The 144,179-nt window shown below is 46.3% G+C and overlaps 1 protein-coding gene and 2 non-coding genes across 3 annotated transcripts; 2 read left to right on the top strand and 1 right to left on the bottom strand.

Moving 5' to 3' along the window:
• Positions 1–34,816: 34,816 nt before the first annotated feature.
• Positions 34,817–91,643, bottom strand: LOC142471214 (uncharacterized). Its single transcript, XM_075578010.1, is given in 7 exon segments — positions 34,817–37,005; positions 37,008–38,693; positions 39,163–39,276; positions 44,713–44,839; positions 53,469–53,489; positions 55,006–55,352; positions 91,424–91,643. Coding segments are annotated over 5 exon segments (2,010 nt in total). The 5' UTR covers positions 53,472–53,489; positions 55,006–55,352; positions 91,424–91,643; the 3' UTR covers positions 34,817–36,925.
• Positions 91,644–108,660: 17,017 nt separating this feature from the next.
• TRNAQ-UUG (transfer RNA glutamine (anticodon UUG)) lies at positions 108,661–108,732 on the top strand. The gene has a single exon. It is a non-coding gene; the product is annotated as a tRNA-Gln (tRNA).
• A 2,287-nt stretch (positions 108,733–111,019) lies between these two features.
• TRNAM-CAU (transfer RNA methionine (anticodon CAU)) lies at positions 111,020–111,092 on the top strand. The gene has a single exon. It is a non-coding gene; the product is annotated as a tRNA-Met (tRNA).
• Positions 111,093–144,179: the final 33,087 nt, after the last annotated feature.

The raw sequence follows: 144,179 nt of genomic DNA, 5'->3' as shown, positions 1-144,179 counted from the left end.
ACCAAAAACATTCGGCTAAAGGTAGCTTCACCCAAACTGGCACCACGCTTTATCGGCCCTTTCCGCATCACCAAAAGGATCAACCCAGTAGCCTATCGGCTTGAACTGCCAAAAAATATGAGGATTCCTTCTGTATTTCACTCATCCCTTCTCAAACCTTATCATCAAGACTCATCCTCCAAAGGACAATCTGAACCTCCGCAAACCATACTGGTAGAGGGCCAACAAGAATACGAGGTTCAGACCATTCTCAACTCCAGAATATCCAGAGGAGGATTACAATATCTTGTACACTGGAGAGGCTATGGCCCAGAGGAGAGAGAGTGGATTCCTCATCATCAGGTACATGCCAACCGCCTCATCTCTGCCTTCCACCGTAGGTATCCTGAGAAACCATCTCTGGTTCGCCCGGAGGTCTCCCCTCAAGGGGGGGATACTGTCACACTTGCCTCTGATCCGCGCGGAGACCGACTCAGGGAAGCACCACGGGGCAGAGTCATGCGCCCACGCACTGCCAGGGCAGTACAGGCGCAGCAGCGTGATGGCGGAGATCCGCGAGACGCATCGCGCACGCGCACGGGTTGCTCGGCAACCAGGAGGCAGGAGAACGCGAGGGAGCTGCTGGAGTCTCCCACAGGCGGAGACTTGCTGAGTAAGCCGCATGACGTCATCACGTCGCGACGCGCATCGCGCACGCGCGCGTGTTGCTCGGCAACCAGACCTAGCATCAGGAAAACCTAATTGCAAGCTGTTTTGGATCAGTGTCTCACTGAAACTATTGGTGGACCAGAGCACACCCCTGCAAGGTAATTGGACCCTTCCCACATATATACCTGCTTCTGCCTGTCCTTCATTGCTGAGCATAAACTCCTGTTTATGCATTGTGCTCACCGCTGCTGTCTAGTCTTGTCTTGAACTTTTGTCTGTCCTGTTTGACCCTGCCTGTTACTTGGATTTCTACAATCTCCAGCGCTTTGACCCAGGCTTCGTTATTCGACTATTCTACCTTCTATTACCCAGGACCTTGGCTACGAAACTCTACCTACCCGGACTCTCCAACCCTGGAACACGGCAAGTACCCTGACTACCCTGACCTCTCCAACCCTACGACGCGGTACGACTAGGACTACGCTTTCCGGACAGGACTGCGTGGTTGTGGGTTGGTGCCTATACAACCCCACCTCAGCCCCGCGGTCTTCCGTCCTGTTTGTGGTGAGCGCAGCGTGACAATATGCTCAGCCCAACAAACATGGACGCCGCTGAGGTGGCCCGACGCTTAGACACCCATGAGGAATGCTTCCGGCAACTTACCGGATCATTTACACTAAAAGAACAACTAGTTTCCCAACTTAAACAAGACGTGGATACCCTGACTGAACAAGTTAGACGTTTAACTGTATCTACCACCAACCCCGTCCCACTCGCAGCCACTCCTGCTCTCATCACACCTACCTCCGAACCACGACTACCTGCGCCCAACCGATATGCAGGAAATCCCAGCGGTTGTCGGGGGTTTCTGAACCAGTGCTTCATACAGTTTGAGCTAATGCCCTCTCACTTTCCGGTTTCACGTACAAAGGTCGCATACATAATCTCCCTGCTGACTGACGCCGCTCTGGCATGGGCTTCTCCTATCTGGGAGCAACGCCCAGATTTGACCTCTGACCTCACTCTCTTCATCACCGAATTCAGAAGGGTGTTTGACACCCCAGGGCGTAAGGTTACGGCTGCATCCACTCTGCTTAATATTTCTCAGGGAGACCGTACTGTGGCTCGTTATGCTGTGGACTTCCGGACGGTGGCAGCCGAGACCGGCTGGAACGATGTGGCTCTATCTGCAGTCTTCTGGCAGGGTCTGTCCGAACGGTTGAAGGACGAATTAGCAGCTCTGGATCGTCCCGCTGGACTTGAGAACCTGATAGACCTGTGCATCCGGATGGATCAGCGCCTCCAAGAGAGAAGGATGGAGAGAAACAAACACCCCCGAGGTATACAATCGTCTTCTTTGTCTACCATAGGGCCTCTACTCTCCACAACTCCTGTCCTAGATGAACCCATGCAGCTGGGAGGGACTAGCCTTTCGCCTATCGAGGGGCAACGAAGAAGACGAGCGGGACTATGCCTCTACTGTGGCAATAACGGCCACCTGGTATTCAACTGTCCACTGAAGCCGGGAAACGCCAAAGCCCAGTGAGTATAAGGAGGATCACGCTGGGTACTGCAACTCTTCCTCCTCCTCAACCCTCTACGAGGTTTTATCTACCTATCTCCATATCCGGTGAGACCTTCACAGTACAGACACGGACCTTTCTGGATTCGGGGTCAGGGGGAAACTTCGTGGACCAACAGTTCGCCATCAAGAATAAAATACCGTTGGTACTCAAAGATCGACCGGTAGGTCTTGAAGCCATTGACGGACGACCCTTGCAGCCCGCGATCATTTCCTTACAAACCACACCCCTTAACATCATGACTAGCGACTTTCACTCCGAAACTATAACCTTGGATGTCATTCACACCCCCTCCTCGAACATCATTCTGGGACTTCCGTGGCTCCGGATCCACAATCCAGTCATTGACTGGACAGAGGCCACGCCACTTCGTTGGAGTTCTTTTTGCTTGGAGCATTGCATGTCTGCTCCAAAGGCAGTGGCAGGACTAGAGGTCACGGATCCTAACAGGGTACAGCTGCCGGGGATATACGAAGATTTCCGCGATGTCTTTGACAAACGTCAAGCAGAGGTACTTCCGCCACATCGGACGTACGACTGTCCTATCGATCTTCTACCCGGGGCCATACCTCCCAGAGGAGGGTCATACCCACTATCTATTCCTGAGACCCAGGCCATGAGAACATATATTCAGGAGAATCTCCAGAGGGGGTTCATTAAGAAATCTTCATCACCTGCTGGGGCAGGATTTTTTTTCGTCAAAAAGAAGGACGGAACCCTCAGACCCTGCATTGACTACCGCGGTCTCAACAAACTCACCATAAAAAATCGCTACCCCCTTCCGTTGATAGCCGAATTATTCGACAAACTCCAAGGAGCCAGGATCTTCACCAAACTGGACCTCAGAGGAGCCTATAATCTGGTTAGAATCAGACAAGGAGACGAATGGAAGACAGCATTCAATACTCGCGACGGGCATTACGAGTACCTGGTCATGCCATTTGGATTGTGTAATGCTCCTGCGGTCTTCCAAGACTTTGTCAACGACATTTTCAGAGACCTTCTGGACCATCATGTTATAGTATACCTGGACGATATATTAATATTTTCCAGATCCATGCCGGAACATACTATGCATGTCAAACAAGTCCTGCAGCGTTTAAGAGAGAACCACTTGTATGCCAATCTCGAGAAATGCCATTTCCATCAAACATCCACCTCTTTTCTCGGCTACATAATATCGGATACCGGCCTTGCTATGGATCCTACCAAGGTCAAGGCGGTACTCGAATGGCCCTGTCCCCTCTCCCTCAAGGCCATCCAAAGGTTCCTCGGTTTCGCTAACTACTACCGGAGGTTCATCCAGGGATTCTCATCGGTAGTAGCACCCATCACGCTATCAAACTGGCCTTAGGAGAGTGGAGGCACTTACTGGAAGGCACAGAGTCGCCAGTCACGATACTTACTGACCATAAGAATCTTCTGTACATTGAGGGAGCACGGCGACTAGGATCTCGCCAGGCAAGATGGTCCTTATTCTTTACTCGCTTTAACTTCCTCATTTCCTACATCCCTGGTTCAAAAAACCTTAAAGCCGATGCCTTGTCACGACAGTTCCTGGTAGAGGATAACAAGGTGGAACAACAGGAGACCATTCTCCCTTCCACGTGTATTTTGGCTGCAAATACTTTTAGTGCCTTAACGGACATTACTAAGGCTCAGAACAACATCCCGGCAGGACTCAACATTCCGGAGGACCGGTTGTTCACTCCCCGTAAATTCCAGAGGAGAGTCATGGAGTGGGGTCATTCATCCAAGACTGCAGGCCATCCTGGAACCAAAAGAACTACTGAGTTCATCGAACGCACATTCTGGTGGCCCTACATGCGGAGAGACATACAAGCCTTCGTAGCTACATGCGCTACTTTTGCTCGAAGCAAGACGCCACACAACAGACCAGCAGGTCTCCTTCAACCACTACCCATCCCAGTACGTCCATGGACACATATATCGATGGACTTCATCGTTGAGTTGCCTAAATCTAGAGGCATGGACACAATACTTGTGGTGGTGGACAGATTTTCCAAACAGGCACACTTCATCCCTATGAAGGGTCTACCCACTGCACCAATGTTATCCGAAGTTTTCATCAGGGAGATCTTCAGGTTACATGGGTCCCCTCAGGTCATAGTGTCCGATAGAGGATCCCAGTTCATCTCCCGGTTCTGGAGGGCGTTTTGTAAAAATCTGGACGTTACTCTACACTTTTCATCAGGATATCACCCCCAGACCAATGGACAGACGGAACGCACCAATCAGTCTCTGGAACAGTTTTTGAGGTGCTTTATCGCTGACACTCAGGACGACTGGGCGGAACTTCTCCCATGGGCAGAATTCTCCCACAATAATCTACAGAACGAATCATCCCAACAGTCACCATTTATGGTCAACTATGGCTTCCATCCGTCGGCACTTCCTTCCCTCATCTCCAAGTCTGGAGTCCCGGCCGCAGAGGACAGGATTCGCCACTTACAAAACCTATGGCAGAAGATCCATCGGAATCTACAGCACGCTGGTATATTACACAAGAGACAAGTGGATCGTCACCGAAGAGAGGTCCCAGGGTACTCTGTAGGACAAAGGGTTTGGTTATCTACCAAAAACATTCGGCTAAAGGTAGCTTCACCCAAACTGGCACCACGCTTTATCGGCCCTTTCCGCATCACCAAAAGGATCAACCCAGTAGCCTATCGGCTTGAACTGCCAAAAAATATGAGGATTCCTTCTGTATTTCACTCATCCCTTCTCAAACCTTATCATCAAGACTCATCCTCCAAAGGACAATCTGAACCTCCGCAAACCATACTGGTAGAGGGCCAACAAGAATACGAGGTTCAGACCATTCTCAACTCCAGAATATCCAGAGGAGGATTACAATATCTTGTACACTGGAGAGGCTATGGCCCAGAGGAGAGAGAGTGGATTCCTCATCATCAGGTACATGCCAACCGCCTCATCTCTGCCTTCCACCGTAGGTATCCTGAGAAACCATCTCTGTTTCGCCCGGAGGTCTCCCCTCAAGGGGGGGATACTGTCACACTTGCCTCTGATCCGCGCGGAGACCGACTCAGGGAAGCACCACGGGGCAGAGTCATGCGCCCACGCACTGCCAGGGCAGTACAGGCGCAGCAGCGTGATGGCGGAGATCCGCGAGACGCATCGCGCACGCGTTGCTCGGCAACCAGGAGGCAGGAGAACGCGAGGGAGCTGCTGGAGTCTCCCACAGGCGGAGACTTGCTGAGTAAGCCGCATGACTTCATCACGTCGCGACGCGCATCGCGCACGCGCGCGGGTTGCTCGGCAACCAGACCTAGCATCAGGAAAACCTAATTGCAGGCTGCTTCTGCCTGTCCTTCATTACTGAGCATAAACTCCTGTTTATGCATTGTGCTCACCGCTGCTGTCTAGTCTTGTCTTGAACTTTTGTCTGTCCTGTTTGACCCTGCCTGTTACTTGGATTTCTACAATCTCCAGCGCTTTGACCCCGGCTTCGTTATTCGACTATTCTACCTTCTATTACCCAGGACCTTGGCTACGAAACTCTACCTACCCAGACTCTCCAACCCTGGAACACGGCAAGTACCCTGACTACCCTGACCTCTCCAACCCTACGACGCGGTACGACTAGGACTACGCATTCCGGACAGGACTGCGTGGTTGTTGGTCGGTGCCTATACAACCCCACCTCAGCCCCGCGGTCTTCCGTCCTGTTTGTGGTGAGCGCAGCGTGACACTTCAGGGCTGCCGTAGGACTCTTCTAGCCTTTCCCACACTAGGTCAAGACCTACTTGGGGCTGGTGCGCGTTTGCCGTCCGAAGTCTCTTCGCGTGCTCCCTGGATTCGTTCCCCAGGAACTTGAATAGTAGGTTGAGCTCCTCCCTTGCTGAGAAGTCCAAGCTGTCGATTGCGTCTTTGAACGTGAACTTCCACGTCCGGTAGTTCTCAGGACGGTCGTCGAAGCAGATGAGCCCTGCTTGCACCAGGTCGCGCCGGATCATATACTTGGCTATGACTGTCAGGCATGAGGCATCGGCGTGCCTGTCCCGTTCTGAGGTAGTTGCTGGGAGGGTCTGTGCGGTCGCCTCTTCCTTGGCGTGGACGCGTGATGGCTGGTTGCCAGTGTGAGGGGCTGTTTTCTCCCGCGTGGGTGTACCTGGATTGCGAGCCTGTTGTGGTGCATCCGTGTGCGTGCTGGCGTGTGGATCACTGTTGCGGCTGTGGCTATCCCAGGCAGCATGCACCACTGACAGAGCAGCGTCTTCTCCTCGTGGGGTTAGCAAGTCTTCGGTGTCCGTAGAGTCACTCCCTCCGTGTTGAGATGATGCGCTGGTGTTTACACTGCAGTGTCTCCTTACGTAGTTTTCAGTGCGTTGGGCTGAATCCTCTGAGGCTATCCGTCTGTACAGTTGCTCCCCGCCATCCTGTTGTGCGGCTGCTTCTAGGACTTCGGCTTGGGCTATGGCGGCAGCGGCTTCCTTCTCTTGATTAAGTGCCTCTAGATCCGCGTCTAATTCGGCCTTTTTATGCGCAGCGGCATTGGCAGCGGCGGCGGTAGCAGCGGCGGCGGCATTAACAGCAATCTGCTTCTCCTCTTCTATGCGCGCTCTTTCTGCCCTTACGGCTGCCTCTCTGCGACTATATTCGGCCCTGACACGTGCGGCCTCTGCGGTGGCTCGCGCCTTGGTAGCGTTTGCGCTTGCGCTTGACGCGTGAGATTGCGCTGATCTTGCTGATCTTGCTGATCTCGGTGAGTGTCTGGATGTGCTTGAGTGCTGTGATGCGGTCTCCAGGAGGAGCTTTTTTCTCACGCTTTGCGCATCTGTGATGGCGGCCCGCACGCGGCTGTCACGTGCAAGATCAATGTTGTTTTGTAAGTCTCTTTCTTGCAGGCTTTCGCCGGTGTTGGTTCTGGTCAAGTAGGTGATGTATGTTTCTGACAGCCCTTGGTAGCACGAGTGATCAGACTTTATTTGAATAATTGCCTGCGCGAGCTGTTGTGCATTATCGCCAATACTAACAACATTGCGTAACTCCAATGCGGTTGTTTCCCAGGCCAACTCTAATTTAGCGCGGTGCGCTCCAATGTCAGTCTCATATTTTTCGCGGGCCTTTTGTGTCAGTGTGACTGTCCGTTTAGGCCTTGCGTCTGTCTGCGCCTGATGCAGTTGCGGAGCGGTCTCTGTGTCTGAGTGATCGCTTTCCTGCGTGATGTCTGGTGAGGCTCTGAGTTCTGCCATGCTGTAGGTGTGTGTAGGCCTTTTGCCAGTGCGTGTGGCGTGCGGTCTTTTACCTTGTCAGCGATGGGCGTCTGTCTCAGATGATGCCGAGCGGTGTCCTGCAGCGTGCAGCGTAGGGGTAGCTGTACTCACAGGTGTCCGGTGGCTCTGACCCGTGTCCTGGCGGGTGTCCGGTAGCGTGGCCCTTGATGGCGCTAGCCATGGGCCCGTGCGCAGGGGTAGGTGAGATGGTGGCTCCTCACTATGGGGCTGTGCAGAGGGTGAACTCAGACAGAGAAAAGGCAGTTAGGTTTTGTGTGAGCAGCACTGTTTGTTGCAAAGCTGCTGTGTAGTGTAGGCTGCTGCTTGTCTGTTAAGGCTGCAGGCTTTGTGCAGTTTGCTGTGTAAGCTGCTTGCTTGTACTGCTATAGAGGCTGCTCTAAATTAGCTGTGTAAGCTGCTTGCTTGTACTGCTGTAGAGGCTGCTCTGTTTATCATGGAGTCTGGAGTAGCAGCTCCTGTAAGTGTCTGTAAGGCACACGATATCTTTTCACTATTCTGGAAGCCAGAGGGTCACGTGTAGGATGACTTAGCTCAGATAATGTAAACTCGCCCTCTTTTCCAAGCACGACAAGGTCAGTTTCTTTTCTTACTTTATTTTGGAGAATGTAGGTAAATACAGTTTCTTGTGTAGAGGTGTAGGTATCTCTGTGTGTGCTTAGTAGTAAAGGGAGGTGAAAAGATAATCCTGCAGCACCATTACAGGGGTTACAGCGAGGTACTCACGAGTCCAGAGGAATGGTGGAAAAGAAATGGCAATGTATGCTGGGTAGTAAGATAGTCTGGGGACAGACCATCTGTGGGCAGAGCAGAGGGGGAGAAAGCAGTGCAATTAAAATCTAGTTAGCCATTCACCAATGGGAACTAAGTTAGGGGTATATATGTATCCCATATTCATCACAAAGTCACTCCTGATGAAACCGAAGAGGTGAAACGCGTAGAGTGACATCTGTACTACTGGCCTGAACCCCTGGAAGCCGATGACATCACTTCCTGTGCAGTTGGAACGCAAACCAGTGACACGCACGCCACGGAAGGAGGGGAACCAGATACACCATCTATCCGGCTGCTGAGATCCACTGCGTGTGATCGAAATGCTTTTAAACTTTTGAAATCATGTGAGTGTAATACCTTTCACTTACCTTTTATAAATTCTTGGTATACAGTCTGTGCTATGTCCAGCCTTCTTTAAGGTCTCTTGGATTCTATATGGGGCTGAGATTGATTTCCTGACTACAGTGTGATATCCATACTTTGAGAAAGACACCTTTACGTGCCTATAACCTTCTCACACTTGTGAGTACATCTGCATTAGATCAGCCAATTTATTTAATTTGTCACAGCAATATTGCACTATCTATATATTTTTGTTTTCACATATCCCTGCGCTTCCCGGAGATTCATCCCTACTTCTCAACACGAGGACTGACAGAGCAATCCTCACCGGGTCATAGCAGCACCTGTTTTATGTGTTTGCATAAGTATCACCTTTTGATTATTATTATCACTACGATCACATGTATAGCTAGTAGATTTATATAGAGCGCCACTATTAGATAAGTTTCCTTGTTCACATGTTTATACAGTATGACTGGTTATGTTACCAATCACTACTACACCACTCACACAAATTTCATCCATATATATTCAGTTGCTCCACTGTCATAATATATTCAAGAATAGCACTGCAATAAACCTGAACTGATTGTTGCTTAATTAAACAGAACTTTGAACACATCACATAGTGTACTGCTGTACTGTACTCTTCATATTAGGCAGTAGATTGCATTCGTACAGTACATGACCGCAATAACTATTTTCAAAACACACTCCTGTGCAATGTGTGCAATAGGTTATGATAATCTTCAACTTCTTTTGATATTGCCGTTAGAACATACATATATGGGTAAAGCTTAAATAATAATAACAATGAAGGTTACGGACAATTTAAAAATCACATATGACTCAAGCAAATACATGTTATGATAGTGTACATTACACTATTGAACTATACACAATTCTTTATATGGATGCATCGCGATCAGCTGCTGGGCTTGGGGGGAGGGAGGGGGGTCAGTACTGCTGCGGAGTGCAGGGCTTCACATCGCGATCAGCTGCTGGGCTTGGGGGGAGGGGGTCAGTACTGCTGCGGAGAGCAGGGCTGCACATCGCGATCAGCTGCTGGGCTTGGGGGGAGGGAGGGGGGTCAGTACTGCTGCGGAGTGCAGGGCTTCACATCGCGATCAGCTGCTGGGATTGGGGGGAGGGAGGGGGTCAGTACTGCTGCGGAGTGCAGGGCTTCACATCGCGATCAGCTGCTGGGCTTGGGGGGAGGGAGGGGGGTCAGTACTGCTGCGGAGTGCAGGGCTTCACATCGCGATCAGCTGCTGGGCTTGGGGGGCGGGAGGGGGTCAGTACTGCTGCGGAGTGCAGGGCGTCTGTTAGATCTCTACAGATCAGGTCCTTCTAGGGCAAGCAAAACCTTTTCTCCCGGGAGCTACTGAAACGCAACAGATATGGGATGCTTTCAATTAGCGTAGCATATACGAGCTCGGAGCTGTGAAAATTCAAGGAAGCTAGTGGTTGAATTGTCACAACTAAATTTTAATGGTTCACAAGCAGGTATTTATACACAAGGCAGGGACAAAAATACAGTTGTCATCTGTTACAAATATGGGTACACATCTAAATTTACATGTATCCTTCACATAATGCCTTTTCTGTAGAGCTTAAAACATTTAACTGCTGAGCAAGAGACATATACAATGGTGACTTATAAGGCAGCCCTATCCTCTGTTTTAACAATATTTTGACAGGCATTGAACAGTTGGTCTGCAGCTATTTACGATAGCCTCCCGTGAAAATAGCAAGGCCAGCGTATTCTTTTTAACCTTATCAATTCCAGAAGACAGTTTTAACCTTACATCCCCTCCTTTTGTTCTGAAAGAACAAACCAATTGACCAGTCCCATTTATTCTTCTGCAAACCACTCAGGAGAGGAAAAACTCCAAGGAAGAAACCTCCAAGAGACCATGTGCCTGCAGAAACCTATCTCTTTTAGGTATCTCGTCAGAGATGAACATATGGGTGGTTGACGAGTACCAAGACTATTGGTATTTCCCGCTCTCTTTGTGGGAGGTATATACATAATGGTCGAGCTAGAAGCAGAAACATCTTTCTTTGGCAAAAAATAGAGCTGATTACACTTTTAGCCATCTAGATTAATTCATACACACAGAGTAATAAACCTGCGATTATCCTAATTCCGAAAAGAATTTAATTCCCAATACATCGAGCCAATTTTCAAGGCCAAATGTAAAATCAAACTCTTTTGTTTCCTCTCGCATTCTAGATTAAATTTCTGCTAGAGTATCCATATCATGGTGTAAACTTTTTTGATTGGGTGTTAATATAAGAACGGCATTCTTTACCCACTAATTTACAAACCCCTCCTTGTGCTGCCATCAGATAACCCAATGCAATACAATTTTGCAAAACTACTGTCCTTATCTATTGCTGAACCTTAAAAATAGCGTCTTTTAGTATCATGAAAAACAACATTTATATTGACTACTGAAAAATCCCCTTTTGCATATAAATCATACATTCCTAACAGGGTATTAGACTTCCCACTACTCTCTTAACTGAGCTATTTTTAATAATTAATGCCTTTCAATTTCGTATTCTTTGCTTAGGTATGATGAACATTATTTAAATTCTATTTCTAATCATAAGCGGGGGTTGGTGTGGGTTAATATTTCCTAGGAGCGACTGCCCAACACATACATCTTACATACTACATTTACTCAGAATATCGGAACAGACAAAATGGCTGCCATAGGCAAAATGGTTGACTTGTGATCCTTTCCTTGTGGTTGACACACGCCCTTGGGTGACCTCCCCACCTTCCTCTTTTCCAATCTTCTCAGCCCCCTCTTCCTTTAGAGACAGTCTTTTTAAAGAACAGTTAACCATATCATAGTCCTGCCGGACCAAAAAAAATAGTCCCATAGTACATAACTTGATTCCTTCAGTTGATTTCTTTTTTTCCGGTCTCTTCTTCTGGGGGACTGCTGATATCTTCATCACCAAAAAGAGACATAGCATCGGTGGGGGGGTTGCAACGCACTTCAGGACCAAAGTTTTGCTGTTCATAACACAGAGAGTAATGAGTAGGACAGACACACATACAAAAACATCCACTAGCTTCGCTCCCAGCGAAATAATCTAACCACCAAGTCCCAACAAATCCCAACCCTCATCTCTACCTTCAAACACTGGAACCACTTTCCCAAATAACATAACCTGGTCTAGTTGCAGGATAATAATTTATCTATCCTTCTATCACAGAGTCAATAATTTCCCTAGGGTAAACTTGTATTTCTACTCCCTTCATAATCAATTTCATATATATATAGTTCTACAAATATCTTATAGCATCTTGTCTTTTTCCAAGGGGTTAAATATAACTCTCGTGTTCCTGGGGTGCAATTTATTGGGTATGTATAGTACATTGGGATATATTGCACTAAGATGTGGGCTTTGTTTACCAGGATTCTATTATATAACAAAATATTCTTGTTACTACCCTATCGTCTTTATGTGGACACCACTTACAGTATATAGACCTAATAGAATAAACATTGTAATAAAATAATAAAACCTGTAAAAAGAAAGGTTATTAAAAAGTTCAAAGTTCATATGTTGAGGTCCGATTTTTCTTCTTATGAACTTTTCTCCTTTTTTTGGTTAGTGCCGGGTTTTCTTATGAACCAAAACACCAACTGAGAACGGCTGTGTCTTTAGGCCATCCCTCCTTTGTTGAGGATTAATTTTGAAGCGACTGTGGGTGCACTTGTGTAACATGGATCCAGGAAAAATACTCTGATTGGGTAGAATCTGGAATAGGCCTCTCCACTTTAGATGAAAAGCGCTTTTGCGTCACCTTTATCTTCATCTAATTGGAAGGACTGCACCTGGACATGAGACACTCAGACAATTGCATTAGTTTCACACAATAGATGCTGATTAATATCGTCTGTTTTAGAACATAATCATACAACATCAAATCTACAAGGTACCTAGGGTGACCATTGGTCTTCCCATGAGAGAAAATTATATCTGATTGTCACATTAGGCTAGGCCAAATACACCTTTATATTTAAGGGATCAATCACAAGGCTAAACAGGCTGAAAAATAAACGGTGGTTCATTCGGATAAGACCTTGAAAACACAAGAAACAGAGAATATACTTTGGGGGACCTTATACTTATTAGGAAAATAACTTGGGGAGATTTGGACTCGAAATCCAGGAGTCTGGGGGGCACAGGGAGGCCCTGGTGTAATTCACACTGCGTTCCGTCAAATCATGCCTGCTTTCTGGGGTAAATTAAGTGACTTACAGCACTTTGGCCCCACAACTCCTGCAACCAAAATAATTATATTTCCACCCAAATATCCTCCTAAAACTGACACACAAGAAATTTCACAGTTCCGCTAAGGGAATATGACATAGAAAATAACAAGGTCAGTTCACTTTCAGGCCATTTATATCTGAGCTGGGGCATTGGAATGCTTATTCACATGTAATTCACATGCCAATTCACCAACCTGGGTTTAAATCACAGGACAAACACAATGCATTGCAGGCTTAGAACTCATAAAACAAACATGTAGACACAAGAGCTTGCACTCCACTATTTGCACCTATCATGTGGGGTTCTAAAACCTTCTCTTCTCTAGGACACCAGCTAAGAATACCTTGCTGGCAGACAAGACAGGCCAAAATATCACCTCCCTTTCCCCTCGTGCCAGGAGACTCTGTTCTCATAAGCATATTCTGTGCAGCTATTTCTCATAAGGGGCCACCCATACAAGGCAATCCACTTATAAGCCTGCACAGACAGCTGCAGGCCCATGAGGCAAAGGGAATACACAGAGAATGCATTAACTAGCCCACTGGGCTTACACAGTTAACCCTACATCCACAGTTTCTAGTTTATACCCATGTGGGGGTATAAAAAGGAAAAATTACAGGCAACATAGTAAGGTACAATATTATGTAACCATGCTGTAAAATGGCTACAGTCATCTCTCCTGCTGACAGTAAGGCCTGGTAAGTTATGGGCATGCCAGCAGTAATTATGGAGGTTTGCCCTCACACCCTGGTGAGGTGCCCTATGTATGGATGGGAGTGATTGCACCGAGGGGTGCACCACAGAGGAGTTCCTCACCAGGACCATCCACAAGCGGACGCTGGGATCCTGATGAGATGGAGGCGCTGCACTGGATATAGGTACGACTCAAGTACAGTACCTCAGCTGCCTGTCTGGGTTGGCAATCCCCACACACCATCATACGGGAGACTAAGGAGTCCTGTTGCCAACAGGTGCACCACCAGACACTACACTAATGGGGGCTGCTTAGACCACAGGGGCCAATATGAGATTGGGTGGGTCAGGCCAGAAAATCCGTTACAATTACACCCAAGAGCCAAGAGCTGACACTCTCAGCCCTTGCCATATGGTTTCAGGGGCAGCCAGCAATAATAACAGCAATAACACCCTCCTTTTGTTCACTTGTATTACATGTGAACAATATCATATAAAGGATAACAGCATTTAAAGCATAACCTTAATGGAATTGCTTGATGTATAGCAAAAGTAACCTAAAACCTTTGGGTATAAAATTTTCATAAAAAAATCTCAAAAGAACCCTACTGAATATAAATATAATCTGCTATAGTCTTCTGACAGAAACTTTTAGAACACAAAATAGCATCTGATTTGCTGAAAGAACAACCTGTAGCATAAAAACTTATAGACACAGATTTAAAGGTGGGACACATTTGAGAGAAAAAGATGGTTAAAAATGATAAAATATTAAATATTTGATCAACTTTGCAGAAAAATAATTCCATAGAGAACCCTCTAGTATATGAGACAGAGCGGCTCAGTGAGCAACGACACCGACTGGCACTGAGAGCTTGAAGCAGGGGAGCCTGGTTCAACTCCCAGTGTCGGCTCCCCGAGACTCCGGGCAAGTCACTCCATCTCCCTGTGCCTCAGGCACCAAAAACGTAGACTGTAAGCTCCACGGGGCAGGGACCCGTGCCTGCAAAAATGTCTCCGCAAAGCGCTGCGCACAACCAGCAGCACTATAGAAGAACATGCTATTATTATTATTATTAGTATACTGGCAGACCTGGTCAGGGGCCGTTTTCCTTGTACGTTGCTTTACTGCTATTTCGGGGTCTGCACACTTATACATGGCTCAGCACTAGAGTTTCTGTGCTGATTACATTGGACTAGTGGTTACTTTATCCACCTGTTCCCACTGCAATACACTAGTGATTCTATGCAGTTCATCAGTGATCCAGAACATTACATTGTGTTCATACTATAGGGTCTGAGCGTTTAATATTTGTTTTAATCCCCATTATTTTACACGGATATTAAAGATTTAAGTTATAACCACTTCGTTACCCACCCACCAGGTGTTTAGAGTGCTCATTTTGGGTTACTGTCCTCTGTTTATTTGAACTCTATATTAATCAATTTACACCTTTTTCCATTTCAAGCCATATAACAAGCTCAAATAACTCTCTGGGCTTCCTGCCAAAACCTTGTAACAGAAAAAAAATGGTTAATTACTGGTTACTGCAATACAATTTGGGACAGCTTGAAATATGCAGCTCTTCACACAGCCCGACAATGTCTCTGGTATTCAAAACTTAAAACTGGATCTTTGTTAAACAGAAAATTGTAGGCTTTAACATATACTTTTAGATAGTTTAGTTACTGGTTATACACAAAAAGAGCACAGAGCGCAGATACAAAACAAACAGAATTTTACGCTTCTTTCACACATTCAACCAGTTTTTACAAAATATAACAGACACATATTTTCTCACCTATTTTAATAAATAGGAAAACAAAACAGTTTGATCCTGCAGAATAAATTAATAAAGATATCCTTTTTTTTTTTTTTTCATATCATAATTAACTTCTTCTTTTTTTTTTTTTTAAACTAATTTTTAAAATGCTGAGCTTCTAGTTAGCTTTGTGTCTAGAATATATTTCCCCTGTTATTCTATATAAGATATTCACCTGATTTTATCTGTGGAGATTTAGAGGAAAAGAATTATAATTCTGGTTAAGGAAATAAATCGCCTGGCCAGTACGATAAACATCCTTATTATTCCAGTGACTGGACTGTTTACAAAAATAATTCATCCTTTCTTTATTCTTTTTCTCCACAGATACCCAAAACTTTAAATTAGTTTATATTATTGTGGTGGTGTACACCTTTTAAAAATTAAATTTCAATCATGAGCAATTAATTATATTCTTATTTTAGAATCATTTGCAAGTACTGAATAGTGATTTTGTATACATACAATAAACCAGTATTCTTATTATTCAATGCAAATAACACTTTCACATAGATAGAATTCACCCAGATTCTTACAAGCACACATACAGGGATTACTCAATCAATCAACCTTTTTTTTTACCATATCCATACTTAAAAATAAAACATTCTGAGGGAAAAAGAAACCTATACCTGTTATACTCTTGTTTTCCACTTTTCAATTCAGACAGGAAAATATTATTAATTTAAACTTAATATATACTCATACTCAGTTAATGTTGCACAAATAATTTGAGTTTGCATGTTCGTTTTTCCTAAGAGGCATGCTGCGATTCACGATTTTGTTACATTCCTATGCCTGTGTAAAAATAGCTGGAGGAAAAAAGGTGGGGGCTACTTGCAGCTGCTTATTACAATACATACTGTACAGGCGAGAGAGAGAGACAGCTGATTTTGCCACTGACAGTGAGGGAGAGGTTTGTGCGAGGGCTGACAGGTTAGTGTAAGTTCATTAGATGACAAAATGTTAGTGCCCATAATGAGTTTATACAGGAAAGAAATCTTAACACTTTATGCGCACGTATTAATAAATCATTATTAACTTAACTTTAAACAATACCTTAACTTAACATTAAACAATCCTTATGTTAACTTAACTTTAAACAATCTTAACTTAACTTAACTTAAATTGCCATGCTATTTGAAATCATATACTGTCCGTTTTACTTATCAGGGACTTACTGTACACTTGATTAAACAATAGGGACCCACCCTTTGTTACATTAATCACAGACTTACCCTCGATAAAACCAAAAGGGACTCTCACCCTTTGTTACATAAATCGGGGACTTACCCTTGATTAAAGGGACTTACCCACGATTAAACAATAAGGACTCTCACCTTATGTTCTTTTGCCCTTATAAATTTAGGTTGTTTAGTTTCGCAGAGGAAAAGGTGAGAAACAAATAAAAAGAATCTTTACTCACCCTTTTTCCTGTGCGAAATTCCACTTCTGTCACCAAAACTGTTAGATCTCTACAGATCAGGTCCTTCTAGGGCAAGCAAAACCTTTTCTCCCGGGAGCTACTGAAACGCAACAGATATGGGATGCTTTCAATTAGCGTAGCATATACGAGCTCGGAGCTGTGAAAATTCAAGGAAGCTAGTGGTTGAATTGTCACAACTAAATTTTAATGGTTCACAAGCAGGTATTTATACACAAGGCAGGGACAAAAATACAGTTGTCATCTGTTACAAATATGGGTACACATCTAAATTTACATGTATCCTTCACATAATGCCTTTTCTGTAGAGCTTAAAACATTTAACTGCTGAGCAAGAGACATATACAATGGTGACTTATAAGGCAGCCCTATCCTCTGTTTTAACAATATTTTGACAGGCATTGAACAGTTGGTCTGCAGCTATTTACGATAGCCTCCCGTGAAAATAGCAAGGCCAGCGTATTCTTTTTAACCTTATCAATTCCAGAAGACAGTTTTAACCTTACAGCGTCACATCGCGATCAGCTGCTGGGATTGGGGGGAGGGAGGGGGTCAGTACTGCTGCGGAGTGCAGGGCTTCACATCGCGATCAGCTGCTGGGCTTGGGGGGCGGGAGGGGGGTCAGTACTGCTGCCGAGTGCAGGGCGTCACATCGCGATCAGCTGCTGGGATTGGGGGGAGGGAGGGGGTCAGTACTGCTGCGGAGTGCAGGGCTTCACATCGCGATCAGCTGCTGGGCTTGGGGGGAGGGAGGGGGGTCAGTACTGCTGCTGAGTGCAGGGCTTCACATCGCGATCAGCTGCTGGGCTTGGGGGGAGGGGGTCAGTACTGCTGCTGAGTGCAGGGCTTCACATCGCGATCAGCTGCTGGGCTTGGGGGGGAGGGGGTCAGTACTGCTGCGGAGTGCAGGGCTTCACATCGCGATCAGCTGCTGGCCTTGGGGGGAGGGAGGGGGGTCAGTACTGCTGCGGAGTGCAGGGCTTCACATCGCGATCAGCTGCTGGGCTTGGGGGGAGGGAGGGGGTCAGTACTGCTGTGGAGTGCAGGGCTTCACATCGCGATCAGCTGCTGGGCTTGGGGGGAGGGGGTCAGTACTGCTGCCGAGTGCAGGGCGTCACATCGCGATCAGCTGCTGGGATTGGGGGGGAGGGGGTCAGTACTGCTGCGGAGTGCAGGGCTTCACATCGCGATCAGCTGCTGGCCTTGGGGGGAGGGAGGGGGGTCAGTACTGCTGCGGAGTGCAGGGCTTCACATCGCGATCAGCTGCTGGGCTTGGGGGAGGGGGGTCAGTACTGCTGCGGAGTGCAGGGCTTCACATCGCGATCAGCTGCTGGGCTTGGGGGGAGGGGGGTCAGTACTGCTGCGGAGTGCAGGGCTTCACATCGCGATCAGCTGCTGGGCTTGGGGGGAGGAAGGGGGTCAGTACTGCTGCGGAGTGCAGGGCTTCACATCGCGATCAGCTGCTGGGATTGGGGGGAGGGAGGGGGGTCAGTACTGCTGCGGAGTGCAGGGCTTCACATCGCGATCAGCTGCTGGGCTTGGGGGAGGGGGGTCAGTACTGCTGCGGAGTGCAGGGCTTCACATCGCGATCAGCTGTTGGCTTGGGGGGAGGGAGGGGGTCAGTACTGCTGCGGAGTGCAGGGCTTCACATCGCGATCAGCTGCTGGGCTTGGGGGGAGGGGGGGGGGGCTCAGTACTGCTGCGGAGTGCAGGGCTTCACATAGCGATCAGCTGCTGGGCTTGGGGGGAGGGAGGGGGGTCAGTACTGCTGCGGAGTGCAGGGCTTCACATCGCGATCAGCTGCTGGGCTTGGGGGGAGGGAGGGGGGTCAGTAATGCTGCGTGGACAATGCCGGTTAAATGCGACATTGGACCTTAAGTACAAAACTATGTTGTCTGACATACTCAGACATTCGAGGGGAAAGAGTTAAAACATCTAACAAGTGCTTTACACATGTCAGCAGTTTATTTATTTATTAAACGCACTGCCAGCACTTCTCGCCATGTGAAGGCACGGTTACTGCCGCTTTTTTGTGACGTGCACATTTGGCGTATAAAACGCTAACACGGACTGCCGATCTGGCGAACACATCTGAAAGTGCCTCCCTGCATATGACAAAATTTAAAAAATGGCGATCTGCTGAAAAAAAACACTTCTCGCCAACACATCGGCGGATTTCTGTCACCTAAAAATTCACCTGGCGATTTTCACAAAACTCGCCACGATCTCACACCATTCTGAATACAGGTCACCAAATTTGGCGAATACATGGCGAACACCTTGTATTCGGAGCTCTCTGCATAGGCCCCTAGGTGTTAATTTCAATGTGCAATACAATGATGTTATTGAGAGAACAAATGGATCATTCTTCCTTATAGTTTATACGTGGGACTGATTACACTAGTAATCACATATTGAATATATAATTTATTGAAACCCCTCGTCACTAAAAAAGTTTTTGAATCATTTTGCCAAATTCCATCAGGGAGATAGTGCTGGCTTGAACACGTTCTGCAACATTGGAGAGGGGGGGATAGAAATGTGGAATTAAGAAAGAGGGAAACATTTTGGATACACAAAATGAAGACATTATCCCCGAGGGGTTTAAATATGGAAATTGATATTGTACCCTTTTTGTGATGTCACTAATGCCTGCCTCTCTCTCCTTCTCTTGTCTCCCTTTGTTATATTGTGAGTTCAATTGTAACATCCAAGAGGTTACCCTATTTTGTATTGTTATCCAGGATGCTCTTTAGTAATTATATATGAGATGTCAGGGATAATAATATTATGCTTAAATTATGATTATGAATTCCCCATTATAGATTGTTTGGTATTGTATTTAGTGACGAGGGGTTTCAATAAATTATATATTCAATATGTGATTACTAGTGTAATCAGTCCCACGTATAAACTATCAGTAAGAATGATCCATTTGTTCTCTCAATAACATCATTGTATTGCACATTGAAATGAACACCTAGTATAAATCCCTGTGTAGACGGACGTTCACAGAGGTACACAATTGGAGACTTTATAAGGTGAAATTATAATGAGGCTTTATTGTGCCTTTTCCTTAACATTAGGAAACCATCCAAACAAGGGGGAAACAAAGCTTCTATTCACTTGGGAGTAGTCCTAGTGAAATACCATGCAATCCACAACTCCCTTAATTAAGCATGTCTCCAAGACCCAAACATATAGCATGAAATAAGCAGATATAAGAAGTCTCTTAAGAATGAAAGTCTTATCTGTTCCTTGGAGGGAAAATCTCCTCTGTTCCTGGTTCAGCTCCCTTCCCTCAGGGTGTGTCAGCATTCAGGTTTAGAAGTTTTCCCTGTGTCTTGTCAGCAGCTCTGCTGTTTCTTCTGGCAGGGCTCAAGACTGTTGTGAGAGTCAAAGACAATCTTTGCTCTCTCTCCCAAGTTCAGCTCAGGTATGAGCTAAGGAGACACTTCCTGTCTCAACAGACAGGCTTTTGTAAGCAATCTAAATCAGGCAGGTGGTGTTTATTAATTGACTACCAGCAGTTAACCACCACACTGCTAGATTAAAGGCACATTACTTGAACAGGGATTACTCCCCTGTTACACCCTGATTAATGTGGCCAATAGTTATTGTCATTATGTTGCTACACCTTGATGTAAGATTTTCTCTGTGTAAATATATTAATGATGTATGAATATCCTAAATTGACATTATTATTATATCAATTTGTATTAGATATTTCCCCTGTTTAGGGTATCCCCACGTATCCACTCCTCGATTATGCAGAACAGGCCTTTTATTGTAATTGTTTAATTATATGCAGATTAGTTTTTTATTGCTTAATTGTTTAATATATGCAGTATATATAGCAGACATGAGATAGGGATAGGTACACTCCTGAGGAAACCGATTCAATGAACAGGCAAAACGCGTAGAGCTGTACCACCTACAACGTGACGCAGCTGGGGAAGAGGACTCCTGGGTACTCCACGCATACACCTACGATCCGCTGTAATGCCGCGGCCGGAAGTGACGACATCCCGGGGTACATCCCGTGAAGTACCGAAGCCAGTGACACACACCCATCAGTATATTGATTTCAATTGCCTGAAAACTACTATCTTCTTGTGAGGAGGAATAACACAGGAGCCAAGCTTTATAGGGTTATTCCCAGCACTGTTTATACATCTGCACTTAGAGCATTTTTTATGTTTTTTTCCCTATGCTCCCCCTGGATCGTGTGATACAAGTTCTACTCTTTGGGGATAAGTGAAAACAACCCCACCAGAGGGTTGAAGCACAGGGGTATTACATTTGATTTTCTTTCCACTTGTGAGTCATTATATTGCACTTTTATATCACATTTTGTCACTTGATATATTTAGGGCGTAGCGCCTAGTTTACACCTTTTTGCTGCACAATTGTTTTGTTTTCTGGTGTTTGGGCTGCTTATCTATCCTATATCTAGTATGGACACCAACAGTGGTACATCTAATGTTTTCTGAAAGAGATTATTGAGATATGTGAACTCTGATGACCCACCTGTGGAAGAGACAATAGCTGATGATGATATAGAGAAAATGCTGGAAACAGAATTTATTAAATTAGAAAGAATTATGATAAAAGACACAAGGAAATGGCTAGATGTCACTTTTCTGGACAAGTATAAAGAGTGTGGTAGGATTCCAAGGGGGTTGAGGGTTTTAAAGAAACCCTCATTTGATTTAGAGGATACAGAATTTCTGAACAGCTGGAATGCTGTTTTGGATAGATGTTCTTTTGAATTAATAGAATTGGCATTAAAACAACAAAGAATCCATTTAAAAATACTTGATGAAGAGATTGATGCGCCATCAAGGAAAAACTCACCCCAATGGAAAATACCCCAGAATTCAGAGATAAAGATCTGAAACTACAGAAAAAATTAGATACTCTAGCTAAAGAAGTTAATACTAATAAATCAGGGATATTTCAGCGAGATTAGGAGGATTACTTGAAACATGAAGAGAGAGATTGGAAAAAGAATAAAAGCTTCCATAAGAAATGGGATCAAGGGAGACCCAAATATAGGGGTAACAATGAACATCATAGATCATACCATAGTAAAAATGGGACTGAGAAAGATAGATCTAGTTCAAGAGATACAAGACCAAAACAGGATAATCAACATGGAGAATTTACTAAGGTTAACAAGGCTAATAAATCAACACATAGAGAAAAATCTACACATAAAAAAAGTGAACCAACAAGGGACGAGAGAGCCAATTACACCCTTATAGATCAAGAAAAAAAGGAAAGAAGAGAATGAGAGAGACTCCTTAAGTCCAAGCATATATAAGGATATCATCGAGCTCTTTTTTAAATTTGAGAGTGGGGTCACCTGTCAGTGTTAAATAGCATTGAGGATCTTTAAGCTGTTTCCAAGCTTCATTTTCGTAACAATGTACAGTATGTATGTAATTTTGTATATCTTTATTTATACAATGATATTATAATAGCGCATAATTACTATAATAAAATGTCATAATAGTATTGTAATAACAAGGACATTACAATATAACAAATAGTTACACTTTAACACACAAAATTGTGCCGCAATCTAACCACCCCTTTGTATATCAAAATAAGTAAAAACAAAAACAAAAAACAGGAATAAAGGAAATAACGCCACTGGGGGTGCTAAGGACGAATATAATACAAAACAAACAAAAAGAAGAAAAGCTAGTCCTCTAAATAGCACTCAAATTATGTATAAATAAACAAATGGACTTTATTAGTGATCACAGAAAAGATAAACAAATAAAAAAAAGTTAAAAAAATTATACTGTTAATCCCCTAACTAAAGATGTTGAAAGATAACAAAACACTAGATGGCACTCAAACACTCCCAAAAATAATAATTATGTGAATTAAAAAACTCTATTAACCAATATATGTGATAACAAATAAAAGGTGTGCAATATACAGTAATAATAAGAAAATCAGTGAATGCACGCAATTAAGGTAGTAAGGGAACCGACTTCACTCAACCCTCAGCGAGACTGTTCCAAATACCGCAGTCTTCACACAAGTAACTCTCCAAATCCAGGGGAGCGCAGAACGGGACCATAAAAAATTGAAAATCTACATAGTGCAATAAAGCTCCAACAGTGAAAAATAATAAATAAAACCCAAAAAGGCCTACTCACAATAGAACAGGGATTAACAGGCAATATAGAGACCAATCCAATGTTGATAGCCGCCCTGGATAATCTGTGACGGTAGTCAGCCATCTCGGACAAAGAGATATAAAGGCATAGTGCAGATCAAACACAATACTTTATAAACAGATAAACAAGGCTCACAAATGGAGGCTTACTATCTTAAGGCAGAGATTAGGCAAGAAGAATGTATTGGTGCGGTACAGTCTCACCGCTCCCTCTCACACGATACACGCCTGCAGTCTCTTCCGCGTACGTCGGGTCCGAATCTACAATAATTGAGTTCATCCTAGACAAGACATCCATCATGTCTCTTAAATAGGAGGGCAGTGTCTCTACCAAAGGTCTTGAGTAGATATCGATAAACCTGCAGATTGGTTCTCAAAGACCCCCAGTCCCCGAGACAATGGGTCTCCCTGGAGGACTTTGGAGGTCCTTGTGAACTTTTGGGAGCAAATAAAATGTCGGTGTAATGGGCCACTTGGTAATAAAACCACCCCCTATATGATCAGTTATTATCCCCCCCTGACAAGCATATACTGTATAAGGATATCATCAAGCTCTTTTTTAAATTGGCGAGTGGGGTCACCTGTCAGTGTTAAATAGCATTGAGGATCTTTAAGCTGTTTCCAAGCTTCATTTTCGTAACAATGTACAGTATGTATGTAATTTTGTATATTTTTATTTATACAATGATATTATAATAGCGCATAATTACTATAATAAAATGTCATAATAGTATTGCAATAGCAAGGACATCACAATATAACAAATAGTTACACTTTAACACACAAAATTGTGCCGCAATCTAACCACCCCTTCGTATATCAAAATAAGTTTTAAAAAAAAAACCAGAAATAAAGCAAATAACGCCACTGGGGGTGCTAAGGACGAATATAATACAAAACAAACAAAAAGAAGAAAAGCTAGTCCTCTAAATAGCACTCAAATTATTTATAAATAAACAAATGGACTTTATTAGTGATCACAGAAAAGATACACAAATAAAAAAAAGTTAAAAAAATGATAGCGTTAACCTCCTAACTAAAGATGCTGAAAACCAAGTTCAAAAGAAAGGGAATAAATAAAGAATTGAAATATTTTTTTTTATCTATATAAATAAATCCCAACTGAAACAAAATAATGATATGAAATACCTGGAGACCAAGCCTATAATAATAAATTGTAACTGATAAATCCTATAAGTAAACCCTGCTAAATAGTAACTACACAACCCTATGGGCAAACACTGCTACAGAGCTGGGCAGAATAATTATAACCTCAAAGTATAGAAGGAGCCACCCACACTAAAGAGATGTCTGCCTGGCTATTAAGTTGTACAGTATTTGCACAAAACAGCCAGAGTTGAAATAGAATGTTGCAATAGCAAATTAGCAAAAAAACCTGCTGGTAATAGAACAAATACTTGTGAGAGAAAGGGACCCCAATGGAGAGCACTCAAGCAGATGCACAGAGTACACTAAACAAAGAATATGTGTATATGTTGATGAGTGATATGTACACGATAAAAACCATTTATTAGAGTCTTAACTCAATATTAAAATATAGTAGGACGCTAGGTGCCCAAATAAATGAGACTCAATGGAGCCAAAAAAGCGCAGCGAAAGTAAAAAATACCAGGTCTCAAGTGTATAGTGTAGGCTACTGCCCTTGATGATATGTGCAGGGTAGAGCCAGATGTAATCAATGCCTCCTGGAGACTGTGTCCTTAAGTACTTGGTCACAGGTACTGTACAGCCACTTGTGGCTATCAAAGTGAGTGGTATATATATGTATATCACATCAGCAAGTATATATAGGTAGGTGAGACAAGTGAGTAGTTAGCTATAGTAGGTTCCGAGGGGACAGACTAAAGTCACCAGTCATAGGGTAGTCTGTATCAGCAGGTCGCTGCTCTGATCCCTGGGGGAAGGGAGGGCCAGCAATTCAGACCACCATGGGGGTTAACAAGTCAATCACTCACATACACTCACTTGAATTGTACCTAAATGCAGATATCTAGATGGATGTATCTGCTATACACAAGTGACCATAAGTCCAGGTAGGTAGAAAAAATATTGTAGTACACAAGTAGTGTCTACATACACTCAGGAACAATAAAAACACAGGAGAAGCTGGTAGCATAAAAAAGGCAAGCACCGGGCTTCTGTTCTGTGGCTGTATACACACTAGCTAATGCTTAGTGATCACACTAATGCACACACGGTTGCTGCTTAGTATAATTCAGTCTCAAGCTCAATGCTGAAACAAACTCTCTATTGGGGAGTTTGTGTGGGTGCCGGGAGCGCTCCGATCACGAGCGTTAGTCCCGCCCCTCTGACGTGATGACGTCACTTGCCAACGTACGTTTCGCTATGGCACAAGCTTTCTCAAGGCTGGGAATACCCTAGTATTAGCCTAGTAATAGAACAAAACAGCCACACGTGAAGTAAATAAATTATTGTAGTATCAAATGAGCAAGTAACACAAGTAGAAATGTCCAAATGAGGCAGCCCAGCTGTATGATATTCTAATAGGCATAGTAAAGCCCCAAATAACAGAAAAATAAAAAAATAAATTGAAAATGATCTTGTCCTGATTTAATGTCCAAAAAAGATGAAAGTCCAGTAACAAATACTTAAAGAAAAAATAATTGTTGCATATATAGGCTAATGTCCAGTTTCAAAACTGCAAAATATAATGAGCTTGGTGTATATAAGTGCATCATAAGCACAAAATGGTATTATACTTATCGTCTCTACAGTGTCCTCCAGTTGCTGTGTGGGACCTGGAGTATACAGTAATTATAGGTCTTGACTGCATGATCGGTAGATAAAGCTGATACAGCAGTTGTCACTGTGATGAACTGCAAACAGATTAAACAGCCTGGATGGTCTGGCGTCACAGCATAGTTGAAGCAGGGCACACAGGGACTGACGATCCTGAATGGTTAAACGCAGCATCTGTAGCCAGGATCCCTACCCCTTCACAACATACAGTGTGTCCATAAATCAGGAACACATCTCTGACATATACGTGGGGTGTGGAAAGCTTCAGTGTATGCTTCCATTAGTGCCGCCCGAGCGCGTCCGTAGCACCAGGCACGTCCTTCAGTCAGCTGTAGCACATCATACCAGGAATAGCAGCAGTCTACCAGCAATAGCAACGTGGATAGGATATCACATAGAGCCTCCAGGAGCAGGACAGCGCGGTATCACATGGAACCTCCGACGCCCGTTTCGCCTATTGGTTTCTTCCGGGAGTTTAAGGGGGGAAAAACAGCTTGCACAATAGGGCACAAGAATGCGCTGCTTAGTGCATAGCTTCCAGAGAGAGGCCCGCAGAGCGTTGCACTGAAAGGGGCCCGCAGAGCGTTGCACTCAGAGAGGCCCGCAGAGTTTTGCACTCAGAGAGAAGCCTGCAGAGCGTTACACTCAGAGAGACACGCAGAGCGTTGCACTGGGAGAGGCCCGCAGAGTGTTGCACTGGGAGAGAGGCCCTCAGAGCATTGCACTGGGAGAGGCCAAAAGAGCATTGCACTTGGAGAAGCCCGCAGAGCGTTCAGTCGGAGAGAGGCCCGTAGAGCGTTACATTCGGAGAAGCCCGCAGCGCGTTACAGTCGGAGAGAATCCTGCAGTGTTACACTCAGAGAGAGGCCCGTAGTGCGTTGCACATGGAAAGAGACCTGCAGAGCGTTGCACTGAGATAGGCCCGTAGAGCGTTGCACTCAGAGAGGGGCCCGCAGAGCGTTACAGTTGGAGAGGCCTTCAGAGTGTTACACTCGGAAAGAGGCCCGCAGAGTGTTACTCTCGGAGAGAGGCCCGCAGAGCATTACACTCAAAAAGAGGCCCGCAGAGCGTTACACTCAGAAAGAGGCCTGCAGAGCTTTACACTTGGAGAGGCCCGCAGAGCGTTACACTCGGAGAGGCCCACAGCGCGTTTCACTTCGAGAGAGGCCCGCAGAGCGTTACACTCGGAGAGAGGCCCACAGAGCGTTACACTCGGAGCGAGGGCCATAGAGCGCTGCAGAGCATTGCACTATAGAGGGGCCCACAGAGCATTACACTTGGAGAGAGGCCTGCAGAGCATTACACTCGGAGATGCCCGCAGAGCGTTACACTCGGAGAGAGGCCTGCAGAGAGTTACACTCACAGAGCGTTACACTCAGAGAGGCCCGCAGAGCGTTACACTTGGAGAGAGGCCCGCAGAGCATTATATTCGGAGAGAGGGCCCCACAGCATTACACTCGGAGCGAGGGCTGTAGAGCATTGCACTCGGAGATGTGCAGAGCGTTGCACTCAAGAGGGGCCCACAGAGCATTGCACTCAGAAAGAGGCCCGTAGAGTGTTGCACTCAGAAAGAGACCTGCAGAGCATTGCACTCTGAGAGGGCCTCACAGAGTGTTACACTTGGAAAGAGGCCGCAGAGTGTTAGTCTCTCTCACAGACTAATAAAAGAAGATACAGAAATGACAAGTGAAGGCAGTGCAGGGTAGAGGTAGGAGAAGCTCCTTATTCATGCCATTCAGGGTCATGGTCTCTAGGCGTCTTATCCACTGTGACTCCTTCTGTAGACGGCATCTTGTGGTATTGCCTCCAAGACGGTTCTTATTAACCCCATCAATAACTTGATACCGTAGTTGGCTCTAGTGAATTACGGCATACAGTGGCGGCCGCCTTTAGTCTCCTGCGGCCGCCACCGCGGGATTTTTAAAAATGCAGCCAGACGCAGCGTTTTTCTTCCGGTTTTGGTGCTGTGGGCGCATTCGATGTTAAGCGCCATTAGCGCTGAACGGGAAGTGCGGCTGATGCGCAGCCAAGTCCGAAAATATCCCTGAATTGTTACGGTGATGTTGGAGGTTTAAGGGGGCCGTGACAGTATACTAGGGGACTCCCATTAACCTAGGGACCCCTGACTGTACCCGGGATACACATATCCCCATGGCGCCCTTTTACCTCTGTGCTGAAGTAGGGAGACCTGGCGGTGAGTCGCATAACTGGTTTCCAGGGAGGATTTTGACAGGACATCCGTGTCTGTCCCCAGGAATTTGACCTGATTCCTGTATACATTTTTGGGGTGGCCAGCAAATCTGGTCCCCTTCTACTTAGATACAATCCGACAACACTTTTACTGCAAAACCCACCCTGAAACTCATAGCCTCATAATCTCCACTGGTAAGCACTCCTGGAAAGGCAAAACACACAAATTCTTTATTACATTACAATGCATGTGCCATGACTGGGTTCGAGAGCTAACACTCTAAACTCACAATATGGTTAAAGGTTACCAGCCGGGCATAATACATTTTTTTTTTTTCCATAAAGTTTTTTATAATGCATTGTTTCAACAGGTATGGCAAAAATACAGTGCAATTTACAGTACCTAATAATTTTAACATTTTTTTTGGGGAGTAGAGAAAGACAAACTAAGTTGTCGAGACGGGGGGGGTTGCCTTCCAGAGGTGAAGGCAGAGAGGGGAGGGGATAAGGGGGAGGGTAGGGGGGGAGGAGTAGAGTGGGTAAGGGGGATTTGCCTCCTGGCTGAGGGGGGTATGATTGATAAGTTAGTTAGAGTTTTATCTGCTCAGGGTTTTTCTGTCTTTGGGGGGAGGGAATTTTTGTTCCCTACCTTGTTGGGGCGGGGCGTCTGTCCCGGGTTAGAAGAAACCACGGGTCCCAAATTGATTCGTGCGCAGGGAGGTTTTGTCTAAGGACGGCAGTCAGCCGCTCCATGTGCATCACCTCGTTTATTCTCTTTTTGATCGATCCCAAGGCTGGCGTGGTCATTTTCCTCCAGGAGGCCGCTATCTCACATCTCGCCGCAGTGAGAATGAAGGATATTAATTTCCTAGTTGGCCGGACAATGTCGGACATCGGTCTGGCCAGAAGGAAGGTCAGTGGATCAATAGGTAGATCTAGGTCAGTGACCTCTTTTAGCAGAATTTGGACCTTGGTCCAGTACTTCACAATTTCTGGACATGTCCACCAGATGTGAACCATGTCCCCTCTATTGCCACAGCCTCTCCAACATTGGTCTGATGCCAGAGGGTAGATTTGGTTTAAACGTGCTGGGGTAAGATACCAGCCAAACAGAACTTTATATATATTTTCCTTTATTGTGGTGCATAGGGAAGTTTCTGAGGCTGCCTGCCAGATTTCTTCCCAGATCTCTCTGTCTATAGGGATGTTCAGGTCTGAGGCCCATTTGAGCATATAATCGTGCTGGATTAAGACCTTTGGATTCTCCAAGGTCCGATAGATCTCAGATATAAGCCCTTTCTGATGGGTCTTGACCTTACAGAGATATTCGAATCTCGTGAGAGTGGGGTACTCTGGGAGTGGGCATATTTGACGGATAAAATGTCTGATTTGAAGGTATTTGAATGTGTCCAATTCTCTGATTTGATATTTGGCCCTTAAATCTTGATAGCTCAGGAGCTTCCCAAGGCTTAGGAGGTCTGCAATCGCCCCGATACCCCGTCGTTTGAGTTGGTCGAACAGACTAGATCCACAACCCGGGGGGAATTTCGGGTTGTTGGTAATAGGCGCCAGTTGGGAGCTTGATGAGGATAGGCCATATTTATGTTTACATCTCATCCATGTTTCGAAGGTGTGTATTGAGGCCTGTAGTTTAAGGTTATGTGTCTGTCCATCCCCTCTGTCTAGGCTCCAAAGGCATGCTTGTAGAGAAGGCATTTTGGCGTATTGAGTTTCCATTTCTACCCAGCAGCAAAGGGCCGGGTCTGTGTTCCACATTACTGCCTGCTTGAGTTGAGCGGCAAGGTAGTATTTCTGGAGATCTGGGACTCCCAGGCCCCCCTTGGATCTTGGTGCCAGTAGGACCGATCTGGCGACTCGGGGCCTCTTGCCCTTCCAAATAAAATGGAATATTCTATTTTGTATGTTTTTCAGATCAGTGCCCGGGACATGGATCGGGAGTGTTTGAAATAGGTATAACATTCTTGGGAGTATATTCATCTTAACAGATATCATCCTCCCGATCCATGAGATCTGGTAACCTTCCCACTGATCTAGATCTTTTTTAATTTTCCCCCATAGTTTCGGGTAGTTATCCCGATATAGATCCCGGTAATGTCTTGACACATTAATTCCCAGATATTTAATGTGTGAAGAGCACCATCTATAACTGAAATTTATTTTGAGTAATTTAACTTCGGGATCTGGGAGACTAAGGTTTAGAGCCTCGGATTTATCGCTGTTTATTTTGTATCCCGATACCATTCCAAATTCTGTTAGTTCCCTTTGAAGGTTAGGAAGGGACGTTTGGGGTCTAGTCAGAGTAAGAATGATATCGTCAGCGAATAGAGAAATTTTGTAGTGTTCTTTTCCAATAGCTATGCCCTGAATGTTTGGGTTTGTCCGAATTTTAGACGCCAGTGGTTCAATCGTAAGTGCAAAAAGAAGGGGGGATAGGGGGCATCCCTGTCTCGTACCGTTTTTGATTTGGAACCTTTCAGAGCCACCGCCAGATATACGTACCATAGCAGACGGGTTTTGGTAGAGCGCCCGGACTCCTGTTAGAAATGAGTCCTTGAAGCCGAATTTTGCTAGCGTGTGATCTAGAAATAACCAATCAATCCTATCAAATGCCTTCTCTGCATCTAAACTCAGTAGCATAGCCCTTGTGCCTGTCAGGTGGGTATGGTCTACTATATTAATGATCTTGCGGGTGTTGTCCGAGGCTTGGCGGCCCAGGACAAAGCCGACTTGATCTGTGTGGATAAGTCTCGGCAGGATAGGATTTAGTCTGTTCGCCAGGATCTTACTATATAATTTAAGATCGTTGTTCAACAATGAAATTGGTCTGTAACTTCCACATTGGGTGGGGTCCCTACCCTCTTTGAGGATTATGGCCAAATTAGCGGACGACATTGAGGGAGGGATAGGACTTCCTTCTAAAAATGAGTTGAACAAATTCAGTAAGTGGGTTGATAAGATAGGTAGAAATTTTTTATAGTAGGCATTAGTGAAACCATCAGGGCCCGGCGTTTTGGATATTTTTGATGCCTTTACGGCAGTCGACAGCTCTTCAAAAGTTATTTTTGCATTTAGTCTTGTGTTCTCCTCCTCGGTTAGCGAGGGAAGTTCACATTCACTTAAGTAATCTGTAGCTGCCCGTCGGCCAATGTTGTTCGATTTTGCGGAGTGAGCTCTCAGATTGTATAATTTGGTATAGTATTTGGTAAATTCCTCCGCTATTTTTTCCTCGCTGTATACTATCTCACCAGAGCTATTTTTTATTGCAGTTATCTGTGACCTCTTTTGTATTCCTCTTAACTTGCTGGCAAGAAGTCTATCGGCCTTGTTCCCTTTATCATAATACCTCTGACCCGTCCATTTTAGAGCTTTTTCTACATTGTCCATTTGGATCACTTGTAGATCATTCCTAGCGGTTGTCAATTGTTTGTAAATTCTCCGTGAGGGATTAGCTTTGTGTAGCTGTTCTAAAGAGATTATTTTATCTGTCAGCTCTTTGGTTAATTTGGTTTTAGTTTTTTTCCTGTGGGCGGCAATTGAGATAAGGTTTCCTCGAATTGTCGCCTTATGGGCCTCCCATAGGATTGCTGGAGACGAGACTGAACCCTTGTTTAGTCTAAAATATTCCTTCAGAGATTTTTTGATGTTTCTGACAATCTCAGCGTGGTTCAGTAGGGAATCATTTAGTTTCCAGCTGTATGAGGTCGATTTGACAAATGGAATGGATAGGGTCAGGGAGATGGGAGCATGGTCTGACCACGTAATAGGGCCTATATCTGACTTAGTGGCGGCCTCTAGTATATTCTTGGTTGCAAGAAAGTAGTCAATACGTGAATAGGTCTGGTGAGGTGCCGAGTAAAAGGTATAATCTCTTTGTCCCTGATGTTGTGTTCTCCAAATATCCACTAGGAAAAACTCACCCATGATATCTTTAAATTTTTTCCCCAATCTTTGGGATTGGGTTGAATGTTGTCGTCCTGGGGTGCTCGATTTGTCTTCGTTTGGGTTGAGAGCCATGTTCAGATCTCCCGCGACTAGCAGGGAGGATATATAATTTGGGTCTATTTTTTCTAGAACATTTTTTAAAAATTCTGACTGGTTCTCATTTGGAGCATAGAGGTTAACGAGGGCGATTGCAGAACCCGAAAGTGAACCGTAGACCACAATAAATCTTCCCTCTGGATCTGCCATGATTTTTGTTAAATTAAATGGGGTGCCCTGACGGATCAGAATGGCAACCCCTCTACGTTTACTACTGAACGATGAGAAATAGCTCATCGGGTAAGTTTGTTGAAATGTTTTAGGTGGATCCTGAGATGTAAAATGGGTCTCCTGGAGGAAAACAACATCGCCACCAGACTTTTTTATATCCTGAAGAGCAAGCCTACGTTTTCTGTTGTTATTTAGGCCCTTGACATTCAGGGACACTATTTTTAGTGCTTGTTGATGGGCCATGGGCTCTAAGTTTCCTCTAGTTGGTGAGGTGTCTCCCTTTTAAGCAGGAAGATGTGGATTCGAATTTAACTAGAGGGTTCTTACTCTCTGTCAAGCTTTGGGGTGTTCTTTAATTATTTATAAAGTTAGGGATTCTCAGCCGGGAAGGGCAGGGGGGAGAGGATGGGTAAGAGGGGGAGCCCGCTGGGACAGTAACAGCGGGGAAAGGTGGGGAGAAAGAAAGTCGACTCTGAAAGAGTCGTAAAGGTTGAGATCCGGTCTGAACTACGGACCGGCTTGTAGGGTTTAAGACCCTTGGGGGGCGGGTCCGGTGATGACCTCTAGCAGTCTCGGGCAGGGAGGAGACCCTTGGGTATCTCTGTTGTCATCCGTATCAGGCGTAGTGGTCCCTTTTTCTACGAGAAGAGAAAATTTGGGGCCTGTGGTCTTACAGGGGAGAGCGGCTATTTATTTATTTGGGGGCTTGGAGTGGGTTACTACTTTTGTTGTGTCCCTAGGGGAGGGTTGGGAAATAGAGACGGGATTTTGGGTCTAGGGGGGTGGAGCGTGGGCGAGAGATGTTTTTTTTAAAATTTATTTTTAATTCCCCCCCCCCCCTTTTTTTTTTTTTTAATATATATATTTTAATAGTAATAGGGAGGGGTAGAGCAGACGGGGAGGGAGGGAGTGGGTAAAGGTAGGGAAAGAGGGGTGAGGAGGGGGGTAGGGCGGGGGGGAGAGGGGGGGGTATAGAATGCACATTTTTACAATAATGTAATTCCAGCATGTTAGTCATATCAATGGTTCAATTGTTTACCCTTCCTGTTTGGGAGTCAAAAAGAAACCTTCGTGCTGCAGATTCTGCAGGGTTGTGGGGGACGGGGTAGGGGGTAGGGGGGGGGGGAGGGGTGGGTATGGGGGGGAGAGCGGAGTACATTGTGTAGATGAGTGTTTATCAGTCTTCCTATATTGTACACCTTATGTAGAGTTGGTAGCATATTCTATAATTAGGAGACCATGTGATCTCCCGTGCTGTTCTCACTGGAGAGGACTCTCCTCAGGTTTTTTTAGCTGCGGCAGCTTAAGGCAGTAGTGTGGGGGGGGGGAGGGGGGCGAGGAGGGTAGGGGTGAGAACGAGGACGACTCAGGAATGGGATGAATTGCTTGGGGGGGTTGGGGGGAGGGGTGTATGCAGGGGGTTGGGGGGGGGTACAGGGAGGGGTGGGGGGGGGGGGGCAGGAGCGGGGGGGTGGTCGGGTAGTCTTGTGTATGTGAGTATGAGCCCGTCATCGTATATTATGCCTCTTATGCGTAGGGATGTTCGCGGTGACTATAGGCATAGTGTTTGGGGAGTCTTGTGATCTCTCATTGTGTGCTTCCCTATCGCAGCCCTCCGTAGGTTGAGCATTTACCCAGGCCTGGAGCAGCAGATTGTTGGGGGGGCAGGAGAGAGTAGGGAAGCTGTGGGGGTTCGGGAAGTGTTAGGGTGAGTGTGGGGGGGAAGGGGACAGGGGGGGAAGGGGACCGGGGGGGGGGAGAGGAGAGGTCAGGGTGGGGTGAGGGTGGGGGGGATGCATCTCTATAGTGGGCCTCTGATAGACTTTGTCTATTGTGCTTTTATTGGAGAGCGCGCTAAACACATCGGTGTGTATCCTAGCTAATCATAGCGATTTGTCAGGCCTTATCTAAGTGGAGTAGCTATGGTTACACATGGCCCTGTTACAGTGCGTAGGGGGTTCTGGAGAAGCCGCAGAGAGCTAGCGCTTCCTGCATGCACTTAGCCATATTAGGAAAGGCCTGGGGACTTTGAGGGGGTGGGCGGGGAGTGATCAGTAGTTGAGGGGGGATGGGACTAGAGGGGGGGGGGGTTATATCCTTAGTTCTAACGTTCTTCAATTCTCGTTGAATACAGGTGGTTATTTTTACATGAGAAATACATATCAATAACATTCAGATGATAAGGAGTAGTACATAAAGTTAAAACGAAAAGGAGAAAAAAAAAGGAGAAAGCATTTCCACTGTGATTGTCTTTCCGGTTAACTGAGCTTGTCGTGTGTCTTCTGTCCTGTTATTGTCCTTCAATATAGATTTGAGTGTACGGGTTATCATCGGGGTGGGGGTGGGAAGGTGGAAGGTGAGTTCGGGTTGAGGAGTGAGGGGTCGCCGTTTAGGGGGGGGAGAGGGGAGTGGGAGGGGTGTCTATGGGGGGGGGGTGGGAGGGTATGGAGGGTAGGATAGACAGGGGGGGAGGATGGGGGGGGTGAGAGGTAGGGGAGGGGGATACGGGGAGAAGGGAGGGGGGGAGATGGGGAGAAGGGGGGGGGGAGACGGGGAGAAGGGGAAGGGGGGGGAGACGGGGAGAAGGGGGGGGGGAAGGTCAATGGAGGGGGTCCTTATCTAAAGCAGAGCAAACTCAATGTCAGTCGTTCTGCGCTACTTGCGGCCCAAAGAGGACTGTGTAACTTGGGGTAACAGGGTTAAAACGAACTGGGAAGGTGTGTGTATGGGACAACATTACAGACCCTGTCCCTTATGGATCATCCGCGGGTTGTAGCGTTCTGGGACAAGGATTGTCCTGGGGCTCGGTCGTCCCTCTACTCGTTTCCCGGGAAAGGCAGGGTCTGCTTCTGTTCGCGGGCTCCGTGGATGCCTCAATCCCCCCTCAGCCGAGGGGGGGCGGTGAGAGGCTCAGCGCGGGATACTCTCCAAAGCTAGGTGCTCGATGTCTCTGCAGACCCGTCCTGAAGGTTCGTGTGCTGAGGCGGTAGTCGAAGGAGGATGCGCCACGCAGGAGGGACAGCGGTCGCTGCGGAATTTCAGTAACTCGATTGGGGAAGTTAAGCCACGCGCGCCGCCATTTTGTCATCGGGATGCAGACAGGCTCTCTCAGGGCGGCTGAGCAGGTGCGTAGAATATCCGTTACCTCAATTCTCCCGGGGGTGTCGCTTCTCCGCGATCCTCTCCGAGGTCCTTGTCGGCTGGTCCTCCTTGTCGCTGGATCGATTTCCAGTTAAGTCGGACGATCCAGGAGGGTCCAGAGCCAGGCCCAAGGTCTTCGCTAGGGGTTCCATGTCGTCGGGATGTCTTATAGAGAGGTATTTCCCTTTATGGTTGATGACCAATTTAAAGGGGAATCCCCATTTATATTTTATGCCCTTATCTCGGAGGAGCAGTGTTAGAGGGCGCATGTCTTTCCTGCGATCCACCGTTTGCTTCGATAGGTCGTTATAGACCTGGAGTGTTTCTCCTCTAAACATGATGTTGTCCCGCACGCGACATGCTCCGATGAGTTTGTCCTTCTTGGTGTAACTGTGGAGCCTCACGATAACATCTCTCCGTCGGTTTGCATCATCGGATCATGGGCCTAGCGCTCTGTGCGCCCTATCGATTTCTAGATCGCGTTGATCGATTTCTGCGCAGATGGAGACGAAGAAGTCTGTCACATATTCACGCAGGTGGCCTGGTAGGATCGTCTCCGGGATGCCTCGGATCCGTAGATTCTGACGGCGATCCCGGTTTTCTTGATCCTCCAGGCCGTCGCGGAGGGAATGGATTTCTCGGCCGAGTCGGATGATTTCTTCATCCGCGTCATTTTGGTGTTGCAGGGCCTCTTCAAGCTTTGTTTCAAGCGAAGTGGTTCGTTCCTGGAGGCCCTGGATATCCTGCTTAATTGCGACACCGCTTCTTTGAGGTTAGCTTGTAGAGTCCTCTGCAGTTTAGCATGAAGTTCCTCCAGGAATTCTTTTGTGATGCCCCCGTCCGGGGGGGGGGAGTTGTAGCTGGGCTTGCAGGATCTGTGCGGCCTTGCATGCCTCGTGTTCCCGGCGGTGAACCGCCATCTTGTTTTTTTCCTCCTGTGTCTGAGTGCTGTTTCGCGGGGGTAAAATACTTCCCAACCCCTTGGGTAGGTTGGTTCTTCCCCTTGGTAGACATCCCTGTGTTATCAGGAGGCTAGAGGGAGGTTTTTTGGGGTTTTTATCCGGACGAAAAAGGTCTGTTTTTTATGTTTATTCGAGTGGGTCTCGGGAGCTCTCCTTTCACCCGACTGCACTGGTCGACGTCATCGGCACGCCCCCATAATACATTTATTAATGGCCTGGTTACCCCTCACCATCACAGTCCTACTGTGCAGGTGCGTCGAGCAGCGGGCAACACAAAGAAGTTTCACTTCAAAAATGATCTTATAAGGAATTTTCAATAATACTTTTTTTAAACAAAACAATACAAGTTCCACACTTTCCTTACATTATTCTAAGTTCAATAATAAAAAGCAAAATATTCCTCACGATTACAAGAAATGTATTATGTTTTCATAACAGTTTAAAGATTTTTTTTACAAAAATGAAATCAATAATTTTCAGAGTTCTATATTACAAAGTAAACTTGAGTGAGCAAAACATTGTCGACATTTAGACCAAACATCATTTTTCTCTTGTGTGAACTCTCAGATGTCTAACAAGATGTGACTTATTTGCAAAACATTTCCCACATTCAGAACAGGTTTTTCTCTTTTGTGAATTCTCTGATGTTTATAAAGAGAAGAGTTCTGGGTAAAACATTTCCCACATTCAGAACATGCAAATGGTTTTTCTCCTGTGTGAATTCTCTGATGTCTAACAAGAGCAGAGTTCCGAGGAAAACATTTCCCACATTCAGAACATACAAATGGTTTTTCTCCTATGTGACTTCTCTGATGTGAAACAAGAGATGCCTTCTCGATAAAACATTTCCCATATTCAGAACATACAAATGTTTTTTCTCCTGTGTGAATTTTCAGATGTGTAACAAGAGCAGAGTTCTGAGTAAAACATTTCCCACATTCAGAACATACAAATGGTTTTTCTCCTGTGTGAATTCTCTGATGTCTAACAAGAGCAGAGTTCCGATCAAAACATTTCCCACATTCAGAACATACAAATGGTTTTTCTCCTATGTGACTTCTCTGATGTGAAACAAGAGATGCCTTCTCGATAAAACATTTCCCACATTCAGAACATACAAATGTTTTTTCTCCTGTGTGAATTTTCAGATGTGTAACAAGAGCTTCATTCTGGTTAAAACATTTCCCACATTCAGAACATACAAATGTTTTTTCTCCTGTGTGAACTCTCTGATGTTTAACAAGATTACAGTTATGGGCAAAACGTTTGCCACATTCAGAACATACAAATGTTTTTTCTCCTGTGTGAATTTTCTGATGTTTAACAAGATTAAAGTTATGGGCAAAACGTTTGCCACATTCAGAACATACAAATGGTTTTTCTCCTGTGTGAACTCTCTGATGTTTATAAAGAGTAGAGTTATGGGTAAAACATTTCCCACATTCAGAACATACAAATGGTTTTTCTCCTGTGTGAATTCTCTGATGTTTAACAAGAGCAGAGTTATGGGTAAAACATTTCCCACATTCAGAACATGCAAATGGTTTTTCTCCTGTGTGAATTCTCTGATGTGAAACAAGACTTGAATTCAGGTTAAAACATTTCCCACATTCAGAGCATACAAATAGTTTTTCTCCTGTGTGAATTCTCTGATGTGAAACAAGACGTGCCTTCTCGATAAAACATTTCCCACATTCAGAACATACAAATGATTTTTCTCTTGTGTGAATTCTTGAATGTCTAACAAGAGATTTCTTCTTCATAAAATATTTCCCACATTCAGAACATACAAATGATTTTTCTCCTGTGTGAATTCTCTGATGTGTAACAAGAGCAGATTTATACCAGAAATGTTTCCCACAGTCAGAGCCAGATAATATTTCTCCTTCATGAATTTTCAGATGTTTAACAAGACATGAGTTACTAGTAAAGCATTTCTGACATACAGTGCAGTTATGCAGCATTTCTGTGGTGTGCGTTCTTTGGTGAGTTCTATAAGCTGACTCATTATTAAATTTTTTAGCACATTCACAGCATGTGTAGCTATGTACCGACAGGTTCTTGGGAACTTTTCCTGCATTAGTGTTTCCTTTGTTACACTTTGTATTAGGAGTCAATGATTTTTCTATCCTTTTATTTTCTCTGATGGTATAAATGTTAGCATATGTGAGATGTCCTTCTTCCTGTGAGGTTGATTCCTTAACATTAATGCTCACAGTCTCTCTCAGACTCTGGCTTGGCATATTTTGACTAATGCAATTTTCTCCTTGATAAATATGGGTTGCATTGATATCTTTCATAACACAATCTGCAGAAAAGAGAAAAATGGGATATAGTTCAGGGGAATTCCAGCTCATGAATTCATCACTGTGGGGGGGAATGGGAATAAAGAAATGGATTAACATATGACAGACAAAATGATTTTCAAATGTCAGATTTAGTTTAAGATTGTAAAGAGTCACCACACACATTGCAAAATGTGTTACATATTTTGTACTCAGTAACTGTTTCCAATTAGATGTGCAGAAAATCATTCAAAATTGCAATAAACTTTATTTGTGAGGATATTGTTTACCAGAGTTATATACAATAAAAACTCAATCAGGAAGCTTGCGTACCACATATATCGCCACCTTATTATGGGAATAATAAAGTTAGAAAAGAAAATTAGAAATGATTGGCAGATATGCTTGTTTGTGATCAAGTTTGATATGTATGAATAATATTATATAATGATTGTTCCTAGAGTACCCACCACTAAAGTGTTTATTACTCACCAGTGCTGCTAACTGTAGGACTTTCCTTCTCCTTATACTGCTGGAGACCCCTTATATATGGCTCTTCTCCGCGCTCAATCATTGATACAATTTTAGGCGTCACATTGACCGATCCTGTACATGTCAGGGGAGACATGTATATATTTAGTGTTTGCACTATAAAACAAATCTTATTTCCCTTATCTGCTATATTATGATGTCAAGTTTATTGTATTACTGCTGTGAAGTGCAATGTACAAGGATGGTGCTACCCGACAATTTATCGGGTTGAATGATGCACTATAGTGCGTGGTGGTCTGAGAAGGTCCATTGCAGACTAAATGACCCATGGGATTAATACAATGGTGATCCCTGCTGTGTGAATCCTGCCGGGGTCTACTTGCCTGTAAGAGACATGCAATAAGAGATAGGCTGAATCAGTCACTCTACCTGTGCGCCTCTAACAGGCGACCACAGGGGTTTTATTAACATTTTTAACACTACAGTAATGTAGCAGGGGGTCACCGGAGTTGAACCACATTGATTTCAGTTCTGGGGACCCCCTACATCTCGAGATACAGGCCACGTTATGGAGTGCCAGTATCCCTGCCATGTTAAAATCCTGTGGGTCACGTGACCGTGGGATTTTAACATTGAAGGAGATACCCATAATGGGGCCTGTATCGTGGGAAGTAGGGGGTCCCCAAGGCTGAAATCAACTTTTTTCAGCTCAGAATACCCCCCTACTACCGCATACTAGTATCAAACACCCTCCCCCCAAAAGAAAAAATCATTACCTTAGCGGATAGCTGCTAAGCTAATGAAGCTGCTTACATTTTATTTTTATTCATGGTGTGCGTGAGCAAGGGGTCTCCTGAGCAGAACAAATTTGATTTCAGCCTCGGGAACCCCCTGCTTCCTGAGATATAGGCCACGGTATGTAAAAGGATGGTCACGTGACACAGAGGATTTTAACATGGCGGGAATACCTGCACCCCATAACAGGGCCTGAATCTCGGGAAGCAGGGAATCCCCGAGGCTTAAATCAATGCGGTTCAGCTCAGTAGACACCCTGCTCATTGTCACGGTGGACCAGAACTTATCAATACTTTTTATATTTTTGGGATTCTTGTCTGAACACGACAAAGAGGCAAAATAAATTGTCATTTATTTCCTTGATAGACAAGCACACGACAGCTTCAGAATACACTTAATACAACACTTACTGGGATGGGGAAACAAAATAAATTGTCCTTTGCAAGAAAGCGCAAGAAATGCAGCCTCTGTTTAAAGTCTGTTTGGCTAGATCGCAAGTTGCCAATCTAATAACTCCACCAAACAAATAATTTCGTAGAAGTTTATACTGCACCGACACACTTTATTCGAGCAAATACCCGGTATGTACCTGGCAGATACCTGGAATGCGCCACTCCTCACCTCTGACAAGCCCCGTTGCATTTGCCTTCCCAGCCTGGGTTCATGCCTGGCTGATGGGCGGCTGATCTGTTAAATGATAATGATTAGGATTTAATAGGCTGCAATGCTTCGCGTGTCTACCAGATGGCATAAATTCATGAATTGTAATGCAGTATATATATATATACTGTGCAGTATTGCAGCCAGCGGGAATAAAATGCTTCAATCCCTGCTTGGAAAATAACTCAATGCACTCGGGCAGAAAACAGTCACAAACCTCAATACACCCGGGTATACCTGAATTCGTGGGACTAGCCAAGCTCGAATAAAGTGTGTCGCCAGTGTAAGAATTCGTCCGGGAGTCCACAGGGCTAACGAATTCCGGAGTTTGTTGTAAATCCTTGGTTGCAATGTTATTAACTCGTTGTGTCCTGGTATCGCTACCGCTGTACACGAACAGAATCTTGTGCAAAGCTTGGTTACATCATGAATCACCCCGGGGATAGCTCGGCTGGCAGTTTTATAGGGTTTACAGACCTATCTCTAGCATGCCTGTCCAATCCCCTCTGTGGGAACACTTAACCCACCAATCTCCGAGTTGCCCGTAGTTTGCAAAACCCGGTAAAAAGGCTTTCCTGTTTGCACTGCGCATATGTTAGCTTGACACCCATGCGACTTAGCATACCTGGGGTACACCCCATTCCTGGCGACCCTTGGCCTGGGATTTTGCTCCAAGGTGTGAAAGTGTCATGCTGAGTACCGGGATCTGGCACTCAGCAACATCCCGGCCACTTTCACACTTTGGACCTCTGAGCCTTTTCATTCTATGCACTCCAGACGAGCATTCCCTGCACTCCACTAGACTTACAGTCTCCTACTGAACAGGGGTCTTTGAAGTGTAGGAAAGAAAATACCCTCAGCTCATTTACCCCTGACATATTTACATGCCAAAGGGATTTTCCCAGCCTCACAGAAAAAACTGTTTTACCGGTTGGAGATTGTTCTCTCAATACAACTGAAATTTTTATATGTGTGAGTGGTTTATTTATTTAGACTTGCACACCAAAAATTAGAGTGCCAGCTGTCTGCGTTCCTGAGTTAGCCCGCTTAATTGAAAGGATTGCTGGTGGGAAGCCAAGTTCACCTACTTCTCACGTCAATTGACACACTTCCCACAGCAATAAACTTTCTGCCTTTCAAGTTACGGGAGCTAACCAGGTACGGATACATTTTATCGGTAAACCACCTAAAATCTAACCGCAAGCCACTTATTGAAGTGACTTGCGGTTACAGAGTCGAATGCTTGGAAATGGATACCCATACTTCAAACAGACCTCCCAGCGCCAGCCACACTTATTCAATCAGCGCTGGCTTCGGCGCTCACAACGCCATCTTGTGCCTAAAAACAATGTAGCATACTTTGCATTTATTTCTATTACAGCAGGCAGGGAGCAGCCTGCAAAATGGTGATAAAAGGCTGGGACAGGGGCATATACATTAGTGTCATGCATATACTTTTAACCCCTTCACTCCCAATACGTGTTGGGGTTAATCAGCTGGGTACAATACCTTTATTAAGGGCCTGATTAACCCCACTCTCGCCACAATCAAATTAGCAGGATGAATTTTTTATGTATCCACTGTCCCTCCTGACTGCCATGTAAATCTCCCCGCGCACTTAACTTTTAATTTACCTAAACCAGGGCTATGTCCAGCTATGCATTTATATTCAAGTTTCAAATAATAAAATCACATCAGTCTAAATGATTCCCTTCAAACCCTCTGCATACAAAAAATGAGAAAGCTACGACCTTCCTAACCCCAGTTACCGAGTTAATTGTGTGAGGGCTTTTTTGTGGCGTGTGGGTTGAAACATTGTTCCCGTCTGCGGTCGGGACCTCCAAGTAGCGATTCCCCGCCCAGATAGATAAACACAGACGTACTTCTTCAGTTGATCTTAATTGACTAACTACATCCTACATTGCTACACTTTAGTCCCACTTAGCTAACCGCAAGTCAAGTATTCACTTGACTCTGTGGTTTCGGCTTTTCCCTTCGCTTGTCTTGTTGTTAGCTAGTGATACAGTGTTGTAATTCCACTGCTCACCGCTAACCACAAGCATACTTAACCAATTAACTCCTTAAAACCCTGTTAGGAGGCCCTTATTCTTCATGGGCACATTTCAGACATTTTATAATAGCCCTAGACTGCAGAACTGACACTTCAAAACCACATTTGATAACTCAGGGGCACCTAGCCAGACAGACTGCCTTTAATTCATGGCAAAGGTACCCCTTCACCATCACACCCATATAATATGGGCATGCTTTAACACTATAGCAATAAATGGGAAAGCTAAAAAAAACAGGACCAAAATAAAACACAGTTTTACATAGAAAATAAAACCCCATTAAAAATGCCAAAAAAAAACAATTGATTGGCATGGTGGCACACCATGAGCTGCCACCATGCCAGGCAATATATAACCTGCCAATCACCAAAAGAAGCCTCAAATAAAAACCACATTCAATTTTTATCTTAAAAATGCCAAAAAAACAACAACAATTGATTGGCATGGTGGTATACCCATGCCCTGTGGGCATGAGATGAAACTATGCCAGGCAATATACATCCTGCAAAAAAATAAATACAGTACATGCATCAAATAAAAACCACATTGCATTCCCAGCCATAACACGAAAAAGCCTATAAACCAATTGATTGACACAGTACCACATCAATGCCCTGTGGGCATGGTCTGTCACTATGCTAGTCAATGGGCAACCTGTAAAAAAAATACATGCATGTGACGGTGAAGGGGTTAACCAGGCTCACTAATAAAGGTTAAGCCAACTTGGTTACCCCTGATCCGTATGTTGCGGTCCTAGAGTGTCAGTTCTTGGATGTAGATGTCAGAAATGCATTAATGTGACTGGGTGCAAATGATGCAACATTAAATATTTTTCTGTGTTTTGCCTTTCTTGGGGTGCTGGGACTAGGAGATTTCTAGGCTGTAAGTGTCAGGGTGGGTTTGCAGGAGAAAGTCTTCACAGAATGTGTCTATGTATCGGTGTTCCGGAGTTGTGGGATACCCCAAAAGCTGGAATCGAGTGAGATTCTTGGATGCAGCCAAGCACATTACTCCGGGCACCACCGTGCAATCAATAGTTATGTTTGGCTTTTTTTTGTTTTATGGCAATGCAATGTGGTTTTTAGTTAATGCATGTACTTTATTTATTTTTTGCAGGTTGCCCATTGCCAGGCATAGGGTGTGCCACTGTGCCAATCAATTGTTTTTTGGCATTTATAAGATTAAAATGGAATCTGTTTTTATTAGAGGATTCTTTTGGTGATTGTCAGGTTGTATATTGCATGGCGTGGTGGCAGCTCATGCCCAAAGGGCATGGGTATGCTACCGTGCCAATCAATAGTTTTTTTGACATTTTTAATGGGTTTTCATTTTCTTTGGTCTGTTCAGGAGACTCCCTGCTCACACACACTATGAATAAAAATAAAATGTAAGCAGCTTCATTACCTTAGCAGCTATCCGCTAAGGTAATGATTTTTTCTTTGGGGGGAGGGGTGTTTGATACTAGTATGAGGGAGCAGGGGGTCTTCTGAGCTGAACAAAGTTGATTTCAGCCTCGGGAACCCCCTACTTCCCGAGATACAGGCCCCATTATGGGGTGCCGGTATCTCCTTCAATGTTAAAATCCTATGGTCACGTGACCCACAGGATTTTAACATGGCGGGGATACCGGCACCCCATAATGGGGCCTGTATCTTAGGAAGTAGGGGGTTAATGGTAAAATTTAAATTACCCCCGCGATCGCCTGTTAGAGGAGCGTAGATGGAGCGACTGATTCAGCCTATCTCTTACTGCGCGTCTCTTACAGACAAGTAGACCCCGGTAGGATTCACACAGCCGGGACCCCTGCTGTGTTAATCCAATGGGCCATTTGTCTGTCATGGCAAAACTAGCGAGGATCACAGGCAGGTCTCGAAAACCAATTCTATAAATTGTCGGATAACGTCCGCTGCATCTGTATATAAATAAAGATATACACACAGTTCCTGTAGTTCTGGAAGTAATTTTTTTTTTTAACTATAAATATATATTCTCATTTGACATATTTAGGGTAATTGTTTCTTACCTAGAGACCTGAGGGTCTGGTAATTTTCCATCATCACATCCTTGTAAAGTTCCTTCTGTTCTTCTGTTAAATAATCCCACTCATTCTTGGAGAAGTAAATTGCAACTTTATCAAACTCAACGGGTTCCTGAAACAGAGAATTCTCCAATTGTTGTATTTTGGCAGGGGAACAAAATCATCAGGACCAGAGCTGCCTCTTTAATTTCTGAGAGCCTTTTAGTGTTCAAATAAGTATGTGGGATGCAAGAATATAAAGGCGACTTACTGTACAAATAAAATGGAGATATATTGGGGGAATCCTTGATGGAGAAGGATTTAGGAGTGCTTGCAGGCTTAGCAATAGTGCCCAAAGTCATGCAGTAGCTGCAAAGGCAAACAAGATCTTATCTTGCATCAAACGGGCAATGGATGGAAGGGAAGTAAACATAATTATGCCCCTTTACAAAGCATTAGTAAGACCACACATTGAATATGGAGTACAATTTTGGGCATCAATCCTAAGAAAAGACATTATGGAACTAGAGAGTGCAGAGAAGAGCCACCAAATTAATAAAGGGGATGGACAATCTAACTTATGAGGAGAGGCTAGCTAAATTAGATTTATTTACATTAGAAAAGAGGCGTCTAAGAGGGGATATGATATCTATATACAAATATATTTGGGGACAATACAAGGAGCTTTCAAAAGAACTATTCATCCCACGGGCAGTACAAAGGACTCAGGGCCATCCCTTAAGGTTGGAGGAAAGGAGATTTCACCAGCAACAAAGGAAAGGGTTCTTTACATTAAGGGCACTTAAAATGTGGTATTCATTACCCATGGAGACTGTGATGGCAGATAAAATAGATTTGTTCAAAAAAAGGTTGGACATCTTTTTAGATGGGAAAGGTATACAGGGATATACCAAATAAGTATACATGGGAAGGATGTTGATCCAGGGATTAATCCGATTGCCAATTCTTGGAGTCAGGAAGGAATTTATATCATTGGATATAATAGGATATCATTGAGATATCATTGGATGATATGACACTGGGGTTTTTTGTTTGCCTTCCTCTGGATCTAAATAAGTATAGATATAGGATAAAGTATCTGTTGTCTAAATTTAGCATAGGTTGAACTTGAAGGACCTATGTCTTTTTTCAACCTCATCTACTCTGTAACTATGTAACTATGACATGTGGCATATCTCAGACTGCAATCAGTACATCCCTGATATATTTATCTGTCCTTCTATTAGGGAAGCATCTTTTACAGCAGATTGCTAAAAAGTTATAATGTGATGCTAAAATATAAAGTAGTATCAACATCAAAATCAGTCTGTATAAAAGTTTTTAAATACTACCTAATGATTCATTGTAAATTGTGAAATTAAGATTATACAAATGGAAAATGCTGTCAAATGTGTTTTTACATTTTTGCTAAAATAAGAATAAATACAAACATGAAAAAATAGGTTACAGAGAAAAATAAATGGAAAGATAAAAAATATAAAACAGCAACATTTCTGTGCACTTTTGTTATCTCATTTCTAATTTTGATGGATAATTTGTACATTACAGATAAAATGATCCTGTTTATTAATGTGAAACATGTAATGTGACAAAGTGATGGTGAAAACAGGCGCTAATAGAATACTAGTGTTCACTAATAATAAAATGAATATATAATACACATATAATAGTGTTAAATTTAAAGTGACTAAAAATAGCGCAACTGTGAAAAAATATATATTAAAAGTTGTAACCCCCTGCTCAGACCCTCTGGAAGGGACTGTCTTGGCTGGTCCCAGATGATCGATACACTTTCTCTCAACCCAGGGGGAGCATGTGGGAAAAAACAACAAGAAAAACACACTAAGTGCAGACAATAAAGTACAATGGTGAAACTTGTATTTAAAGCTTGGCTCTTATGTGCTGCCTACTCACAAGATGTCAGTAGGGTAAAAGCAGTGACAGGATAAGTGGAATCTGATGAGTCTTTCTGGACACAGACAGGAAGCAGCTAGGACTTGGATATCAGGTGCAAATGTACATGGAGAGATAAAGAAAAACCTCCATGGTGCAGATCAATGGTATAAAGGTAATTTTATGAAATACTAAAAAATGTGCACTTACAAGGTTAAAATACAATATTAGCGTTTATCACTTAACAAGTGAATAGGAGTGTTAAAGATGGTTGCCGCAGCTCACCGCACCGCCGACATCCCGAAGTTGCTGTGTCACAGACTTTCCGTGGTTCCCTCTCCACCATGCAGTGTGGGGATCACCTCCAGCAGTATCTCCGGCGCGACACGTCCCTTCCGGTAGGCACGATCAGCTCCGTCGCGTCACTTCCGGTCCGGCACAGGATTGACAGCTCGCAGCACCAATCCTCTCACTTCCTAGGCGGGTCCACTCTACGCGTTTTGCCAATAGAATGGCTGGCTTCGAGCATACTCCTGACGAAGCCAGCCATTTTATTGGCGAAACGCGTAGAGTGGACCCGCCTAGGAAGTGAGAGGATTGTGCTGCGAGCTGTCAATCCTGTGCCGGACCGGAAGTGACGCGACGGAGCTGATCGTGCCTACCGGAAGGGACGTGTCGCGCCGGAGATACTGCTGGAGGTGATCCCCACACTGCATGGTGGAGAGGGAACCACGGAAAGTCTGTGACACAGCAACTTCGGGACGTCGGCGGTGCGGTGAGCTGCGGCAACCATCTTTAACACTCCTATTCACTTGTTAAGTGATAAACGCTAATATTGTATTTTAACCTTGTAAGTGCTCATTTTTTAGTATTTCATAAAATTACCTTTATACCATTGATCTGCACCATGGAGGTTTTTCTTTATCTCTCCATGTACATTTGCACCTGATATCCAAGTCCTAGCTGCTTCCTGTCTGTGTCCAGAAAGACTCATCAGATTCCACTTATCCTGTCACTGCTTTTACCCTACTGACATCTTGTGAGTAGGCAGCACATAAGAGCCAAGCTTTAAATACAAGTTTCACCATTGTACTTTATTGTCTGCACTTAGTGTGTTTTTCTTGTTGTTTTTTCCCACATGCTCCCCCTGGGTTGAGAGAAAGTGTATTAATGTGAAACACCCATCATTTTATGTAATTAATATTTAATTTGCAACAAAAAATATGTATATAATATTGAAACTATATTGTATTATAGGAAAATTAACATGAATCAAACAAAATCCTCATCAACTCTGTTGACCTTAGATGTCATCTCAAATTAAGCTGTCATGACAAACAGTGGATTGAGAACATCCCATATGGACAGTTCCATAGGATTAGAAGAACTGCACAGATGATAGTCTTTTTCAAGACCAAACAAAAATCCTAAAGAAAAGATTTATGGAGAGAAAATACGACCCAATTATCGTTGAGGGAGCAATAGATAAAGCTTCAGCATTAAGATAAAAAGACTTACTAGTAGTTAAGCCGGAAAAAAATAACGAGAAATTCAACGTCCCATTTGTGACAGGTTTTAACAAGGATGCAGAGAAGATTAGGAGAATCATTAGAAAACACTGGCACCTGGTACAGATGGATCCGATCCCAAAAGAACTAGCAGCCACAATGCCAAAAGTGATTTTTACTATGTGTGCGAACCTTAAGAACAGATTGGCACCAAGTCACTTTAAGAACAAACCAAAAGCCAACACACTAAATTGGCTACCACGACCGGTGGGGTTCTTCGGTTGCCATGGGTGTAAAGCGTGCACCCAGGCTTCCAAGGAGACAATACGTTTCAAACCCAATTCCACGGGGGTAGAATTGTAGGTCTACATATGTGGTTTACATCCTGGAGTGCCCATGTGGTCTCCAGTATGTCGGACGGACTTCAAGAGCCCTCTGTATCTGTGTGCTGGAGTACATGGGCAACATCCGGAGAAAATTGGCAACTCACAGCGTCTCCAGACATTTTGAGATGGCTCATGGAGCAAAACCGGACGGACTACGGTTCAGGGGTATAGAATGTATCCCCCAAGGACTTAGAGGAGGGGATAGATTAAATAAACTCAGTAGGGCAGAAATGTTTTGGATCTATAAACTCAAGACCATGACCCCATTGGGTCTGAATGTTGACATCGATCTGGGGGCATTTATTTAAATTAATTTGTTATGTTTCAAACGAATCTGCTTTTAATATATTTTGTCTGTTTTCTTTTAGGAAATGGACACACCACAATCGTCATATTATTTTTTCTAAGGCTTTTTAGCAGGTCGAATTAATCCAGTCTTGTTCTTTTAGTAAGAATATGTTATCTTGGTTATACATCATTTATTTGTACTGGTAACTGCATTGGAACATGTGTTTCCATTATTAGGACACTAGGTGGTGCTATTGATTTATTTGTAGTATATACCATCTGCATTGGTATATTAAGTGATTGTTAGACTCGGCAGAGAGTCTCGAATTTAATACTTGGTTAGATAGGAGGTTATTAGTAGTTTGGAAAGTTATTGGTGAATTTCTCTCATGGCAGCTATGAGGGTTGCCACTTAGATACATTCAATTGTGAGTGTGACAGGTTCCAGCCACCTTTTCTAAAGAGATGCACACTAGGGTCATGTAGTTATAGAACTTTTCTTCTCAGATAGGGTAGTATGTGTGAATGACTGTTATTTTAGTACAGTTTATACTGATTAGGACAGGTTTTAGCCAAGCCATACACGAGTTAAACATTATTGATGAGCTATGTGATTTCAGAACACCTTTATGATTCCAGATTTTTATGTATATGTGCTAAATAGGAGGACTGTAAACTAAATGAGCTGTGACGGTGTCCAGTACCAGCAACCTTTCATACGAGTTGAACACCAGGGAGGATCATCATAATAGCTTACATTTGATTGACCACTAGGGGTCACTCTCAATACTTACATTGGAGCCATAGAATATGGGTCTGTCTATTCCAGTACCATGGAGGTTCGGCTCAGCTTGATTTGCCTAATTACCAGCTGATGAGGATACAGAAGGGGTATAAATGACCCGTCAGAGACATCCGACTGTTAGAAGCCTGAAGAAGCTTTAGAACAAAGCGAAATGCGTTGCTCCATTCTTTTTGGACCTCTGGGGATACCGTAACCTGGAAGAGCAGCCCGTCTGTGCATTCCAGCCCTTGCATGTCAGGCGCCATCCGGACGCAGAGGGAGCACATGCTGCGAGGGGGACGTACTGAACGAACATTGGTGCGGTTGGCAGGAGGTTTCATTTACTTTTTATGTACTTTTAATGTTTATATTTTATTTTATTAAACTGGGACTTTTTTACACAAAGAGGTATCCAGCGTATTACTGCCCCGTAAGCCAAAGTGTGTTGTGACACTAAGGATTGCTCCACCATCACCTTAAAAGGCCTTCCTAGGTGCCTGGGCTCACACAAGCCCGTGTGAGTATCTTTACTATATTTACGCTGTTTCCGTCCACTCTCCCAACCTAGGGTACATCAGGTGAGCTGCATTGACTGTGGTTCGGATGAACTCATGTGCAGGCCTCAGGTGGTGAGGGAGTTCAGCTATATCCCCAGCTGGCCTGTACTCTAACCACACAGGTAGTATTACTCTCTGCAGTTGGTATCAGTGTTATTGTATCACTTTTTTCCTGCTTGCTTTTTTCCACACAACTCGGGGTGAGTTGTATACGGCTCTAGTACAGCACGAGCTGATCAGTATACAGTGACGCCACCCTTGATGTTGGGGACAAAGAGGCTAACCAGACGGAAGAGAGGCCGTTTGAAGTACATCAAGGGATCCCCCAAGTGGACAAGCGGTGATCTAGCCAGCTCATCATCAAGAGGACAAGGAAACCCAGATATACATGTGCTCACACAGGCCCGTGTGAGTATCAAATTATTTACTCAAATTATTAATTTATTCATTATTACACTTATCCCTGGTCATACTGTACCAGCGTTAGTGCATTGACAGTGGTTCATTAGGACCCTTGTGCACGTACTAGGTACTAGGTAATTCTGGCTATATGAAATAGCCAGTTTACCCTTTTCAGTGTCGGCTATTTTAATATTTAATATTTATTATTTGGTGATACTTATCCGCGCCCCCCTTGTTCTTTGTTTTTTGGTTTATTGTTTGGGGACGAGGAAAAGACCCAATTAGGGTTCGAGCTGCGGACAGTGGACCCCAGAGTCGTGCACGGGAATTGTGATTCATGTAGGGTCTTCTGATTGGGCTAATATATTTATATTACGCTATTATCAATAATTGTAGAGCGCCTAGGTAATTGTCGCTTTCCAATAGAGGACATGGACCTGGAGTATGCTGATGAGGACACCCTTCATGAAGGCAGGGGTAAGTAGAAAGTTTTATTTACTTTATTTATGCTGGCTGGCTAAGGTTTGATTTTGAATGGGCAAATGAGCTATTATCCATATCTGGATAATAGTAATTTTTCCCATTACTGTACTGTATGAGTTGGGGGGGGGGAGGTTGTTGTGGGTAGAGGAGGTGGGTAGTAGGGTTGTTGTTTTAATTTTTCTTTATTGGGGTTAGAGGGATTGGGTGAAGGGGGCAGTAGCCCCAAGGTTGGATGTTTAGGCCTACCGGGTGGTAGCGGGAGGAATTAAGGTAATGAAGGGGTTAACTCCACCCGCAACCCCCCCCACAAGGCCTTAACACCAACAAAGGGCCAAATACCACCTTCACCCACCCCCGCTACCAACAATAAACCGGCACTGGTGGTTAATCCGTTCATTTCCTTAGCGGTTAGGCGCTAAGATAATGAAGTTGCCTGTAAATGCATTTTTCCTACATCTGATTCATACCGGGGGGCCTCTGGTGCTGGTAATAATGTGTATCAGCTCCGGAGACACCCGGCATCAATCCTATGAATGTCAGGAATCGGCGTTCTCCGCGCTCCCCACACAGAGCACTCTCTTCCCATAGGGAGCCCCTGGACACACAACACAACTCTACCTTACCTTACCGGCCTCCACGGCTCCCCGCCCCTGCCGCTGTCGCGGGATCACTCCACTCGGCGATTCCTCTGCTCAGCACCGGGCGTGCCCACGCCCTCCTGTGCGCACACCTGCACCCTCCTCTGGCGCGGTCCACGCACCTACACGCGTTACGGAGCGCACTCATTCTGCACACTCTTCTTCCTGTCCCCCGGACCTCAGGCTCCGCCCCCGCACACCGCACGGGCATACTCAGGTTACCAACAAGACTCACCTGGCTTGTTATGCCTGCACCAATCTGCAGTGTCTCCCTGTAGCTCTTCCTATCCCGCCTCCGTTCCTGATTGGATCTCCCTCCTTTTTCTAGCTCCAATCTGCTCTCAGTCTTTGCTCGACATAGTCTCTGTATGGAAGTACTCCTGGATTCTCTTAGTGTTTTCTCAGGTTCAGACGCGGCTCGTACGATTACCTCCTCTAGCTCTCAATCTCAGCACTCCTTGGATAACGCACACTCTGGTTACCCCTTGAACACGGCTTGGACTACAACCTACCTCCACTCTCCACTCCCTGACCTCGGCAAGGCATTCTTCACTCTATCTCTTCAACTGGTACCGGCAAGTATTGTCTACATTATTACACCTGGCCTGGCAACACTTTATACCACACTCCGGACACGCTCCCTTTGCTGCGGGTGCGTGTATTACCACTTCCCCCTTCAGCTCAGGGGATGGGTCTGGTCTGTGGTCAGCACCGGCGTAACAATGAAGGAGAAATGCATTTTTTTCTGCCCCTCTCTCGGCGCCGCCTCTGGGGCTTCTTGGCAGCTTCAAGCCAATTTTTTCTGGTGAGAGGAATTTCAAAGTAAATTGCCATTCTAGAGCCTCGATAATCCTCGATAACCTTATCGAGGCTACTAGAATTGGACAAGTTTTGAAACTGGCGATAAGTGGTGTATCCCCGCTCACTTGGCTATTTGTTTTTAACGGCAAAAAAAATTGGTTGCTGGCAGCCTGCTATATTGGCAGCCCCTGTTCAAGAGCTTAAATAGCAGACAGTGACTTCCAGCCCTTGCCTGAGCATTACATATAGGTTTCCTTGTGTTTCTGGCCACCTTCGGTTCTAGTTCTTGAGCCTTCCTTGTTCGTGAGCCTTCCCTCTTCCTGTTGCTGTGCCTTGCCTGTGGCTGAGCCTTCCTTGTTCGTGAGCCATCCCTGTGGCTTCCCTTTTCCGGAGGCTAGCCTGTTGCTGTGGCTAGCCTGTTCATTTGAAATCCCTGTTGCTGACCCCAGACCGTGAACCCGACCTCGCTGTCTGCCGCCTGCCCTGACCCTTTGCCTGTTGTCTGGACTTTTCACCACTGCCGCCAGCACTGACCTCCTGCCTGCTTACCGACTACGGATACTCTAATAGGACTCTGTCCCGGGTCCCTGGTCAGTTTATTTGCATCCCTACCTCAGCCCTGCGGGTCCGCTTCCTGATCGGAGACGAGCACCGTCACAGCGCTGCCATCTACTGCACGTATTCCCTCACCTGCTGTCTGTAAATTTCCCAACATACCACTTAGATTGTAAGCTCTTCGTGGGCATGGATTTTCTTTCCTATTGTCTGACTTTGTTGTGCTTATGGTATTATAATTCCCGGTATTTTCAGTGCACAGTGCTGAGTACACTGATATACATACAACTAAAACTTAACAAGCAAACGTAATTAGTACAAGTTAATTGAAATGTAACATCAAATGTTGGCATTCTAACAAACAAGTCAAGCCAAATAACGCCCAATATACAGTAAATAAAATATCAAAATATGAATTGTATAAAGTGATATATATCTATACTCACCATCTGGAGCTGGTTCAGGAGCTGGAAGAAAATAGGACATGTTGTAGAAAGATTATCACAAACAGACTGACAAGAACTGTATCAGCTCCTGCCTTTTATACCATGACCTGATGTGTCCTGGTCCCTCCTCCACCTCCTCTGTCCAATAGGGAGCTCTTGTAAAGATCCCTGACCAATCAGAACATTGGAATTGTCCAAAATGATCTCCGCTCCCTACTCTGCTCTACTCTCTTACCCCTTCTCAGGGGTTTCCCTCCAAATAGACTTGTTTTCCTGAGTCTTCAACACAATTGTTTTGACTGAGAGATTTATTTAGCATAAGCAGAAGATTTAAAATCCTGATTTTTATCTAAGGGGTATAATAAAAACAATGTTCAACAAGCTTTTCAACACTCCTTGGAGATGAATAGATCTGATTTGTTACAATCTACTGAAAAGAAAAGGATTGGTAAAAATGACAATAAGGGAACTGATGACTCTCCACCATTGCTCATTACCACCTATAGCAAACATTCTAATTAAATACGATCAATCGGTGAGAAACATTGGGGTGTTTTACAGCTCGATGTTGATCTACAGAACTGCTCTAAAACCATTCCCAGATTTGTATACAGAAGGGCTAAAACAATTGGACATTACTTAACCCCTAGTTTATTCAAATCTCCTACTTTAATAACTGCAAACCCCACCACCTCTTGCAGGTTCCTATAAGGGTGGGAATTGCAGAACATGCAGACATGCAGCTCCTCTGACATTCATCAGATGTCAACATACAAAAACTAATTACAAAATTAAGACACACAACATGCAATACTCATTTTGTTATTTATAGGGTGAAGTGCGGATGTGGCAGTAGATACATTGGTAGGACTATTAAGAGTCTGAATTGCTGAACATCTTAGATCTATTAAGAAATATGATGATAAATATCCAGTTTCAAGTCCCTTCTCAAAATGTTTTTTGGGTTCTATAAATGCTTTCACATTCAGTGCATTAGAACATATCCTACCACCGATTAGAGGTGGCAATCGTGAGTCTACACAAAACTGTAGAGAGATGTTCTGGATATATACCCTGAGATCTCTTCACCCAATGTGTATGAATATTGATTGGGAGCTCAAACATTTTCTGACTTAGTTCTATACAGTATATGCTCCAATGTGTCTACTGCCGGAATTGCTGATGTTGTCTTTATTTCTCAAACTGTAGTAGGATATATAATCCTACAGGGATGCTGCAAAAATCTCATAAGACATATTCAGTAGATAAATCCACAATGTTTTAAAAAAACATCTTTAGCATATGTGCTTTATAGCTGGAACCAATAAACAGTAAGCTGTATTCAAGTCCAACAGTGTCCAAAATAGTATAAATAGCCTGTATACAGTGTTAAGTATTGCGTGGCATTAGGTGGTATATCGGTTTGTCTCTGGCCACTTGTTGTACTTCCGTTAACCTCCTCCGGTTAACCCATGTGTGCTTTGACCCCTATACCCCCTTCCTCCATATGTTGTATCCCCATAGAATAAGGGCTTACCGGAGTCCTCTCTGGCAACGGGGATGGGGTAGACCGTCTGTAGAGACCTCCGATGTCCTCGCAATAGGTCCCGACCACTGCCGTCACCTGATGGTGATGGATTACCTTCACTGCCTGGCTCCGTGCAGTCCTGCTGGATATATTAAGCGTAATATGCGTCTCCTTTGGTTTTCTCCTGACCGGGAGGGGATGTGGCCGTATGCTTCCGCTCTCATGCACCTGACGATGCGGCTCCCACCGCTGAATGTCTTCCTGTAATCTGTCCCCTCTGGGGCTCCGTAAGGGTCCTCCCTCCGTCTGTCCTCACCGTTCCTTGTGTTAAAGGGATATCCGCAAAACCACACTGGCTATGGACAAAAGTAGAGTTGAACGAGACCGTGTGAAGTAGATAGAGGTAGAAGGTAGAGCACTGCCAAAAAGGAGCAAAGGGCTGGGGCAAAAAATAACAACTATTTATTGGGCATATTAGCCAAAAGGACAGACACACAGATTAAAACTCTGACGCGTTTCCCGCCGTGGAGGTGCTTTATCAAAGAGTACTGAGGTTCCTTCAGTGTCTGATTATATAATGGTCAAAAGTAGGTGCACTCCCTTTGGTAATACAACCCAATTAGGTAATTAGGTAATTAATTATGCAACAGCTGCTGGTTGAAATCAGAAAGACAAAAGTCTATAATGCAAGGTGTCAAACAACTGACCATTATATAGAACCGAAAGAACCAAATGTTTACAAAAACATCAGATAACAATATAATAAAAAGACTAACAGATATATACATAAAGACAACATAGTTTCTAGATCAAAAAATCATAAACCTATTAGATACTTATATAATGAAAATATATTAAAATTAATAGGAAAATATATATATGCTAAAGAAATATATATATTAATAAAAAATCTTAATTATGATAATAATAATGAACAATTAATAAATAATAAACTATTTAAAAAGTTATGAAGTGAATGATAATAGACAAAGAAAACGGTGAATATATAAAAAATAAAAAAACTGTGAGAAATGAATATACATAAATTTAGATAAAAATATAAAATCAATAAAAATAAGTGAAATAGCAAGAAGTGTATGTATCCTCATAAGATAATCCAAATAACATAAGAAATATGAAATAAAAAAACCCTTATTACAAAAACTAATATATTATATAATAATCACCTTTACTGTATGTGTCATAAAAGATAAAAAATAGTAATAACCTATATAGTATAACAACAATTATAATGGTTACTGTATAATATGATAAACAGGTGACAAATCTATAAATCACAGTCTGTCTGGAACACCGGAGGCAAAAAAAAAAAAGAATAATATCTACTGTATAAAATGTATAGAACAATTTGAACAAGGCATCTAGTCAAATAGCAAAACATCAATGAAACGTGAAGTAAGAGAGATGTAGACATTCAAGGAATCAATGAATGAAATCAATACAAGGGAAAATAGGATTATGAAATTAAGTTATAAAAAATGCTTTAACTCCCAGTCGATGTTAATGACAGAAGGATACAATGTATCCAAACTGTACATCCAATACTGGATATGTGGTATACTCACATCCACGGACGCTCTGGTTTTCAATAGTTGTACTTCAATCTCGATAAAGTGCAGACAAGGCAGGAAACGCGTCGGAGGATTCACTTATTTGCCAGTATGTTTGGCTACAGGCCTATTTAAATAAATTATTTTTTACCGCTTCCAGCTCTACTTTTCTCTCAGTGATCAAACTCTAACCACCTTTTTTTTTCTCAAACCCCTACAGGATCATGATCGTATTATGGAATTCAGATTGATGATGTCAATATGCACAATAACCTTTATCTGATTTCATTATCCTTGTTCTAGTCATTGCTTATGTCCTCTATATGTATATTTTACAGGATTTCCTCTTGAGCCTGGTGCACAAAAATGACTATATGTTTTGTTTAAACATACAGGTAGTCCTCGTTATCGAACGTTTCACTTTACAACAAATGGCATATCCAAAACTTTACAATGCAATCCTAAGGGCCGTTTTTCGACGCCTGAATGCGTTATCTGACGCCTGAATGCGTCATCCAACGCTCACCGCCACTGATTTACATGGGACTCACTTTACAACGGTTTCACTATCCAACGCTACTTCCAGAACGGATACGGTTGGATAACAGAGGACTGCCTGTACAATGTATCTTTCTGTATGTCCTCAGTGTTATTATATATGTGTAACGGTTGTTCGTGTCTGGTCTGACCCCCCCAATCTCACATTGGCCCCTGTAGTCTATCCAGCCCCCATTACATGCGTGTGTCTGGTGGTGAACCTGTAGGCAACAGGACTCCTGATTCTCCCACATGGTGGTATTCGGGGATGTCAACCCAGACAGGCAACTGAGGTAGTGTGCATGAGTCCTACTTACATCACGTGCAGCGCCTCCACCTTATCAGGATCTATGCGTATGCAGGTAGAGGGACCTGATGAGGAACTCCTTCTTGGTGGTGCGGGCCCCTGTAGAGTAATTGCAGACTCACACCAGGGGGTTCTTGAACAAGCCATCTTTATTGTGCGTGGTGATAAGGGCCAGCTGCCCCTCACAGTCATCGTCTCAGCCGCACATTTTTCCGTGATCCCCTTTAAAAGGTACGCCCTCCCAATGGAGTGGGATTCCCTCTCCCCGCAGGGAGATCACCCCTGTGCCAGGTCCCTGGACACAGTTGGCCTTCTCTGGCTGGATATCGTATGGTGCCACTAGTTACTGCACTAGTGGGCACATTTGAACTTGCTGCTTCACCTTGTAACTTTAACCCGCAGCAATTACACAGTGCAACCTTTTTTCCTCTACTGCAGCTCTTCCTCAGCACTTCCTCTCAACTAACTTTTGGCAGTGTAGTGCCTTATATACCTCAGGAGGCAGGCACAGCTCTGATGTCACTAATTATGGACTCAGAGCATGTAGCCACTCCCATCCATACATAGGGCACCTCACCAAGGTGTGAGGGCAAACCTTCATTATTACTGCTGGCATTCCTGTAACTTACCAGGTTTTGCTGCCAGCAGGAGAGGTGACGGTAGACATTGTTATGCATGCCTACATAATCCCCCTGGTGAATTCCCACCGACCCGGCTGGGACCTAAATTTGGTGTACCTTTCTTCCAGGAACCACTGCAAAAGGAACACATCATTCAAAAATCAAAACAATGCTTTTCATGATTAGCTATAACACAGCGCTCACTGACCAGCCGGAGCGCTCAAGATTTCTTCTCACAGACCTCATGTGTTGACTCCCTAATAATAGTGACAAGGATCTGGCTTTTTCACCTCTCTGCCCGCCATGTCGGTGACTGTTACACTATATTCCCGGGGCAGGCCACGCTCTCCTCTATACACCACCTTATGCATATAGATGCTGCGCCCAATACTCCAGACTCGCATCAACTGGGATATCTTTTCCTCTGCCCAGGGCCCCTTAATGTCACCTCCCTTGACAACCATGTAGTATTCTATGTCTTCCCTGAGCCACCCATACCGGCGGTCCTCTATCTCCTGCATGAGGGGTTCGGGAACATAGGGGTATTCCAATCTATGGGAACGTTTATACTTGGCCACAATGGCCCGTTCTGCACTGCAGGCTCGCATCAACTTAGTACTGCCCACTCTCCCCGGCAACACCCATGACAGGGGTTCATCAGGATCCACCGGATCATCCAACCAATCCGGACCCATTGGTTCTATCAACCCTCGCCCAATTCTATACCACCTTTCCTGGAGTTCCCTTAGATGATCATCCTCCGTAAACTCCCCTTGGGCCCACCAATGATCTACTACCCCCTCCCGATCTAGGATAAACCGTGTCCTATCCATCCAGGGCACATATCCCTCAAACAAGGGGGCCCACTACCGGGTCTCCCTATTCTCCTCCCCGGACACCTCCTCTAGCTCTCCCTCTTCTAATACACCCCCAGAAGATATGCCCGACGTACACTCGGACGGTGCTTGAGTGTCCGTCCCCATTTTCTGGTTCCCAATAGTAACACTTACATTACTGGGACAGTCACTGGACACCGATACACGCCGTGTAATCCTCCCTCCTCCCACGGACCCATCATCAGAGGTCCCATAGTCCAGGCTCCCTGTCCGTTCATCGGACGTGACCCGTGAATCCCCTGACATCACTAAACTAGAAGAGGACCCAAATGTGAACGTGAAAGGGGCTGGGGCTTTAACTAGGGCCTTGGGTCTAGCTAGGGTCTGGGATTGGGGATAGGGCCGGGCCGTCGGTATCCGCAGGGCTGGGACCTGCTCCTCTCCACTACCTGGTCCGGTTCTGCCGCAGGGACTCTCCGTTTTTCCGGTCTCCCGACTCCTCGATCGTGGTGTCGAGCGGCCACTCCTCTTGGACTGGGGCATCCGACCTCCACTGTTTGAGCGAAGGGATGCGATCACTTCCCCCTCGGTTCTACTCAGTCTACCGGAAGCGATGTCTGGACACGCACGTGTCTCGTCGCCATCTTGGGTTGGGTCCCGAAGCGAGACCTCTTCCTCCACCAGGACATCCGGCAACTCCTTTTTCCTTCGTGGCACCGCCTGGGCCTGTCCTTCCTCCGCCACCACCACTTGGGAAGCCGAGGATAACCGGGGACTCTGCCTATCACTCCTAGGCGTTGGAGTGGATCTGCCGCCATCGGATCCGCTGGTCACCACGGCCGTGGGACTTCGCCGTGGTATGGGCGACACTCGGTTCCGCTCCTCGCCAACACAGGTAAGTGGCACTCGTTTAATAGTACTGCTGCTGTGGTACGCTGGTGGTCGCGCCGTAACGGCAATAATGTGGAGGGACTCCTCGTCCGAGGACTCCAGTTTGGCATTAGGCCGGGGCATTCCGCTTGGTGATTTGTGGTGCGGGCCCTTCTTATCACTATGTCGGTAATCGGTTTTCTCGGCCGGCTCTGTTTTAATGACTGGAGCTGATCCCTTTTCGCCGGGACCCATAGTCTCCCTCCACAGCGCACTGGAAAGTTCCGCCGCCATCAAAGCGACATCCTCCGCAGCTTCCACCGCCTCGATCGGCACAAATGTCGGCATGGGCCATAAGTATTGTAGGCCACACTGAGCACATCGTGCAGTAGATCCTATCGCTCCGCCCGGCAGTCGGCACTGCAGGCATAAACATGCTGTCTCTACACCTTCTACTCGGAGGATCAGGAAGCCTTCTGGAGCCGAGTAGGAATGAGTCGTTATCAGAGGCCCTTCTTCTGGTTTGCAAGCCATAGTTACTAATGGAGGTGCTAGCAATAGTGGTCTTTATGGCTTGCTGGTTTCTCGTAACTGAAGGGCATGGGCTGGGTCGCCAACAATTCCTCTAACTTTCTCCATCCGCATCCGCCAAGACAGGAAACCACTCCCCCTGGTTGAAACTTGGGGGATGTCCCGTAGCTTTGTAGGCTGGCCCAGCACAGGAGCGGAACTAGTCATAGTCCATGTGGGCGTGGCTCCCGCTTTAGGCCATACCCCACAACAGGGCGGGGTCTCTCCGTTTGCGCCACTCCTGGCAAACTTTCTGCAAAAGCATTTGTAACATTTTCTGCAACTGGCCCACGCGGTCTCCCAGGGAAGGGAGAACCGCCATTTTGGGTAGAAATGTCAATCAGATTCATAGTTGAGGTAGCGTTCGATTTTTTGTATGTTGAATGACTAGCCAATCCATTACGTGCCTCCCATTTCCCAATACTGTCCCCTTCACTATCCTCAGGGTCAGTACCCCAGGATCCTAAGCAGGCCCTCCATGGCACAATTACTGTTTTCACTCCATTCCACAGCAGGCTCACAAAGGTCTCCTCTTGAGCTGGCTCTTCTTCCTCACACATCATACCATATTCGTTCTCTCCTTCAGCCTCCATCAACCATATTTGAGCTTCTGCCTCGTACGGATTCTCCATTCGATCCCTGTATCTTGAATTATTGTACATGGAGCTCCACTCTGCGGGGCAGCTGCCACACCGGTAACATAAAAATGCCTTGTGCACCACCTTGTGTACCTAATGCAGGTCTGACTCGTGTTTGCACTACCTCAGGCTAGGCTCACTCTTGCTGTGTCTGCTGTGTCTCCTTCCTCCCAATCTGTGCTCCCTACATCAAGCGGTCTGGAATGGACTAGAGTACTCTGGTTCGTCCATACAATACTTTGGGGTCTACCTGCTGTTGGTCAGTCTAGCGCAGACCCTCTCCAGGATTCCTGCTCTAAGTTACCAGTTTATCCCTTTAGGCGTCATATCACTAGCACTACCTCAAGGTTTCGGTGACAGCTATAGCCCGGCTCCAGACCTAAAAATCCCAGGGCGTCTGTGCGTTCCACGTCTTCCGCAGCCTTCCTTGACTACCCCTGGCTCCTTTCCTACGCAGCACAAAATGGCATCAGCCACTATCCCTATTTCCTAGTGTGCCTAGCAAAAGCCTGTCCTGTTGACAATTATCTCAGCAGCGCCTCCAAATGTAATGGTTGTTCATGTCTGGTCTGACCCCCCCAATCTCACATTGGCCCCTGTGGTCTATCCAGCCCCCATTACATGCGTGTGTCTGGTGGTGCACCTGTAGGCAACAGGACTCCTGAGTCTCCCGCATGGTGGTATTCGGGGATGTCAACCCAGACAGGTAGCTGAGGTAGTGTGCATGAGTCCTACTTACATCACGTGCAGCGCCTCCACCTCATTAGGATCTATGCGTATGCAGGTAGAGGGTCCTGATGAGGAACTCCTTCTTGGTGGTGCGGGCCCCTGTAAAGTAATTGCAGACTCACACCAGGGGGTTCTTGAACAAGCCATCTTTATTGTGCGTGGTGATAAGGGCCAGCTGCCCCTCACAGTCATGGTCTCAGCTGCACATTGTTCCGTGATCCCCTTTAAAATCCCAATGGAGTGGGATTCCCTCTCCCTGCTGGGAGATCACCCCTGTGCCAGGTCCCTGGACACAGTTGGCCTTCTCTGGCTAGATATCGTATGGTGCCACTAGTTACTGCACTAGTGGGCACCTTTGAACTTGCTGCTTCAACTTGTAACTTTAACCCACAGCAATTACACAGTGCAACCTTTTTTCCTCTACTGCAACTCTTCCTCAGCACTTCCTCTCAGCTAACTTTTGGCAGTGTAGTGCCTTATATACCTCAGGAGGCAGGCACAGCTCTGATGTCACTAATTATGGACTCAGAGCATGTAGCCACTCCCGTCCATACATAGGGCACCTCACCAAGGTGTGAGGGCAAACCTCCATTATTACTGCTGGCATTCCTGTAACTTACCAGGTTTTGCTGCCAGCAGGAGAGGTGACGGTAGACATTGTTATGCATGCCTACATATGATTAAGTGTTGTGATGTTGTTATTTCTAGTTAAGAATGGAACACAAGAAGAGATGGGGGAGCTCAGTGTGAGGAAAGATGAGTTTGGGATGTGTTATCTCTCGCTAATGTTCAATGGGGTGCTTGCGCCTTCAATGAACCCTCAAAGAGAGATAGGCAACCCCTTGGGTAGGGAGTTGGCGTATAAGGATGAATGTGTCTATAATTGATAAATAAAATCAATAAATGAATCACTTACACGGCCTTGTGTAAGTTGTATCCCATCGAGGTTTCTTTTACGGTCGTGTCTTGCTTCTAGGGGATGTTCTTCCTTTCTCTCTGGTCTTCTCTTCCTGCCTTTTCTTCTTACTACGTCCTTGTTGTTTGTCGTTGGATGGATGGATTCTTCGCAGTGATTCTCCTCTCATTTAGGTATAAACATAAATGGAAAGGTAGTTAGATACATATATACACGGGTCAGCTGCGGTACAAGGGAAGGAGATGAAACAATATCTCCAGGAATATATATATGATAATTATCCACTCACAAGGCCTAATGTGAGTGATATCTTATATACGTATCTTTTAGGCACCTGTGTCAATACAGGTCTTCAGGAAAATGGACAAACACAGACAGGTGTTCCCATGCGTGACAATGACAAAGGGTAAATAAATATATCAATATATCAAGATACTCACACGGGCTAGTGTGAGCGCACACTCGTAGTGGTATCTTTGGGATTCCAAATGATAGACACCTCCTAAGGGCTAGATCCAATCATAGATAGACTATGGGACAGTAAGCACTCGGGTAATAATCTTTTTATTGAACAAACTCTTATACACTAGTAACAAGTGAATGGGTAAAAACAGATAAAAATAAAAATACTGAAAAGTTAAAAACCAAGAAGCAGCTACTGCTTCTCGGGGGAGTGTAAAAAACTAGCAGCTAAGGGAATCAATGGGTGGTTAGTGGGCAAAAAAGTCTCTTAGCTTCGCGTCCGGATGAAGAGATCCCACAGCACCTCTGGCTCCTCTCTGATTGCTGCAGGCTGTGAACGATGGAGAGCTACGCGTTTCGCCCTAAACAGGGCTTCCTCAGGCTCTTAGAAAGTAGAATGGCTGGGTTTAAGTCCCCTTAAGTAGACCCAGACCTATCCTCTGTCCCAGTCAATTAAAACCGTATCTTTCCGCGCGACGGGGGGCCGCCATCTTTTAGTATGCGCGCGCATCCTGCGAGTGGCGCTCAGTGTGACGGCTGTGAGTTACGCCTTCATTGTTGATTGCGTGAGGTAGATGCGAAGTTATGCGCCTGCGATATCCAGGTTCTCCTTCAGTGCTGGAATTAGTACCGCTCATAGTCCTTCTTAAGTCTGATGACGTGTAGTATGAACATTCACATCGTGTTACATTCGTGCTTGAGCTTCTACAATACATAGACGGGTGATTGCATACACCCATCGTGGAAGTTAAAAGAGTGTATACAATATACAATTTGCTTATAGTTAAAAGTACTGCTACATATTCCTACATGAAATCTTCCTACAAGGTTCCAAATACTCTTCAAAATACAATTACCTAATCACATAATAATACTTTAAAATATATAGCTGTCAATTAATAAATTCAGTTCATTTTATTTACAAAAAAATATTCAGTTGTGTTTAAAAATGGGATATTTAAAAAATAAGATATTAAAACATACAATATTTAGAACATAAGATAAAAAATGAAATACATTCTTGAAGGCGGATACTTCATTGGCATAGAGATATTTCTTACATACGTAGTTTAGATAGCTTTCATTAAATTGTTAATATTATAGTTCATATTATTCAGTGGTGATGATATTTTCAAGTTAATAAAAATTGGTTCTTAATGTAAACATTCAAATATAATATAATAACTGTGGCAGCAATAAAGTCAACTGTTTTTAGAATGGAACTGAGGTGTCCCCCCACCCAGAGTGCATTCTTAGGGCATATGGTGCCGCAAATACAAATAGGCCTAACTGGACTATGTATGGGTATAAGTGTTTAAAGTGCTTAAAAATGTGCTTAAAAGTGTTTCATTGGATGTGGACATCCATGTGGAGGTGAACAAAAGAGGTGCTGCGATTACATAAAAGCCCCCAGGTCTATATCGATATTTAGACCTCTGGGGGTTAACGTCTTCAATTTATAAATCCAAAACGTTTCCTGTTGGCACAATTTACGCAGCCTGTCCCCCCCTCTCCAATGTGCGTCCACTCTCTCGATCCCTTTATAGGTTAAAACTCCTGGGTTACCACCATGGGCTAGACTAAAATGTTTGGAGACACTGTGTGTCATTAGCTGCTTGCTTATATTACCCATGTGCTCCAGCACGCGGACCCTCAAAGGTCTTGTGGTGCGGCCCACGTACTGGAGTCCACACGGGCATGACAGGAGGTACAGTACACAATGTACTCTGTGCGACAGGTGACATTTTGTTTAATTTTAAAAACCTCTTTTGTGATGTTGGAAGCAAATTCTGTTTTCTCCCCTTTGGTGACCTGTCTGCATGCCTTACAGCCGAGGCAGCCAAAAAAGCCCTTTGGCGAAGGTAGCCAACTTTGTGTCTTTATTGCATCTCTTTTGTTAAAAACGCTGGGGGCCAATTTTGATTTAATGCATGAGGCTTTTCTGAAAATTACTTTCGGGACGTCTGGAATGTGGTCTTTCAGAACCGGGTCTGTCTGTACCACATGCCAATGCCTTTTGATTATTTGTTGGATTCTGGTGGCGTCCGAGTTGTAAGTGGTGATGAATGGTATGTTAAAATCGAAATTTTTGACTTTAACCTTTGATTTCAATAACATACCATTCATCACCACTTACAACTCGGACGCCACCAGAATCCAACAAATAATCAAAAGGCATTGGCATGTGGTACAGACAGACCCGGTTCTGAAAGACCACATTCCAGACGTCCCGAAAGTAATTTTCAGAAAAGCCTCATGCATTAAATCAAAATTGGCCCCCAGCGTTTTTAACAAAAGAGATACAATAAAGACACAAAGTTGGCTACCTTCGCCAAAGGGCTTTTTTGGCTGCTACGGCTGTAAGGCATGCAGACAGGTCACCAAAGGGGAGAAAACAGAATTTGCTTCCAACATCACAAAAGAGGTTTTTAAAATTAAACAAAATGTCACCTGTCGCACAGAGTACATTGTGTACTGTACCTCCTGTCATGCCCGTGTGGACTCCAGTACGTGGGCCGCACCACAAGACCTTTGAGGGTCCGCGTGCTGGAGCACATGGGTAATATAAGCAAGCAGCTAATGACACACAGTGTCTCCAAACATTTTAGTCTAGCCCATGGTGGTAACCCAGGAGTTTTAACCTATAAAGGGATCGAGAGAGTGGACGCACATTGGAGAGGGGGGGACAGGCTGCGTAAATTGTGCCAACAGGAAACGTTTTGGATTTATAAATTGAAGACGTTAACCCCCAGAGGTCTAAATATCGATATAGACCTGGGGGCTTTTATGTTATCGCAGCACCTCTTTTGTTCACCTCCACATGGATGTCCACATCCAATGAAACACTTTTAAGCACATTTTTAAGCACTTTAAACACTTATACCCATACTGTGCATAGTCCAGTTAGGCCTATTTGTATTTGCGGCACCATATGCCCTAAGAATGCACTCTGGGTGGGGTGACACTTCAGTTCCATTCTAAAAACAGTTGACTTTATTGCTGCCACAGTTATTATATTATATTTGAATGTTTACATTAAGAACAAATTTTTATTAACTTGAAAATATCATCACCACTGAATAATATGAAATATAATATTAACAATTTAATGAAAGCTATCTAAACTACGTATGTAAGAAATATCTCTATGCCAATGAAGTATCCGCCTTCAAGAATGTATTTAATTTTTTATCTTATATTCTAAATATTGTATGTTTTAATATCTTATTTTTTAAATATCCCATTTTTAAACACAACTGAATATTTTTTTGTAAATAAAATGAACTGACTTTATTAATTGACAGCTATATATTTTAAAGTATTATTATGTGATTAGGTAATTGTATTTTGAAGAGTATTTGGAACCTTGTAGGAAGATTTCATGTAGGAATATGTAGTAGCACTTTTAACTATAAGCAAATTGTATATTGTATACACTCTTTTAACTTCCACGACGGGTGTATGCAATCACCCGTCTATGTATTGTAGAAGCTCAAGCACGAATGTAACACGATGTGAATGTGCATACTACACGTCATCAGACTTAAGAAGGACTATGAGCGGTACTAATTCCAGCACTGAAGGAGAACCTGCATAGCGCAGGCGCATAACTTCGCATCTACCTCACGCAATCAACAATGAAGGCGTAACTCACAGCCGTCACACTGAGCGCCACTCGCAGGATGCGCGCGCATCCTAAAATATGGCGGCCCCCCCGTCGCGCGGAAAGATACGGTTTTAATTGACTGCGACAGAGGATAGGTCTGGGTCTACTTAAGGGGACTTAAACCCAGCCATTCTACTTTCTAAGAGCCTGAGGAAGCCCTGTTTAGGGCGAAACGCGTAGCTCTCCATCGTTCACAGCCTGCAGCAATCAGAGAGGAGCCAGAGGTGCTGTGGGATCTCTTCATCCGGACGCAGAGCTAACAGACTTTTTTGCCCACTAACCACCCATTGATTCCCTTAGCTGCTAGTTTTTTACACTCCCCCGAGAAGCAGTAGCTGCTTCTTGGTTTTTAACTTTTCAGTATTTTTATTTTTATCTGTTTTTACCCATTCACTTGTTACTAGTGTATATGAGTTTGTTCAATAAAAAGATTATTACCCCAGTGCTTAGTGTCTCATAGTCTATCTATGATTGGATCTAGCCCTTAGGAGGTTTCTATCATTTGGAATCCCAAAGATACCACTACGAGTGTGCGCTCACACTAGCCCGTGTGAGTATCTTGATATATTGATATATTTATTTACCCTTTGTCATTGTCACACATGGGAACACCTGTCTGTGTTTGTCCATTTTCCTGAAGACCTGTATTGACACAGGTGCCTAAAAGATATGGATATAAGATATCACTCACATTAGGCCGTGTGAGTGGATAATTATCATATATATATTCCTGGAGATATTGTTTCATCTCCTTCCCTTGTACCGCAGCTGACCCATGTATATATGTATCTAACTACCTTTCCATTTATGTTTATACCTATATGAGAGGAGAATCACTGCGAAGAATCCATCCATCCAACGACAAACAACAAGGACGTAGTAAGAAGAAAAGGCAGGAAGAGAAGACCAGAGAGAAAGGAAGAACATCCCCTAGAAGCAAGACACGACCGTAAAAGAAACCTCGATGAGATACAACTTACACAAGGCCGTGTAAGTGATTCATTTATTGATTTTATTTATCAATTATAGACACATTCATCCTTATACGCCAACTCCCTATCCAAGGGGTTGCCTATCTCTCTTTGAGGGTTCATTGAAGGCGCAAGCACCCCATTGAACATTAGCGAGAGATAACACATCCCAAACTCATCTTTCCTCACACTGTGCTCCCCCATCTCTTCTTGTGTTCCATATCTATTAATGGTCCTGGATAGACCCTAGTGGGGTATCTTGAGTCACACGAGGACATCCCAAACGAAATGTAGAGTTGTATTACATATCTCTCATTTTAACAAGATATTTAGATCAAACACCAAACACGGTCAGAGTTAGCGCCCGGGTAATACACCACATTTCTAGTTAAGACACTATGTTAACAAGTATCTCTTTCAATTAGACTCCAGTTGCACCAGATGAATATATCAAGATTAAAATTCAGACACGTCGGGGCCATTGTTTATATCCCGTCTTAAATTACATGTATGTAATATTTATTTGTGCTTTCATACATGTTTTTGTTTCTTCTTGTTTTGTCATTTCTATTATCAATATCAATGTTGGATTGTCCTCCAACACAGAGGGGCCGCTTGGCACTACCTGTGCGCCGTCACCTGCAGAATCAGGTGTTGCTTCTGCCGCTGATGGCTCTGTGCGCGCGCTGTGTACCCTCGCCTCGTGAGGTGTATTTAACAGCTGAGACTCCGAGGATATTCACTCTTTAATAAAGTGCCCTTGAGCACAAAACGCATCAGAGATTCACTGTCCTGTTCGCTCCCCCTATGCTGCAAGATCAATAAATGTTTTTTTTAACCATTAATTATTTTGCTGCCTTAGCCTTAGCCTGTTCCTGCAGTGCACTGCGTTCTTTTTCACTTCGGTGGTTACAGCAGAGAAAATGCAAAAATGCACAGAGCAGCGCACTGCCCAGAAAAATGGGAGACAGGTGGTATAAAAAGTGAAAAATGTATTGCCCAACCAGCATAACAAAAAAGGAGGTGCAGAGCCTACTACGCGTTTCACACCAAATGTGCTTTATCACTTCAGTGGATACCTTTTCTATGACTACTATGACCCAAACAGCAGGAAGCGCGCTGCTGGAGTTTTACACCACCACGCCGTGAGTACTCACTTTATGCTCTTTTTATGCTCATCGGATACTCTCAGGATTGAAAAGAAATCAACGGTCTTACTGATTATTTCCTCCAGGGTTTGTCATTCCGAGGGGAGGGGGATCGCCTCCTCCTGTGCTTACTGGCCGGGTTAGTTGTGATTTCCTTATACTTCCCCCAGGACTCCATACCCTTACTTAGGAGGCATTTACTGCCCACATTACAGAGTCTCTGCCACTGGTGGTGTTTTATTAATATTCTCATAACCTTCTATCAAAATGTGTTTTACAAATAGTGAAAACAGAATATTTTCTCCACATAGGCTCTGTAGCACAGATACTGGACATCCTTATTCTATTTTAGTGTGTATATAGAGTGTAGGCTCTGTGGGACAGTAACTCTCTCACACTGATTATAATGTTATATATAGAAGTAGTGTGAGTGTATATATAGAGTGTAAGCTCTGTGGGACAGTAACTCTCTCACACTGATTATAATGTTATATATAGAAGTAGTGTGTGTGTGTATATAGAGGGTAAGCTCTGCGGGACAGCAACTCTCACACTGATTACAATGTTATATATAGAAGTAGTGTGATTGTGTATATATAGAGTGTAAGCTCTGTGGGACAGTAACTCTCACACTGATTACAATATTAAATATAGAAGTAATGTGTGAATACAGAGTGTAAGCTCTGTGAGACAGTAACTATCTCACACTGATTACAATGTTATATATAGAAGTAGTGTGAGTTTATATCTAGAGTGTAAGCTCTGTAGGGCAGTAACTCTCTCACACTGATTACAATGTTAAATATAGAAGTAATGTGTGTATACAGAGTATAAGGTCTGCGGGACAGTAACACTCACACTGATTACAGTGTTATATATAGAAGTAGTGTGAGTGTATATATAGAATGTAAGCACTGCGGGACAGTAACTCTCACTCCGATTACATTGTTACAGTATATAGAGTAGTGTGTGTGTGTGTGTGTGTATATATACACATATAGAGTGTAAGCTCTGCGGGACAATAATTATCTCACACGTTTTTACTTTTTGCGTAATTAAGTTTTTGTCCCAGATTATAACCTAATAAAGGGAGAATCTGTTCTTGATCGTTCATATGATGATAATAGTTTCACACTCGGGTCCTGACTCTGCTCTGCAGCTGTATCCTGTTGTACTTCCTGTTGTATCTTGCAGTACAGGCTAAAGAGGAAGCCGTTGTTGAGTTGCGGCTAAAATTCCGAGTATTAGTACAACCTAGCGAAACATTACACTCTCTCATGTAAATCCATCCGTTCTTACCTACCCCGGCCCCCCCAGCAAAAAAATTGTTTTAAATGGTGGCCGTAAAATTACGTGTCAATAACTACATTTTAAAACGCAGGTGGAAGTTAATGCTACCAGTTCAATCCAGTGTGTCAATCTGTGTGGGAAGGAGAAGACAGGTTATGTATATAAATATATATACATAACATTGTAATCAGTGTGAGACAGTTACTGTCCCGCAGAGCTTACACTCTATATATACACTCACACTACTTCTATATATAACATTGTAATCAGTGTGAGACAGTTACTGTCCCGCAGAGCTTACACTCTATATATACACTCACACTACTTCTATATAAAACATTGTAATCAGTGTGAGAGTTACTGTCCCGCAGAGCTTACACTCTATATATACACACTCACACCACTTCTACATATAAAGTTGTAATCAGTGGTGAGAGAGTTACTGTTCTGCAGAGCTTACACTCTATATATACACTCACACTACTTCTATATATAACATTGTAATCAGTGAGAGAGTTACTGTCGCACATAGCTTACACTCTATATATACACACTCACACTACTTATATATATAGCATTGTAATCAGTGTGAGAGTTACTGTCCCGCAGAGCTTACACTCTATATATACACACGCTACTTCTATATATAACATTGTAATCAGTGTGAGAGTTACTGTCCCGCAGAGCTTACAATCTATATATATACACACACACACTACCTCTATATATTTATACCGTAACAATATAATCATTGTGAGAGAGCTACTGTCCCGCAGAGCTTACACTCTAAATATACTCTCACACTTCTTCCATATATAACATTGTAATAAGTGTGAGCGAAAATGACTGTCCTGCAGAGCTTGCACTCTATATAAACACAGTAAATATACACAAACAGCTTTTTTGAGATGGGGGAAAGGAGGGTGTAATGGTGGTGGGTAACCAGGCTATACAATAAAGGTTAGGCTCATCTGGTTACCCCTGAACACTGTGGGTGCCTGGCAGCTACATAGCACCATAAGCCAGGGACTGTGTAATGTAGCATGCAAAAGTTAGTGACCCCTGCTTTTCCACTTTTCATGTTCCCTTTGTCCCAGAGTCCTGAAACTCATCTAGGAAGGACAGGAGGAGATGGGGGGAGCATAGGAGGAGGAGGGGAAGGGAGGATAGGAGGAGGAGGGGAAGGGAGAATAGGAGAAGGGGACAAGACAGGAGGAGGGGACAGGATAGGAGGAGGGGGTGTATAGGAGAAGGAGGAGTTTAGGAGGACGGGTGTATAGGAGGAAGGGGGGTTAGGAGTGAGGGTTAGGTTTTTAAAGGAGGGAGGGAAGTGGGTTAGGAGGGAGGGAGGAGGGAAGAGGGAGGGAGGGGAAAGAGTGAAGGAGGGGAAAGAGGGAGGGAGGGGAAAGAGGGAGGGGGGAAGAGGGAGGGGGGTTAGGAGGGAGGGGGGGAAGAGGGAGGGAGGGAAGGGGGGGAAAGAGGGAGGGGGAAAGAGGGAGGGGTAAAGAGGGAGGGGGAAAGAGAGAGATGGGAGGGAAGAGGGAGGGGGAAGAGGGAGGGAGGGGCAAAGGGGGAGGTAGGGGGGGAAGAGGGAGGGAAGGGGGAGGAAGGGGGGATGAATCAGGGAGGGAGGAAAGAGGAAAAAGGGGAGGGAGGGGGGAAAGAAGGAGGGGGGAAATGGAGAAAGAGGGAGGGAGGGGGTAAAGAGGTAGGCAGGGAGGGGGAAAGAGGGAGGGGAGGAAGAGGGAGGGGGAAAGAGGGAGGGAGGGGGGAATAGGGAAGGAGGGAGGGTAGGGAGAAAGGGGGAGGGGGGGAAAGAAGGAGGGGAAAGAGGGAAGGAGGGGGGAAAGAGGGAGGGGAAAGAGGGAGGGGGGGGGGAGGGGGGTTAAAGAGGGAGGTAGGGAGGGGGAGAGGGAAGGAGGGAGGGAGGGGGGGAAGAGAGAGGGGGAAAGAGGAGGGGGGAGGGAGGGAAGAGGTATAGAGGGGGGGAAGGGAGGGAGGGGGAGAGAGGGAGGGTGGGGGGAGGAGGGTGGAGAAAGAGGGAGGGAGGGGGGAGAAATAGGGAGGGAAGGAGGAGGGGGGAATAGGGTGGGGGGAGGGAGGGTGGAGAAAGAGGGAGGGAGGGGGGGAGAAATAGGAGGGAAGGAGGGAGGGGGGAATAGGGAGGGGTAAAGAGGGAGGGAAGAGGGAGGGGAAGAGGGAGGAAGGGGGAGGATCCAGGGAGGGAGGAAAGAGGAAAAAGGGGAGGAGGGGGGAAAGAAGGAGGGGGAAAGGGAGAAAGAGGGAGGGAGGGAGGGGTGTAAAGAGGTAGGCAGGGAGGGGGAAAGAGGGAGGGGGGAAGAGGGAGGGGGAAAGAGGGAGGGAGGGGGAATAGGGAAGGAGGGAGGGTAGGGAGAAAGGGGGAGGGAGGGGGGGAAAGAAGGAGGGAGGGGGGAAAGAGGGAGGGGAAAGAGGGAAGGAGGGGGGAGGGGGGAAAGAGGGAGGGGGGAAGAGGGAGGGAGGGGGGAAAGAGGGAGGGAGGGGAAAAGAGGGAGGGAGGGGGGTAAAGAGGGAGGGGTAAAGAGGGAGGGAGGGAGAGGGGGAAAGAGGGAAGGAGGGGGGAGGGGAGGAAGAGGGAGGGGGGGAAAGATGGAGGGAGGGAGGGGAGAGGGGAAAGAGGGAAGGAGGGGGGAAGAGAGAGGGAGGGGGGAAAGAGGGAGGGGGAATTGGGAGGGAAGGGAAGAGGGAGGGAGGTAGGGAGGGGGGAAAAGGGAGAGAGGGGGGTAAGGGGGAGAGGAGGGGGGGAAAGAGGAGGGGAGGGGAGGGGGGAAAGAGGGAGGGGGAAGAAGAGGGAGGGAGGGGAAAGAGGAGGGGAAAAGGGGAAAGAGGAGGGGGAAAGAGGGAGGGGGAATGAGTGAGGAGGGGGGAAGGGAGGGAGGGAAGGGTAGGGAGGGAGGGAGGGGGGGAAGAGGGAAGGAGGGAGGGAGGGGAGGGGGAGTGGGTGGGAGTGGGGGAGAGGGAGGGGGAATGAAGGGTGTGGGAGAGGGGTAGAGGTCAGGGGAGGGAAAGGGGGGAGTGGGAGGAGGGAGAGGGGAGGGAGAGGGGGAGGCAGTGAGGAGGGGAGGAGAGGTGTGAAGAGGGATGGAGGAGGGGAAGAGATATGGGAGAGGGGTAGAGAGGGAGGGGGTATTGAGGAGGGAACAGAGAGGTTGGGATAGTATGGAGAGGGGGGTGATGGAGGGAGGAGGGTGGAGAGGGAGGGAGGATAGAGGAGGACGTGCAAGGGTGGTAGGAGCAAGGGAGGAGAGGGAGGAGAGGGAGGAGAGGGAGGAGGAGGGAGGGGGAAGGTAAAGAGGAACGGGGAGGAAAGGACGAATTGGGAGAAGAGTGTGAGGATTGGACCTCGGTCCCGCCTCGTGACACCCATCGCAAGCGCCGCAGTACTCCTGTCAGGACCTAGGCTCCAACCTCGCGCCGCATTCCGTGACGCAACAGAGGTCGTTCCTTTTTCCACTACACGTTGGTGCCGCATTACCAGGGGCACGCAAGGGGTTAATACAATCAATTACTCTTCACCTGCGATTCACTCCGGCCCTGCTTATTAGTGGGCAGAATATGTCTAATTGCTCACAGCCTGGAGTCACTCTCCCATTGTTCCTTATATGTTTCCTGATGCAAACTGGCTGAGCATAAACTGTGTATATGTACGTAAGACCTCGGCTTGCATTTGGATTCCCACCTTCTCTACTCCTGGACCCCGGCTCCACGCAGCGACCATCCGACTTCTCCAATCCTAGACCACTGCGAGTATCACGCTATTCTGACCTCTCCTACCCTGACCCAGCTACACGACCTTTACTCCAGACGCGGTTACGCGGTTTGTAGGTCGGTGAATATCAACATCCCCACCTCAGCCTCACGGTCCCTTCCTGTTTGTGGTTAGCACTCGTTACAGAGAGGAGGAGGGAAGAGAGGCTAAGGGAGGAGGTGGGGAGAGAGGAGGAGGAGGAGAGAAGGGAGGCAGGGGAGAGAAGGAGGAGGGGAGATAGAAGGAAGGAGATGGGCATGAGATGTGGAGGAGGAGATGGGGAAGAGGGGGAAGGGGGAGGGCAGAGAAGTGGATGGGGGAACAGGAGAGCAGAGGAGTGGATGGGGAGAAGAGGATGGAGGGGAGGGAGGATGAGTGGGGAGGAGAAGATGAGGGGAGTGAGGATGAGCGGGGAGGAGAAGATGAGGGGAGGGAGGATGAGCAGGGAGGAGAAGATGAGGGGAGGGAGGATGAGCGGGGAGGAGAAGATGAGGGGAGGGAGGATGAGCGGGGAGGAGAAGATGAGGGGAGGGGGGATGAGTGGGGAGGAGAAGATGAGGGGAGGAAGGAGAAGGGGGAAGGAGAGGATGGGGGAAGGAGGAGGGGGAGAATAGAGGAGGAGGGATGAGGGGGGAAGGAAAGGGGTGAGTGTGGGAGAGAAGGGGGAGGAAGGGTAGAGAAGGGATGAGGGGGGAAGGAATGGGGCGAGTGTGGGAGAGAAGGGGGAGGAAGGGTAGAGGAGAGAAAGTGGGTGGATGGGAGATGAGGGGGGAGGAGGGCAGGAGGGGTAGTCAATATGTGGTCCTGAATATGTGCTGCCGAGCAAAATGTGCGGCCTGATCGCCCACTGCTATCATGGGGAATGTTAGTATATAAACTGGAGGGGTCACGTGTCACCAGCAACGTGTCTGATGCCTGAGGCTGATCACCTCGGCCAGGGGCTCACGCATTCAGCGGCTAACCCTAGAACGGCTTCCTCTTTAGCCTGTACTGCAAGGTACAACAGGAAGTACAACAGGATACAGCTGCAGAGCAGAGTCAGGACCCGAGTGAGAACTATTATCATCACATGAATGACCAAGAACAGTTTCTGCCCTTTATTAGGTTATAATCTGGGACAAAAACTTAATTACGCAAAAAGTGAAACAGTGTGAGAGAATTATTGTCCTGCAGAGCTTACACTCTATATATATATATACTCACACTCTACTTCTATATATAACACTGTAATCAGTGTGAGAGAGTTACTGTCCCGCAGAGCTTACACTCTATATATACACTCACTACTTCTATATATAACATTGTAATCAGTGTGAGCGATACTGTCCCACAGAGCTTACACTCTATTTACAGTTGTGTGAAAAAGAAAGTACATCCTCTTTGAATTCTATGGTTTTACATATCAGGACATAATAACAAAAATATGTTCCACAGCAGGTCTTAAAATTAAGTAAATACAACCTCAGACGAACAACAACACATGACATATTACACTGTGTCATTATTTATTTAACACAAATAAAGCCAAAATGGAGAAGCCATATGTGAAAAACTAATTACACCCTTACTGCTTCCATAGGAATTAAGATGCTAAGTAGCAGACAGGTGCTGCTAATCAAATGTCCTTGATTAATTGATCATCAGCAAGTGTGACCACCTCTATAAAAGCCAAAGTTTTAGCAGTTTGCTGGTCTGGAGCATTCAGGTGTGTATTAACACAATGCCAAGGAGGAAAGACATCAGCAATGATCTTAGAGAAGCAATTGTTGCTGCCCATCAATCTGGGAAGGGTTATAAAGCCATTTCCAAACAATTTAAAGTCCATCATTCTACAGTGAGAAAGATTATTCAAAAGTGGAAAACATTCAAGACACTTGCCAATCTTCCCAGGAGTGGACATTCCAGCAAATTCACCCCAAGGTCAGACTGTGCAATGCTCAGACAAATGGCAAAATACCCAAGAGTTACATCTCAGACTCTACAGGCCTCAGATAGCATGTTAAATGTTAAAGTTCATGACAGTACAATTAGAAAAAGACTGAACAAGTATGGTTTGTTTGGATGGGTTGCCAGGAGAAAGCCTCTTCTCTCTAAAAAGAACATGGCAGCACGGCTTAGGTTTGCAAAGTTGTATCTGAACAAACCACAAGACTTCTGGAACAATGTCCTTTGGACAGACGAGACCAAAGTGGAGATGTTTGGCCATAATGCACAGCGCCACGTTTGGCAAAAACCAAACACAGCATATCAGCACAAATACTTCATACCAACTGTCAAGCACGGAGGGGTGATGATTTGGGCTTGTTTTTGCAGCCACAGGACCTGGGAACCTTGTAGTCATTGAGTCGACAATGAACTCCTCTGTATACCAAATGTATTCTAGAGTGAAATGTGAAGCCATCTGTCCGACAGCTAAAGCTTGGCCGAAATTGGGTCATGCAACAGGACAATGATCCCAAGCACACCAGCAAATCTACAACAGAATGGCTGAAAAAGAAAAGAATCAAGGTGTTGCAATGGCCCAGTCAAAGTCCAGACCTCAACCCGATTGACATTCTGTGGCTGGACCTTAAGAGAGCTGTGCATAATCAAATGCCCACAAACCTCAATGAACTGAAGCAATATTGTAAAGAAGAGTGGGCCAAGATTCCTCCACAACGATGTGAGAGACTGATAAAGTCATACAGAAAACGATTACTTCAAGTTATTGCTGCTAAAGGTGGTTCTACAAGCTTTTGAATCATAAGGTATACTTAGTTTTTCACACATGGCTTCTCCATTTTGGCTTTATTTTTGTTAAATAAATCATGACACGGTGCAATATGTCATGTGTTGTTGTTCATCTGAGGTTGTATTTACCTAATTTTAAGACCTGCTATGGAACAGGTGATTGTTATGGAATTCTAAGAGGGTGTTCTTTCTTTTTCACATGACTGTATATACACTCATACTACTTCTATATATAACAATGTAATCAGTGTGAGAGAGTTACTGTCCCGCAGAGCTTACACTTTATATATACAAACACACTACTTCTATACAGTATATAACATTGTAATCAGTGAGAGAAAGTTACCGTCCTGCAGAGCTTACACTCTATATATACACACACTACTTCTATATATAACAATGTAATCAGTGTGAGAAAGTTACCGTCCCGCAGAGCTTACACTCTATATATACACTCACACTACTATTAAATATAGCATTGTAATCAGTGTGAGAGTTACTGTGCCGCAGAGCTTACACTCTATATGTACACCATCACACTACTTCTATGTATAACATTGTAATCAGTATATCCCACAGAGCTTACACTCTATATTTAAACACACAGTAGATATACATACACTGCTTTTTTGTGGGGGGGGGGGCAAAGGAGGTGGGAATAGGAGAGAGGGGTGAAGGGGAGGTAAAGGAAAAAGAGGGGGGATAGGATGAGGAGAGGGTTATGATAGGAGGAGGGGGCTTGATGGGAGGAGGGTGTGAGGATTGGAGGAGAGGGAAGGATAGGCAGAGGGGTCAAGGATATGGGGAGGATAGGAGATGGGGAGGAGGATAGGAGCAGGAGAGAATATAGAAGCAGGAGCGGGGAGGATAGGAGGTGAAAGGGGGAGGGATAGAAGGGGGGATAGGAAGAGGAGGGGGATAAGAGGATGAGGGGAGGATTGGAGGAGGGGGAGTATATGAGGAGGGTGAGTGGAAGTATTGGAGGGGGTAAGTGGGAGTATAGGAGGGGCTATATGAGGGGAATGTGGGAGTGTATGAGGTGGTGCAGTTGTATATGAGGAGGGTTATGGTTGTATATGAAGGGGGTGAGTGGGAGTATATGAGAGGGTGATGTATATGAAGGGGGGTGAGTGGGAGTATATTGGAGGGGGTGTTGTATATAATGGGGGGTGAGTGGGCGTATATTAGAGGGTGGTGTTGAATATGAGGGGGGTGAGTGGGAGTATATGAGAGGGTGGTGTTGTATATGAAGGGCTTGAGTGGGAGTATATGAAAGGGTGGTGTATATGAGGGGGTGAGTGGGAGTATATGAGAGGGTTTTGTATATGAGGGGGTGAGTGGGAGTATATGAGAGGGTATTGTATATGAAGGGGATGAGTGGGAGTATATGAGAGGGGGTGTTGTATATAATGGGGGGTGAGTTGGAGTATATGAGGGGGATGTGTTGTATATGAGCGGGGGTGAGTGGGAGTATATGGGAGGGTGATGTTGTATGTGAGGGGGGTGAGTAGGAGTATATGAGACGGTGGTGTTGTATATGAGGGAGGTGAGTGGGAGTATATGAGAAGGTGGTGTTGTATATGAGGGAGGTGAGTGGGAGTATATGAGAAGGTGGTGTTGTATATTAGGGGGGTGAGTGGGAGTATATGAGAGGGTTATATTGTATAAGAGGGGGGTGAGTGGGAGTATATGAGAGGGTGGTTTATATGAGGGGGGTGAGTGGGAGTATATGAGAGGGCAGTGTTGTATATGAGGGGGGGTGAGTGGGAGTATATGAGAGGGTGGTGTATATGAGGGGGGTGAGTAGGAGTATATGAGAGGGTGGTGTTGTATATGAGGGGGTGAGTGGGAGTATATGAGAGGGTGTTGTATATGAAGGGGATGAGTGGGAGTATATGAGAGGGGGTGTTGTATATAAAGGGGGTGAGTTGAAGTATATGAGAGGGTGGTGTTGTATATGAGGGGGTGTGAGTGGGAGTATATGGGAGGGTGATGTTGTATGTGAGGGGGGGGGGTGAGTGGGAGTATATGAGAGGGTGGTGTTGTAAATGAGGGGGGTGAGTGGGGGTATATGAGAGGGTGGTGTTGTATATGAGGGGGGTGAGTGGGAGTATATGAGAGGGTGGTGTTGTATATGAGGGGGGGGGGTGAGTGGGAGTATATGAGAGGGTGGTGTTGTATATGAAGGGGGTGAGTGGGAGTATATGAGAGGGTGGTGTTGTATATGAAGGGGGTGAGTGGGAGTATATGAGAGGGTATTGTATATGAAGGGGGTGAGTGGGAGTATATGAGAGGCTGGTGTTGAATATGAGGGGGGTGAGTGGGAGTATATGAGAGTGTGGTGTTGTATATGAGGGAAGTTAGTGGGAGTATATGAGAGGGTGGTGTTGTATATGAGGGGGGGTGAGTGGGAGTATGACATGGTGTTGTATATGAAGGGGGTAAGTGGGAGTATATGAAAGTGTTATGTTGTATATGAAAAGGGTGAGTGGGAGTATATGAGAGGGTTATTGTTGTATATGAAGGAGGTGAGTGGGAGTATATGAGAGGGTGGTGTTGTTTATGAAGGTAGTGAGAGGGAGTATATGAGAGGGTGGTGTTGTGTATGAAGGGGGTAAGTGGGAGTATATGAGAGGGTTATGGTTGTGTATGAAGGGGGTGAGTGGGAGTATATGAGAGGGTGGTGTATATGACGTGGGTGAGTGGGAGTTTATGAGATGGTGTTGTATATGAAGGGGATGAGTAGGAGTATATGAGAGGGGGTGTTGTATATAATAGGGGGTGAGTGGGAGTATATGAGAGGGTGGTGTTGTATATGAAGGGGGTGAGTGGGAGTATATGAGAGGGTGGTGTTGTATATGAGGGGGTGTGAGTGTGAGTATATGATAGGGTGGTGTTGTATATGAAGGGGGTGAGTGGGAGATTATGAGAGGGTGGTGTTGTATTTGAAGGGGGTGAGTGGGAGTATATGAGAGGGTGGTGTGGTATATGAGGGGGGTGAGTGGGAGTATATGAGAGGGTGGAGTTGTATATGAAGGGGGTGAGTGGGAGTTTATGAGAGGGTGGTGTTGTATATGAAGGGGGTGAGTGGGAGTATATGAGAGGGTGATGTATATGAAGGGGGTGAGTGGGAGTATATGAGAGGCTGGTGTTGTATATGAGGGGGGGTGAGTGGGAGTATATGAGAGGGTGGTGTTGTATATGAGGGGGGTGAGTGGGAGTTTATGAGAGGGTGGTGTTGTATATGAGGGGGGTGAGTGGGAGTATATGAGAGGGTGGTGTTGTATATGAGGGGGGGTGAGTGGGAGTATATGAGAGGTGGTGATGTATATGAAGGGGGTGAGTGGGAGTATATGAGAGGGTGGTGTTGTATATGAAGGGGGGTGAGTGTGAGTTTATGAGAGGGTGGTGTTGTATATGAACGGGGTGAGTGAGAATATATGAGAGGGTGGTGTTGTAAATGAGGAGGGTGGGTGGGAGTATATGAGAGGGTGTTGTATATGAAGGGGGTGAGTGGGAGTATATGAGAGGGTGGTGTTGTATATGATGGGGGTGAGTGGGAGAATATGAGGGTGTGGTGTTGTATATGAGGGGGGTGAGTGGGAGTATGAGATTGTGGTTTTGTATATGAAGGGGGTGAGTGGGAGTATATGAGAGGGTCGTGTTGTATATGAAGGGGGTGAGTGGGAGTATATGAGAGGGTTTTTGTTGTATATGAAGGAGGTGAGTGGGAGTATATGAGAGGGTGGTGTTGTATATGATGGGGGTGAGTGGGAGAATATGAGGGTGTGGTGTTGTATATGAGGGGGGTGAGTGGGAGTATGAGATTGTGGTTTTGTATATGAAGGGGGTGAGTGGGAGTATATGAGAGGGTCGTGTTGTATATGAAGGGGGTGAGTGGGAGTATATGAGAGGGTTTTTGTTGTATATGAAGGAGGTGAGTGGGAGTATATGAGAGGGTGGTGTTGTATATGAAGGGGGTGAGTGGGAGTATATGAGAGGGTGGTGTTGTATATGAGGGGGGGTGAGTGGGAGTATATGAGAGGTGGTGATGTATATGAAGGGGGTGAGTGGGAGTATATGAAAGGGTGGTGTTGTATATGAAGGGGGTGAGTGGGAGTATATGAGAGGGTTATGGTTGTATATGAAGGGGGTGAGTGGGAGTTTATGAGAGGGTGGTGTTGTATATGAGGGGGGGGGGGTGGGAGTATATGATAGGGTGGTGTTGTATATGAAGGGGTTGAGTGGGAGTATATGAGAGGGTGGTGTGGTATATGAGGGGGGTGAGTGGGTGTATATGAGAGGGTGGTGTTGTATATGAAGGGGGTGAGTGGGAGTTTATGAGAGGCTGGTGTTGTATATGAGGGGGGTGAGTGGGAGTATATGAGAGGGTGTGTTGTATATGAGGGGGGTGAGTGGGAGTTTATGAGGGGGTGGTGTTGTATATGAGGGGGGTGAGTGGGAGTATATGAGAGGGTGGTGTTATATATGAGGGGGGTGAGTGGGAGTATATGAGAGGGTGGTGTTGTATATGAAGGGGGTGAGTGGGAGTATATGAGAGGGTGGTGTTCTATATGAAGGGGGGTGAGTGGGAGTTTATGAGAGGGTAGTGTTGTATATGAGGGGGGTGAGTGAGAGAATATGAGAGGGTGGTGTTGCAAATGAGGAGGGTGAGTGGGGGTATATGAGAGTGTGTTGTACATGAAGGGGGTGAGTGGGAGTATATGAGAGTGTGGTGTTGTATATGAGGGGGTGAGTGGGAGTGTATAAGAGGGTGGTGTTGTATATGAGCGGGGTGAGTGGGAGTATATGAGAGGGTGGTGTTGTACATGAGGGGGGGGGGTGAGTGGGAGTATGAGATTGTGGTTTTGTATATGAAGGGGGTGAGTGGGAGTATATGAGAATGCCGTGTTGTATATGAAGGGGGTGAGTGGGAGTATATGAGAGGAGAGGGTTATTGTTGTATATGAAGGAGGTGAGTGGGAGTATATGAGAGGGTGGTGTTGTATATGAAGGGGGTGAGTGGGAGTATATGAGAGGGTGGTATTGTATATGAAGGGGGTGAGTGGGAGTATATGAGAGGGTTATGGCTGTGTATGAAGGGGGTGAGTGGGAGTATATGAGAGGGTGGTGTTGTATATGAAGGGGGTGAGTGGGAGTATATGAGAGGGTTATGGTTGTATATGAAGGGGGTGAGTGGGAGTATATGAGAGGGTCGTGTTGTATATGAAGGGGGGTGAGTGGGAGTATATGAGAGGGTGGTGTTGTATATGAAGGGGGTGAGTGGGAGTTTATGAGATGGTGGTGTTGTATATGAGGGGGGTGAGTGGGAGTATATGAGAGGGGTGTTGTATATAATAGGGGGTGAGTGGGAGTATATGAGAGGGTGGTGTTGTAAATGAGGAGGGTGAGTGGGGGTATATGAGAGTGTGTTGTACATGAAGGGGGTGAGTGGGAGTATATGAGAGTGTGGTGTTGTATATGAGGGGGTGAGTGGGAGTGTATAAGAGGGTGGTGTTGTATATGAGCGGGGTGAGTGGGAGTATATGAGAGGGTGGTGTTGTATATGAGGGGGGGGGGGGTGAGTGGGAGTATGAGATTGTGGTTTTGTATATGAAGGGGGTGAGTGGGAGTATATGAGAATGCCGTGTTGTATATGAAGGGGGTGAGTGGGAGTATATGAGAAAGTGGTGTTGTATATGAGGGAGGTGAGTGGGAGTATATGAGAAGGTGGTGTTGTATATTAGGGGGGTGAGTGGGAGTATATGAGAGGGTTATATTGTATAAGAGGGGGGTGAGTGGGAGTATATGAGAGGGTGGTTTATATGAGGGGGGTGAGTGGGAGTATATGAGAGGGCAGTGTTGTATATGAGGGGGGGTGAGTGGGAGTATATGAGAGGGTGGTGTATATGAGGGGGGTGAGTAGGAGTATATGAGAGGGTGGTGTTGTATATGAGGGGGTGAGTGGGAGTATATGAGAGGGTGTTGTATATGAAGGGGATGAGTGGGAGTATATGAGAGGGGTTGTTGTATATAAAGGGGGTGAGTTGAAGTATATGAGAGGGTGGTGTTGTATATGAGGGGGTGTGAGTGGGAGTATATGGGAGGGTGATGTTGTATGTGAGGGGGGGGGTTGAGTGGGAGTATATGAGAGGGTGGTGTTGTATATGAGGGGGGTGAATGGGGGTATATGAGAGGGTGGTGTTGTATATGAGGGGGGTGAGTGGGAGTATATGAGAGGGTGGTGTTGTATATGAGGGGGGGGTGAGTGGGAGTATATGAGAGGGTGGTGTTGTATATGAAGGGGGTGAGTGGGAGTATATGAGAGGGTGGTGTTGTATATGAAGGGGGTGAGTGGGAGTATATGAGAGGGTATTGTATATGAAGGGGGTGAGTGGGAGTATATGAGAGGCTGGTGTTGAATATGAGGGGGGTGAGTGGGAGTATATGAGAGTGTGGTGTTGTATATGAGGGAGGTTAGTGGGAGTATATGAGAGGGTGGTGTTGTATATGAGGGGGGGTGAGTGGGAGTATGACATGGTGTTGTATATGAAGGGGGTAAGTGGGAGTATATGAAAGTGTTATGTTGTATATGAAAAGGGTGAGTGGGAGTATATGAGAGGGTTATTGTTGTATATGAAGGAGGTGAGTGGGAGTATATGAGAGGGTGGTGTTGTTTATGAAGGTAGTGAGAGGGAGTATATGAGAGGGTGGTGTTGTGTATGAAGGGGGTAAGTGGGAGTATATGAGAGGGTTATGGTTGTGTATGAAGGGGGTGAGTGGGAGTATATGAGAGGGTGGTGTATATGAAGGGGGTGAGTGGGAGTTTATGAGATGGTGTTGTATATGAAGGGGATGAGTAGGAGTATATGAGAGGGGGTGTTGTATATAATAGGGGGTGAGTGGGAGTATATGAGAGGGTGGTGTTGTATATGAGGGGGGTGAGTGGGAGTATATGAGAGGGTGGTGTTGTATATGAGGGGGTGTGAGTGTGAGTATATGATAGGGTGGTGTTGTATATGAAGGGGGTGAGTGGGAGTTTATGAGAGGGTGGTGTTGTATTTGAAGGGGGTGAGTGGGAGTATATGAGAGGGTGGTGTGGTATATGAGGGGGGTGAGTGGGAGTATATGAGAGGGTGGAGTTGTATATGAAGGGGGTGAGTGGGAGTTTATGAGAGGGTGGTGTTGTATATGAAGGGGGTGAGTGGGAGTATATGAGAGGGTGATGTATATGAAGGGGGTGAGTGGGAGTATATGAGAGGCTGGTGTTGTATATGAGGGGGGGTGAGTGGGAGTATATGAGAGGGTGGTGTTGTATATGAGGGGGGTGAGTGGGAGTTTATGAGAGGGTGGTGTTGTATATGAGGGGGGTGAGTGGGAGTATATGAGAGGGTGGTGTTGTATATGAGGGGGGGTGAGTGGGAGTATATGAGAGGTGGTGATGTATATGAAGGGGGTGAGTGGGAGTATATGAGAGGGTGGTGTTGTATATGAAGGGGGGTGAGTGTGAGTTTATGAGAGGGTGGTGTTGTATATGAACGGGGTGAGTGAGAATATATGAGAGGGTGGTGTTGTAAATGAGGAGGGTGAGTGGGAGTATATGAGAGGGTGTTGTATATGAAGGGGGTGAGTGGGAGTATATGAGAGGGTGGTGTTGTATATGAGGGGGGTGAGTGGGAGTATGAGATTGTGGTTTTGTATATGAAGGGGGTGAGTGGGAGTATATGAGAGGGTCGTGTTGTATATGAAGGGGGTGAGTGGGATTATATGAGAGGGTTTTTGTTGTATATGAAGGAGGTGAGTGGGAGTATATGAGAGGGTGGTGTTGTATATGAAGGGGGTGAGTGGGAGTATATGAGAGGGTGGTGTTGTATATGAAGGGGGTGAGTGGGAGTATATGAGAGGGTTATGGTTGTGTATGAAGGGGTTTAGTGGGAGTATATGAAAGGGTGGTGTTGTATATGAAGGGGGTGAGTGGGAGTATATGAGAGGGTTATGGTTGTATATGAAGGGGGTGAGTGGGAGTTTATGAGAGGGTGGTGTTGTATATGAGGGGGGGGGGTGGGAGTATATGATAGGGTGGTGTTGTATATGAAGGGGTTGAGTGGGAGTATATGAGAGGGTGGTGTGGTATATGAGGGGGGTGAGTGGGTGTATATGAGAGGGTGGTGTTGTATATGAAGGGGGTGAGTGGGAGTTTATGAGAGGCTGGTGTTGTATATGAGGGGGGTGAGTGGGAGTATATGAGAGGGTGTGTAGTATATGAGGGGGGTGAGTGGGAGTTTATGAGAGGGTGGTGTTGTATATGAGGGGGGTGAGTGGGAGTATATGAGAGGGTGGTGTTATATATGAGGGGGGTGAGTGGGAGTATATGAGAGGGTGGTGTTGTATATGAAGGGGGTGAGTGGGAGTATATGAGAGGGTGGTGTTCTATATGAAGGGGGGTGAGTGGGAGTTTATGAGAGGGTAGTGTTGTATATGAGGGGGGTGAGTGAGAGAATATGAGAGGGTGGTGTTGCAAATGAGGAGGGTGAGTGGGGGTATATGAGAGTGTGTTGTACATGAAGGGGGTGAGTGGGAGTATTTGAGAGTGTGGTGTTGTATATGAGGGGGTGAGTGGGAGTGTATAAGAGGGTGGTGTTGTATATGAGCGGGGTGAGTGGGAGTATATGAGAGGGTGGTGTTGTATATGAGGGGGGGGGGTGAGTGGGAGTATGAGATTGTGGTTTTGTATATGAAGGGGGTGAGTGGGAGTATATGAGAATGCCGTGTTGTATATGAAGGGGGTGAGTGGGAGTATATGAGAGGAGAGGGTTATTGTTGTATATGAAGGAGGTGAGTGGGAGTATATGAGAGGGTGGTGTTGTATATGAAGGGGGTGAGTGGGAGTATATGAGAGGGTGGTATTGTATATGAAGGGGGTGAGTGGGAGTATATGAGAGGGTTATGGCTGTGTATGAAGGGGGTGAGTGGGAGTATATGAGAGGGTGGTGTTGTATATGAAGGGGGTGAGTGGGAGTATATGAGAGGGTTATGGTTGTATATGAAGGGGGTGAGTGGGAGTATATGAGAGGGTCGTGTTGTATATGAAGGGGGGTGAGTGGGAGTATATGAGAGGGTGGTTTTGTATATGAAGGGGGTGAGTGGGAGTTTATGAGATGGTGGTGTTGTATATGAGGGGGGTGAGTGGGAGTATATGAGAGGGGTGTTGTATATAATAGGGGGTGAGTGGGAGTATATGAGAGGGTGGTGTTGTAAATGAGGAGGGTGAGTGGGGGTATATGAGAGTGTGTTGTACATGAAGGGGGTGAGTGGGAGTATATGAGAGTGTGGTGTTGTATATGAGGGGGTGAGTGGGAGTGTATAAGAGGGTGGTGTTGTATATGAGCGGGGTGAGTGGGAGTATATGAGAGGGTGGTGTTGTATATGAGGGGGGGGGGTGAGTGGGAGTATGAGATTGTGGTTTTGTATATGAAGGGGGTGAGTGGGAGTATATGAGAATGCCGTGTTGTATATGAAGGGGGTGAGTGGGAGTATATGAGAGGGTTATTGTTGTATATGAAGGAGGTGAGTGGGAGTATATGAGAGGGTGGTGTTGTATATGAAGGGGGTGAGTGGGAGTATATGAGAGGGTGGTATTGTATATGAAGGGGGTGAGTGGGAGTATATGAGAGGGTTATGGCTGTGTATGAAGGGGGTGAGTGGGAGTATATGACAGGGTGGTGTTGTATATGAAGGGGGTGAGTGGGAGTATATGAGAGGGTTATGGTTGTATATGAAGGGGGTGAATGGGAGTATATGAGAGGGTCGTGTTGTATATGAAGGGGGGTGAGTGGGAGTATATGAGAGGGTGGTGTTGTATATGAAGGGGGTGAGTGGGAGTTTATGAGATGGTGGTGTTGTATATGAGGGGGGTGAGTGGGAGTATATGAGAGGGGTGTTGTATATAATAGGGGGTGAGTGGGAGTATATGAGAGGGTGGTGTTGTATATGAGGGGGGGTGAGTGGGAGTATATGAGAGGGTGGTGTTGTATATGAGGGGGGGTGAGTGGGAGTATATGAGAGGGTGGTGTTGTATATGAGGGGGGTGAGTGGGAGTATATGATAGGGTGGTGTTGTATATGAAGGGGTGAGTGGGAGTTTATGAGAGGGCGGTGTTGTATATGAAGGGGGTGAGTGGGAGTATATGAGAAGGTGGTGTTGTATATGAGGGGGGGTGAGTGGGAGTATATGAGAGGGTGGTGTTGTATATGAAGGGGGGTGAGTGGGAGTATATGAGAGGCTGGTGTTGTATATGAGGGGGGGTGAGTGGGAGTATATGAGAGGGTGGTGTTGTATATGAGGGGGGTGAGTGGGAGTTTATGAGAGGGTGGTGTTGTATATGAGGGGGGTGAGTGGGAAATATATGAGAGGGTGGTGTTGTATATGAAGGTGGTGAGTGGGAGTATATGAGAGGGTTGTGTTGTATATGAAGGGGGGTGAGTGGGAGTATATGAGAGGGTGGTGTTGTATATGAAGGGGTGAGTGGGAGTATATGAGAGGGTGCTGTATATGAAGGGGATGAGTGGGAGTATATGAGAGGGGGTGTTGTATATAATGGGGGTGATTGGGAGTATATGAGAGAGTGGTGTTGAATATGAGGGGGGTGAGTGGGAGTATATGAGAGGGTGGTGTTGTATATGAGGGGGGGTGTGAGTGGGAGTATATGAGAGAGTGGTGTTGTATATGAAGGGGTTTGAGTGGGAGTATATGAGAGGGTGGTGTATATGAGGGGGGTGAGTGGGAGTATATGAGAGGGTGGTGTTGTATATGAGGGGGGGTGAGTGGGAGTATATGAGGGGGTGGTGTTGTATATGAGGGGGGGTGAGTGGGAGTATATGAGAGGGTGGTGTTGTATATGAAGTGGGTGAGTGGGAGTATATGAGAGGGTGGTGTTGTATATGAAGGGGGTGTTTGGGAGTATATGAGAGGGTGGTGTTGCATATGAGGGGGGTGAGTTGGAGTATATGAGAGGGTGGTGTTGTATATGAAGGGGGTGAGTGGGAGTTTATGAGAGGGTGGTGTTGTATATGAAGGGGGTGAGTGGGAGTATATGAGAGGGTGTTGTATATGAAGGGGGTTGTGGGAGTATATGAGAGGGTGGTGTTGTATATGAGGGGGTGAGTGGGAGTATATGAGAGGGTGGTGTTGTATATGAGGGAGGGTGAGTGGGAGTATATGAGAGGGTGGTGTTGTATATGAAGGGGGTGAGTGGGAGTATATGAGATGGTCGTGTTGTATATGAAGGTGGTGAGTGGGAGTATATGAGAGGGTTATTGTTGTATATGAAGGGGGTTAGTGGGAGTATATGAGAGGGTTGCGTTGTATTTGAAGGGGGCGAGTGGGAGTATATGAGAGGGTGGTGTTGTATATGAAGGGGGTGAGTGGGAGTATATGAGAGGGTGTTGTATATGAAGGGGATGAGTGGGAGTATATGAGAGGGGGTGTTGTATGTAATGGGGGGTGAGTGGGAGTATATGAGAGGGTGGTGTTGTATATGAGGGGGGTGAGTGGGAGTATATGAGAGGGTGGTGTTGTATATGAGGGGGGTGAGTGGGAGTATATGAGAGGGTGGTGTTGTATATGAAGGGGGTGTTTGGGAGTTTATGAGAGTGTGGTGTTGTATTTGAAGGGGGGTGAGTGGGAGTTTATGAGAAGGTGGTGTTGTATATGAAGGGTGTGTGTGGGAGTTTATGAGAGGGTGGTGTTGTATATGAGTGGGGGTGAGTGGGAGTATATGAGAGAGTGGTGTTGTATATGAAGGGGTTTGAGTGGGAGTATATGAGAGGGTGGTGTATATGAGGGGGGTGAGTGGGAGTATATGAGAGGGTGGTGTTGTATATGAGGGGGGGTGAGTGGGAATATATGAGGGGGTGGTGTTGTATATGAGGTGGGGTGAGTGGGAGTATATGAGAGGGTGGTGTTGTATATGAAGGGGGTGAGTGGGAGTATATGAGAGGGTGGTGTTGTATATGAAGGGGGTTGAGTTGGAGTTTATGAGAGGGTGGTGTTGTTTATGAAGGGGGTGTTTGGGAGTATATGAGAGGGTGGTGTTGCATATGAGGGGGGTGAGTTGGAGTATATGAGAGGGTGGTGTTGAATAGGAAGGGGGTGAGTGGGAGTTTATGAGATGGTGTTGTATATGAAGGGAATGAGTAAGAGTATATGAGAGGGGGTGTTGTATATAATAGGGGGTGAGTGGGAGTATATGAGAGGGTGGTGTTGTATATGAGGGGGGGTGAGTGGGAGTATATGAGAGGGTGGTGTTGTATATGAGGGGGGTGAGTGGGAGTATATGATAGGGTGGTGTTGTATATGAAGGGGTGAGTGGGAGTTTATGAGAGGGCGGTGTTGTATATGAAGGGGGTGAGTGGGAGTATATGAGAAGGTGGTGTTGTATATGAGGGGGGGGGGGTGAGTGGGAGTATATGAGAGGGTGGTGTTGTATATGAAGGGGGGTGACTGGGAGTATATGAGAGGCTGGTGTTGTATATGAGGGGGTGTGAGTGGGAAATATATGAGTGGGTGGTGTTGTACATGAAGGGGGTGAGTGGGAGTATATGAGACGGTTATGGTTGTATATGAAGGTGGTGAGTGGGAGTATATGAGAGGGTTGTGTTGTATATGAAGGGGGGTGAGTGGGAGTATATGAGAGGGTGGTGTTGTATATGAAGGGGTGAGTGGGAGTATATGAGAGGGTGTTGTATATGAAGGGGATAAGTGGGAGTATATGAGAGGGGGTGTTGTATATAATGGGGGGTGATTGGGAGTATATGAGAGGGTGGTGTTGAATATGAGGGGGGTGAGTGGGAGTATATGAGAGGGTGGTGTTGTATATGAGGGGGGTGTGAGTGGGAGTATATGAGAGAGTGGTGTTGTATATGAAGGGGTTTGAGTGGGAGTATATGAGAGGGTGGTGTATATGAGGGGGGTGAGTGGGAGTATATGAGAGGGTGGTGTTGTATATGAGGGGGGGTGAGTGGGAGTATATGAGGGGGTGGTGTTGTATATGAGGGGGGGTAAGTGGGAGTATATGAGAGGGTGGTGTTGTATATGAAGGGGGTGAGTGGGAGTATATGAGAGGGTGGTGTTGTATATGAAGGGGTGAGTGGGAGTTTATGAGAGGGCGGTGTTGTATATGAAGGGGGTGAGTGGGAGTATATGATAGGGTGGTGTTGTATATGAAGGGGTGAGTGGGAGTTTTTGAGAGGGCGGTGTTGTATATGAAGGGGGTGAGTGGGAGTATATGAGAGGGTGGTGTTGTATATGAGGGGGGGTGAGTGGGAGTATATGAGAGGGTGGTGTTGTATATGAAGGGGGGTGAGTGGGAGTATATGAGAGGCTGGTGTTGTATATGAGGGGGTGTGAGTGGGAGTATATGAGAGGGTGGTGTTGTATATGAGGGTGGTGAGTGGGAGTTTATGAGAGGGTGGTGTTGTATATGAGGGGGGTGAGTGGGAAATATATGAGTGGGTGGTGTTGTACATGAAGGGGGTGAGTGGGAGTATATGAGACGGTTATGGTTGTATATGAAGGTGGTGAGTGGGAGTATATGAGAGGGTTGTGTTGTATATGAAGGGGGGTGAGTGGGAGTATATGAGAGGGTGGTGTTGTATATGAAGGGGTGAGTGGGAGTATATGAGAGGGTGTTGTATATGAAGGGGATAAGTGGGAGTATATGAGAGGGGGTGTTGTATATAATGGGGGGTGATTGGGAGTATATGAGAGGGTGGTGTTGAATATGAGGGGGGTGAGTGGGAGTATATGAGAGGGTGGTGTTGTATATGAGGGGGGGTGTGAGTGGGAGTATATGAGAGAGTGGTGTTGTATTTGAAGGGGTTTGAGTGGGAGTATATGAGAGGGTGGTGTATATGAGGGGGGTGAGTGGGAGTATATGAGAGGGTGGTGTTGTATATGAGGGGGGGTGAGTGGGAGTATATGAGGGGGTGCTGTTGTATATGAGGGGGGGTAAGTGGGAGTATATGAGAGGGTGGTGTTGTATATGAAGGGGGTGAGTGGGAGTATATGAGAGGGTGGTGTTGTATATGAAGGGGGTGAGTTGGATTTTATGAGAGGGTGGTGTTGTATATGAAGGGGGTGTTTGGGAGTATATGAGAGGGTGGTGTTGCATATGAGGGGGGTGATTTGGAGTATATGAGAGGGTGGTGTTGTATATGAAGGGGGTGAGTGGGAGTTTATGAGAGGGTGGTGTTTTATATGAAGGGGGTGAGTGGGAGTATATGAGAGGGTGTTGTATATGAAGGGGGGGTGTGGGAGTATATGAGAGGGTGGTGTTGTATATGAGGGGGGTGAGTGGGAGTATATGAGAGGGTGGTGTTGTATATGAGGGAGGGTGAGTGGGAGTATATGAGAGGGTGGTGTTGTATATGAAGGGGGTGAGTGGGAGTATATGAGAGGGTCGTGTTGTATATGAAGGTGGTGAGTGGGAGTATATGAGAGGGTTATTGTTGTATATGAAGGGGGTGAGTGGGCGTATATAAGAGGGTGTTGTATATGAAGGGGGGTGAGTGGGAGTATATGAGAGGGTGATATTGTATATGAGGGGGGGTGAGTGGGAGTATACAAGAGGGTGTTGTATATGAAGGGGGGTGAGTGGGAGTATATGAGAGGCTGGTGTTGTATATGATGGGTTAGGATGTAACTAACACAAGAAATAGGATTAAAAGGGGGAAAGGTTTTTTTGCCTTATTACCCTTGCCCCAAACGAAATATACTCACCAGAATATACTCCAGACACCCGAAAAGCGATAATCAGATAGAGAGGGGACGACGACGACAGCCTTATCCTTCTATACTTCGCACAAATTGCAGAGACAGGAAGTGATTCTGTTACAAATACTTTGTCTCAGTACAGTACATACACATTGCACAATAACACCCACAGCCTGAGTCTCCATCCAATGAGAAATATCCACCCAGGGTGGGGGAAAGGGAGAGGTGTGTGTACAGTACAGTACAGGCATACCCCGCTTTAAGTACACTCACTTTAAGTGCACTCGCGAGTAAGTACATATCGCCCAATAGGCAAACGGCAGCTCGCGCATGCGCCTGTCAGCACGTCCTGAACAGCAATACCGGCTCCCTACCTGTACCAAAGCTGTGCGCAAGCGGGGAGACTACAGTATAGAGCCTGTTACACATGCCTTATTTACATCAGTTATGCACGTATATGATGATTGCCGTACAGTACATGCATCGATAAGTGGAAAAGGGTAGTGCTTCACTTTAAGTACATTTTCGCTTTACATACATGCTCCGGTCCCATTGCGTATGTTAATGCGGGGTATGCCTGTACTGTATGTATATGTGTGTAGCCTTGGTGCCCTCCGGCTCCCAGAGACCCCCCTCCTTTGGGTCAGCGCGGTCGCGGGTGCCGCCGGAGGCAGCGACGGACCCGCCGGAGGTTCCCAAAGGTGGGGGCCGGTGCAGGGAGTGAGCCGAGCTGTAGGAGGCTCGGCGGCATACCCGGTTAGCGGGGGCCGCCATTGCGGGTGCGCGCGCATGCGCGGATCAGAGTAGGGAAGAGAGGGAAAAATTGGGGAATGACCCCCGTTTAACTCTGTGGCTACCAAAACCGTGGTAGTGTGTGTATCAGTCCAAAAATATAATTTGTGATTGTAATCAGAATTACTTTTGTTTCTTACAGAACGAAAAAAGGATTTCAACCGGTTTTGCACCGGCATCATAAGAGAACATTCAGGGACGTTTTAAAGCCGCATTTCCCATCTGGGCTCGATGCCTACCTTCCTTTCCCAAGTAATGCCTCATGGTGAGTTATGTCCTGCACTAAGCAGAGAGCACTGACCACATTGTCGTACTTGTAAAGTCTCGGCCACACTCTCACATATTAATAATATTATAAAGAGTATTGTGAGATTATTATAAAGAAAGGTCACTCAGAGTTTGTATATGATAAGGTTTGTCATTTATTGTATCACAACAATATTCAGAAATATCAGAAATATCACAACAAGCTTCTTATAAGCTGATGGCTAGCAGTTACAGTATGTTACCAATCCATTCCTAACTATGCAGAGATTATATAGCTATATATGCATTGTCATACTCACAAACCAAAAGATATTATGATAGGTCAGCCAGTCCCAGCTCAAGTCTCATCTGTGTGACTTCACACCTCAGTTCGGTTCTGGTTCAACATGGAGTCGTGCAAACCTATTATAGTGTCTCAATGTTTGCTGCGTACTGTGTCATGTGTCCATGCTCTGTGGTTTGTGACGTATGTTGTTTACCATCAGGAATTACAGTTACTGACGTATGATATATGTCGTAAGTTATCGTTAGACCACGGCCTGTTTACGTGAGTTAGTTCCCCTTTTATGCCTATGTAACCTGTCCCAATATCCTGCCACTCCTCAGCAAAACAAGCTATTATTTCTAAGACAAGAAAAGCCAGGATTTTAACAGTATACTCTAAGCTATACTAGGCCTTATAATGATACTATGTATATATGTACCTGTGACCTGTATTCATTATGCGTTATATGCCAGAAAATACCTGTAATCCATAACAGTAGCAGGAGAAAGACACCACTTGATCAATATTGAAACATTAAAAACTCCATCCAATTGGACTAATACAGGGTGGGGGGCTAGCAATGCCGGTAGAAGTACAAGTGGGCACGTCCAGAGAAATGCCCAGAGGTAAGTCCATAAGATCCGGTAACCATAAGCCTCACCTGCACCCTGTGTCCTGGGATGTACAATCAGCGGTCAGTACTCACGATATCCTTTTGGGATCTGCCTATAAAGTTGATAGTTGAACAGCACGACTGCTTGCTGTGTGTGTTGTGTCCGCGTGCTATAGCCGGAAATGATGAACAAGGTAAGGGGAAAAAACAAGTGACACAGCGGTCACAGCTCCTCCAATCAGCCAGACGCATTAGAAAAAATAAAAAACTTTATTAGATCAACAACGTGAACATCAGCAAAAGCGAAACTCTAACACGTTTCGTCCGGATGCGGACTTTATCAAAGAGTGATTTCCCTAGACATGAGTCAATCTCTATATAGACCAAATTATACTCTGATTGGCTACAAGTTAAGTGGAGAGACCTCCCTTTCTCCCCTGCGAATCAATGAAGAGACATTAAATCACGCTATTTAGACATTAAATCAGGCATCGCGTCCTGGCTGAGGTGTCCCCCTTAGCAGCCAGCTGTCCAGTTGTGCGAGTGGACAAGTACCTACCGCCTATCGTCCAGGCGAAATGAACAGTCAGCCCCATTGTGATGTCCAGTGAAGCACAGATGGTACCTGACAGTGTTCCAGAGGAAGAGGAACCCTTTGCAAGCCAGCGGAGTGGTGAGGAACCTCCTTACTCCCCACAGGCTCCTGATCTGAGTGTGAGCCCGTGCACTCCAACCCAAGTGGTCCCAGGACTGGGATCCAACGCTCCCGAGGTCCCAGCAAGTAAGTGGACCCATAATACGTGTGTGTGTGTGTGTGTGTGTGTGTGTGTGTGTGTGTGTGTGTGTGTGTGTGTGTGTGTGTGTATAAAATGGAAATGGAAATATTACTGTATGTCATTTGCATGTCTTAGACAGGTCTGCAACCCCACCTTTCACCATTATCACCCAGCACACAGCACTTCCACTGCAGCAAGGGATTCTGGGAAATGACATGCAAATGTGCACACAGTGTCACCCTTTGCTTCAAAACCATTTTAAACATGGTTCCCTATAGACTTAAGCTTGCTGCATGGTTACTGCTTTGAGCACAGCCAGGGTTAAGATGCATAGCCAGAAAACCCACCCACAGACAGCTGTTTCGACCTTAATGGGTCTCTTCAGTGTGGGGTTAGTTAACTGGTTATGCAAAAATGAAGCAATGAAGATAGGTTTTACCATACTTAGTTAAGTTATGGTGGGTAAAAAAAATGACAAAAACCCTCCACAGCAAAGCATATAGCAAATGGAAATATTACTGTATACTCATTTGCATGTCTTAGACAGGTCTGAACCCCGCCTTTCACCATTATCACCCAGCACACAGCACTTCCACTGCAGTATATATATATAAATATACAGTGTTCGACAAATCACCCAAAAATCTACTCGCCGAACCAAAAAATCTACTCGCCACCTAGTCCCGCCCCCAACCCGCCCCTAGTCCCGCCCCCAACCCTAGTCCCGCCCCCAACCCCGCTTTAAAATAAAATATATAAATAAAATACATTTAATAAATTCCTAGTCAGAACAACATTCGTTTTTGACATAAATGTATTTATTGTATTACATTATACTACAATTAGTCCTTGTTACGTGTGTGTGTGTATCTAAAGCAGCAATCCCGCCTGGGATCTTACCTGATCCGCAGTTCCTCAATGTCCAGGTACCCTCATTCCCGCAATGTTATACATTGGAGGGGATGTGTTACCTACCTGTCTTCTGGGTTAGGGGGGGTTCCAATGTCTTCCATGTGAAGCTTGAGTGAGATCTGGAAGAAAGCAGTATAGGGTATTTTGGTGTAGTATAGGGCAGTTAAGATATGTAGGGTAAACAAGATATCCAGATCCAGAGTGTGAGAGAGTGTGGGTGACAGAGAGAGAGAGAGAGAGAGAGAGAGTGGGGGAGAGAGAGAGTGGGGGAGAAAGAGAGTGGTGGAGGAGAGAGAGTGGTGGAGGAGAGAGAGTGGGGGAGAGAGAGCGTGGGGGAGAGAGAGAGTGGGGGAGAGAGAGTGTGGGAGAGAGAGAGTGGGGGAGAGAGTGTGGGAGAGAGCGAGAGTGTGGGAGAGAGAGAGTGTGTGGGAGAGAGAGAGAGTGTGGGAGACACAGAGGGGGGAGACACAGAGGGAGGGGAGACACACAGAGGGGAGATACAGAGAGGGGAGACACAGAGAGGGGAGAGAGGGTGGGTGACACACACACACACACACACAGAGGGTGGGTGATACACAGAGAGAGAGAGGGTGGGTGACCGACTGGGTGGGTGACTGACTGACTGACTGGGTGACTGACTGGGTGACTGACTGACTAGGTGACTGACTGACTGGGTGGGTGACTGACTGACTGACTGGGTGAGTGACTGACTGACTGGGTGGGTGACTGACTGACTGGATGGGTGACTGACTGACTGACTGGGTGGGTGACTGACTGGGTGGATGACTGACTGGGTGGGTGGGTGACTGACTAGGTGGGTGACTGACTGACTTACTGGGTGGGTGACTGACTGCCTGGGTGGGTGACTGACTGGGTTGGTGGGTGACTGATTGACTGGGTGGGTGACTGACTGGGTGACTGACTGACTGGGTGGGTGACTGACTGACTCAGTGGGTGACTGACTGGGTGGGTGATTGACTGACTGGGTGGGTGACTGACTGACTGGGAGGGTGACTGACTGACTGACTGGGTGGGTGACTGCCTGACTTGGTGGGGGACTGACTGACTGGGTGACTGACTGACTGGGTGGGTGACTGACCTTGACTGACTGACTGGGGTAGGGGTGACTGACTGGGGCAGGGGTGACTGACTGACTGGGTGGGCGGGGGTGACTGGCTGACGGGGGCAGGGGTGATTGACTGGCTGGGGCAGGGGTAACTGACTGAGGCAGGGGTGACTGACTGGGGCAGGGGTGACTGACTGACTGGGGGGGTGACTGACTGACTGGGTGGGCGGGGGTGATTGACTGACTGGGGCAAGGGTGATTTACTGACTGGGGCAGGGGTGACTGACTGAGGCAGAAGTGACTGACTGGGGCAGGGATGACTGACTGACTGACTGGGGGGGTGACTAACTAACTTGGGGGGGGGTGACTGTTTGGGGGGTACCTCTGGTGTCACACATACTCCCATACACACACACACACACACACACACACACACATTATTCTGGATCCAGGGTTATGTCTGGAGGTATGAATGAACCCAGCTAGCTTCAACTCAGTCCTCTTTCCATAACACAACAAGTCCTGTATATTTTCTTCACTTTATTTAGGGAAAGCAGCAATAAAGACAGGCACTTGTGGATGAGATGTTTGTGATGGAATAATGTCTCTCTGTGGGTGCTTCTTAGTAAGGGCAGGTGAAAAGGATGAGGCCCTGCCAGTAGAGCAATTACAGAAGGTACTCACTCACCTAGTGTTGAAGGTGGAAAAGGAAGTGTGAGTGTATTCTGGGTAACAAGATAGCCTTGGGACAGACCATCTGTAGGCAAGGCAGAGGGGGAGAAAGCAGACTAGCCCATTCTGATAGAAAGGCTGAGGTTGCTGTACCAACTCACAGGCATAATACAGAGACAGGGATCGCAACACTGTGTCTAACACACAGGCACTGTGTGTGTACAGAGCAAAATACATGCAGCTGGAATGAGAACGTGACAAGCAGATGCTGCAAAGGAAAGGGGGGGGTGAAATAGAGATGTGGTTCTTGTTCCATGACACTCCCCGTCTGGTATCTGGAGATACCACTATAATGAAGTATGTGGAACATATGTGCAATGCAAACATAATATAACAATGCAAAAGTCCATGTTGACATAGCGATGTGATACCGGCTGGCATCACTGGCTTCAAAGTTCCTTGGCCAAGGTTCTTGGGCAAAGGATGCAAAGTGGATGCACTGCTCCAGGTTATCTGGGCGCACCACAGTGTCTCTCTTGGTGAAAGTCTCTGGCACTGTTTCCTTTTGAACTTATGGAAGAGCAGTCCTTTTGTCTCTGTGGTTTTACCTACAGAGTGCATCCCCTTGTAGGTATGCAAATTGTGGCAGGCTGTCACTCTGACACCTGGTGTTTGGCAGAAGGAGATGGCTTTTGGCTCCTTGCGGAAGCGGATCGACACTCCTGGAAGACTAGTTGTCGAATCTAGTCCAGTAAATAGGGCGTCGTTCAGGGAGACTCCCTGGAGCTGAGCACTGCGGCTGAACACTACACGGATTTGATCAGGTTCCTGAGGGTGGTAGACCCCAGATGATTGGAGGTACCAGCATTCTTCACCTTTCTTTATTAGAGGTGCTGGCTTTGCGTGGCTGGTAAGGAACATCTTCTGGATGAAGGCCACAAAGTTGTTTTTGATCTCCGGTTCCCTTTGTAGGTCGCAGAGGTGCAAAGTGAACCTAGAGACGGCATGTTCTCCATTGTTTGGAAGGTGCCTTCTTGGTGAACGGAATGGTAGCGGGTTCACCCAGCTGCCCGGTCCGTCTTTGACGAGCTCCTTGACCGTTAACATCAGGAATCCTATTTCTCCCATCAATGGTGTTTGCTTGTCGTCGTCTCTTGTGGTCTGGAACGCTGTGCACCCTAAGTCATTGGTGCATTCCTCTTGCGAGAGGACGTCTCCACGTATTTTGGTGATACGCCTTTGTGTCTCTTTGTTGACTGCCCTCAGGAGGTTGTTCTCTCCCTGGACATGACAAAAAACAGTCTCTTTTGTCCTTGTAAATCCTTTTGGGAAATGTCTCTGCAACTGTTTCCTTTTACGTGTGTGAAAGAACAGCCTTTTTGCCCCTGTGGTTTCACCTGTAGGGTGCAATCCTTTGCGGCTATTCCAGCCGTGGCAGCTGGCTGCTTTGTCGCTTGACATTCTGTGGAGAGGAATGGCTGTACGTCTCAGCTGTGTCATTGCTCTCAGGAGGACTATCTGATTGTTTCTTTCCTTTTGGGAGATCCTTTTGTTGGTCACCTTCGGGAGGATACTTTCTTCCTTCGGTGGAGTCGACTCGTTATCCTTTGTTGTCTTAACCACTAAGCATCCTAGGCCATTGTCACATCCCCCTGATGTGAGGATGTTCTTGTCGATCTCAGGGGTATGACCTTGTCTCTTCCTTCATTTGGCCCTCCTGTCGCTTGGAGATGACCAAGACCTGGTTTAGAGAGGGATGTGTGTCCACATTCTGTTATCACCGTTCTGCGGGCGTCAACATAGTCTTGTCCGTGCTCTTTGTCAGTGCTCGTGTTGCCCACTATCACCCATCCTAGGTCAAGTCTTTGGGCGTATGGTGCGTTGTGGGGTCCGTTACACTGTTTACGGACTTTATGTACCCTCAAGATGTCCCTACTGAGCAGCAGCAAGATCTTGGCACCTTGTTCTACCGGCGGGATGTAGTTGGCTATTCCTCTGAGGTGCGGGTGATGGCGTGCCACGTCTGGTGTGGGAATCTCGTCCCTGTTTGTGGCCATGTGGTTGCACTCGATGAGTGTGGGGAGAGCTATCTTCACTCTGTTATCCACTGAACGTATGACGTAACCGCTTGCTCTTCTCCCTGTTGTCTCAGTTGACCCTGCACAGGTTCTGAGGGTGTAGGGTGAGGCATTGTCTTGTGAATTGAATAAGTTGAAGAACTCCGTCTTCGCCAATGATCTGTTGCTTTGGTCGTCGAGGATTGCATACATCCGAATAGCCTTCTCAGGTTCTCCCTGGGCGTGCACTGCGACAAGGCATATTTTGGAGCAGGACATTTTGTCGCTTCCTTTTCCGCAGACCTCGGTGCGCTGAGACGTGACAGATGTTGACTCTCCTTCTCCTTCCTCCCCGCCATGCTCCGCTACGGAGGATGGGTTGTTGAGTTGGTGGAGTGTCAGCGTCTCTGGATGTAAAGATGTCACGTGCTTGTCACTTTTGCACACTGTACATTTGATTTCTTCTTTACAGTCTCTGGCTAGTTGAGTCGTGGAACCGCAGCACCTGAAGCAAACTCTGAATTCTCAGAGTAACCTCTTGCGTTCCTCTAGGGACTTCATCCTGAACCCAAAGCACCTGTTAAGTGGGTGTGGCTTCTTGTGTATGGGACATTCCCTGTTTGGGTCCCTCGGTTCCTCGTCTCCGGCGACCGACTGATCAGGAGTAGTTTGGGTCGTGGGAGACACGTCCGCCCTGTGGACCGAGATGGGTGCTTGAGTGTTACTGTATCTCGCCACTGGTCTTTCATTCCTCAGGCTGCTTTCACTGTGTGTGGCTTGCGCACCCAAGATGAAACTGGGATCGTTCCTTGTCCTTGCCACTTCGCGGCTGAAGCTCAAGAAGAATGAGAATGGGGGGAAGGCGACTTGCTTGTCCCTTTTGTATTTGGAGCCTTGTGAAATCCATCTTTCTTGGGGGTTGTAGGGTAGCTTTTCCAAGATGGGTTTCACTCCGCGAGCGGAGTCTAGGATGTTGAGACCGGTTAAGGAATGGTCTTTTCTTGCAAACTCCAGCTCTTGCAGCAGATCCCCGAGCTCTCGTAACTTCGAGTAGTCTTTAGTTGTGATCTTGGGAAAGCTTTTTTGAAGAGCGACTCTTTTGAAGAGCGAATCCTCGACTGCTTCGGGACTACCGTTGCACTCTTCTAGCCTTTCCCATACTAGGTCAAGACCTACTTGGGGGTGGTTCGCCTTTGCCACCCGAAGTCTCTTCGCGTGCTCCCTGGATTCGTTTCCCAGCCATTTGGATAGCAGGTTGAGCTCTTCCCTTGCTGAGAAGCCCAGGCTGTTGATTGAATCCTTGAACGTGAACTTCCACTTTCGGTAGTTCTCAGGACGCTCGTCAAAGTTGGTGAGTCCTGTTTGCGCCTGGTCACGCCGGATCATGTATTTGGCTATGTCTGTCAGGCCTGAGGCATCGGCGTGTTGTTCACGTTCTGAGGTAGTTGCTGGGAGGGTCCATGCGGTCGCCTCTTCCTTGGCATGGACGCGTGAAGACTGCTGGTCAGTGTGAGGGGCTGTATTCTCCCGTGTGGGTGTACCTGGATTGCGAGCCTGTTGTGGTGCATCCGTGTGCGTGCTGGCGTGTGGATCACTGTTGCGGCTGTGGCTGTCCCAGGCAGCATGTACCATTGAAGGAGCAGCGTCTTCTCCTCGTGGACCTAGCAAGTCTTCGGTGTCTGTGGAGTCACTCCCTCCGTGTTGAGATGGTGCGCTGGTGTTTATGCTGAAGAGGCTCCTTACGTAGTCTTCAGTGCGTTGGACTGGATCCTCTGAGGCTAACCGTCTGTACGGTTGCTCCCCGCCGTCCTGTCGCGTGGCTGCTTCTAGGACTTCGGCTTGGGCTATAGCGGCAGCAGCTTCCCTTTCTTGATTTAGGGCCTCTAGGTTAACGTCCACCTCTGTCTTTTTCCGTGCAGCGGTGGCAGCAGCGGTGGCAGTGGCTTCAGCGGCGGTGGCAGCAGCGGTGGCAGTGGCTGCAGCGGCGGTGGCAGCGGCTGTCTGCTCCTCCTCTTCTATGCGGGCCCTTTCTAGTTTCATGGCTGCCTCTTTCTGAGCGTATGCGGCCATGGCACGTGCAGCCTCTGCGGTGGCTCGCGCCTTGGTGGCGTTTGCGCTTGCGCAAGACACATGAGATTGCGCTGATCTTGCTGACCTTGATGAGTGCCTGGATGCGCTGGAGCACTGTGATGCTGTTTCCAGCAAAAGGTCTTTTCTCCTACTCTCGGCCTCCGTGATAGTGGATCGCACGCGGCTGTCACGCGTTAGGTCAATGTTACTCTGTAGGTCTCTTTCTTGCAGGCTTTCGCTGGTGTTGGCCCTGGTCAGGTAAGTAATGTATGTCTCTGACAGCTCTTGGTAACACAAGTGATCAGTCCTTAATTGCGTTATTGGAAAAAAGGTGACAATAGCGCTCTAACAAACCCAAATATAAAATAACCACTTTTGTGTAAATAATTGTGAATAATAATAATAATAATCGTGCCTAAATAAAGTGCATAACAATCTGGTGAATAAGAGACTTAGAAACAGACTACAACCCTTGAATAAAGACTGTTCCACTTGTCTTGCATCAGGTGATCTTCCAAAAAATCAGGGGAGTGTGTCTCGTAGCCATAAAAATAAAGAAAGCATCACATAGTGCAATAATGTTTTAAATCAGTGATTTAGTATGCAGAAGCTCAAAAGTGACTACTCACATGAAAGTAATCAAAATCAAGCAGCCATCCAACTCAAGGGGTGGATGCGCCCTGTGTACATGCAGCAGCCACCAGCCACCAACCTCCAAGGAAGAAAAGAAGAGACCACATAGTGTAGACGGTAATATATTCTGATAGGGTACGCAGTGAGTCGCGATCCCCTGGGTTCCTCGTTGTCCTCAGCTACACCGGGGCTCCCATCACGTCACTTCCGGCGCGTCGAGAACCACCGGGTCTGATGGTAAGGGTGGATCCTTGGTATTCCTTCTCTTGTATAAAGGAGAAAAGAACCGCTCATCCATGTATGGATATGTATTCATGTAAAGAACAGGTGCTCAGAGGGAAAATTGGCTTGTATAACAGAATTGATCCCGAGAGGATCAAAAAGACTCCCTCAAATATAGAGCACTCAATGTTGGAGTACAGTAATTAGACTAACAGTGGTCTACCAGATAAGTACTGTTGATAGGTCAAAATAAGCCTATCGTGACCGGAATTGCTATCCACAAGCGTCTAATTTCAAAATATAAATATTTCAAGACAAGCAGGTAAGTGTCCCTTTAAGCCTATAAAATAAGGAATCTCAATGGGTGCAGTTTCAGACAAGAGAGTATCAGAAATGTAAGTATCAAATTCCTGTTACCAAAAAGTATAGTCCAGCTCTGTAGTGATATAAAATCTATCACACAACATAGTATAGTTCAGCATATAATTTCAGTATTCCCACCATGGAAAAGCAAATGCAACTGTAGGAAGGCTCTGCTGTATTATAAAACAAAGGAGAAATATTGTGTATTCTATTCTCTTAATATATCACTAGTATTGCATGATATATACAATGTAGCCATCCAAGGAAGCACATAACCACAGCGGGTAAAGAATACAAAGCACTAAAGGTTTCAGTCGCTGATACAAGCCTACAAGCCTGGCTGGAAAAGAGTCTCTCTGCTGTCTCTGCAAACAGACGCTGCTCACGTCCCGACGATCGTTTCGCATGGGCTAACACGCTTCTTCAAGGGGAGGAGTATATTTCCTAGCTATGCCGGATAGTATCCTAGCGCCGCCATCTTACCCCCACTCGGCGCCGTGAGGAAGCTGCAGGAGGAAGGCTGCCTGCCCACTGCCTATCCCCCCGCCGGGGAGGGAAGTGAGCGCCGGGGAGGGAGGGAAGTGAGCGCCGGGGAGGGAGGGAAGTGAGCGCCAGGGAGGGAGGGAAGTGAGCGCCGGGTAGGGAGGGAAGTGAGCGCCGGGGAGGGAGAGAAGTGAGCGTTGGTGGCTGGGGCAGGAGGGCTGCGCCGTGCTTCCCCTCCGTCCCTGAGCCAGTGCAGGGCAGCACATGTGAGGGTGAGTGTGATGGGGGGGAGAGGACACAGAGAGAGTGAGTGTGTGTGTGTGTGTGTGTGTGTGTGTGTGTGTGTGTGTGTGTGGCGCCGAGGGGGAAGAGAGTGGCAGTTGGGTGACGTCAGAGAAACCGCAGCTAGCACTAACTTTTCGATTTTATATATTAAGATATATATATATATATTGTGACAAACGCCCCTCTTTTGTAGCGCTGACGTCTGTCTGGGTTCTTCCCGACACAGTCTTCTAGGGTTATTTATACAACAAACAGGAACATGAAAAGTATTACGTTGCTTAAATCAGGCTTCTGCCTGCTTTATTTTCATCTAAGTAAGGGACTGCAGCTTTAACATGTGTAGGTTAGAGGCACTCAGACATTTAACCTTCAGCGGTTTACTCATATCAGTGTTATAGCATTTCACACAGTGTCACTTTTCAGAACCAAACCAAATCAAATAAACCAAATCCTATCCCATTCAGGGATATAACTACACATCAGAATCAGCCTCTAACTGCTGCTGGGCCAACTAACCTGGTTCCCCAGTTTAAAAGAAGGCCCTCTCATTTAGGGTCACTAGATAAAGCATAGTCTTTTAGATACATCAATAAAGATTTGTTTGTCTTATCTGTTCGTGGTGGGAACTCTGTCCCAAGTGTCCAGGCAAATCCTCTGGTACTGTGATACTTGAAGGGGCCGTCCACCCCAAACTGGATTCAGGGGAGCAGCGACACCCCCAGCCCCCAGGCTCTAAGGAGAGAGACTGAAATGCAAACCTCTCTGCTCTAAATACCTGTGCATGTGATTAGAAGAGCAGGTGAGGGAGAACTAGACCCATTGTAATCTGTGGTCTGGATTTTCCATCCAGCTGCCTGAGTAAATGTGAAGCTGTGGAATGGATCATTTTGCACTATTCCTGCACTTTCTGACCTAAAATGGGGCAGAAAGCTGCCTAACATATTTTACTATGTCACATATCCCCCTCCCCAGCTCACACCTACTGGGTGACCCGAATATGAACTTTTATTTTTTTTCATGGCAATTATGGACAATAGTTTTCGTCATAAGAGACTATACTTGGCAAACATATTTTGTTGCTCTCCATTAAGGAACTATTTTGAAAAATAAATGTCTAGCACACATTCTTATAACCCAGGATATGCTAAATCTACTCACAAAACCAGACAGTTTCTATTACCTCCCTGGGTTTTTCTACTCTATAATATGAACCTCATTATATATTTACCAACCGAAAAGGGCATTTTTTTTCTATATTGTAAGCAACCAATATTTTTTTTTTTTTATTATACTACAGCCTTGTAATCTTAAGGGCCATCAATCCTGTATATTAATTTGTAGTTTTACCTACATTTTCAATGAAGAGAAAAAATAACATTGCAATATTTCAAAATACTTATTCTAGAGGCCTAAAATAGCATAACTACACTAGCTTATTTGCAAAGTTAAGTGACATAGTCCACTCGTATAACATAAAAATCGGTCAGTTCCCAAACATTTTTCCCTCTTTTTTTCCCCCTTGACTTCCAGTCCATTACATCCTCTGACTTCATTTCAACACCCGCTGCAACCTGTAAATGACTGGACTGTTTCTTTAGCTTCTGACGGCACCCTGGGGCCGGATAGTCTTTGTCTTTATATTGTGGCCCAGAGTGGCGATATCCGGAAAAATTCAAGGCCAGCATTGACCTTCGTCGCTAATGCTTTGCAACCTTTGAACCTTTATGGTACTTCTTACTGCCATGTATTTTCTCACGACCATCACTTTCAGAGATTTGGGATTTTCCCTTTGGGGCAATTATATGGTAGTTAGAAGATGAAGCACTGATTACCTGGAGCACCTTCACCTTGATGGGGCTCTCACTAACTCCAGCTGTACCCTGTGGCATTTTACCTTTGTAGCCGGCAGGCATGTAGTCTTTGACCTCTCTTTCCTGAGGCCTACATTTATTCAGGCGGAAGTACCGCTGGATAACCAGTGACGCATTTCTCAGGGTTTGATAGCGAATCCTGTTCTGTGTCATCTTAGTCAGAGACTGGATTTTTATAGTTGCTCCTTTCATAATGAGGAACCTGTTTCGTACCATGCGGGCACGGTAGAATGATTGAAGAACACAGGCTGCTTTATTCCGACGATTAAACTGACGAATTTTCATCCCTCTGTAGGCAGCCTGAAGTATGATAGTTGCGGCGCGTTTACGCCGATAATTTTCTCTTTCCCTTCTTCCTTGGATAAGAGCTTTGCTGTGCTTCTGAATTATTCGAATGCTTTTCTCCTTTTTCAATACGTTAAGTTCCTCCGCGAGAGAATTCTGTTTTGTGCATACATCTCGCAATTCTGTTCTCAGAGTGTCCATTTCTTCTTGGTGCTGGCTCTGAGTGTGCATCAATGCATTCTGTAGTGCTTCCTGCACTTCTAATTTTTCCTGAGTCAACTGTTTCTTCACTTTTTCTGCTTGGTCAGTCAAATCTGAATTTTTCATTTTCACACTCTCATTTTCTTGCTTTACAGTCTCTAAATCACACAGGGCAATCTCATGGGTTTGCTTCAACATTCCCAGCTCTGCATTCAGACCGTGGCCCTCCAGGCGTGAGTTTTGCACCTCTGTGCTGAGCGCGTGAACCTCTTGTAGAGCTTTCCTGTATTTCTGTTTTAGGATAGCAATTACGGTGTTGGCCTTTTCCAAACTAGTCGCCACCTCTTCCAGCTCACTCCGTAAGAGAGACTCTGTTTTCTTCAAAGCCTCGTACTCCTGTAAAGCTGGAAGTATACACCTCTGTAACTCGGCGTTCGATTCTCGCTCCTTCATCCAACATTCTCATTCCTTCATCCAACATTCTCGCTTCTTCTTGCTCCATTCTCGCTCCTCCATCACTCCCTGCCACAGGACTTCATAATCATGTTGCGCAGCTTGGAGTGCAGAAACCAAAGCCTCTTTATCCTAGGATTCAGCTTTCCTTTGCTCTTCCTTTTCCTTTGTCACTGTTCCCGTGACAATTCTGCCGGTCACTCCGGTCTGCAGCACATCTCGGCGCCTTTCTGACGCATGTTGTCCTGACAGCGCAGGTTCAAGTGGCTCGGTCACTTCCCCTGTAACTTGAGGAACAGTTTTCTTTTTCTTCTTCTTTCTCTTTGCTTTATTAGCTCCAGAGATATCAGTGGTACTGGGCACACGCTCACTGGTATCAGCTTCCACATCTTGCTTGCACTCATAGGGCGTTGCTTGCTTTTGCAGCTGTTTGTCTTTGAGAATTTTGGGGCACACATCTTCCATGTGACCTACTTTATGACAGGCCCAGCATACTAAATTCATCTGTAGGTATGGTTCTCTTCCAGGGCCCACATGCAAACCGTCATCATCATCATCTTCGTATGGCCTGAAGGGACACTGTTTTTCATGATTATGTACATAACAAAACAAACATTTCACGTCTGCCATTTTAGAAACCCGGCAGGGACAATTTGCTAGCTGCAATTTCACTCACTTCAGCAACTTACATACAGCACTTGCTAGCTGCAAATTCACTCACTTCAGCAAAAGGCATTAGCTTTACAAACAGCACTTGCTAGATGCAATTTTTTTTTTTTTTTCAGCAAAACATTTTGGTTTTCTGTTTGGGTTCAGGGTGCTATTGCATCCACACTTCGCACATTCACTGTGTATGCTAGAAGCACAACTGATATACACAGTGGAACAGACTTCACTCATAGCATCTGTACTTCAGTTCAGCTGGGCGGCCATTTTAAACCCCCGCATTTATTTGCAAACCCACAGACTTTTTAGTGTCGACCCGCATTCTCCACCATATGTGACAAACGCCCCTCTTTTGTAGCGCTGACGTCTGTCTGGGTTCTTCTCGACACAGTCTTCTAGGGTTATTTATACAACAAACAGGAACATGCAAAATATTACGTTGCATAACTCAGGCTTCTGACTGCTTTATTTTCATCCAAGTAAGGTACTGCAGCTTTAACATGTGTAGGTTAGAGGCACTCAGACATTTAACCTTCAGCGGTTTACTCATATCAGTGTTATAGCATTTCACACAGTGTCACTTTTCAGAACCAAACCAAATCAAATAAACCAAATCCTATCCCATTCAGGGATCTAACTACACATCAGAATCAGCCTCTAACTGCTGCTGGGCCAAGTAACCTGGTCCCCAGTTTAAAAGAAGGCCCTCTCATTTAGGGTCACTAGATAAAGCATAGTCTTTTAGATACAGCAATAAAGATTTGTTTGTCTTATCTGTTCGTGGTGGGAACTCGGTCCCAAGTGTCCAGGCAAATCCTCTGGTACTGTGATACTTGAAGGGGCCGTCCACCCCGAACTGGATTCAGGGGAGCAGCGACACCCCCAGCCCCCAGGCTCTAAGGAGAGAGACTGAAATGCAAACCTCTCTGCTCTAAATACCTGTGCATGTGATAAGAAGAGCAGGTGAGGGAGAACTAGACCCATTGTAATCTGTGGTCTGGATTTTCCATCCAGCAGCCTGAGTTAATGTGAAGCTGTGGAATGGATCATTTTTAACTATTCCTGCACTTTCTGACCTAAAATGGGGCAGAAAGCTGCCTAACATCTTTTTACTATGTCACTATATATATATATATATATATATATATATATATATATATATGAAATAAAATACAGCGTTAAACACAAAAATATAAATGCAATAAAATTACAAATACATATAATGAGTATTCATAAAAGATATATAAATAGGGTGGTGTATATGAAGGGGATGAGTGGGAGTATATGAGAGGGTGGTGTTGTATATGAGGGGGGGTGTGTGGGAGTATATGAGAGGGTGGTGTTGTATATGAGGGGGGTGAGTGGGAGTATATGAGAGGGTGGTGTTGTATATGAGGGGGGTGAGTGGGAGTATATGAGAGGGTGGTGTTGTATATGAGGGGGGTGAGTGGGAGTATATGAGAGGGTGGTGTTGTATATGAGGGGGGTGAGTGGGAGTATATGAGGGGGTGGTGTTGTATATGAGGGGGGTGAGTGGGAGTATATGAGAGGGTGGTGTTGTATATGAGTGAGGGGTGAGTGGGAGTATATGAGAGGGTTATGGTTTTATATGAGGGGGGGTGTGTGGGAGTATACAGTGGCGGCCGCCTTTAGTCTCATGCGGCTTCTCCCCGTTTTTTTTTTAAACACGGCGGCGCGCTGCTTTTTTTTTTTGTTTTCCTGTGCCGCGGGCACTTTCAATGATAAGCGCCATTAGCGCTTATCTATTGAAGCGGCCGCCGCGCGGGAAACCGCATTCCAATTTTAAAAAAGCCCCGCATTTATCCCGGCAAGCTTTAGAATAAAGCTGGCCAGGACAGTATGAGAGGGTGGTCGTTAGCTACTTATAGTAGCACCAACGTTACCATACTGAGCAGTTGTATTAAACACAGTGTGAGGCAAGTGATCAGCGCAGTGTCCTTAGAACTGCAATTTGAACTCATTCAGAATGTTAGTTGTACATAGATTTTTAGGACTTTCCAAGTTTTTTCTTCGGAAGTTCAGAAATTCTCAACACACAGTTTGGATACATCACCACTTACAATACAGCATTTTTTTGTTATTTTTTGCCTATAGTAGAAGATATAATTATAGCTCTCACCATACAGATCATTGTATTAATAGAATATTAAGACTTGTTATTTGCATTGGATAAAATGTGTTGAAAAAACTGTTATTGATGGAGAACATACATATATTGTATAAGTGCACACATTTTCGGTTTATTGAAAACCAAAAGAAGTCATGCATGTGGTTCCATGGTGTAATGGTTAGCACTCTTGACTTTGAATCCAGAGATCTGAGTTCAAATCTTGGTGGAACCTCCCTATATAAATGCATGCATTTTTGGTCAACTTTTTTTTATATTTTTATGAGCAAAAAAAAAAGTATGAAAGTAGATGTGGAGAATGAAAGCTGGAGTGCACAATGTTGGGTGTGTAGTCACAACTCTCTCTCTCTCTCTCTATGTAGTTGGCTACTTAGCAACAACTTTACCATTCTGAGCAGTTGTATTCAAACAATGTGAATTTGAACTCATTTAGAATGTTAGTTACCCCCCTGATTACCCTACCCCAGTATGTGTGTTGTCCCCACTTTTTGTTCCTTTGTGTTGTCACATTCCCTTTTCCCTATTGTGTTCACCCCAATCACCACTGGTTTGTCTGTATACATGTTTGCATTAGCGCCGCATTACTTCTTGTATTATCGTGTGTGTACATGAAATAATTTTTTTCTTGTGGCATAATCCATAGTATCGGATTATTTTAGAGTCAGTGACTGCTGGAACTTTTGATTGTGACTATTGATTATGAGGAAATCGGGTCCTCCTAGTTCCGTTGGAACCCTGCATTTTCGTTACTTGATTCACCTGACGTTCAAGGGTGGAAGCGTTCGGTAAGGCAAACCTTAACAAACGATCATTGCTTTTTTCATATTGTCCCTCCTGTCGAAGATAGAAGAGGGTATTGGTGTATGATCCCAGATTTGGCAACTGCAAAATGAGAAAGGTCGGGTTTAATGCATTAAGTTTAAAGATGCAGTGCAGTTTACAAAACACAGTATGGGGACTAAAGATCAAGAAGCGTTGGTCGCGGGCAAAGACGCAGACCCAGAACCAGACTCCTAGGAGGAAGTAGACACCCCACTCACTCATAAAGAAATACTGGTATTTGTTCAGGATATCAAGAGCTCCTTTCAGACCATATTTCGGACTTGGAAGAGAAGGTAGATAACACCGCTCAGGCTCAAGAAACCAAGGCCCAGGAAATCCATGAGCTAAAAATCCAAGTAAAAATAATCTTTGAGAAACTGGAGGACACAGAGAACCGGTCAAGACACAATAATCTGCAGATCAGAGGAGTGCCGGAAGAAGTGGACAATGCCAAATTAGACACATCTTACATGGATTTTCACGTCCCTTCTACCAGAAACATTGGTAGATAAACTCATGATGGACAGATCTCACAGGCTCCCTAGACCTAAAAATCTTGACCTAGCAAAGCCACAGGATGTGATCACACGTCTGCACTATATCCGTACCAAAGAGGAGTACTAGATCATTTAGTGCTTCAAGTCATGTGGCAGAGAACAAGCCTTTTTTCTTTGATCAGATTCTGATTCCCCATTAGATTTCTCTTATTTAGAGAGAAGAATAATTTAATACAGCACTAGAGCATTGGAAATGTGTTGTTTTTTTATATACTATTATTCCTATAAAAAATGGTTTATTAAGGCAGGGGTGCACAAACTTGGGGACCTTGATTTTTTATGGGGGGTGCAGAGCTCACATAGGCTCCGCGCTCTTCCCCAAAATCTTGCCTAAATATATAAATGCACTCATATCTTCCTTTTTCTAATACTTAGACAGACGCCATATTCACTGGTGGCGTCTTTGCTCTCCACATGCAAACATGCACAAATGCACACATGCACACATGCACAGTCTTAATTCTATTTTGTAACTGTCATTTACACAATATATATACAGCGTTGGTGGTATAGTGGTGAGCATAGCTGCCTTCCAAGCAGTTGGCCTGGGTTCGATACTGGCTAACGCAGGTGTTTTAGAACTTACCTTTAGGAGGCCACTGCCTTACCCATTAGGCAAGATGTGCACAAACTTCCTCAATGCACAGAGGACAGCTTTCAGCTTAGTTTCTGTAGTATAGTGGTTAGTTCATTCGCCTAACGCACGAAAGGTTCCCGGTTTGAGACCAGGCAGAAACAGCCTATTTTTTTTAATGTAATATTGATTCAGGAAACTTGTTAGTTTCTAATGATATTTCATTATAATGTCAATTGTGCAATCGTTTTTACAGCTTTACTACCAATAAAATACCAGTGAATGCTCAGATATTTCAAAACTAGGAAAAAAAAGCTAATTGGTGGTATAATTGTGAGCATAGCTGCCTTCCAAGCAGTTAACCTGGGTTGGTTCCTGGTCAACGCAGATGTTATTATTTTTAAATACTAAACCATTAATTAGCAAATCATGTTTGCGTGCTGATATAGGACATAGTTACAGTGTGTGTAAAAACAGCTTTTTTAAATGTAATATTGATTCTGGGAATTTGTTAATTTCTTTTTCTGTTTCATACTTGAAGAATATGTGCTTTGTTAGTGCAGCAGGTAGCGCGTCAGCCTCATAATCTGAAGGTCATGAGTTCGATCCTCACATGGGGCATTATTTTATATTTATTTTTTGTTGGGAAATGGTTTCATTATAGTATTATGTTCCACTAACTAACACGGGCATCGTTCATACTCCATTCAAAGCTAAGTCACTTTTTGCTAAGACTTATGTACTATTGTTTTCCAATTAAAAAATTAAGTATAGTGGTTATTTATAAGCCCAAATTAGTGGTGAGCATAGCTGCCTTCCAAGCAGTCAACCTGAGTTTGATTCATGAGCTCAGCAAACTTCCTCTTTTCCGCTCTGCTGTATAATATTCTGTTTTAATATAAACAAGTGGCAGCACCACATGTTCCGAACAGATTGCATTCTAGTTTTTTAATACTTGTTTTGTTTCCACTGTGCAATAGACAATACATATATTTTTACAAAGTGCACATGCTTCGTTAGGCTAGGCTTATAGTGTCGGTGACGCCGACGGTGACGTCAGGCTGCAGTCCCTGGAAAAATCAAAGTGAGATGACTTCCAGCGATCGCGACCAAGACGTCGCTCTGTTGCGTTGCTCTTACTATAAGTGCACGCGACTGCGGAAATGCATTTGTTTTGACGCGATGTCGCGTTGCTGTCACCGTAGCTGACACTATAAGCGCAGCATTAGCGCAATTGGTAGCACGTAAGTTTATGGCCACTCTGTCTGCGCTGCACGTGCGACTGCCAGGCTAGCGGCACATGCAGCCGAGTTCCCTGGTCTGCAGTGAGCTGCAGGGGGAAAGACAGGAGGGGGGGCGTGACAGGGGATTGACGGGGTTCGGCCATGATGTCACCCGGCAGGTTCTCCCTCATTGGCTGAACCGCTAATTGGCTGAATTGGCTAATACTGTGTGGCGAACATGGGGTTAATCAGGCCTTAATAAAGGTATTATATCTGGCTAATTAACCCCAACTCACATTTTGAGTGAAGGGGTTCAAAGTATATGCATGACACTGATGTATTTGCCCCTGTCCCAGCCTTCTTACCCCCAGTTTGCAGGCTGTTCCCTCCCTGCAATGGTAGAAATACATGCAAACTGCTATATGGTTTTCAGGCACAAGATGGCGTGGTGAGCGCCGTAGCCAGCACTGATTGAAGAAGCGTGGCTGAATATGGGAGGTTTGTTTGAAGTATTGGTATCCATTTTCAAGCACTTGACCCCGTAACCGCAAGTTCAATTGAATAAGTGGCTTGCGGTTAGATTTGAAGTGGTTTTCCGATAAAATGTATCCGTACCTTGTTAGCTCGCATAACTTGAAAGGCAGCTAGTCTATTGCCGTGGGAAGTCTGTCAATTGATGTGAGAAGAAGGTGAACTTGGCTTCCCACCAGCAAGCCTTTAAATTAAACGGGCTAACTCACGAACGGGGACAGCTAGCCCCCTGATTTTTGGTGTGCAAGTCCCAGTAAATAAACCACTCACACACTTATAAAAATTACAGTTGTGACACTACCAGAACATGATGTTTTAATAAAGTGTATAATACTGTAAGTTTTAAAATGTACAGGCAGGAACAGTTTTTTCTGTGAGCCCGGGAAAAATCCTTTGGCATGTAAATATGCCAGGGGTGAATGAGCTGAGGGTATTTTCCTTCCTGCACTTCAAAGAGGTCCCGCTAAGTGGGAGACTCTGAGTCTAGTGAAAATGCAGGGATGAAAAGCCTCAGAGATCCAAAGTGTGAAATTGGCTGGGATGTTGCTGAGTGCCAGATCGCGGTATTCAGCATGAGCCATTCACACCTTGGGGCCAAACCCCAGACTAAGGGTCGCCAGTTAAGGGGAGTATCCAAGGTATGATAAGTCGCATGGGTGTCAAGCTAGCACATGCACTTTGCAAACAGGAAAGCCTTTTTTGCCCGCTTTGCAAACTTTGGGCAAATCGGAGATTGGTGGGTTAAATGTTCCCACGGAGGGGATTGGGCATTCATGTTATAGATAGGTCTGTGAACCCTATTAAGCTGCCCACCGAGCTATCCCCTGTGTGATTCATGACGTAACCAAGCTTTGCACAGGATTCTGTTCGCATACAGCGGTAGCGGTTCCAGGACGCAGGGGGTTAATAACAACGCAACCACGGATTTACCCCAAACTCCGGAATTTGTTAGCCATGGTGACTCCCAAATGAATTCTAACGAACTTCTATGAAATTCCTTCATTTGGCAGAGTTATTAGATCGGCAACTTGCTGTCACGATTGTGCTCGCCACAAACCGGGACTGGACCGCGGGGCTGAGGCTGGGTTATGAAATCACCGACCTTATACCGCGCAGACTGGTCCGGAGTGCGCAGTTCATAGTCAAACAGGCCGGGTTCAGGACTGGAGATAACAGCATAGTTGTTGGGCAAGCCAGAGTCGGGGTAGGAGATATCCGGGTAGTCGTAGTTCAAACAGGGAGTCGGCAACAGGAAATCAAGCTGGTCCTTTTGCGTCAGCGCAATCGCTGCAGGTCGGGAACAAGGTTTACGCGAGTGGCGTCCACGACCCATGGCTCCGGTCTAGGAGAGGGAAGACTGACCGCAATAGGCACACCACCAGGCAGCACTAGTAACCCCGTGTTACAGCGCAAACGAAGCAGGTCTGTAAGAACCAGGAACTCAGAAACTCAGCGTAGCAGCAGCAGGCCTGGAGGAAACTGGACGAGTACAACGAACTGGAACAAAAACAGAGATACGTAACGAAAGAACAAGGCTTGTGGCAGAAACACAGGTAACATCCCATAAGGATCTATGCTCGGCAAGGAAGTGAAGCCAAAGCAGAATATTTAAAGCGACAGTGACCAATCCGGACGAGGGGCATGGTGGAGGCGTGTCGAGGAGCTGCTCGTGAGTGGCTGAGAGACCAGGAAGTAGTGAAGCACAGCTGAGAGTCTGTAACACCAGTGCCAGAATCCAAGATGGCGACGGCAGAGTTCAAGGTATGCACTGGGCGGCGGCATGGGTGGCGACGGGGGGCAGGGGCAGCAGCCGCTGCAGTACTGGTAGTGGGTAAGGAGGGGGTCACACCACAAGGGACGTGGCCCCCGATTCCTTACAGTACCCCCCCCCCCTTCAGGATCGACCTCAGGGCGATCATAACCACTCCTAGAGTTGGGGGACCTGGAATTGTTCCGGAAATGTCTAGGATGGAGAGTAAAGTTATGGTCCAGAGACTCATGGGCACTCATTGGTCTTGGAGACATGGAGTTATTCCTAAATTGTTTTAGGCGAGCAGGCATCCGTAAACCAGCAGTTCATTGGCGAGTACAAACTTAGGATAGGAAAGTGGTGGTAGAGAAATTATTGGTACGTGGCTCGCCACGCGAAATGGCTTGGAAATCCAAGGCTGTGAAGAACCAGGGGGTTCTGGAGCAGAAACAGCAGAAGGGCCCCCGTTGGGAGCCCAGTCCCTAGTAATGGTACCAAAATTCAGGACAAGAGGCACCAATAGTTGAAAGAGCTTATCAGGGCGACCTTCCGGACAGACAAAGTCTTTGCTGACATCATCACGTGGGAATTTGAGAGGGTCTTCTCCTCCAGAGGTTTTCCGGGTAGTGGTCAGCGAGGGTATAGGGTGGGTGGGTGCATTGCCAGGTATGGGTATAGTAGATGACAAGGTGAACAGTAAACCAGGCTTAGGGACCGAAATCTTGAGGTGTATTTCCAACACAGAGGACGCAGGCACAACAGAAGGTTCCGTGAGGGATAACCATGGGTTCGCTGAGGCAGAGAAGCAATCATTAGTGGAGCTACCAAATATTGTAGAACGCTCAGAGAGAGACAATATAGTCTGTGATCTCCACTTCCCAGAGTCCAAGCCAGAGACAACAGGGAGAGAAACCCCATAGTTAAAGTCATACTGAGGTACTTCAGGGGCCACCGAATGGTCCGTGAAAAGAAACTGCCTTCCCGCACTGGGGATTTGGAGCGCAGCAAGGGTTACTTCGGATATGGCACCAGAGTGCGGGGAAGGTATACAGGGCCTTGCAGAGATTTGAACAACCGCATGAGGCGGATTACGTGCTGCAACGAACTCCAAGGGCATCGTACTTGTCATAGGAGTGTGAGTAGGCTCTGGAGCTTTAATATCTGGAACTTGACAATCAGGCAGTGCAGGGGCAGCGGAGGGAGGGGAGCTAGTGTCTGGAGCTGGAGGCTCAGAATCAGTAACAGGGACACTGGTAGAAGGAGAACTAGCGTCTGAAGCTGACACCTGGGAATCAGTGACGGGTACTGGGGAAGTTTGAGGGTCAATAAGCGGTAAGTTGGAACCGGGGAAACTCTTAACAGCAGAAACCTTAGTAGGAAAAAGAGTTTTATCAAAAACTGCAAGGGCCCTAACTGGGGTACTTGTCATGACAAAATCAGAAATAGGTATGTTTACTAGTGCAAAAATTCTGATAACGGAACTGCTAGCCAGTGATGTGGGTGTCTGGGTTACACTAATAAGAAAATCAGATACTGTGGAAAGTGACTTAGGACTAATCATGGAAGTTCTAGGTTTGCAGGATATGTGTGAGAAGGTACCCTTTAACACAGGGGTTTTAATCTTAGCCCTGAATAACCCAACGGTTGCTGGAGCACATTTAGATGCAGTGCTAAAGGACTGAGGTTTAGCAAGTGAAGGAAGACAAAATAGCTCAGATTTATACACCTGAATTTGTAATGTAGGCAGGGTGATTTCTGACTGTACTAAGGGGGTGACAGCAGATACAGTACGCGGATCTCTGGAGGGGTTGCTTGGGAAGGAGTGTCTGGGAAATCAGAAAAGACTACAGATTCCATGACAAGGGAACTATGTGCTGAAGCAGGGATCTCAGCATTCTGAGTGACAGACTGGGTCAGCGAAATACCTGGGAGTGGGGATTCTGCGAACAGGCTTAGAGAAAAACCCGGTTCCTGAATACCTTTAACTGGAACCAGGATTTTAGCAGAAGTTTCAAGGGACACGGCAACGGAAACTTGAGCTGAAGCAGGGGGATTGTAGTAAACAAAATTCAAGGACTCAGCAAGCTTAGGGGAGTCATTCAGTGCAACCTCTGCTGTCAGACTTGGGGATTCATTCTCTGATGCTAGAAATGATGCATTAGCCTGGGGGCAGCAAGGATTTACAGGGATCAATGCAGATAGTACCTGAGAGTCAAAAAGAGGGAGATTTGCCTCTGAAATTGAGGATACAAGGAGTTCCTCCTCTGGAGCCAAGGATATGGCCTTAGCTGGCGAACAGGGGATTACAAAAGGAGGCTCAGAGGGCTGACCTGCAGGGGTTAATATAGGAATGAGCTCGGGAACAGAGCTTAGGGATTCTAACTTAGAACGTTGAAGCAGAAGGGGTTCTTTCCCTGACATGGGGAGCACGCAGAGCTGCCTATCAGGGGTTAAAGCAGAAAAAACCTCAAGGGCAGGAGTTAGGGATTCTGAGTTAGAAAGTGAGGGTAGATTCTCAGATACTAGGGCCATAGCTTTGGAAATACAAGTATACTCCACGGGAACCCCACAGACCTGACTGGCAGGGGTTAAGGCAGACATATCTTTGGGATTTAAGCAATGGGAGGTGCAATCAGGACTAGAAATCATGGCAGCTTCTACCTTAGGGGCAGTGATAGTGGGGTGGTTTGGATATTTTTTGGAGAGGGAGGTGCCCCCACAGGTTTAACAACAGGACTGACAGAAAGGGGTTTGCGAATAGTCTGTGCGTAGGCAGCAAGTAGAGGTTCACGCTCACTTATGTTCCTGTCAAATTCCAGGAATAATTTAAGGGTGGTGTCTATGGCCTGAACCAGTACCCCAAAATCCCCAGTTTCCAGTCCCGGAGTGGACTTAAGAAGGAGCAGTTGGGAGTACTGGGCTTGAAACATCTTCTTTAACTCTCTACATTCCTGAGATTTAGTCAATATTTCTTTACGAGTCAGTCTTTCTGCTTCGTACATACAAGCAAGATTAGGCGGAGGCAGTTTTTCAAACAAATACTGTTCTTCAAACAGGGACTGGTCCGCAGCCTGGGACATAGGTGCAGTTACACATTTACCAACCCCCGCCACGGCGCGGTCCGGTTTTGTAAGGCCGAGCATACTGTCACGATTGTGCTCGCCACAAACCGGGACCGGACCGCGGGGCTGAGGCTGGGTTATGAAATCACCGACCTTATACCGCGCAGACTGGTCCGGAGTGCGCAGTTCATAGTCAAACAGGCCGGGTTCAGGACTGGAGATAACAGCATAGTTGTTGGGCAAGCCAGAGTTGGGGTAGGAGATATCCGGGTAGTCGTAGTTCAAACAGGGAGTCGGCAACAGGAAATCAAGCTGGTCCTTTTGCGTCAGCGCAATCGCTGCAGGTCGGGAACAAGGTTTACGCGAGTGGCGTCCACGACCCATGGCTCCGGTCTAGGAGAGGGAAGACTGACCGCAATAGGCACACCACCAGGCAGCACTAGTAACCCCGTGTTACAGCGCAAACGAAGCAGGTCTGTAAGAACCAGGAACTCAGAAACTCAGCGTAGCAGCAGCAGGCCTGGAGGAAACTGGACGAGTACAACGAACTGGAAGAAAAACAGAGATATGTAACGAAAGAACAAGGCTTGTGGCAGAAACACAGGTAACATCCCATAAGGATCTATGCTCGGCAAGGAAGTGAAGCCAAAGCAGAATATTTAAAGCGACAGTGACCAATCCGGACGAGGGGCATGGTGGAGGCGTGTCGAGGAGCTGCTCGTGAGTGGCTGAGAGACCAGGAAGTAGTGGAGCACAGCTGAGAGTCTGTAACACCAGTGCCAGAATCCAAGATGGCGACGGCAGAGTTCAAGGTATGCACTGGGCGGTGGCATGGGTGGCGACGGGGGGCAGGGGCAGCAGCCGCTGCAGTACTGGTAGTGGGTAAGGAGGGGGTCACACCACAAGGGACGTGGCCCCCGATTCCTTACACTTGCGATCGAGCCAAATGGACTTTAAATCAGAGACTGCATTTCTTGCGCTTTCTTGCAGAGGACAATTTATTTTGTTTCCCCATCCCAGTAAGTGTTGTATTAAGTGTATTCTGTTGCTGTCGTGTGTTTGTCTATCAAGGAAATAAATGACAATTTATTTTGCCCTCCTTGTTGTGTTCAATCGAGAATCCCAAAAATATAAAATTGTTGATAAGTTCTGGTCCACCGTGACAGGCTACCAGAACACTTATCTTATCAGCATGTAGTGCTTTCTAGTGGGGATCTTTTTGAGCCCATGGGTCTAATCTTGTTAATGTTACTACATTAATCTGTGCTAATGTTACTACAAACCTTTGAAGTTTGTCACGAAGCCATTCCTAACATTAGAGAAGAATTTTGGAAATGAGACAAACTTCTTAAACACGAAATGAATAAACAAAAATAAGGCGCAAACAAATATAATTGATATAAGTGAACAAGAAACAAAATCAAATCCTACCCAAACACCTGCGATGTCCCATACCGCAATTAGACAATACAAAGCAACCAGGTGTTAATAGCGCAAATTGATAAAAAGTGACTTCAATGTGCAATAAACCCAGTGAATGAATTAGACACTGATATCACATATATACTGCAACTCCGTGGAACACGATCCTCTGAAGTGGATGCTCCTTGGAAACCTCATATGAATAAAAAGCACAAATACATGCAGCATAGTGCATTAAAACAATAATACCAGTAATCTAGTCTTAACTCATTCATCTGATGTACAAATAGTGGATTTTTTGGATCTCAGATTTACGTCGCTCGATGACGGTAGGGTTATCTCAAAAACCTTCTTTAAGGAGGTAGATTCGAATAACCTTTTACTTGCATCAAGAAACCATAAGAAGACTTGGATAAATAATATCCCTGTCAGTCAATTTATGAGAATTAAGAGAAAACTGTAGTATGGATGAGGACTTTGAAATGCAGTCGAATAAACTTTTTCAGAGATTTGTCCAAAGCGGATATCCGATTAAGAAACTGAATGATGATCTTTTGACGGTTAAAAATATGGATAGGGACTCTATGCTTAAACCTAAAATCAAAGTACCTAAGAATATCCACATCAATAAGACCCTCGGAATTTTGCGTGTGGAAAATGTTCAATATGTAAATTTCTTCATCCAATAAGAAACCAATTCAAGTCTAAAATTACTAAAGAGTCTTTTGATATTAGTGACTTCATTTTCTGTAATTCTACCCACAGAGTATATCTTTTGGAATACCCTTGTGGCTTCCAATATGGGGTCATACAAAAAGATTTCTTAAAATAAGGATACGGGAACATGTGAGGATTATCAAAATTGGTTACACTAAACATAGCATGTCAAGACACTACAGTAGAGGCAGCGATTATTCTAACAAAAACCAGTGGCAATTCCCCAAAAGACCAAGGTACACCCAGGTACATTCTGAATACATGCCTTAAACTTTCCTTAAACTAGCCCCAGCATTTTTGCATTGATTAATGGCCTATCAGATTAACAGCGGGGGGGGGTCCCTGGCAAACCCATTCAAACTGAATTGGACTGCCAGGGATCCCTGCTGTGTTAATCCTATGGGTCGTTAGTCAATGCAGAAATGCCTTAAACGTGCCTCAAACTAGCCCAGAACATACCCAGCACATACCCAGCACATACCCAGCACATACCCAGCACATACCCAGAATGTAACCCGGCTAGTTTACAGCAAATGTTAGAATAATCGTTGCCTCTACTGTATATTTTACATCATAATATAGACCCCTCATCTCTCCCGTTTAAGGTCACTCAATGTGTGCCCTGTAACAGAAGAGGGAGAGACAGGATTAAGGATATCTCTGCTAAAGAGTCTTTTTGGATGCCGTTTAGGTGGTTTATTCTGGTTGTAGCCAGGTCCCCCTCTGGGTTATTACCTTTAGCTTTTCTGGCACTAACCTCCGCGGTGGTCGGGGCTTCCCCTTGGGCTCCGATGGAGTGGATGAGATACAGGGCAGCTTGGGAAAGAGAAGCTACTGCAGCTAGGGCGATCGCGTCGCCGGTGGCTTCCGTAGCAGGTTGCTGCCATCTTGCGCAAGGTTCACGCATGCGCAGGGCAGCAGCCATGTCAGGTTGCGCAGGTGCCATGCGCAAGGCACTTGCGGCAGCCCAGAGAGACAGGTTTAGCAGGGAACTACAAGTCCCATGAGCCTGAGAAGCCTGAGACATGTGACGCATGGCAGCCAATCGCGCAACAGGATTCCGCTGGAGAAGCTGTAAGTGTTTTGGAATGCTGCAAGGGGGAGGCAGTTGATCCTGGGAGCTAGAGCAGGGAGGAGGTGTGTATGCAGGGGTCAGTGACCCTCTGCTTTAGGTCAGTGTACCCCCAGGCCCCAGTTAAGGCCCTGACTCACCTCCAGCCTGTGGTTGCTGTAGGGACAGCCCTTTGTGTAGAGACCTTGCCTGTAGTATTCAGTAACAGTCAGGGACAAAGTTGCTGAAGCTGAGTAATCTGATATTCCTAGTCTAGTACCAGACTATTGGACTGCCACCTGGCCAAGCTCTTCTGTGGAGTTAAGGATCTCGCTGAGGACCTCGTGGAGTGGCAGATCCTTTTTGAAGTAGTCAGCGTGTCCGGGTGCTGGAGCGCCCGGCAGGTATTTCATAAGTGCACCAACATACCGGTACATTACAGGCGCTGATCACGCCTTATGGGTGGGTTCTCTGGGGAGACACAGGGGTTAAGTGACCAAGGGACTGGGTCGGTACATTGGACACAGTGTGGAATACACGGTGGGGGACAACACTTATCCTATGGGGAAGGGTTATGGTTAACCGTACTGATTATTATTTATGTGTATTCTGTGTAACACCTGCAGTAAAGGTTATCAAGTTAATCTAAGAGCTGTTGTTACTATTTCCTGTCTGGGGTTATCTCATAGTATTGGGATCCTGGGCAGGTGGAGGAGCTGCCAAATAATATATTCATTGCCCAGGCTCCCAGTGGCGGAAGCTCAGATCTCTGTGAGCCTACAAGTATACAGTATGCAGCACTAGTAGACCCGTCATGGCAAAATGGAAAGAGGGCTTCATACTGATAGCAGTTTACTATTGTGGTTAAGGAAGAAAGAAAAATACCAGAGATTGGAAGTTCTCTGAACTACATTTTGGGACAATTCTGAACTTTACCATACCGAGGAGGATACCTTGTGCCCCTTGCTGTGGAGCCACCTACCAGGGACTAAGAAACATCTTCAGAAGACCCCCAATGCGTGACGAATGAAGTGACTTCCCTGACCAGACCTGTTGCAGCGTGGTAATACATGTAGTGTTACATGACATGCTTTAAAGATTTTATCTGATGTACGCAGAATACTTAGCTTTATTATTCATATACTTTAACTAAAGATATTACACTATGAGTGTTGTGCGCTTTTTTTTGTATTTTTTCTCAGTACAGTGCATTAACTTTTATTTCCAATAAACAAAATCCAAATCCGGGGGGAAAAAAACAAAGAGCGGAATAAAGCAACTCACGACTTCCCCAGAACTACATCTCCCATGATCCCCTGCACACCAGGCTTTAGTTATGAGGCTGCACGGTTGGGTGAATGTGATTTATGAAACGTAACCTTGAGAAATGAGATGCCAACTGTCTACCGTACATGCAAAGCCCAGGAGAGAAACAGATACACTCCCAGGAAAAGATCCGTCCCTCATCTCACAGCTGGTCCTGAGGAGCTTGCTACTCCACTGGAACTTTGACCGGCTGATGCGAGGCTGACATGAGGCAACCCAGGAACGCTGCGGGTAAGATATAAAGACTAGGGGAAGCCATGCATATGAACACATGAACCACGAGGAGCGGACAAGTCTGATGTGGGGTTGGAGTGTGCCCAAAGTCATTCTCTGCTTTTAACCCGCGGGGAAAGTGTGAGTTGCTTCCCCCTCCCCCTTAAATAAGTGCCTTATCCTTATCCTTAGCCACTAGGGCTAATGTCATAAAAATGATAGCATCAAAATAGTGGATCTTTACCTTGACTGGAGTCAATCGGCCTAGTACAAAAACACGAAAAAGAGCTCACACTCATCAAAACAGTGGTTACTGGGGGAATCCTGCATAGCTAGCTGCTGGGCACCACTTCAGTAGGCTTACCCAGGAGAACCTCCACCGCCGCAGGGGCTCCGGTCTCCCAAGACCTCAGAGATTACTCCTTTCTCTAATACTTAGACAGACGCCATCAAACGTTTAAATTGGATATGCATAAAAACAAGCCTTTTTACTTTGATCAGATTCTGATTCCCCATTAGATTTCTCTTATTTAGAGAAGAATAATTTAATACAGCACTAGAGCTTTGGAAATGTGCTGTTTTTTTATATACAGACGATACAACGAGTATTCTAAAGCTTGCCTTAAACTAGCTGGTTACATGCTGGTTACATGCTGGTTACATGCTGGTTACATGCTGGTTACATGCTGGTTACATGCTGGGTGTAACCTGTCTAGTTTAAGGCAAGTTTAAGACATTTCTGCATTGACTAATGACCCATCGGATTAACACAGCAGGGGTCCCTGGCAGTCCCATTCAGTTTCGCTCTCTTCCCGAAAATCTTGCTCAATATATAAATGCACACATAACATCCTTTTTCTAATATTTTGACAGACGCCATTTTCACTGGTGGCGTCTTTGCTCTCCACATGCACACATGCACCTAATTTTTCCAGTCTTTATTCTTTTTTATAACTACCATTTATGCTATCTATATACAGTGTTGGTGGTATAGTGGTGAGTATAGCTGCCTTCCAAGCAGTTGACCCGGGTTTGATTCCCGGCCAACGCAGGTGTTACTATTTTTAAATACTAAACCATTATTATGAAATCTTCATAACTTAAAGTATATGCCTCGGTAGCGCGTCAGCCTCATAATCTGAAGGTCGTGAGTTCGATCCTCACATGGGGCATTACGTTTCATTTACTTTTTTAATACAAATGTATTTCCTTTTTGTTCACATTTGCAATTACTGTATGGTAGTATATATTTTGAATTTTGTATGAATATTGTTGTATCACTTTTATGTAACTATTGTTATTTATAAATATTTGTAAATATTAATAAAAACTCATCGACGAATTACAGTACGCTCATGCCATCCAACAAACAACAAAAAAATGCGGCGGCCCCACGGGTTGCCTCCTTTTTCTTTTAAAAACACAGTATGGGGACTAAAATCAAGAAGTGTTGGTCGCGGGCGAAGACTCCGAGATAGAAGTAGACACCCCACTCACTCATAAAGAAATGCTGGTATTTGTTCAGGATATCTAGAGCTCTTTTCACTCTGAGATACACAGCATCCACTGCAGTCTCAAAGACAATATAGCGTCTATAGGAGATCATATTGCCAACGTGGAAGAGAAGGTAGATACAACCGCTTATGCTCAAGAAAACCAGGCCCAGGAAATCCATGAGCTAAAACCCCAAGTTAAAATAATCTTTGAGAAACTGGAGGACACGGAGAACCGGTCAAGACACAATAATATGCAGATCAGAGGAGTGCCGGAAGAAGTGGACAATGCAAAATTAGTGTGAGGATTCGGGGGTCATGACAGTCGCAGCGTGACCCCCCTTACCTCCTACAGCTCCCGCTGCCGTGGGACATCCTCGCCGCCGGCCTCTCCCGGTTCCCGTGGTTCTGGGGCTTTCCCGTCATCCCTGACATGCCACCGCTGCCCTGCAGGCACCCCGCACTCAGGCGACTGTCATTTGTCTTGAGAGCGCACTCTCCGGCATTACAGAGTGCGCATCAGGCGAAGAACATGTATTCACTGCACTAGCAGTGAAACCAAGCCCCAACTTTCACACAGGCAGCTACTTAACCCTAAAGCTCTCCACCTGGCTGCCTATCATAGGAACCAATCCAGGACAGCTCCTCATGTTCGTCCAGTACTGCCCCCATTCCCTATTGGTCAGCCACAATATATAGTACCTGTCTGGCCTCTCTCACATTGCTCAACATAGTCTCCACTTGCGGATGTCTACTCTGGCACTTTCTCTCTTCGTTTACTCAGGTCACGACTCTGCTTGGCAGATGGCAATCTCTGGCTCTTGAAGGTTCTCCGCGATATACTCGGCCATGGCCTCTGTTTCAGGCAAAGATAGTGGATATTTTACCTGGCTTTGGGAAAAGGGGCATGTAACAGGGGACTTATCCCTGTTCAGTAATGTTCCTTTAATCTAGCAGTGTGATAGTTAATTACTAAACATCACCTGCCTGATTAGATTGTTTACAAAAAGCCTGCCTTTGAGACAGGAAGTGACTCTCTTTAGCTCTGACTGAGAGCTGACCTTTGGAGACACCACAATGTCTTGAGTTCTGCCAGCCACACAGCAGAGCTGATTGCAAGACACCCAATAAGACTTCTAAACCTGGATGCTGATATTTTTCTGTGCACGCACGGGTGCGGTTCCAGGAGAGCAGAGAAGCTTACTCTACATCTGATAAACAGATAAGACTTTCATTATTAAGAGACTGCTTATATCTGCTTATTTTCATGCTATGTGTTTGGGATGGGAGAAATTATTAACTAATGGAGATGTGAACTAATTGCAAGGATTTCACTAGAAATACTCCCAAGTGAATGGAAGCTTTGTTCCCCCCTGTGTTTGGATAATGTCCTGATGAAAAGGACAAGGCACAATAAAGCCTATTATAATTTCACATTATAACGACTCCAATTGTGTACCTCTGTGAACGTCCGTCTACATTTGGTGTCCGAGGTGGGACAAGAGGTGTCTTTGTAGTTAAAAAGGACCGGAGTTTTTATGTGAAATTTTTTGTTATGCTTTTTGCCTACAAACAGTCTAAACAACTTGAAAAAAAAAAAAAACCTCTCATGCAGCAGAGGCAGAGTTAAAGGGGTACACACCACTGAAACTTACACTGCACTGAGACTTACAAAAACCACGGATGGACTCTTTTCCCCAATCCCAAGAGAATGCTGAAGCAGGTAAACTTTTAATTGCCTATCACAAAGTGTAATACGGTCATTGAAATAGGGGTTTTGCTTCCAGCCATAGTCAGGGTTCAAGAAGTGAGTCATCCCTTGAAAAGGGATAGGTGTTTGTTGTTTTCAAAAGTTTCGCTGAAGCAGTCAATACAGATGGTGACCCATGAGGGGTACTGATTTTGCAAATAAAGGTTGCCACACCGCATAGGGCTACCAGCTGTGAATGGAGTATATGCAGAAAAGTGTGAAAATTGATACAAAGACTGTGCTGAAGCAGGGGAATTTTTAGCAAACAAATGCTGAGTGTAAAATTGCCCTATAAAGGAAAAAGGGTTTTCAAAGCCAATTGCTGAGTGTTGAGTCACCCTGCCGGGAATGAAAGAGATAGTCCACTGCAAAGAATGTTTTTTTTTCTGCAAGTAAAAAAGTATGCCTATCATCTTGGGAGCAAAACAGACACCCAAAGAGTGAAGTGTGAATGCCATAATACCCAAAGATGAGACTGAAAATTACTGAACCCAGGCAGAAAAACAAATTCTGTTGCTGAAGCGGAGGGATTGCACCCAGCAAGTAAATGGTGTATAGCAAATAGACTTTTTTTTACCTAGCAACTGCACATCTTGTATACCTGATAAAAGAAAATGCATGCACAGTACTGCTGTTATTGAAAAAAAAAAAAAATTACCCAAGGATGGTGGGGACTACCACAATTGGGGGTTCTAGCAAATACAGTGGCAACAGCTGCAATAGCGCCTCCTGAGGTCAGGAAGAAAATTACACCTGATAGCCTAAAAATGAAGGACAAGATGCAGCGTTCCTGTAATGAACCCTACCCCACGGAAGAGTGGCCCTTCCAGTCCAATAAAGAGGAAGACATCTCTTACGGGGAACCTGAACCGAGTCACACCCACAAAACACCCCAAAAATGGTGGGGGTGCCTGAACTCGGCACGAACAGAAAAGACCGCTCCCTTTGATGACGAATATGATCAGCAGGAGACAGAGCGGGAGCAGTGGATCACCGAATATTTCTGTCAGCTATTACAGCTGCAAGAAAAGCCTGGCGTATATAATGAAGCTGCTAAAACTTCAAATAGGTAGTTAAGGGAATTAACCCCTAAGGTGGTGCTTCAAATTGGTGTTGGTTTGAGGACTGTTGTGATCCTCAGTGTAACAGTGGTAGGGCAGATTAGCCAGATTGAAAGTTATAAATGGGAGCGGTGGAATAGGTACCCCTATATGGAGAATGGTAGCATAATAGCATAATACTTCATTCAGGCACAGTAAGGCACAATTCGGATAGCCATTTGATAGGGAAAGTGATCTCTAACCTGACCGGAGTGCTTCTCCCATCCGGCGGTTCCTTCTGTGGCGGGTCACGTGTTCCCGGCGGGTCCTCGAGCAGGGAGTGCAGAGACTCGTGTAGCTGGCTCGTTGGTGCCTGCTGGCTATCCGTTCCAGAGAAGGGGACCTCACCGCTGCTCTCCTTGAGGCGTGCATCCGTCCCAGAACAGGTAAGTAAGAAGGAGGGGAGGGACAAGGACTTGGAGCACAGCAAAAAACAGCAGGCTGGCGGCAGTGGCAACGTGCAAAAACTTTATTACGGCAACATTGCCATCATAAAAACAGGACAGGTTCTCTGACGCGTTTCGTCTAAGAGACTTTTTCAAAGAGTGCTATACTGCAGCCAGGGATGTTCCCTAAGTACCCTCAAACACCCACGTGATCAATTAGAAATCCCCATAACAAGACAGAACAATTAATGTATATTAATATGTATATTTATATAAGATTAAATGTTCTGTCTTGTTATGTTCTCCACATATCAGTTTGCTTTGGCAGCCAGAGGATAGACCTGCTACCCATGCAGTATTAGTTTCCTATTATATATCCAGGAATTATATGGTTAAAATTCCCCTCCATTAGATTTTATGGGCAACTCCCTCCAAATTTACATAATTATCTAGTGGCCTGTATTCTATTGGCCAGGGGCGGGGATTTCTAATTGATCACGTGGGTGTTTGAGGGTACTTAGGGAACATCCCTGGCTGCAGTATAGCACTCTTTGAAAAAGTCTCTTAGACGAAACGCGTCAGAGAACCTGTCCTGTTTTTATGATGGCAATGTTGCCGTAATAAAGTTTTTGCACGTTGCCACTGCCGCCAGCCTGCTGTTTTTTGCTGTGCTCCAAGTCCTTGTCCCTCCCCTCCTTCTTAAAACTTCAAATAAAGATGGAGACCCCAGTATCCCTGAAGGGACGGTGTCATACAAATCAAAAAGGAAGAAAAAGAAAAGCAGTTCTTCACGTACCGTGGAAGGAACAGACACGTCCGCAGATCCTATGGAGGAAAAGGGGGACGAGTTGCCCTGCAGCCTAGAGAAAATTGAGAATTCGTTCCACGGTTAACCGAATATCCAGAGGGCCCAAGGCAGAAGTCGTGTACCCCAAAGAAGTGTCTGTCCGGTGCCAACAGTGAGGAACCCTCAGCTTGTCATCCCAGGGAAGCGGAGCCAGAACCAGTGAGTGATGATCCCTTGACCAGCCCTGAAGACGCCCTGAAAATTGCCAGGCATGACTGTGATCTGCTCTGTGAAGAATTAGGAAGAGAGAGAAAAAATAATGCTGAGCTACAGAAGACTGTGCTCGCAATTTATTCTGCGGCCAAGACCGAATTGGAGGATCTCAAGACTGAGCTAGATACTGCAAAGGCTACTATCTCCGCCATGGATGAAAAGCAGAGCCAATCTGTTAAAATGGTGGCTACGCTAAAGCGGAAGTATGAGAAGGCACTGAAGCAGATGACAGTCTTCCAGCAAGAGGTTCACACTCTTCGTATAGAGCTTGATGCCTCACATCATGAGACCAACAGCTGCCGCACAGACCTGGAAGTTTCCAGAAAGGAACTACACAGTCTCACTGAAGAGCTGGACATTGCTAAAGAAACTATTGGTAATCTTGGTACAGTTCTCAAAGTCTCTCAGAAGGAGCTTCAGACCCTCAACCTAGAGAAGGAAGTCTCACGCCAGGAGATTGTCATTCTCAACGCAGATGTGCGTAAATGGAAGGAGGACTGCAAAGAAGCCCTTAAGAATACAGAGTCTGAAAAAGGAGAAAGTTCAAGATTAAAAAGAGACTTCCGGTGACGTCACCGTGAATGGCAGGGTAGGCAACGAGCTCTCGACACCCTCCCTACAAAGATAATTTGAAAAGCATACCAAATGATGCAGAGTCCCCCCAAAAGTGGCCAGCACCCTCCCTAAAACTCCAGGGATGGCGGGGAAGCAACAAAAAAAGGCACAGAACCCCGTTTCGAAGTTTTTTCAACCAACTCAGCGCCCGATGGAGCCGTCCTCGGAGTCACAAGATGGCGCCGAGGAGCACGAGCATGCCGCGGAGGCCGCACTGCTAGGCCAAGTTGCTCCGGCCCATCAAAAACTAAACAAGGAGTTTTTTGAAGCGCTGCTCCTTAAGATGAGAAGGGGGTTTATGGAGGACTTGGAGAAGGTCCTGTGGGATATTTGATCAGACCTGAGCACACTAACGACGAGAACAGAGGCAGTGGAAGCCCAAATTACCACGATCTCGGTCACACACTCTAACATGGAGGACGACATGACCAGAATGGGACTCAAGAACTCCATTGAAGACCATGAAAATAGGGACCGTAGGCAGAACCTAGGATTCAGAGGGATCCCCGAGTCAATCCCGCCAGAATCCCTCCAGACCTACCTCAAAAAGCTTTTCCTGAATCTTGTCCCCGATCTAACCGATCATGAACTCCAGCTGGACAGGGCACACAGAGCCCTCGGTCCTAAATCCCCTGATCCTAACCGCCCAAGGGACGTGATTGTGAGATATCACGTATATTCTGCAAAGGAAAATATCTCGGCGGCAGCAAGAAGAGCGGGAGACATCAAAATGGACGACCACGCTGTCCAGATATACAGCGACCTATCCAGGTCCACGGTCATGAAGCAAATGGAGATGAAGCCTTTTACGGCTCTCCTTCGTGACCGTGGAGTCTCCTACCGCTGGGGCTTCCCTTTAAACTCATTGTCCCGAGGAATGGACGGTTCTACACTATCACGGACCCAGAGGACACCAACGACTTCCTCAAAGCTATCGGTATCGCCCCCCCACGAGGAGAAGAACGTACCCCTCGAGCAGCAAGATCCGAACCTGCCGAAACCCCTCGAGCCTCAGAAAGACTCGATAACCAACGGATCCAGTGAGCCGCACAACCCACGACTGTGCCGCGAAAGGCCCGGTGGCTTCTACGCCCATCCTCGCCAGATGTCCAACTCACCCACACTAACTCTCTCCTGCACTGATTCCTGAACCATTAAAGAGACGACCCAGCTGGTTCTACTCTGCTCCCCCCCTCTCCTATCCCCCCCCACCCCCCCTTCTCCTCCCTCCCTCCCCTCCCTCCCTCATCCACTCCCCCCCTCCCCCTACCCCCCTTCATATCTAGTAAGGGGACTCCTCCCCTCGAGTACATTCCCCTTCCCCTTCTCCTAGCCTTCCCCCCTCCCTTCCCTCCCCCCCCCTCCTGGCATTTACCCCCCCTCCCCCCTCCTTGCCTCCCCCCTCCCTCCTTACCCAACTTCCCCCCCCTCCTCTCCTTACCTTTTTCCTATTTGCCCCCACGCATCTGACTGCATCACGATCCAGCTGACGCCCAGCCCTCACCGCAACCGAGCTGTCCCCGAGGAGTACCTGACGAGAGATGGCGCCGAGGGTCACTCTCCATCTGCAAGGCCAGATCAGCAAAAGCAGATGGCTGTTGCTTAGTGCGTCACGTGAACCGATGAGCCCGGTTCTCCGGGGGTGGGGAGACCTTAAAGGACCAGAGTCGCGGAACTGTCCTAACCAAGGGCCTACACCCCCCCCCCCCCGGGGAGGGTCCGACCCCCCCAATTTTCAACGGCAGAGACAGAGCAGCTCCAGAACTCTAGCAGTGGCGCAAACCCGGACAACTTTGCGTGGACAGTTGGCGCCCCCCGCTGCCAGCCCCTGAACTCAGGTTGTATAAGCTAAGCCCCCTCCCCCTCTATGTATCCCCCCCGGCCCGGCTCTACGGTCCCCCCCCCCATACCCTGCTCCAAGTCTGTCTCAAATGAACTATGTATAGCTTATACAGCAAACTTAGCTGTATGCGTTAGGTGCCCCCCGATCACTCTCAGTTGATATCACCCTCTTTCAGTTCAGGGAATCTTTACCAATGTATCTGCTTAAGGTCATGCTCCAAGTGATCCCCCCCGCCAATCCCCGCCAATCCCCCCCTCTCTTCCCCCTGCTCCCCCCTCTCCCCCCTTCCGCTTCCCCCCCTCTCCCCCCCCCTTTGTCTCCCTTCCCCCGCTCCCCCCCCACATCGACTGCAGCAGCATCTTAAGTCTGCCTAAGCAGAAGTCTGAGCCCCCAGCGACCCTCTGCACTGCTCAATAGTTGGTCAAATGATGTAAATGTAACGGGTATTCCCCCCCCCCCAATCGCAGATATAGTGTGGGGTGAAAGGGAACATACAATTTTACCAGGTGGTGCGTTACCTGTTGGCTCACAGGAGGGCTGAGCTTCCGCCACGGGGAACCTGGGGCAATATATACTAGGGGTAACCACTTACTCAATTCAGCGCCTCCACCTGCGATGGCTCCCACCATAGGGGGAGTGGTTCCTCGCAGGACACATACAAATAATCAATACTCACACACAGTGATATATATAATAACTAATAGCATTTACTGGGAACAGCATATAACACATATCACGGCAATAACATCATAACATATCAGAACAGGTGTCCCTCTCTCGAGGAGACACTTACTGCGACGTCCCGCAGGACACTTCCCCAACACCAGGTGATCCCACCCAATGTCCCGCACTCTTGCAGAGAAAGGCAATGGGTGACAGCAACCTGTAATGGCTTTGGGGGAAACTCCTAGGGGTCTACAGGGGTTAATAACCTGCCCCACTCCCCTAACTCTTCCCAGTCCTGACTGTTACTAAACTAATCCCAGCGCCTGCAGCAACAAGCTGTGACCCACTGGATGCTGGCAGCCAACGTGCTACACAACAAGGTGCCTGCCCGTCAGACCTCACAGCACTGACAGCCGTGACTCTGACAAGGCAGCACTCTACACTAAGGGCAGCGTCCCTATCTTGGGCCTCCCTCAGCACTTACCCACTAACCTAGTGGGGAGTTGGGGCCTACCTGGGGTGTGGGTACCTATATGGGTGCAGGAGCTGCACTCGCTCCCCGCACCCTTCCTTCCCTCACAGCTCCCTGACTCCAACTGACAAACCTGAGTGACAGGGTCCCTTAACCTTGGGCAGTCCCTGGCAACACTCACTATATTGGGGTCCTTAGCTATCTCGGGCCCTGGGGTGCTGGCCTAGTACAGGGAGTTCCTGACTCCCTGAACCCTACCTCCTTCCCTTGGCTGCTCCTGGCTCTGACTGACAAAACCCTGTCTGCACACAACATTGTTGCAACTCTGCAGCATGAGAAGCTGCCAGCTCTATTTGCTTCAATGCTGCCTGTAACAAGGGTGAAAGTGCAGTCCCCAGAGGCTGCTGGGAATTGTAGTCCTTGGTACAGCTCTTTTCTATGGGGACCGCGTGCGCGATCTTTACTGCGCATGGGCGAAGCTCGCGCCACAACCATGAGGGCGGTGCCCGCCGGGAGAAGTTGCCGTCCCCTTCCCCCACTGCCACAGGGGTAAGGCAGAGGGCAAAGGAAGATCAGGGGAACCGGGGGTGACCCCCTTACATAAATAAGAGGTAGAAAGTGCTATTAAGATGATATTAATGTGTTGAAAAATCATACGCATAACTACAAGTCCAAATGAAATGTCAATAACCTGTGATCGATGGGAACCGTTACGCAGGTGATGAAACAGCACCACGCGTTCATAATCATCAGATCCCCATGAGTCCCCCCTCCTCATAGCGCCCCCCACCCCTTCTCTCGCCTCCCTTCCCCTTAGCCGCCCTCCCCCCTCTCCTTCCCCACTCCCCTCCCCCACCCCCCACCTCCCCCCCCTTCTCTTCCCCCCCCGCACGCCAACCGCAGGAGTTGTACCAGTTTATCTGGTATAATTAAGATGTGGAAATTGCTCGTTGATGGTAACGTTTTGAAATGTCCTGTGCATAACCACAGGTCCATATGCTGTATAGGTAACCTGTGGAAAATGAGAACTGCTATAAAGGTGATAGAAAAGCACTACCCGGTTATAAATGTCAAATCCCCCATCCTCAAACCACTCCCCCCCCTCTCTCCCCCCCTCCTGCCCCCTCCTCCCCGCCCCCCTCCCTCCCCCTCCCCCCTCCTCCCCGCCCCCCTCCCTCCCCCTCCCCCCTCCTCCCCGCCCCCCTCCCTCTCCCTCCCCCCCCCACCTGTCACTCCACCCCACCCATCTCTCCCCCACCTCTCCCCCCCCCACATATAGGCTGCAGAAACCTGCTTTGCCATGAAGGTACAAAAACACACACCCTCTGGGACCCCCTGTGCTTAACCACAGTCCAACATGATGCATAGATACCTGGGAGCTGCTTCAAAGATGATGAATAAGCGCCATAGACCCCCTCCCCTTTTTCTTCCCCCCCGCACGCCAACTGTAGAAGCTCTCTAAATCTGTTTAAGCAGAACCTTGCGCCCCCAATAAAGGTCTATGCCGAATAACAGCAGTTTAGATGGTATATCTTAGATGTGGAAACTGCTCACTGAGGTTAAGGTGTTAAAATGTCCTGTGCATAGCCACAGATCAATATGTTGTATAGATAACATGTAGTAAATGAGAACCGCTACAAAAGTGATGGGAAAAACACCACCCGCTCATAAATGTCAGATCCTCAGGAGTTCCCCCCCTCTCCCCCCCCATTCCCCCTCCCCCCAGCCCCTGTCTCTCCCCCCAACCCCCCTCTCACCCCCCCTCCCCCCTCCGGTGGTAAATAGGAACTGCTATGAAGGTGCAAAAACACACACCCTCTGGGACTTCCTGTGCATAACCACATGATGACAATCCCCCCCCCCCTACACTCGGAGCCCACCTCTATAGCACTATATACCACTAGACCCACCCTACACCCAATATAAGTGGTACAGAGGGACACACCACGGGAAACCACCTACACTAAGGCTCCCTCCCCGAACCCGCCCCCCCTCCCCTCTCCCCCCTCTCCTCCCCTTCCCCCCCCCCCCCACGGACATCTCCCTTCATACCTGCCTCCATCACTAGGGGGCCCGAAAGTTGAAAGTCTCTAGGCTCGATGAGCGATGACCCCCTCCCCCCCCCCCCCCCGTTGTCCCACTGTTGGGAATACATCTCGCCCTCCCAGGTTTCCCCCACCCCCCCCTCCCCAAGGCCACAGACAGACCCCCCAGTTAACCTAGACAGGGAGGGTGTCGGATCTCCCAGCCTGACAGTGCCCCATGATTGGCGCTCCGGAAGGATCTCCAGGGGCTCTGACCCCCTTTTCCTTGACACAATCGTGCCAAAGGAAATTACTATTGGGCTCCCCAAAAGCCCGCTTCTCTTTCTCCCTATGTGTGTCTACCCCCCTTCCTCCCCCTGCCCATCTCAACCCTCCCCCCCACCCCTCTCCGTTCCCCTACATCAATAAAGATCATAAGGCAGAAAACAGGCCCATCATCTCCCCCCCCCATAAGGAACCAGACCTCCCCCATCATGGGATAAACACGGGGCCCAGACCCCCCAACTCTAGGAACCCCCCCCCCAAATAATGTCGTCAATCAAAATTACATCCCTCAATGTTAAGGGCCTCAACTCAGTTAAGAAACGTAAACTAGCTCTGCCGGAACGTAAAAAAACCAAGAGCGACATTATCTGTATTCAAGAAACCCACTTTAACTCCAACGACCCTCCCAATACGTTCAAACAGGCCTTCCCTCAGGCCTTCTTTGCTTCCTCCCCCATTAAAAAAAGGGGAGTCGCCATATTGATAAAAAACAATGTCCCCTTTGCCCCTACTAACATAGTTAGAGACCCAGAGGGACGATATTTACTTTTGCAGGGGTCCCTATCTGGAAACCCCATCTCCATAATCAATGTTTACGCCCCCAACGAAAATCAGGTATGCTTCATACAGGACCTTCTAGAATCCCTAGACCAATCAATACTCGCCTCGCTACTTTTGCTCGGAGACTTTAATATGGTTCTGTCTCCAAACCAAGACAAGTCTAGCATGCCCTCCACTACACACAACGCCCAGACCCAGCAAAAGGTGAAAAAGTTCAGAGAGATCTTACAGAACTTTTTCCTCACAGATATTTGGAGGGCCCAGCACGTAGGCCAGAGGGACTACACGTTCTTCTCGGCCCCACATCAGTCTTACTCGCGGATCGACTATTTGCTAGGAACCTCAAATGTTCTCCAGGCGGCCTCCCAGTCCGACATAGGCCCGATCACATGGTCGGACCACGCCCCTGTCGAATTGACCCTCTCGCTGCCTTTTGTTAAGTACTCCTCGTATAAGTGGAAACTTAATGATTCCCTACTTAACGACCCACAAGTTGTGGAAACAATCCAGCGAAAATTAGCATCATTCTTTAAAATAAATAAGGGGTCTGTCTCCGCTGCGTCAATGTTGTGGGAAGCCCACAGGGCTACAATCAGAGACCTAATCTCTCTAGCATCCCACAAGAAAAAAACCAAACTAAAAATTCAGAAAGCATTAACTGACAAGATACTAGCCCTCGAACAACAATACAAAAAGACCACCTCCAAGAGACTACTCAGAACACTTGACAAAACAAGATCTGAGGTAAAACAATCCCAACTAGAAGAGGTAGAGAGAGCGCTCAAGTGGACCAATCAGAGGTTCTACGATAAGGGCAACAAGGCAGATAAACTTTTAGCAACAAAGCTAAGAGGTCTTAAGGCAAAGGCCCAAATCACAAAGATCCGCACTAAAGGCGGCCACACCACTTATGTAGAAAAAGAAATCGCCCAAGAATTTGCAAACTATTACACAGACCTCTATAATCTGCACCCCCCTAATCAAGATCCAAACGCAGTAGATATTGCCTCGCAATTTCTGGCGCGATGTAACCTTCCCTCTCTCACTGATGAGGAGCTTGCAGCTCTGAACCACAAAATCACAAAGGAGGAATTGACCCAAGCCATAAGCTCTCTCAAAATAGCTAAAACCCCAGGCCCCGACGGCTTCTCGAACGCCTACTATAAAAAATTCACATCGTCACTTTCCCCTTACCTAATTGAAATGTTCAACTCCTTCCTAGAAGGAGAACAGATGCCCAGGCACAATTTCAGCTGCCAACTTAGCCATTATTCATAAGGAAGGAAGGGACCCGCTACAATGCGGTAACTACAGACCGATCTCCCTGCTTAACACAGACCTGAAACTCTTCAGCAAGATCCTCGCAAACAGGCTAAATCCTATTCTCCCCAGACTAATTCATATAGACCAAGTGGGGTTCGTGTCAGGAAGACAGGCCTCTGACAACAACCGTAAAAACATTGATATTATCGACCACGTGCATCTCAATAAATTCCAGGCCATGATCCTCAGTCTAGATGCCGAGAAGGCCTTTGATCGGATCAAATGGACCTTCCTCGACCAAACCATGATCAAACTCGGCTTCTCAGGCCCTTTCCTCGAGGGTGTCCGAGCCCTATATCAGAGTCCCACCGCATACTTAAAACTTCCGGGAGGACAATCCAACCCAATCCATATACGAAATGGAACCAGACAGGGCTGCCCCCTCTCCCCCTTGCTTTTCGCGATCTCTATTGAACCACTAGCATCTCAAATTAGAGCCGACCCAAACATCAAGGGCATAACAATTGCCGATATAAACTATAAAATATCCCTTTTCGCGGATGACGTAATTCTGACCCTAGCCGACCCACACAACTCCCTCCCTAATCTACAGAAACTATTGGACCAATTCAGTCAGGTCTCAGACTATAAGATAAACATGGATAAATCCGAAGTGCTGAACATATCTCTCCCTGATCCCACGTGGAAGCTTCTGCAATTAAACTACAAGTATAAATGGAACTCCTCCCACATAAAATACTTGGGAATAAAAATTATGAGCTCATACAACATGTTGTACAAAGCAAACTATCCCCCTCTATTTGACCAAATTAAGAGAGACCTAGACACTTGGAACATATACCAGATCTCCTGGTTTGGCAGAATCATCTCTGCTAAAATGAATATCCTCCCCCGTCTACTGTATTATTTCCAGACACTCCCAGTCCCAGTTCCCCTGGCCGAATTAAGAAACATACAATCTGGAAACAATTCATATGGAAACAACGTAAGCCTAGAATCCCGAGGTCGGTACTCCTGGCCGCAAAGACAAGAGGACTGAGGGTCCCTGACGTGGTTCGATACTACCACGCAGCCCAGCTCAGGCAGGCAGTGGTTTGGAACAACCCCCCGAGCTCTGCCTGCTGGCTAGAAATAGAGACTCGCTACGCATCCCCCATCCCCCTTCTAGTACTATTATGGTCCCAAGAGTAAAGGGAAAAGCGACCACAGAGCCTTGAGCTTGGAGCGATGAAATGCACGTGGTCCACATGGTTCAGGAACAGAGGGAAATATGGCCTAACATCATACCCCTCCCAACTCACCCCCTTATTTCGGAACCCAGCATTCCCTCCTGGGTGCTCCCGAACTCAGCTTGGTCAATTTCAGGACCTAGACATTGGCATGGTTGCGGATCTGCTGGAGAATAATGAAGCTCTGTCCTACCAAGAGCTCAAAACTAAATTTTCAGCCCCCAATCTCCCCATATTCAAATTCCTACAGATAAGGCATTTCCTTGGAGCTCTATCCCCGACCTCGAAATTCCCTCCGCTGACCAGATTTGAGTCTCTCTGCCGAATAAGAGAATACCAAAAAGGACTAATTTCAGGAATTTATAGAATAATCGAGAACTCCTTTCCCCTTCCCGCGCATGCTTACATGCAAAAATGGTGCGCAGACCTCAACACGCCGCTAGACCTAGAGGATTGGGAGGACGTCTGGGAAGCAGCCTCCAAAACTTCAATATGCACAGTCATAAAAGAAAATATTTATAAAATACTATTTCAGTGGTACCTGACCCCGAGTAGACTGAACCAGATCTTCCCTTGCACGGCTGACCTGTGCTGGAGAGGATGTGGACAGAAGGGCGACATGGCCCACATTTGGTGGACATGTCCAGACATCCAGAGGTTCTGGGCTACAATCCAGAGACTTCTGGACGAACCCCTGGGCCTGGAGATCCCCCTGGACCCCCTGACATATGTGCTGGGTAAACCAATAGAGGACCTTCCGGCCCCAGCGGCCAGGCTGACCTCCGCTATACTTACGGCGGCGAGATGCTCAGTTGCGGCGGCCTGGAAGCAAATAAAGGCACCCTCGAGAAGGACAGTGGTGAATAGAATAAACACGGTTAGGACCATGGAAAAACTCACGGCCATGCTGAAACAAAAAATGCCCCAATTTTACAACACATGGGAGCCCTGGTCCAACTCAGACGACCTGCCTCTGCCCCAGATTCCAACTATTAACTAAAAACAAGGGATAGGAATGGATCAGAGATATACCCTAGCCCGCCCCCTCCCCCCTCCTCCCCCTCCTACCCTCCTTTTGTCGTCCCCATCTATCGTTCCACCCTATGTCTCCCCCTCTTTTATACTAAAAACCCAGAAAAAGGATTATTGGGACATTCGATATATTCTGCGGTCATGTGCCGATGACTCCACTGTACAATGTATTGAAATGATGTATCCACTGTTTGTAACCTTTACACATGTCTCCAATAAAGGAAAAAAAAGTTTGGGGAAAAAAAAAAAATATTCACTATATAAATAAAGACATACATACATACATACATACATACATACATACATACATACATACATACATATATACCCACCCAGCCCGACAAGGTAACCCACTTATAAGCTTGCACAGGCAACTACGGGACCATGAATCAAAGGGAATAGACATAGAATGCCTTAACTGGCCTCCTGGGCTTACATAGTTACCCCACACACACAGTTCCTAGCTTATAACCCTATGGGGGACAGTATAAGGGGAACTGAATTACAGGGCAACACAGTAAGGTACAATATTAGACCCAAGAGCTGACACTCTCAGCCCTTGCCATACAGTTTCAGGGGCAGCCAGCCGGGCTCCACCTTTATTAATGAAGGCCGGCTACACCCTACCGTCACAATATACACTCACACTACTTCTATATATAACATTGTAATCAGTGTGAAAGAGTTACTATCCCGAAGAGCTTACACTCTATATATACACTCACACTACTTCTATATACAGTGGCGACAGCCTTTATTCTAACTCGGCTAGCTCCGCGAATTTCAGATTATCCCGGTTATGTGCGGTTTTGTGTCGTTTTCGCCCGGAGTGTATTGCGTTATTTTCGCGCCTGTGATTTACAGTAAGCATTTTATTCTCGCTGTCTGCAATACTGCAATGCCATGTAAAAACTTATGGGGGCATTTGCGAGCTGTTGTCTTTGAAGTCTAATACCTTCATGGTTCAACCTACGTCAGTACACAATCTGTGCGTGCGCGCGCAGTATGTAAGGAATCCACTCCTGGCTTTGATTATAGCTTTTGCAGACTTCTGCAGTTGCAAAAGCTTCCTCTGGCAATCAATGGCACATGTGCTGCTTCTCATTGCAGCTTCTGCCCTGTGCTCCATCATTGGAGGAATACTTACACACCCTCCTCCTGTGATTGGATCTCCGCCCTTTATATCCTGGGCTTTGGCACTGAAACAGTGCCGAGCATAAATTCCTACCCTGGACGTTACTGTCTCTGCCACAAGCCACCCTGGCTTGTATCCTGGTGTACTAACCTTTCTGGTTCTTGCCACTTTTTCCTGAGGCCGGCTGCTAGTTCCATGCGGGGGCCCGTTCCTGACTTCTCTGCTGAAGCATTGTTTCGTGAGGCCGCCTGCTAGTTCCATGCGGGGCCCATTCCTGACTTCTGTGCTGAAGCGTTGGTTTCCCGACGCTGCCCTGTGGTGTACTTTGGCCAGCCTGCTGTCTCCCCCTGCTGAGACCGGCGTCATGGGCCGAGGCCGTTCCTCACGAAGAGGCCACTCCCGCGCTCACGCTCCTAAGCTGAAGCGGGGAACTCCTGACTACCTGTTGCCGAACTCCTGCTTGAATAACGACGATGCTGCCTTCTCCAATCCTGACCCTGCTACGTACGACTAGGAACTGCGCACTCCGGATCAGTCTGCGCGGACTAAGGCCGGTGATTATATAACCTCACCTCAGCCCCGCGGTCCGGTCCCGGTTTGTGGTGAGCACAATCGTAACAGTATGCTCGGCCCCACAAAACCGGACCGCGCCGTGGCGGGGGTGGGTACATTTTTTACTGTACCTATGTCCCAGGCTGCGGACCAGTCCCTGTTTGGAAAACCATACCTGTTTGAGAGACTGCCTCCGCCTGAGAGTGCGTTCTTGTATGAAGGTTTAACCCCTCAGGAAAGACCGATTCGTAAGGAACTCCTTACTAGATCTCAGCAATTTAATGAGGAAAGAAAGTCTCAACAGGCCCTGCTCTCCCAACGATCCTGGATTTTGTCCTCTTCAGAACAAAAAACTCTAGATTCTAGATGCCACCTGTGTGTTATGCCAAGATCTTGACTTAATCATACAGTAAGTGAGCGGGACACTCTTCTCGCTGCCTACGCACTTTCTAATCACAATTTCTATGCTGCCAGTCCTGTTACTAAACCTGTGGGGTTACCACCCACTCCTAAGAAAGGCCAAACCATCTCCCTGTCACTCCCCGCTAAGGAAGAAGCTGCCACGGTCCCTAGTCCTGAGTTAACCTCCCTGGGTTCTTTCCCCGAGGTTATTCCTGTCTTAACCCCTGCTAGACAGGCCTATGAGTCCCCCACTGTAAACCCTTGCATCCCCCAGGTCAGTGTGTCTTCCCTAGTACCAGAAAATGAATCCTGTTTGCCCTCTCTTTCTAAACCAGAATTTTTAAGCTCTGTTCCCGAGGTTATTTCGGTTTTAACCCCTGCTAGTCTGCTATTTGAGGTCCCCATTGTTAACCCTTGTATCTCGCAGACTAAGCTGAGGTCTCTAGGACAAGAAGCTGAAAACCCTATGTCCCCACTCTCGGAGACTAGTGTATCTTTTCCTGATTCTCAGGTACAGCCTAACTTAACCCTTGAGGTTTTTCCTATGTTAACCCCTGCAGGTCAGCCCTATGAACCTTCCTTGGTAAATCCCTGTAGTCCGCCAGTCAAGGGCACCTCCTTATGAACCCCTTATGAACCCCTTATGTCCCCTGACTCAGCTAAAATTCTCAGGGCTACGCCCCCTGAACTTTCGGCAATAATACTGGCTCCAGTTAAAAGTATTCTGGAACCGTTTGTTTCCCTAAGTCTGTTCGCAGAATCCCCACTCCTAGGTATGTCGCTGACCCAGTCTGTCACTCAGAGAGCTGAAATCCCTGCTTCTGAGCATAGATCCATTTTTGTGGAATCTGTAGTCGTTTCTGATGTCCCAGACACTCTTTCCCAAATACCCACTTCAGAGACCAGCACAGTTGTGGTTGCCCCCCATGTACTGTCTGTGTTCTCCTCTTCTCAAATCCTAGGGTTAAAAGCGAACAGTACATATTATGCCCCTTTCCAAGTGACCCCTTCTGAGATCAGCGTATCTGCTGTTGCTCCCTTAGTACAATTACAGTTAGGGCCCTCCTTTTTGAAGGATCAGGTTTTCAAATTTAAAACTCCCTTTTCCCCTGATTTTGTAAACCTGCAGTCCCTTCTCACTGTAGTTAAAAGTTCTCCAGCAGCCGCTGAGTTAAGCTCTCCCGCTGCTAAAACTTCTGTTGTAGAAGCAACCTTCCCTAGTTCACTTCCGTTTGTCCTATCTGTAATTCCTGTCCTTGACTCTGTCTGTCTCCTTGGGACCGGTGACAGCTATTAGCCTCCCTGCTACGGTCCCTCAGGCTATCACTTCAGAGATCAGCTTATCTGCCCCTGATCCCTTACTACGCTCAGAGTCTCCCCTTATGGCTTCTAGGGTCTCCCCAGCACTCCCTGTGTTAACCCTTGGCTTCTCTCTGACTCCTAAGGTAGAGCCTGACTGTCTGCTCTCCACCTCTGCGGTAGTCTGTGAGATGCCTATCACCTTTTCTAAGATTCCTGTTTTGCAAGGTATTTCTCCTATTAAGTCTGTGATACCTGCAATTCCTATAATTGGTTCTAAGACCCCTATCACTGAGTCTCCTATGGAGTCTGATGCCCTCACTAGGGATTCTCAGGGACCCAATTCAGAAACAAGCACAATGTTCTCTGATCTTATTACAGTAGCTAGTTCAGTTCCTGCTGGTTCTCAATCACCCACTTCAGTGACAAGCAAGATGTTCCTTGTTTCTATTGGAAAGTCTACCCCAGTTTCTTTCATGGATCATGCCACAGCCTCCAGGATGATTAAAGATGACTTTAAGTCTGGGATGCCCACTCCTTTAATAGTACTGTTTCACGCTGATTCACCCACAGTATTCGGGGTATCCACTACTAACTGTATGTCTACTACCACAAACTCAGGGGTATCGCATTTGGAACTTTCAGTAATACCTGCTGTGTCCCTTTTTTCAAAAAACCCTGTCTTTAAGATGGACTTGTATTTCTCTGTGTTTTCCACAATACTTGGGGTACTTACTATTGACTGTCCTGTCGCAAAACTAGGGTTACCTCTCAGGAAGGTGCCTGAAACTACCGATGTTAAGAACCCTATGTTTAAAACAGTAATATTTCGCATTGCTTCTCCCACAGTATCATGCGAGACCTGGGTACCTGGGACCTCCACTCCTAAGCAAAGCTCTAGTTCTCTGTTTTCCTTCTCTGTGTTGGAGGTACCCAGCATTAACCCCAAGACTTCTATTACTAAGCCTGTTGCACCGCTTAACCCGGCTTCCTGCTTTCTCGGATAAGATCTGTTTTCTCACCTTTCAAACAGAGTCTGTACTCGCAGGTTTCTGTGCGGTGTCTGAAGTGCCCTTTCTGGTTTGCTTGTCTTCATTCTCTAGTACAAAGACACTCATGCTGGACCTCGTTGCTTTGCCTGAGGCGTCCATCCCCGTTCTTAATGGCCCGCTATGGGTTTGGACGTGCTGTCCCCTACTGTCTCCGTGATGCTTACTATGCCCTTCGCCAAGACCATAACTTTGGATTTGATTCCCCCCAAATTTCAGAGGCCAAAGGAGGCGGATCCTGCAACTGCATGTACCACAACCAACAATTACGTAAACACTACTACCAGCTCTCTCGAATTGCTTGGGATTACAAGCCTGGTTCGTATCAAGACTACTGCTCCAATATCTTGCAGTGAACCCGCCAGCCCTATACCCTCGCTAACCACCACCCTGAATTCCTTGGGAGCTAAAGACTCTCGCAACTTCTTACATGCTGATTCCACCAAGGCCATTGTCTGCCCCAAATTCCCCAATGTCATTTTTGTCCGACAATCAGTGTCCTGTGTCCCGTATTCTTGGATTATTACTATGCACCGGACACCTGGCTGCTGCCCTTCTGATGTCGCTATTCCGGAGTCCCCGGGTCCCATTGCCCATGTACCAAAAATCGCAGTGCCACCATTGTCCATTGCGGCACTCGCCAATGTATACCTGGATTTTGGACCTAAATCATGCCTGAGACACTTCAGGAACAACTCGATGTCTCCCAGACCTATGAATGGTCCTGTCCACCCAGGCTTCTCACCCAGTGCTGGGGGTACTGTAAGGAATCCCAACAAATCGTGGGCTTTCAACGCCACCTCTCACCTAAGGAGGTTTAGAAACAACTCCATGTCCCCCAAATCTGTGATGGACCCTGTTCGTCCGGAGGTCTCACCTGAAGGGGGGGGGGGTACTGTAAGGAATCCACTCCTGGCTTTGATTATAGCTTTTGCAGACTTCTGCAGTTGCAAAAGCTTCCTTTGGCAATCAATGGCACATGTGCTGCTTCTCATTGCAGCTTCTGCTCTGTGCTCCATCATTGGAGGAATACTCACACACCCTCCTCCTGTGATTGGATCTCCGCCCTTTATATCCTGGGCTTTGGCACTGAAACAGTGCCGAGCATAAATTCCTACCCTGGACGTTACTGTCTCTGCCACAAGCCACCCTGGCTTGTATCCTGGTGTACTAACCTTTCTGGTTCTTGCACCTGTTTCCTGAGGCCGCCTGCTAGTTCCATGCGGGGGCCCGTTCCTGACTTCTCTGCTGAAGCATTGTTTCCTGAGGCCACCTGCTAGTTCCATGCGGGGGCCCGTTCCTGACTTCTGTGCTGAAGCGTTGGTTTCCCGACGCTGCCCTGCGGTGTACTTTGGCCAGCCTGCTGTCTCCCCCTGCTGAGACCGGCGTCATGGGCCGAGGCCATTCCTCATGAAGAGGCCACTCCCACGCTCACGCTCCTAAGCTGAAGCGGGGAACTCCTGACTACCTGTTGCCGAACTCCTGCTTGAATAACGATGATGCTGCCTTCTCCAATCCTGACCCTGCTACGTACGACTACGAACTGCGCACTCCGGATCAGTCTGCGCGGGCTAAGGTCGGTGATTATATAACCCCACCTCAGCCCCGCGGTCCGGTCCCGGTTTGTGGCGAGCACAATCGTAACACAGTAATAGTAAAATTGCATATTTAAAGTACATGCATTTGCGTGCTGTGCTGCTGTACGGTACTGTACTGTATGTCTCGTTGGAAAATTGTTGAAATGCATAGGCGTGTACAGTACTGTAGCAGTGTAAAGGGAACCCTCACTACTGACATTGTTTGAGTAGCCCTTTTGGCAATATTGTACTGCACCGACACACTTTATTCGAGCAAATACCCAGTATGTACCTGGCAGATACCTGGAATGCGCCGCTCCTCACCTCTGACAAGCCCCGTTGTGTTTGCCTTCCCAGCCTGGGTTCATGCCTGGCTGACGGGCGGCTGATCTGTTAAATGATAATGATTAGGATTTAATAGGCTGCAATGCTTCGCGTGTCTACCAGATGGCATAAATTCATGAATTGTAATGCAGTATATATATATATACTGTGCAGTATTGCAGCCAGCGGGAATAAAATGCTTCAATCCCTGACTGGAAAATAACCCAATGCACTCGGGCAGAAAACAGTCACAAACCTCAATACACCCGGGTATA

The sequence above is a fragment of the Ascaphus truei genome, chromosome 20 (assembly GCF_040206685.1).
Source record: "Ascaphus truei isolate aAscTru1 chromosome 20, aAscTru1.hap1, whole genome shotgun sequence".
Taxonomy (NCBI): Eukaryota; Metazoa; Chordata; class Amphibia; order Anura; family Ascaphidae; genus Ascaphus; species Ascaphus truei.
Note: the sequence above shows the minus strand (reverse complement) of the source record. Positions and strands in the feature narration are given on the sequence as shown.